Source organism: Vanellus vanellus (assembly GCF_965231255.1).
Source record: "Vanellus vanellus genome assembly, chromosome: 10".
NCBI lineage: Eukaryota > Metazoa > Chordata > Aves > Charadriiformes > Charadriidae > Vanellus > Vanellus vanellus.
In genome coordinates this window covers 24,170,308-24,282,996 of record NC_138915.1, presented here as the reverse complement: position 1 = coordinate 24,282,996, position 112,689 = coordinate 24,170,308, and the positions used below count along the sequence as shown (strand labels likewise).

The 112,689-nt window shown below is 57.7% G+C and overlaps 2 protein-coding genes across 8 annotated transcripts; both read right to left on the bottom strand.

Moving 5' to 3' along the window:
* Nucleotides 1-3,474: 3,474 nt before the first annotated feature.
* Nucleotides 3,475-78,508, bottom strand: DLG3 (discs large MAGUK scaffold protein 3; the record flags this gene model as incomplete). 7 transcript variants are annotated; one of them, XM_082488206.1, is made up of 23 exons in its annotated part: nt 3,475-3,762; nt 5,520-5,611; nt 6,611-6,720; nt 7,295-7,467; nt 7,643-7,744; nt 8,536-8,586; nt 9,274-9,315; nt 12,257-12,356; nt 12,957-13,032; nt 13,705-13,881; nt 17,727-17,841; nt 22,825-22,927; nt 23,368-23,524; nt 28,082-28,241; nt 28,394-28,538; nt 28,787-28,923; nt 29,295-29,464; nt 29,951-30,075; nt 33,082-33,132; nt 40,401-40,454; nt 68,265-68,420; nt 70,037-70,185; nt 78,309-78,508. In XM_082488206.1, 23 exons carry the CDS (start codon nt 78,493-78,495, stop codon nt 3,656-3,658), a joined length of 2,739 nt encoding a protein of 912 aa, XP_082344332.1. In that variant the 3' UTR covers nt 3,475-3,655. The 7 variants fall into 7 exon arrangements, with proteins under 7 accessions (XP_082344332.1, XP_082344333.1, XP_082344334.1 ...); XM_082488207.1 differs by lacking the exons at nt 68,265-68,420; nt 70,037-70,185; nt 78,309-78,508 and adding an exon at nt 53,990-54,322; XM_082488208.1 differs by lacking the exons at nt 9,274-9,315; nt 12,257-12,356; nt 40,401-40,454; ... (1 more) ...; nt 70,037-70,185; nt 78,309-78,508 and adding exons at nt 10,449-10,494; nt 53,990-54,322.
* Nucleotides 78,509-81,826: 3,318 nt separating this feature from the next.
* GDPD2 (glycerophosphodiester phosphodiesterase domain containing 2) lies at nt 81,827-89,871 on the bottom strand (the record flags this gene model as incomplete). Its single annotated transcript, XM_082488039.1, has 15 exons — nt 81,827-81,879; nt 82,168-82,196; nt 82,656-82,738; nt 82,965-83,112; nt 83,464-83,615; nt 84,462-84,677; nt 85,232-85,382; nt 85,965-86,047; nt 86,523-86,668; nt 87,116-87,209; nt 87,598-87,696; nt 88,058-88,117; nt 88,343-88,436; nt 88,510-88,613; nt 89,758-89,871. The coding sequence occupies 15 exons, from the start codon at nt 89,869-89,871 to the stop codon at nt 81,827-81,829; spliced, it is 1,626 nt and encodes a 541-aa protein (XP_082344165.1).
* Nucleotides 89,872-112,689: the final 22,818 nt, after the last annotated feature.

The following is a 112,689-nucleotide window of genomic DNA, read 5'->3' as shown; positions in this document are numbered from 1 at the left end:
TGGCAGCCGTTAACAGACACTGTTCCTGTGGTGCTTTACATCAACAACTTCATCATTCCAAATCCATCATTGTGTAAGGAAACAGTTTGATCTTGGGGAGTGGGAATGCTCGCATCAGAGCTGCTTGGGAACTGTTTAATCTTCCAGTGTTTTATGGACAACCACCACCACCAGACTGTTGATCTCATCAGTTAAAGGAGTTCCTAAGCTATTTTATTTGTCCAGTGAGCTTCATAACCTGTGAAGTGTCTGCAAACTGTATGTCCATGCTCAGTCGGTACAACACCCCTCTTTCCCTGAAATCTCCCTCCGCTTCTCGTGTGCAGTTCAAAAGGAAAAAGACACTGAAGATTTAAAAAACAAACCCCTCTCACCTTTCAATTAGTTCAGCTAAATGCTAAAGCAGATACAGACGGAAATGTGTAATGATACCTCATTAACCACATTTGTCATCCAGTGAACACTCCTGTTCTCTGCACTTAAAGGTACTAGAAAAAGATACTAGTTGTCTTTACAACTTCTTTCTTCTCTCTAATGTCTAAACAGCACGTTAAACTGTAAAAAGATGCTCTATATTAGCTGGAATATATATTTATTTTGCTATCTTTCTATCCAATACAGGAACAATTATGTAGCAGTATATACGCCCTATTCCTTGATATGCATTTGTAAAGCAAACTCCCCACAATTGCAGCTGCGACCCACAACACATTTATGGTGTCAACTCATCAGTCTCAACCTGCATTACAATAACCCAACCAAAAGAGCTTTTCACTGGCCTGGTTACAGTTATAAACAAGCCCACTTCCTTTCTTTCTTTTTTTAATTTCCTTTTTCTTTCAGGCAAGTTCTCAGTGACCACCTTATACTAAAAAAAGCAATTTTTTTTTTTTTTTTTTAAACCACTGTCACCACTTAAAGTTTGCCATGGAAAGACCGTCTCAGTAGTTGCTAAGATCAGCGCCAAAAACCCTGGCACACAATGAAGGACTCTACAAGAAGGTCTCAAAGACAGCATTCTTTGCAACTCTCTGTTTATTAAAAATATATGTCTCCTTGGAAGAAACACTGGTAACCAACTAGTGTTGTCGTGATCGATTCGATACTGTCAGCTATGCCATGGAGTACATCATCTTTTTCTCCATGTGACTTGGTAAGAGGGAGACAGGCTATTAGGAAAAAAAAAAAAAAGAAAACAGAAAAAAAAAGAAAAGAAAAAAAAAAAAAGACAGGAACGGTGTGACTAGCATCTTAAGGACTTTTGTTTAACTTACTCCACTTCTCCAGGGACCAACATTTATAGCAGCCTGAGCAGGACCAGCAGGGCAGGGGGCTAGCTGCCGAACACAACCCATTGCCAAAGTTCACTCCCACTGGCAGCAGAATCCTTCCTGCCCTCCACCGCACTCGCGTCTCTTGTGCGGCACCGCTTTCTGTCCCAGGAGGCTGCCCGGTCCCTGCGGGGCTCCTCGTGATGCAGGATGAGTGAAGACAGCTTCTCACCAGCCAGTACTCGGAAAGTCTTACAGCAGTTGTCATTCACAACGAGAACCGTGGCCTGTGCGCACCGTGCACCGACTGACACGCTGATAACTGTTACACTTAGGAAAGGAGACCGGTGTCCTATGCTGTCACTTTTCCCTATAAAATAGGGCGAGGGAGAATGCGCCAAGACTTACCTGCTTGTGCTCGTATGGTGACCTCCTTTGTTCCGGTGCTTGGCGCTGTGTCTGAGGAACAGCGTCCGCCAGTTCTTTGTAAGGTGGGAGCGCTCTTCTACCTGTACTGCGAGTACCCAGCGACACAGCTCCTCCTCAAAGGCTGCGCAGAGCTTCCCCCCAGCGTCACGCACGGCTCTGTTCCCATGAAGCAGCCCCCGTCAAGTGGGGAAGACCAAGTGTCCTCAAAGACAGACATGTCTCAGCTTAGGACCAACTGTCTCGGCACCAATGGTCGCCTCCCTTGAAAAAAATCCCAGTGCGCAGCAGATGGGTGCAGCTCCACATCCCCCTGCCCCACAGACCTGCCAGCGCAGGGCACCCAGTTCGGTTTTCTAAGGTGACCTTGAGAGAGGGAGCAGAGCCCAATTTCAGAAAGAGGAGTGACGCGGAGATGTCAGAGACAAAACCAGGCCAGGTGGCCACGCGGTCACCTGCCAAGCCCCAGCTCCCAGAGCAGCAGGTGAGGTCCCCGCGGCGCTGAGAAGGCCACCACCTGCACGCAGGAATTTGGCGTGGAGTAGGGGAAGAGAGAGAGAGGAAGTTTTTCAATTCTGTTACTGATTTGGAAAAGCGTGAACGTCCATCCAAGGCACAGCTGGGGGCTTTTCCTGCCGGCGGCTACCGCAGAAGGGAATGCCAGCGGGCTGCCGCGAGCTAGAATGGGTCATTTCACCTGTGCCCACAGGCACAGGGCCAGCCCAACATCCCAGATTTTCCACAGCGACACAGGACAGCGAGTACATTTGTTCCACGTGGCCGGTAGAGTATTTCCTAACTAAACACCGCAGATTTCGATTCTATTTACAATAGAGCCAGCTTAAAAAATAAGTTAAAAAAAAAAAAAGAAAAAAAAGGATTTTATACCCATTCAGTCCATTATTAACAAGAGAAAAATGGAATAATGGAAAAAAAAAAAAACAACACAACAAAAAAACAAACCAAAAAACCAACACGGCAACACAATATGGTTTTGGTTTAAAATCAGCATAAAAAAATAGAACCAAAAGGAAACCTCTCATGCAAACACATAAGGTGGTGTGTAAAACAATGTGCAATTTAATATGTAGTATCATCCATTCTCTTGCTCTGCAGCCTCCCGCTCAGTCTCTTGTCTCCCAGCCTCCCTCAGATCAGCTGCTGCTCCTTGCTGGGTCACCCTGGACCTCTGGTCCCATTCTGCACAGGCAGCGTACCAGTCTCTGCTCTGCCTCGCGGACCCGGGGCGGATGGCAGGAGGCTGGCCCCGACGGGAGACGCTTCCGAAGCATCTGGTACCGTTTTGAGCTCTTCATGCCCAAGTGGACTCCCTACGCCCAGCGGTTGGGACAGAGAAACTGAAAGATCCTTGCAATAATACAATACCTTTTAAGAGAGGTCCCTTGGGTTTCCTAGTCCACATACATATATATATATAATATATATATAATATCTCTCTCTATATTATATATAAATTACATATACAGATAAATAAAAAGCTTTCTGCTGCCTTTCTGTCGCACTGTTTAGAGCTGCTAGACAGTCACACTTGGAAAAATGCCCCTGGAGCTCTGATACTAGCTCATGTGCTCAGAGTCCATTGTTTCACTTGTCTCTTACGTTAGTCCTTAGCCGCCTCCTCCCATCTTGATTCTTGGTTTAGTTAATAATAATAATAATAATAATAATAATAATAATAATAAAAAACGACCTTGAATGGGTTCTCATCTGTCTCTAATGGAGCAGTGGGAAGGTCCATGCAGGAACGGTGGGAACAGTCACGTGATGAAGGAGTTCATCCCAACAAAAGAAACAGGACTAGAAAACTCAATTTTGCGACAATCTAAAAAAAGGTGGCAGGAATAGTTTTCATATCCCCCCTCCTTGGGGCAGAGGGCTTGGGTGGGGTGGGACTTCGGAGATCTTCTGCTCACAGGGTAAGCAGGTGGGGGACATCTTCAGAGTTTCTCCGGGGACGGCACCCAGATGTAGTGCCCAGACTGGTCCTCAATGATCTGTTTGATTTTGCTGTAAATCTCTTCAAGAGAGTCTCCTTGTACGATGGCTGGAAGAGGAGAGAACAAGCAAGACCTTGAGCATCTGGCAGCACTGAGCCTTCCCCACCACAAGCTATGGGAGAAGCCTTCACTCCGCACCAAGGGGCCGGTGTGACACAGCCAACAATTAACGAACGAGACAACCCGTGTCAAAGGAGCTGTAGCAGGCGCACGATGACACAGAGGGTTAACCCAGCGTGTCCAAGGGGATTAGCGAGAGCTGGCAGAGCTCCTCCGGCATGTGAAGTGCCGGTCGGGTTCTCCACAACCGGCTGCTAATCAGCTTTGCAAACTGTGTCACGCCACTGCGCCGCGGCTGCGGGCGGCTGGCCCTGGCCCTGCAGCTACTCCACCGCTGCTGAACGGGAGGACCGCATGTGGATTAGCCAGTGTGCGCCAAGCGCGCGCGCCCTGAGGTGCCAGATTTGTCCATCCCCTCTGGTCAGCTGCCGAGGGCTTCTCGAGTTCGTTGCCTCCTCTGCTGCAGGGTGGGAATGGCAGCACGGCTGGGCTGGAGGACAGCACCCCCCGCAGTAACTGCCACCCAAAAACCAGCGACAGCCTCACTGCTTGGTGTGGACAGCGCTTCCTACATCAGAGGGGGACGATGCACATTGAGGGCTAAAGCTTTCTGCTAATTCAGCCAGGACCATCCTCCAGCATCTCTGTTACCTCATTAGAAGGTCCTGGCACAGAACTTGCCACAGTGACCATCGCTTTGCCCGTCACCCGTTTCTTTCAACAACGGGTTTCAGCAACAAGCGGCCCTTCCCTACGTCAACTTCAACCTCACTGTGCAAGCGAGCGATGGCATGCCGAGGGTCTGGTGAAACCACGGCGCGCTTCCTTTGCGCTCCTCCTGGAAGAGTGGCCAGCAGCTCTGGAACCACTGCCTGGGACAGGAGCTCTGGGGAAAGCTTTTCCCCAGTTTGTGCCCATCCATTTGCTCAGCCAAGATCCATTTTTGGAAATGTCCTGCTTGGGATTTATCCCGGTAGCTTTGAGGTGGGTAATACAGGGTTGGGCAGGATTATCACTCCTCAACTTTAGAAGAAAGAGTTACTGCCCTGGAGGAAAGATGGAAGACCAGTTCCTCTGCCTCTTCGCCTGCCCGTGATTTTCCAGAATTAATCACGTTACAAACATTAGTTCCTTAACGCACAAGGATGCCTGTGTCATGAGCAGCTCATCTCTGCAGGCACAACGCGCCAGGCAGCCCCTGACTGGCTCATCAGCAAAGACTACTTAGGAAGCCAGCCAAACTTCCAGTCTTTTTTTGGGAGATGTTTTGTAATAACTCAGGACAGTCTCCACCATTTAGGTCACTAAATTTTTTATCTCCCCTCTTTAAAATGACTCTTTTCTCTTTTTGAAAACACTCAACCTTACCCCTGTGCAGGGCGTTTTATTTCCTGTAGTCTTTAGCACCCTGAATCTACGCTGTGCTTCCCCTGCCCGGGGATTTTTTTTTTTCCTTCTTTTTTTTTTTTATTATTATTATTAAAGTTGGCGATAAGCTTTCACAACCTCAGAAAATCCTGCCTGACAACTTGTCTCCTTCTCTAGAGCCGGCTGACTCTTACCCGCTGATTTCGGAGCAGTCCCTTTTGCAGAGCCCTGCTGGCAAAGTGCCATTTCTTTTTTGCTTTGATGAAGCTGGACATTTTCCCATGACCCTGCAGTAAGACAGTGCTGGTAGAGAGGTCACGACTGCCAGCCGGAAAAATAAAAGTCAATCAGATACCAGCCTGCTCAGGACACTCACCTGTAAAATACTCTCCGAACTCCTGCTCGAGTTTCATGGCTTTGTCAAAGACCTTGTTGGCCTGTTCGTACGTCTGTCTCCGGTTCATCTCCCTGCCGCGTATAAAAAAAAAAAAAAATAATAAAAACTTTGCTCTTTTTCTTAGCCATGACTAGAAGCGAAAATAGCCCGTGGAGCCGGGGTGCCTGGGAAGCCTCTGCGCACCAGGAATGGGATCTGTGCAAGACCCGGCTCTCAAAGGCAGGACCCTTTCCCGCACGCTCTTTGCTGCTTTGGCACTTCATCTCAATTTCCAGCAGTTCTTCCCATCGCCACCCCCCACCCTTCACCGTAGCACAGAAGGGAACTCGCATCCAGACAATCCTCTGAATTTGCGAGACCGCTGCGGAAGTCTCCCTGCTTTTCCAGAGCCTGTCACCACCCTCCTTGCCTCGATTCCCTCACCTTCGTACAACCCCTAAAGAAGCAATTACACCCCTTCCAGCTTGAGAAGGGGTTTTCCCAGTCCTCTCGGTACCAGCAGAGTCTCCTCTGATCTCAGAGTCCATCTCTAGCTACTGAATTTCCTCACAGGCAATATTCGCTGCTGCTGCTGCTTGCAAGAGTCGCAAGCTCAGCTTTAACGTCCTCTCCTGCCCGCGATCCCCAGGGCCAGGAGCAGCGGGACGAGCAGAAGGTCCCCCTCAGGCACAGAGGAAACATCTCCCCTCTGCTCCCCAGGGCTGGTTTGGCTCAGCCACCCTCCAGCTCTCATCCACCGCTACGGGCTGTCGGCAGCAAGCCTGGCTGGACGGGGGGCCCAGGTGAGCAGGTGACACCAGGCACTTTTGGGAGCGTTTGGATAACCCTCTTTGGGGCGAACAAAGGTCTTTAAACCAGAGCAATCCATGGAGCCTGGGTGCACCATGGCAGTAGATGTGGAGAGACACCACAGAGACAGCAACAGGCCCAGATCCTCTTAAAAAGGGAGACGCTCGGCACCAGCGGCAACCTCTGCTGCTTTCTAAAAAGCAGAGGCAGCAGATGTACAAACCCCCGACATGCCAGAGCCGCTCGCCCTGGAGAGGCGCAGCACACGGCGTTGCACTTACATGAGAGCTTCAATGGATTTTGGTTTGATGAAAATGGCAATGGGATAAAGTTGTGCTTGTTGCAACCTCTTGATGGCATTGCCAGACACGTCCAGGATGCAGTGTTTCCCCTGGAAAGGAGACGACTGGGATTAGACCAACCCCCACAGTCTACTCCACGCAGAAACCAGCTTGCTCGTACAGAGGTGCTTACAAAACAGAGGAGCCGCAGAGATGAAACCCCCCTCCCGAGACACGAGCCAACTCCCAGTGGCCTTACGTTCCCGCCTGCTTAGGGCAGGACAGCAGCAACGCAAAGGGACCGAATCCTTCTCTGAACACGTGAAACAATTTACGAGCCACTGGTACACCCCAGTACTCCCGTGGAGGAAATGCCATTGCTTCGAGGAGGGCGGCCGGGCACCTCTGCCCTGCGAGCTCCTGAGCACGAGGCTGGTGCCGCCAGCGCCGGGCTGTCGGGTGGAGTTTGGGTGACAGCGGTACGACGCTGAGGTGGAGTAATGCAGCTGAGAAAAGCAGCCACGTGGCTTGGCAGGACTCCGGAGGGAGGAGAGGCTCGAGCCACGCTTGCTTAATGTGGTTACAGCCCTTCGTTAACAACATGGGGAGAGGAGGGGAACTGCCAAATGCGTCCGGGCTCAGGCTGGATGTGTCCCGGTCCCAGGATTGCCACCCAACACTCACCCTCTCCGCCACTGCCCGCACTGACTGAATGCTGGTCCCGTACAGATTGTCGTTGAACTGCCCAGCCTCTATGAACTTGTTGTCCTGGATATCTTTCTCCATCTGTTCGCGGGATACGACGAAATGGTAGTCTTGGCCGTCCACCTCGTTCTCGCGCCGAGGCCTGGTCGTGTCTGTAAGGAGAGCAGGCATCATGAGCAAACCTGGAGCGATGCACGCCAAACCTCCTGGGAGGGAGAAAACCCACCCGTGCTCCCGGCCCCCTCCCCACGCCGTGGGCCGGACCCCGGCGAGCAGCAGAGCCACCGCTCCCCCCCTCCCTGGCACCGAGCACCAGCTGGGACTCACGTGGCACGCAGGAACCAAACTTGTGTGGGAATTCGGAGATGAGATCGTCGTTAATTCGGTCCTTTGTCGGCCCCAGGATGATCACCGGCCTCGCATAGTGAACTGCGAAGAAGAGCCACAACCTGAGGCCCCGTCTGTGCCACGGGCAGCTCACCCAACTTTTGGCATCAACCTGCCCTCTCCCCGCTGGCGGCAGGGAGAGGCTCACACGGGCACCCAAAGGTGCCACCTCCCTACGAGTTTCTCTCTCCTCCCGGTCACGGTCAACATCTCCTTCCCATCTGACCCAAACCATCTGTGCGGCCCCGGGGAAGGTGCTGCGGGTCTCCGGGGACGCGGATCAGCAAAGCTGCTCCCTCGCTCAGGGCAGGAGCCAGACAACCGGCACAGCTGGGCGAGAACACCACGGAGCTGTGGGAGCAATGGATGCCCAGGACTCTGATCCAGCTTCTGGCAAGGAGATACAGCTGAGGCTGGGACTGTTCAGCCGTGAAAGGGTCTGCAGGGACCGAGCGTTGTGCAGGGTGGGGGATTGCTCTGCAGCAGGGACCTGGCCCCAGTCGGGGAGGGATAATCCCGTCCTCAGCTGGGGACTAAAGCCCAGCTCAGTTTTAGCTCTGGATCTCTCCCTTGGTCTCGCAGACCAGGTCACAACTCTTTTCTGTTGATTAAAAAAGGGGCAATCAAGGCTAGGGAAGGCCCCGCGAGGCGGCGGGCACTCCTGGCTCCCTGCTGCACGCCACGGACAAGGAACTCCACTTGTGTTCACCCGGCGTCGTGCTGGTACGGCAGAGGAGGGAGGGGAGGAGGTCACACCGGTCACCCTGGCTGTGCCGGGGACACAGGTGCCCACACTGGAGCAGGCACGGGGCAAACTCAGTGCCAGGACTTACTTTCTTGCCGCGTCACTGGCTCATACGACAGGATGGTGTCCTCTTGTCCTTCTGCAACAGAGTCAGGGAGAGGCAGGTGAGTGCTCGCAGCAGTTTTCCAGCCCCTCTGCACCCAGGAGGAGCTGGCTCCTGCGCCCGCCAGCCTCCCGCGGCCCTGGGGACACCTCCAGGCTCCAGCTGATGTGGAGCGTGACAGGCATGCAGTTACCAGCCCTTGATCCACGTTAATTATTCACAGCCCAGCTCTAGGTCAAGCCTCTGCTCTCCCTCCCTGCTGCTACGGGCTCGGGGCCCGTTGGGATGCACTGTCCTCCCTGCAGGGTGGACGGTGGATGTGCCGCGGGTATTTAGAACATGCGCCAGGGATAACGGAAGCATTGGTTGCAACTGGACCCCCGTGCTCGGGCTCCAGGAGCTACCTATGCTACAGACCCGGCCTCTGGCCATTGCTTGCCACAGCAGGCACCAGGGGACCACCATGGACTGGGAACCCACCACCCAGCCCTGGAGCAGAGCCCTGCAGCCAGGAGCGAGCAGGGAAGCCGGCAGGGTCGCTCCTGCCCCCCCATCCCCGAGGAGGGAGCTGGCCGCAGCATCTCGGCCTCACCAGCGGGAAGGACCAGCCTCCGAACAGAACCACCACCGGGACAAGACAAGATGGAAGTGCCAAAACGTGAGCACGCATACACACACACACACGTGCACAGGGGCGGGAGAGCAGGCGAGACGCACACTTACTGGAACTGCTCTCGCTGTCACTGGTGTTTGATGTCACGCCCTCTGTAAAGCAACCAGAGAGACCCCCTTCAGAAGGAGCGTGGGCGGAGGGCACGGGGACACCCCAGCTGTCACCAAGCGCTACCGACCCAGGGCAGGGCAGCACCGGCCTCCCGAAAAACCTGCGCCCCAGCGCCCGCTGGGACGAGTCTGCGCCGCACGGGCAGGGCGGCATCTCTCACCCTTCGCTGGCAGACTGGGGACGTGCAGGGGGGGGGAACGCTCGGCTACTGCGGGAGAAGGCAGGGATGCCGGGAGGGGGCTGCCGAGCAGGCGCTGGGCTTCCCAGGGCGAGGGAGGGAAGGTGGAGTGGATGGGGAGGAGGGTGCTGGCGGGGGGAGCGGGTGCAGCATGCACACGGAGCAGGGACAGGGGAGGGCACAGGTCCACGCCGGCATGGGGACGGGGGAACCTATCTCTGGGGACGGGACTGGGACTCACAGAGACGAGACAGTGACAGGATGGGACAGAGTTCGGGGCTTTGCTTGCTCGGGCTGATCACAGTGCTGCGACTGCCCCACAGGGGCTCGCTGGCCGCTGCCTGCCCCACGTCTGCCCCGGCCAGGGGGGTGCAGAGCTGGGCAGGGGACTCGCGCCCAGACGGGAGGGCTGAGGGGCTCCCGCCAGCGTTGTTCCGCAGCTTTGGGTACGCAGTGCCCCGAAAGGAAGGTGGCACCGCTTCAAAACGATGTCACCGCCCCACACAGAGGGGACCCGACACAGCCACCTCCCACCCGCACTGGCAGGGGCTCCGAGTCTCCCAGCGCTAAACCAGCAGCCAGCCCAGCCAGGAGCAGGAGGAAGAGGAGGATGAGGAGGCACAGCTCACCCCGGGTACGGCGGGCAGCCCTCAGCTGGGCGCGCTTACGGCACGGCCAACATCCCCAAGCAAACTCCCCCATCCGCCCCGCGTGCGGCAGCGGCAGCACTTCCTTAAGCCCCGCAGCCTCCGCCGGCAGACGTGGCCTTCTCCGGCAGACGCGGTGTTCCCCGGCAGAGGAGCAGCACCCGGGGAACTCCTCCTTCCCCGCACCCAGAGAAGCGCAGCCACCCCGGCCGGAGCCCGGCCGTTCCCCAGGCACCACCAGGCATGCCAGCGACAGAAAGTGAACGATGCACATCGAAATTCAACTTACTCAGGTTCTTTGCTCCATAATAATCGTCACTTAACCCAGGGAAGTCCTGATTTCACAGACAGCGAGAAGGGGGAGAGGGGGGAGAGAAGAGAGCGCGGGAGAGGGCAGTCAGAGGGATGGGGGAGACAGAGCCAGACCAGCATTAATGACAGGAGTGCAGAATGGCCCAGAGCTGCAACTGCAAGTGAGGTTAAATGTTTTGAGAGCTGACGCCATCAGCCCACTGCCAACATCTTGCCTTGTGCGGCCAGACACCCCCCCCAACCGCCCCCCCCAACTCATCCTCTCTGCCAAAGAGCCCCCAAGGGCCACCCCAGGCCTGGGGAAGACAGGGCGGCCACGGCAGCATCTGCGGGCACCGAGCAATCGCAGCCCTGAGCTGCTGGCAAGCGGGGCTGACGCGTTTCTCCTGGCGGGGTGTATGGGCAGGGTGCAGCCCTGGGACAGCCCGGCCGCTCCGGGGGCAGACGCAGCACAGCCAGTCCTCTACCGCGTGGCAGGAGGGCACGTTTTTCCCCACCTGCGTGTGTTAGCTGCCCGGGCCTCAGTGCTTGCATGGGCTACGCAAACGCGGGGGAAGGAACCCCCGCTGCAAGCTGGGATGACGCTGGCCGAGCACGGGGAGGCAGCGAGCTGCGGGTCTGCGACACCGGCTGGCGAAGAGCGTTGCCTGCCCCATCCCCGTGCCGTATGTCACTGCACTGCAGGGCTGGCCGAGAGCAGCGCCCCGGCGGGCACTCAGCTCCAGCACGGGGCCGACTGGAGCCCAACCACATCCAGGCACTACGAGAGACACCCGGACACACAGATTTAACCTTCACCGCAGGCCAGAGGCTCGCCTGGCTGCTAAGCTCATTGGAAGCCGGCGCCAGCCTGGTACGGGCAGCAGAGGGATGCGGGCAGCCCCTGGAGCAGCCCAGCATCAACCTCCTGCCTCTGCATCACACCCAAGAGAGCCACCGGAGCGGAGGGGACCCACTCGCTGTGCTGGTACGGGGCAGAGACACCGCTCTGCCTTGCCCACCTCCTCTGCCCCGAGGTGCGAGGACCGCAGCTCTCTGGATGCTTCCCGAAGGAGTGGATGCAGTTTAGCATCGGGAAGGAGGAAGGACTGGGTTCGGTGAGCAGCTCCAGTGCTGGCCACATCAGGATATGGGGCAGTGACCTGAATGCCCTGCCTTCACTGGGAGCCCCCAGGTGCTGCCGGGTGAGAGCTGGGGATGGGGACCCCCCCCCCCCCAGGCCCGCTGGTGCAACCGGCTACCAAAGATGTGCCTCAGTCACGGGTGGGCAGCTCCTCCCCCAGCGAGGGGGTTAACCCACGGGGTTTAACCCAGGGGAAGGCCTCTCAGGTGGGAATACGTAGCTGGGAGTCACTCCTAGGGGAGATGGAGAGCGCAGCCGGGACCACCCCAGCCCCTCGGCCCCGATGGGGACAGGCGCCGCTCTGCAGAAGGTGGCCAGCCCCTCGCTCGGAGGGGAGCAGCCCTTGGCAGGCGGAGGGAGGGAGCAGAGCCCGCAGCAGAAGGGGGAGAGCAGGGGGAGGCAGAGCAGGGGGTCAGGCGGGTGTAAAGTTGGATGAAAGGATGAAGACATTCAACATGAGAGAGAGAAAAAGAGCACCAGCCCGCAGCCGCTGCTTTCGTTTCAAGCTCCGGCTTCTCCCTAGCTGCTGGCACGACTGGAGCACAGACCCGAACACGGGCAGACGCCAGGACCCCTGGCTACGGAAACGTGCCGAATCTCTCCCCCAAAGGCAGGGGGCCTGCGGATGGCATGCTCGCCCTCTCTGGCCAGCTGCTACTTACGTTCCTGTCCGCTGCTCTCCTGGGCCAGGTTCTCTTTGCTCTTGTAAAATGGAAACTTTCGAGAGAGGCGGAAACTCTTTTTACGTTTCGTTTTGATCGACTGAAGAACATGGAGATGGAAGGGAGGACAGAAAAAACAATGGTGTTTAACGCGTGCGGGAAAACTAAAAATGAAGAGACAATGAGGAGCTGTGCCAGGGCAGTCACCCTCAAATGAAATCATGGAGATTACATGAAAACTGTAATGCAGGAAAAAAATTAAGCATGGAGAAAAACATATGGTAGGGATGGCGGGAAGCTGACGGGGCAATCGGCAGCTCTGCAGGGGTAGCCAGGCCGTTCTCCCTTCCTCGTTGGCTCGCTAAGCGCCCCGGGTGAGGGCGGCCACCTTCACCTGCATGAGCTGCCTGCAGTCAGCTCCCAGCCACGGGCTGCGGTGGCACGGGCTCTGCTCCCCCACCACTCCAACCAGGGCTCCTTCCCCAGCGCCTTCGCACCATCCCGGGCTCCTCTGCTCACCCCCAGCAGAGTCCCGCAGGATTCGTGCCGAGCAGATGCGGGCCTGGGGAGGTCCAGTCACGCTGTTCTCTGCTTTGGGATTGCTCCAGCTGCCCCACCGGGAGCTGCCCCTGCTGGGACTCATCCTGCCCCTGCTAGCTACCGGCTCCAAGCACCCGCTGAGCCCCAGCTCGGCACTTACCCTGTTGGACTCAATCATGCCAGTCCTGGCGTGGAACTTCACCGTTTTCAACCGCGCTCTCTCCTTCTTTTCCACCCTGATTGGAAGTTAAAGGGGAAAAAGAGCTGTTAGTCCCGTACATGCGCCCTCCGTGCCGCCTGCTTGGCTCCCCAGGTGGCTTCGTGCACCCTCGGGTGGTGGCCCCAGTGGCAAAGGGCAGCTCCTTCCCAGAGAGGGATGGAAGTGGAGCTGCCTGCCCGGCGTCTGGCCATGGCCAGTGTCTGCAGGAGCAGGAACGCACACAAGCCATCCTTCCCGGCAGGGGAGGGATGGAGGGCAGAGATGGATGGGGCCAGCTCCGCAGACCCGAAGGCAGCGGCAGCCAGCTCCTCTGCTCCCTGCGGCTTCCCGTCTCATGGGAGCTGGGCAGGTTGTCAGAGGACACAAAGAGCAGCCCACGGTCACTGCTGCAACTCCGTGCTCACTCGGAGCCCCAGACTGGCTCCAGCTCTCCACCCCCATGGGGACCACAGAGGGGGCTGAGCGCTCCCCTCCTCACCTGGAGTCTCACCCAGCTTTGCAGAACATCTCCCCAGGGAGACCTGTACACAGCCCCAGCTTCCAACCAGGGCGCCCTTCACACTGCACAGCCAGAGAGGGGCAGGTGGGCTGGGACCACAAGGACATCCCACCCTGAGCAGACCCCCGATGGCCGCAGGGCTCACGGAGTCTGGGGAGCTCCAGAAGGCTCCTGCTGACGGACACTCACCTTTTCTTGCTGGGGATGACCCCGATCTGCTCGCTCTCGCCGTGGGGTGTGACAAGCCTGGCCTGCCACCACTCATCGTCGGAGGCGTTGATGACATGGAGGATGTCCCCGTAGGAGAAACTGAGCCCCTGGCTGGGCAAGCAACTGTCCCGGGTCCGGTCGTAGTCAAACAGGGCTCTGCGGAGGAGCAGAGAGAGGAGCGATGTCTTCCCTGAACACGGCCAGGCAGTGAGGGCAGCAGCACCGCCGACCTCCCGGGGCACTGTCACCTTCATACCTTAAAGGATTTAAACCCAAACTTTGGGGAAATCCCCTGCCGAGGCGAGCGGCACCGCGCAGCCATCAGCACACCCCTGCCGCCGGCGGGCTCAGCACAAGCCCCGCAGCGCGCAAGGCAGGAATAACAGCGCTGGACCAAACCGACTCGCTCTTGACCTTCACTGCGAGAGGCACACGAACCACAGATGCATTGAAGGCGGCTGTGGTTAGCGAGCAGGCGAAGCTCACGCGGCCTCAAGAAAGGAGCAGCGTGCAGGAGGGCAGCGGGGAGCCGGGGCGCGGGGCTGCTCCCCACCACCCCTCCCCAGCGGCTGCGGGGCCAAGGAGCGGGACAGGGAACGTCAGACCCCACGGGTGGGCGGCCGCACAGGCAGAAACCGCGGGTGCTTTATTTACGTACTGGGGTATGTTAACCCAGAGCCTGTGAATTAGGAACGCATCTGAGGGTGTGTGTGTGTATATATATATACACACACACACACACACACACATTATATATATCTATCTGCTTCCACAACTGATCCTTTTCAGAATCCTAAATACTTCCCCTGAGAACAGTTTATTTAGTTTAAAATTAACTATGATATTAAACTAACCAGCTACAGAAAAGATTATGAAAAGATTATTGGCTTTGTTTTTTTTTGTTTGTTTTTTTTTTTTTTTTTTTTTTAAAACTAGAGGAGCACTTAATACCCTTCCTGTGCACGCTTCATCGCGTGCGGCACTGCAGCCCGTACCCACAAGCTGCTCTCGGTGGCCTCACGTGCAACTCGTTCTACTAATGTCAGGTCTCCAACTGCGTCTGCTTTGACGTATCCACTTTGCAACAAACCAATCCAAGGGAACAGTCCCCAAAAGCCCCGCTGCCGGCAGCACAAGCCTCGTGTTTGCTTCTGGGACATCGTCCCTGCTCGTCCCCCTGCCCGACACCAGCCCGGACACCACAAACACTGGCTGTCTGCTGGTTTAATCCTGGCACTAACGAGCCTTCCTCCAGCAGGAGAGACACCCTCAGCCCTGCTCATTACCCACTTCTCCCGCAGGGACTCCTAAGGGGGTCTGAAAGCACATCTGAAAGCACACGGTGAAATGGGAGGGCTGAGGGACCAGGTGACAGGTCCCCATGGAGCAGCAGAGCCGCGGAGGACACTTCTCCAGCCAGATCCCTGCTTCGGCGCTGCCCGGGGAGCACCGGGCGATGAAACCTTTTGAGTCACTCGGGACTGGGCTAAGGCAGCCGATGACAAACGGGCTGCCCCGTAGCTCGAGGAGGGCTCTTTGGGACAAGACCCAGTGCAGCCCTACGCGTCCAGCTACACCCAGCCACCAGCCCGCTCCCCCGTTCCCAGCTTGCTCAGGGCTGGGACACCTCTCGTGCTGGGTTCCCTCCGCACCCAAGCGCGGCCGCCCCGGCACGCTGCAGCCAGCGGCGAAGCACCACGGGGCACTTTGGCCAGAGGCGAGCAATCCTCGCAGGCAGCTCCTGGCCAAAAGATAAGGCTGATGCGCGGCCAGCAGGCCCCGGCAAGGCCAGTGCCGAGCCAAGGCCCCCAGGGAACTGGTCAGGCCGGTTCCCAAACCCCGGCAGGCTGCGGGGTGCCCTGCCCACACCCTGCCCTGCAGAGCAGCGCTGGCCCCGCGTTGGCTCCCTGCCTCCTCCGGCAGCAGCCACTGCCATCCCCGGGCGGGCACAGCAGGATCCGCGCAAGGGCCGGACACCTGCGAAGCTGAGGCACGAGGCGTTTGCTCCCCCAAGGCGCGATGCTCCTGGAGACCAACCCCTGGCCGTGTTCGGTGGCCGGGTGCTCCCTGGGGCGCAGAGGCCAGACGGCAGCGTGGCCGCTCGGCTCTGCCCCCAGCGTGGGCAGCCAAGAGAGCAGATGGTTTGGCTGGAGGACAGGGGAGCAGCGCCAGGGACGCGGCACGGCATCCTCCCGGTGCCCAGGCACAGCGCCTGCCCGACTCCCATCACCGCCCGGCACGGCCCCAGTGCCGGCAGACTTTGCCCTGCGGCAGCGCCTCGCCCCTGCCCGTGCTGCACGGTTGCGGCTCCGAAAGACGTGGCGAGTGTTGGAACCCCCCAAAACTGCTCCGGCAGGCACTCGGGTGCCCGGCTCCGGCCCCGTCGACAGCACACGGGGCGCAACGCAGCCTCACGGGGCTGACTCAAGCAGTTGGGTAGCAGGTCCTGTAATTGATGTCCTGTCCGCAGCGCAGCAGCTCGGCCGGTTTCGGGTAAACTGTGCTCGAAACTACCCCGCCCAGGAGGGCTGGGGCAGCCCGGGCGGCTCTCGCCAGCAGGTTTGCGGGGTGTGCTGCCGCTGGAGCCGGGATGTGTTGGGAAGAGCCGTGCCGGGGGAAAGCTCTCCCCTGGGATGACCCTCTCAGCAAGGCGCTGCCCAGCTCCCGCCTGAAGCCAGCTGGGTGTATGTGAGGGGACCCAGTGCTGCGAAGGCCACCAAAGCCACGTGGAGGGATGTGTCAAGAGAAGATGCGAGATGCCACAAGCAGTCCCGAGCTCTCTGGCTCGCAGGCATGCCCCGATACGCGCAGCACCCATCGAGGCAGGGAACAAGAGACTCACAGGCTCAACTCAAGCTGGACCCAACCTAAACCCTGCTCCCCTCACGAGGGTGGCCATGGGACAGCAGGGGAGCGAGGACAGGACTAGCAAGATGATGTTTATGCAACACGGCATCCAGCTCGTTGCACACCCCCACCACAGAGCCCCTAGATGCTACATCAAGCAAGATGCCTGCAGAGCCTCACGGGAAGGCGTGAACTGCAGGAACCCGGAGCTGCAGCTCTCCCCTCCTGCCAGGCCGGGCTTGCACCGGGTCCGGCAACAGCCTGAAACCCCTCTGCTTGGAGCAGCCGCGCAGCGAGAGACACAGGCTGAGGCTGATGTACCCTCGACCCCTGTCGCCCTTCCCACGGGGAAGGAGAAGCATCCTCTGCTCCTACCGGCAACGGGCTGCGCAGGGCAAGGATTTCCAGGATTATTTTAATTACCAAGTTAAAATCACTCATCAGCTGTCACCCCACTCGCGCTGTGGCGAGCAGGAGGTGGCAGGAGGCAGGCGGCGAGCAGGGGCTGCCCTGGCGACGCAGGACTTGCAGCAGTTAGAGCTGCATGGCTGCTTAACCCCTGCCTGCCCCGCGCCTGGCTCTGGACCAAAAGCACATCAAGGGCTCAGAGCAATAATCCTCCTAAGAGCTCATCTCCCCTCCAGGCAGATCCTGCCGCAGGAACGGCAGGAGGAGGACGGGGAGAGCCTGTTAGCAGGGAATGGATTGAGGAGAGCAACCTGAACGCTGCCCCAAGCCAGCCGGGGCAGAAGCGGCACTGAATGCCTGGCATTTCCCCGTTTCCCAGTGGTCCCCAGTAGCCAGCAGCCGCCCAAGGCTCTGCCAAGACACCAGTGCTTTCCAAAGCGGAGCAGGGCTCAGAGGAGGCACCGGAGTGCCGAACACCCAGCGCGGGCGAACCAGCGCTCTCCCTGTGGCACCCTCCGGGCTTCCTGACGCAGTGCTCACGCTAGCTTCCCCGGCCTCCAACACACCCCTCCGCAGTGGTGCCGCATGGCCCAGGCTGAACCGGCCCAGGCTGCGGGGATATACCCATCCCACAGGGATATACCCATCCCACAGGGATATACCCATCCCACAGGGATATACCCATCCCACCAGGCTCCGGCTGCCCGGAGCACAGGGGCAGGCAGGGAGAGGGCGTTGAGCCTTACCGGACATAGAGAGATCTTTTCTCGCTTGTCCGGAGCGAGCCGGAACCAGAGCTCATGCTGCTGTTCATCATCTGCTCTCTCAGGTCGTGGATCTTTGACTCGAAGCGGCTGTACTCTGCGGGGAGAGAGGTGGTCAGTGTGGGCAGGAGCTGCCCCCGAGCGGGGGCACAGCCGGTAAGCGCCGAGAGAGGCGATACCTGTGGGGCATCACACCCGTGAGCTCATCCGTCCCCGTGCACGAAGGAGGACGAAGCTGAAGAGGCTGCAGCACCCTGGCGGAGCCCAGACAGGGCATCCAGAGCGGGCAGGGCACCGGCTGCTCCCAAACCCACCCCGAAGCCCCGCACAGGCAGCTCGGGGAAGAGCTGCCGAGACCTCCACCGCTACCCAGCTGCAGCTCAGCAAGCTGCTGACCTACAGAGAGGTTCAAAACGTGCAGAGAAAGAGAAAGAGGGCCCCTCCAGGAGGCTGTCACCCACCAGCCGGAGCCACCAGGTGGGTCCCCACCCACCGCTCTGCCAGCAGCGGAGCCCCTCTCCCCCGCAGGCATGGGGATGGGGGAGGCAAAGCACGCCCCCCCCATCCACAGAAGGGGAGCGGGGAGGAGGAATTCACCTTTTCCTCCTACATCCCGGCAGCAGAGACCCGCAGGAGGAGCCGGGGGACCCTCCAGAAGCCACTGCCACCCCCCTGCCGGGTGGCTGGACGGGAGCAGCCACCACCCCGGCGCCTGCCGCCGCGCCAGCCCGACCTTCAGCCGGGTGTAAAGGTCGGGCCGGCAAGCAGAGGGTGGAGGCACCGGCTGTGCTTACCCAGGGCCGAGCTGGGAAGGTTTGCTGGTTGGTGACCAACCGCAGCGGCACCGGGGAAGCTGCTGGCACTGCCACAGCCCACCCCGGCAGCTCTCACCCGGTACCTTCGGTTTTGTCCCCTGGGCACACCCTGCAGTCAGGACCCCCCGTCCCAGCGAGAGGGGACCAGTCGCTGCATCGCCCCGGGCTAGCGGGAACAACGCGCTGCTAAGAAATGCAGCGGGCGACTCTCGTTGCAGACACAGGCGGCGCTGGGCTTACGGGGGGCTGCGGTTTCCCTCGCTCTCCAGCCCCTCACTCCGCAGCCGGACCCGCCTGGGCATCCCCCCCGTCCCGCACCCCACTGCCACGCATGCATTTTTACTTAAAGACTGAAAAAAAAGGCGACATACACAAAAACTCGCCAAGCGGCACACAGAAACTCCACACGAAGCCCCTTCCCCTACCACGGGACATCAGGAGGTGCTGCACATCGGACAGTGTCAGCTGCTTAATGCGGAGGTCACCAGACCCTTGCTGACTCCGGCTGCCCCACGCGGAGGGGCACCCGCTGCCCCCTCCTGCCCTCCTGCTAGGGGAGGGAAACGCAGAAGCAGCCAGGCACAGGCAAGGCTTATTTTATAAGAAAGCTGAATTCTGACACCAAAGCGGCACTTTTGCGATGGCTGACCTGCACCGGGGTTCTACGGAGCTCCCGGCAGAGGGAGGTGAGCTTCATCCCGCTCCGCACCTCTCGCCCCACACTGGTGTGGACCACAGCATCTGTGGCACAGCTCATTCTGCCCCAGGCTGCCCATGAGCTCTTCTGTCCCAGAGGAGCATCCGTCAGGAGCGGGTGCAGCAGCTCCGTAAACCCTCTTTGGTACAGGAGGGCTATTTCCCCCGGAAAGCTGCTGAGCTGGGTGCTACGACCCCCGTCCCCAGCCAAAGGGATGTCCTCTCCGCACACCGCCACACCAAGAGGACCGCTGCTCCCCGCCACGTGGGCTCGCATCCCTCCCGTGACACCCTTCTCCCCACGAAGCCCGAGGTGGAGGCAGCGAAGGGCAGAAGCAGGTTTAGCCACCACTGACATCAGGGCGGGGACGTTGGGAGGGCAACCTTTGGGTGCCACCACCCTGCCAGCAACCGCGTCCCCTGCTCGCACCCCAAGGGCAGAGCGCTCAAACGCCCCCGCCTTGGCCAGGGCACTCCACGGAAAGGGAGTTTCCAAATTTTGCTGGCGCATCCACGCTGCTTGGAGGACTGGGAAAAGCCTGCTGGCACGACAAGAAGCTCAAGCCGGGCGGGAGGCAGCAAACTGAAGGAGGACGCAGAGGCTGCTCTGGCTTTATCCCCCAGAGAGCGAGCGCAATCCTGTCCTAGGAAGGGTCTCCCGAGGAGCCGCCAACTCGTGCTCGCTCTGACTGCGGGAAGGCATGGGGCAGAGGAGCAGCCAGCCCCAAATCAAACCCGCCACCTCCCTCCCAGCGCACGGGAGGCAAGATTACCCCGGGACCGAGCACGGGATGCTCCCAGCTGCCACTGCCCCCCCCTTGCCTGCGTGCTGGAGCAGCCTCCCAGAGGACTACCGGCACGTAACCCTCCAGCACACAGCGCTCCTGCCTTTGCTCCCTGGCTCATGGCCACCTTGCCTCCGCATCCTGGAAAGCGATATCCCGCACAGCCGAAACTCACCCGGGAAGCTTGCCCATGGCATGGCAGGGAGGTGAGCCATGGCTGACCCTCATCTGCCCGGCATTCCCATGGGACCCAGGTGCCAGATGCGTTCAGGACACACTTATCAAGACTGAAAAATATGCGACAGGTGACTTGGGACCTCTTGCCACGAGTGCCGCTGCGCCGCGCGCCAGGAGGGGCAGGACGTTTGCTATTCCCACTCAACAACTTGACAAAAACACCGCTCCAACCTCCCGCCGCTCTGCCCTTCCCAAGCTGCGGGTGCTCCTCGAGCTGGGCCTGATCCTGCGCCGCGGGGTGAGCTCGGTGCCGGGAGCGGGACACGGCCCCACACCCCCGAGTGCACGTGGGTCATGGACCGTTACGATCATGCAGGGACGATGGCCTGGCCTGCACCGGGGATCCCCAGCGCCGGCAGAGGGTCGCGTGGCGCAGCTGCGAAGATACCCAGCGAAACCAAGAAGACGGGGGGTCTGCAGCTCATTCCTGAGCACCGGGAGACAGTGCAAGGGGAGAAAGCGCTGGTAGAAAGGGGAGCTGCATTGGAGCACATCCCCTGAGCATGCATAAAGCCTCCTGTGCGTGCCCTGCTCTCTCCGGCGCGCAAACCCGCCTGGCCAGGGCCAGGCCGGCTCTGCGGGGCCATCGGGGGATGCTCAGCCACAGGCTCCAGCTCAGCCATCTGCAAAAACTACCCCCAGCTCCATCCTTCCCCTCCAGCCCGGCGTTTTATTGCCCTCACCCCGCACACTTTCTGGCTGCGGGGTTAAAGTACAGACACGGGGCACACGTGAGCGGAGGGGAGGACGGCCACGCGGAAAGCTTGGAGGCTTTTAAACGCAGCCCCGGCGCTTCCCTTGGAGCGGCCAGCTCGGAGAAATGCCGTCACACAGGTTTTTTGTATTTTCAGGTGAGGAATATCAAGGCTTTGTTGGGCGAGGGGGAATTGCCAAACCCACTGCCCCTTTCCACCAGCATCTCCTCCTTTCGGTGTCTTACAATCCAGCTGTCCTCCTTTTTCCACAGCCGTGACGCACATAGAAAAGGCAAATATTTAGGAGCACACGTCCCCTGGAGGGGACCCGGCCTCACCCGCACCTGGGGCTCACTCCGGGGACTCCTTTCTCCGTAGCTCCCAGGCCTTCAGGCCTCTGGAGCGCCGAGGTCAACCCCTAAGAGGGAACAGTCCCCATGTTTTGGAGCAGCAGCGCTGCCTCTCAGGACGGCGGGAGGCCGGGTGCCGCTGCCAGCACGTGCCAGGAGCCACCGTGGACCCGGAAAGCCACCGGCTACAACGCACTGACATTTCAGCCTCGGTCTAATGGGGTTTCAAAACATTTTGTCCTGTTTGACATTTAGGAACCACTCTCGGTTGGCGTCTTTGCCAAATCTCAAGTGGCAAAGGGAGCCAGAAATACAAGAACATTAAGTGCTTCCTGGAAAGAAAGAAGGAAAGAAAAAAAAAAAAAAAAAAAAAAAAGCCAAAACAAACAAACCCACAGCACACCCCTGAGCGGCACTAATGGCTCCGATGGCCTCCGCCATGGGACGGAGGAAGAACAGCGGGGACAGGGACCCACAGGGCACTGCCCGGCGACGCCACCCGGGAGGCAACGGGGGCACTCTGGCCTCGGCGGAGGGGACCGGAGCTGCTGGTGGAGCAAACCAGCGGGGCCCCGGAGAGACACCTTCACGAGGGGACGTGGACTGCTGCATCCCGGCACGGTGCCGCTGGGGACACGGTCACAGCCCCCCGCCCCTCGCCTGCCGGCGGGATGCCCTGCCCGCCGCGCCCCCTGCCAACCCGGGGAGGGTCTCGGTGGGCGGCCGCCTGCTCCCTTCCCGCCGCGGCCTCCCACCGGCTGCCCCACGCGGGACCACCGCCCCCCCCGCCCCCACCTTTGCCGAGGGAATTAAAGGCCACCGCTAATGAGAGGCGGTCGGGGGGGAGGGGAGCAGCGCGGCAGGCGGGATGCTCAGAGTCGGGGAGGACCCCCCACCCAGCACCGAGGCCCCGCTTCCAGCCCCGGTTCCAGCCCGGTGGCCGCGGGGGGCGGGGGGGGGGGGGGTCCCCGCATCCCACCGCGGGGGGCACCACCCCACCCCCTCCCCAGCACGAGGAGCGGCCGCCGCATCCGTGAGCCCCGCCGTAGCACCCCCCCCGAAGGACCTCACCGAGCGGGGCCTCGCACCGACTCCTCCCGGCAAACAGACCCCCTCCCCCACCGGAGCCCCCCGCCGGCCCGTAGCGCCGTGGAGGCCGGCGGAGCCTCGCTTACCTGAGGCCGGTGTCGGGGTGGGGGGGCGGCGGCGCCCCCGGCAGCAGCCCCGCAGCCGCCCGGCCCGCACACAAAGCCGCGCAGGCACCGCCGGCGGGACCGCGACGCCCCGCCCACCGCCCCGCCGCGCCGACCAATCGGCGTCCGCACTTCCCCCGCCGGGCCCCGCCCCGCGCCAATCGGCACCTCGCCCGCTCGGCCCCCTCTCCTCCCCCCCCCGCCCCGGCCTCCCGACCCGCGCGCCAGCCGGCGCCCCGCCCACCTCATCTGCATGCGGCGTCCCGCCCCCGCCCCGCCCCCGTCCCCGGTTCCCGGTTGCGGCGGTACCTTCGGGCCGGTACTGCGCGATGATGGTCACCGTCTGCCCCGCCCGCTTCAGCGCCGCCGCCGCCTGCTCGTGGGTGGCGTTGCGGAGGTTCACGCCGTTCACCTGCCGGCAAGAGAGAGCGGCTCCGCTGGACCGGACCCACCCGGGGCTCGCACACACCGGCTCTGCCCCGCGCCCCGGCCCTCGGCACCGCTGCCTCCGCCCCGTACCGGTACCCGCGGTACCCACTCTCTCAGTGCCTCGTCACCCAGCCCCTGTGCCCCCTGTACCACCCCCGGTACCGGCATCTCTAGTACTGCCATCGCCGGTACCCGCCCCCGGGCACCGGGGGTGCCATCCACCGGCAGGCGGGCAGGGACCCGGCCCGCCACTGCTCCACCGCAGGGCAGATCCCGAGCAGGCTGCTGCTCCGATTCTACGCACCCAGGGACCATGTCCACACCGGGGCCGGGGATGGACCCCGCCACACGGTGCCCATGGTGGCAGGGGACAGATGCCCCGCGGGTGCCCGCCCAGGGCTGCGGGAGGCCCCACCGACTCACCGAGAGGATGCGATCTCCCCTTCGCAGCTCCCCACTGAGGTCGGCAGGGCCTCCGGCCAGGATGAAGGACACGAAGATGCCCTCGCCGTCTTCCCCGCCGACGATGTTGAAGCCCAGGCCGGTGGAGCCTTTGTGCAGGATGATTTTCCGGGGCTCCCTGGATGGAAAGACACAGGACAGGGAGACATCAGGGTGAGGAACAGTGAAGCTGGTGACAGGGTCAGCTGTGCCTGGGCTTCCCGGCACACCGATGGGGCTGGTATCACCCTGAGTGCGACCTGGCACACCTCAGCCCTTGGCACCGAGAAGGCTGATAAACAGAGAGGTGCGGGCAGTTGCACGAGTGACATGAGACAGAGCATGGATGGAGACAGAGCATCTGCTGTGAAATCACACACACAAACATCGGACTGCGAGGCGGCACGGGATGCCGCTATCCCGGGCACTGAGGATGGCGTGGCCGTGCCTGGAACGGGGGATCAAGCGCCTTCGCAGCCGTGCAGCACGGCAAGCGTGCCCGCAACCCCACGCACCCCCACGCCACAGGGCCCTGCCCGGCTCAACAAGAAGGCCTGAATTTTTTGATGATGACTTAATTCATTCGCAGCTCAAACAATAGGGAGGCAAAGGCAGAAAGACTGTGTGGCATCGCAAAAATCCCGCGTCAATTTTCATCTGGGTAAAAAAAAAACAAGTCTGATGGGAACAACAGCAGCTCCCAGCTCAAGCCCTGGATTAAAATAAGAAGGAATAAATGACGCCAGACAATTAGCACAAGCTAGTGGTGACTGTAAGCCAACACAACGCTGGGGATCATCAGCGCATTGGCTGCGGTGACGGGCCTGATCCTGGGTGCTCTGGCAGGTACCACAAGGACTGAGGACCTGCCAGTGCCTGATCAACCCCCCGCCTGCCAGGGAGCAGAGGGAGATCTCCGGGATGCTGTAGGAGACATGCTGGAGCACCAAGCACGGCACTGGCCAATGCCACCTGTGGTGGACCCTAAAATGCTGACAGATTCGTGCTAAGGGGAACCGGAGGCACCGGGGCGGCTGGCCCACCCGCCCCCCATGGCTGCTGGCAACAGCCGGGGAAGGAGTGGGGCTCAGGTGACAAGAGTGGAGCGGGGACGAAGAGGAATAAAGTTTGAGCAGGCAGCACGAAGCCCTGCAGCCTGGCAGCGTGTGCCCAGGCCACTCTTGCAAGAAAACATCTTTTTCAGCCCCCTGGGCCGGGCTGGAGCATCACTGCCATCACCAGGGTGGATGGGAGAAGGTTTTGGTACCTTCATGGATGCAGGCAGCAGCATTTACATCCAGGGACATGTGCCAGCACCCCAGGAAAAGTCTCCCACCATCCTTCCCCCTGGGAGAGTCCTGATGGGCTGAATGTCACTTAGCTCCAGGCAACCACCTTATAAGGAGCAACAGGAGCAGGAGACGGACAGACAGACGTGCAGGATGCCTTGCAAGAAGGTCTTGGTGGGCTCCTGCCCTGCCCAGACCCCGGGCTCAGCACAGCCCGACCCTCCCGGCTGTCCCAGACGCTCCTCTCCCCGTCCCCGCACCTCCCACCAGGCACAGCAGCATCCCAGTCCCCTACCTCTGGTCACACTTGCTCCTGTGGTCTCGCCGCTGCCTGGAGGGGGACAGGGATGGCTGTCCCCTGTAGGACATGGACGACGAGACATTGACGGTGAACATTGCGGCGCGATGGCGGCCGGGAGGCGCGAGGGGCAGGAATGTTCTGAATGCTCCACGCCGCGGCCGCCCCGTGCTGCCTGTCTCTGCCTCTCGCCGGCTGCGGGGCCGGCGGCTTCCCCGACCCACACGCAGGGTTTTTTATGGAAGCGCTGAAAGGACGCAGGCTTCGCTCTGCTAGACCCTACGGACTTAACTCCTTCCTGTCCCTGCAGGCACACACAGCGCAGCCCCGACCGGAGGGGGAGCACCCAAGCAAGGGCAAATTCGCAGCCTGGCTCCCCGTGCCTGCAGCTCCATGCACCCCATTGCAGCCCCACGTGCCCCACACCTTCAAACGCAGAGGTACGGCAAATCGCAACTTCCTTTCTGATGGATCAGAGGCTGAATCTACCTTGTGACCTCCAGAAAATACCTGCTTTACCCTGACGACCTTTGGATGCGTTCGAGCTCCGAGCCAAGCGGGGCCGTAGCACGGGGCTGGGATGCACCAGGCCCAGGAAGAGACCAGGGAAACACCACGGAAATGCCATGGGGGTCAAAAGAAGCTCAAACCCCAAGTCTTCAGGATGCCACCAGCGCTTGGCTCAGGGAGGGCTGTGAGGGGGCAGGGAGGGCTGAAGGCATCAGTCCCTCTGCAGCAAAGCTGTGCCTGGGGCTAGAGCTCTGCCAGGGGCAGAAATGGGTCAGGTTTCGGGGTCTGCAAACCCTGCCTCCACCCAGCTGATGAACTTGCTCTGCCCCTTGGGTTCTGCTGCTGCCCAAGCAGAGTGTAGGAACCGCCACCCCAACTCGGCACGGTGGGAAGCATCCCCAGCACCCATGAGGACCAGGTGGGTTGGTGGAAGGTAGAGAGGAACCGAGGAGACGTACATCTCAGATCTCAGTCATGACACGCACTCTCTGCTCCCATGGTCGTCCCGGGAGGCAGGACATGGATCCCGCAGGCAGATCCCATGCTGGATGTTGCAGCGTTAACACCGGGACCTTGGCACAGAGCGACCGCGGGGACCCTGTGGGGCTGTGCCGGGTCTGGGTTGCTGTGGTGGAACTCATTGGAAAACAGATGCTCTGGTCCCCGGCACTGGGTGCTGCAGGACATGAGGGTCACTGGAGCCACGTCCACATCTGCAGCAGCACTTGTGCCCATGGGAAGGGAAGAGGCTTGATAGTGGATCCAGCCCAGGACCTCTGCTTCTCCTGGGAAATAGCTGGCAGGAGCCTTTTGGGAGACAGCTGCTTTTCCAGCGGAGTCACTGCCTTTCCCCACACCAGTAAGATGCATTTGGACAACACTGGTCCCAGTGTACCATCTTGGTGATGCACGAGCCAACAGACCCACGGTGACGGAGCTGTCCTGGGGAGGTCGGTGATGCACATGAGGATTTCGGGGCTGCCCCGGGATGAATGCGGGAGGTGCTGAGCCCAACTGCAGGCTGTGAATCTCACGGGGAGCAGGGGGCTGTGGCTGGGGACAGTGACGGAGCGGTGCCAGCCTGTCTGCAGCATGGCCCTCCGCAAGGCAGCACCATCCTCTAGTGGCCACCAGCACGTGCTGCACCAGGGCCACTGCCAAGCCACCGCTGAGCCATCGCCGTGCCATTGCCACTGGGCCACGGCCAGCCCGGGCTGGGCTGCTCTCTCCTCTCTCTGGCCCGCAAATAAGGACTTTGGTGCGTGTAGGAAGGGATGCCCTGGTGGGACCGGGGTCCCTGGCGAGAGACAGATGGTCTGTTGTCCCAGCGCTGGGACTCAGTCCCTTCTGTGGTGCAATGTAATGGCAGAAAATACCATTCCTCTGTGTGGCATCGTCCCCCGGTGTCCTGATAGCACAGGAGTTGCTACACCCGGCGAGGACGCAGTGCCGGGAACAGGCCGTAGAGCCGGCATTGCTGGCGCCAAGAGCAGGCGGGAGAGATGGGTTGTGGGCAGAAGCCAGTGCTGGTCACGGGGCGCAGAGGCACCCGGCCGCGACTGAGCACCAAGCAGCGAGAAATCCCTGTGACGAAGGCGAGTGCAGCCACTCTCCGGGAGGACAGCGGACCCGAGGCAAGTCAGGGTTTCCCGCTCCGGCATCCGCCAGTGCCCCGCAGAACGCGACAAGCCCAGCCGTGCCTCCACGGCAAACACAACCCTGAAACCAGCCCGCGACCTCGCTCCTAACCGCAGAGCCAGCCCTAAGCCTAACCCCAGTGCCAGTCCTAGGAATACAGCCTGAGCCCTACAGCCCTGGCCCTGGGGGTACCGAACGCAGAGCGGGCTCAGCGCTGGCCCCAGGGCTGATGCGAGCAGAGGGAAATCTGTGATCCCCGGATAAGCAGAGCAGGACCAGCCAGGTCTCACTCTCCCATCCTCAGCCTGAGGCTTTGGAGAAGTTTTACACTGCCCGTAGGCTCAGAGCAACGTCTCCTTTGTGCTCCTCTTTATTTCCTGGGTTCAGAAAACAAACCTGCTCGTGCAGCGTAAATGATGCCAGCGGGGAAAAGGCGGCGGTGCCAGGGCTGTGCAGGAGGCTGTCAAGCCTGGGGCTGGCAGCCGGCGAAATGGCACCCGGGTGCAGGTGGTTTGGGATGCTGGGTTCGGGGAGCGCGGGAGGAGGAGCCCTACTTGTACCCAGAGCTGTGTTCCCCCCTCCTCCAGCCCCTCACCCCCAGCACAGCTCCGATCGATCGGGGACAGCCCGCTCGCAGCCTGGCACCGGATGGCACCGCAAGGGCAGGGAACACCAGGTATTGTAAAACAAGTAAGAGAATGAAGCTGAAATGCAGATGTGTAAGGCTCAGGGAGGAGCAGGAGGGGGGGATGCAGTGAGCCAGGGAGCGACACAGCAGGGATGGTTGGGGGAGGGGGGGGAGGATGGGGAGCTCACTGCGGGTGCCCCAAGCTTTGTGCACCCCCAAACGGGCTTTCGGCTGAGGCTCTGTGCCAGCAGCGGGGACGCGGTCAAGCAGGCAGGGAGGGAGAGAGGGAAGGAGAAGGAGCAGAGATTAGGGATGTTCATGCCCGGTACTCACCTTGTGAAGTCCTCGTCCCCGATCATGTGCCGAGGGATGGGCGAGTACCGCGACGGAGTCACCTGGGGAGGGACGGGGTAGGCAGGCTTGCTCTCAACGCTGCCCAGGTAGCCCAGACTGGAGTTATGGCTTATGTGGTTGTCAGCCAAGGCTGAGAAGGCTGTGGGAAAGGAGAAAGACGTCAAGAGCAGAAATCCATCCGCAACACGGATGTGGAGACCAGCCCGGTGTTGCCCGCCGCCCTGGCACGCTCCGCACCCCCCAGCCCCGCGCTGCCCGGGCTGCTGCGCCCGTGGCTGGCGGCGTACGTACTGCTGGCGTAGTCGGGGGGCGCGTACATGTCGTTGAGGTGGATGTTGCCGGGCTTGGCCACTTTCAGGTACACCATGTCAGAGGTGTTCTTCAGGGCGGCCACTGCCTCCTCGTGCCGCACGTCCTGCAGGTTCGTGTTATTCACCTGCCGGGGGGAAGGGGCTGGGTGACATGGCCGCAGGCTGGAGGGCAGGGGCCGGTGCAGCCCTGCGGGAGCAGCGCAGCGTCCCGTGGGGTAGGTGCCAACAGGGTCCCATCTCCACGGGTTTGGCCCTCCCGCCTGCAGCCGGTGCCCTCCCACAGCACCATCCCAGCAGGGACCCCAGGGAGGGGTGCTGGGGTTCAGGATGGGTGCTGCGGCACGGCGGAGACGTCTGCAAGCACGGGGCTTACCGCGAGCAGCCGGTCCCCGATCTGCAGGCGCCCGTCCTTCTGGGCAGCGCCTCCCTCGATGATCTTGGTGATGTAGATGCTGTTGTCCCCGGGGATGTGCTGGTTCCCGATGCCCCCTGCGATGCTGAACCCCAGGCCTGAGGGGGAGCGAGAGGGCGGGTGAGGGGTGACGGACAGACAGATGGACAGAGCCCTAGGCTGGCACCGCGGCCCCCCTGCCTTCACTGGGCTTCCCACCCTGCCCCAAACCCGGCAGGCAATGGGCCACCCTACTGCTGCGCGGGGACAGCCCAGCCACCGGGCGCTGCACCCTGGGGCTGCCCCACACCCTGTGCCCCACGGCGTCCCCCGCTGCCGGGCCACCCTGCGGCACCCTGCGCTGCGGCGGTGCCACCTCACATCCCACATCCCTGTGATGCTGCCTGGCACCCCGCACCGAGGGGTCACCCCACACCGTCCCGGGGGGCAGCGGGGCACCCCAGTCCTGCGAGCAGAGCGAGGGCTTCACCTTTGGGGCCCTTCATCAGGTTGACCTCCATGATGGTCTCTGGCGGGGGCTGCCGGCGGCGCACCACGAGCCGCACCACGGGGCCGGCTTCCTTCAGGGCCTCCACGGCTTTGCTGTGCACCACCTCGGAGACGTCCACGTCGTTCACCCGCAGCACGCAGTCGTTCACCCTGTGGGCACAGGGTGGCCCTGAGCTCCCCTGAGGAACCGCCAGCCTGTGCCACCCTCCTCTGGACACCTCTGCCCCCCTCCTCCGGCTGCACAGACCCTTGTGCGAAGGAGAGCTGCTTAAGCTGGCCAGATCCTGCCCTGCCGGGGTGACAGCGGGGTCCCTCCCGAAGGGGGAGGCAGCGGGGCTGGTCCTCATGCTGCGACCCTGGTGGAGACGGGAGATGAGGGGAAAGGCTGGATCCTGCCCCGGGCTGCAGGGGGAAGGATGGGAGCCGGAGCCTGGCGCAGGGAGGGGTGGTTGCAGATGGGAGGCTGGTGGCAGGGGACCATGGGCATCCCTGCACGGAGGGGACCTGGCTGTGGGGAAGGGACCCGGGGGGGGGCTCACTGTGGCAGGGGAGGGGGACAGGAGCTGCCCAGAGGGTCCCTGGGGAGATCCTGGGTGACACCCTGATGGGGCTGCTACCCCGGCCCTGTACACTCACCCCAGACGGCCATCCATGGCTGCCGCTCCCCCGGGGATGATTTTGGTGATGAAGATTCCCGGGTCATCTGGAATGTGAGGGTTGTCGATTCCTCCCGCTATGCTGAAGCCGAGGCCGGAGTTACCCTACAGGAAATCAAACACCGCGTCTTTCCCCTGCTGCCGGCCTTCCCGAAGCCGTTCTCCCCCAGCGTGGCTGTCCGGAGCGTGGGAGCCCTTACAGCATCTGTCGTTCCCCAGGGTGCCCGGCTCAGGGGGCAGAGGGATGCGCGGCCGGAGGGGAGGCTGGCACTCATCAGCCGAGGCGCTCGGTGCAGCAGCACGGAGCACCGACCAGATGGAGCGGGAGAGTGGGAGCCGCCGAGGACCTCCCTCGCCGCCGCGTCTCCGATGAGAGACTCTGAGGCAGGCGGCGAGCTGGGGGAAGAGGGGGTGGTCCTTGGCGGAGAAAACCTCCCCTTGCTGGCTGCTTCCCAGGAGGAGACACCAATACTGCAGCCCGCACGGAGTAGCGGGGCTTGTGCCAGTCACCAGCATCCCACCCCTGCCCCTCTGCCCCCCCCCGGGATGCAGCCCCAGCACGGAGCCAACCCAGGGACCAGCAGTGCCGATGCCAAAATCTGCAGGATTGGGTGGAGGGGGCTGTCAGGATGGAGTGGGGTCTCCAGTTCTGCCTCCTCTTCCTCCCAGGCGTGCTTGGAGCACCACTTGAGTTTCAGCCTGCCCAGGGGGGAAGGCAGGGGCTGTGCCGCGTCTCCAGCCCCATCCCGGCAGCATCCCAGGATGAGCGGCCACGGCCCTGCGCCGCCTCTCCCGCTTACAGGATCCCCAGCAGTGACACACTCACAGGCGCTGCTTCCAGCTCCCTGCCTGATGCAAGTGGACAATTCCTGCTTTTTCTGCTCTGCCTTGAAAATCAGATGGCTCCACGCCTTGTTTTCTCATGCGGAAGAGCTGACACTTAGTCACATCCTATCGTGCCCACCTCTCTCGTACACAAACGGGCTCGGGCCAAGCACTCTCCCGGCTGCCCACGGCCCCAGCGCTCAGCGTTAGGCGATGGGGAGCTCTGGGGGACCTGTGGCCAGGAGGGCCACACCTGAGCTCAGCGTCCCTGCGATCATCTAGCAGCAGCAGCAGGCTGGGGCTCACGCTTCTCCCCAGCAATTTGGGCTCAGCATCAGCTCTTGTGGCGATGTAGGGGTCTCCGCTCTGACTTTATGCCACTCATGCCACAGCACATGGCATCTACACAATGCTCCTGGATGCTCTCCTGCCGGCTGGGATTTGGCCGGCACGTGACGAGCAGGTACCCAACGGTGAAAGGCCTGCGGTCGCTCTCCTTTTTTTTAAGCTGGATTCTGTGCCCAGCTCAAAAAAGCTGCTTACTGTCTCCGGCCTGGCCCCAGCAAGGCAGGTGAGACTGTGCAAAATGGTCTCCAGCCATTCGTTGTGCCCGGCTACGGAAGGGTGCGCTCTGCTACAAAACCTGGAAACGATCCGAGCGGTGTTTATTTTGATTTTGATAAGCCTCGAGATGGAGTTCAAAGGATTTCTTAGCTGGCATCGGGGTTGAGGTAGACGTGGGGACAGCTCCTGCTGCGGACACGCGTATGGTGGGTAAACCCAAAGCCACGTCCCTCTGCGGACGGCGTTTCCTCGCTTATTGCCCCCAAGACGCCGCTGCACTTGCCCCTGTCTTTACGACAAGGACAGGGATTAATAACAGTGACAGACCAGCAATTTGGGGGTCATCTCTGTGAGCCAAACACCCCAGCAAGGGGACAGCCTCACCTGCAGGCACCGGGGTGGTTCTCCTGCAGTAAGATGGGGCTGTTGGATCCCACTGGGGACCAGGGGAAGGACCCGGGTGAGGTCCATGCTGGCCCTGGCTGCTACGCACTGAAATTCCCTCATGGTTTCACGCTGCAGGAGAGGGAATCGCTGCCTGAGGCTTTGAAATGGGGGCAGCAACGAGTGCTGCCTCTCCGTGTGACCCTGCCAGCTCCCCCCTTGCTCCCGCTGTGGGCTCGAGGACAGAGGATGCTCTGAAGCATCCCTGAAAACAAGGCTTTTGCCTCTAAATTGGGCCTGGAGCAAGAAGCACTCAGCCCAAAAAGGAAGCATCCCCTGGGCCGGTTTCGTCAGGCACGCCGGGGAAGCGGTGGGTGAGGCGGCAGCCCCGGATAACCTTCCGTCCACCCACCTCCATGATGCAGAGCCAAGGGGAGGAGGGAGATGACTAAAGGCAGAGAGGAACAGAATAACGAGCGGTGCGTCTTCCTCTGCGACGCCGGCCACGCGGCAAAGCCGAGCCACCCGGCGCGGCAGCGAGGAGGAGGAGGCAAGGTGTGCCGTGGAGCGCCGCGGCCATCCTCCCGCCCCGGCCACCCCCACTCGGCAGGGTTGTTGCCCACCTCTCCGAGCAAACCCCGGGCCAGCTTTTCCCGCTCCCTCTCCATCCCTCCACCCCTGCTGCTCCCTGGGTGCCAGGGGAAAGCCCACCCTGCGCGGTGCTGGCTGGCGCCCCAGATAATTTTGGCCATGGCCGGTGCGGTGCACGCCATCAGACCGGCAAAGGCTCGAGCAGAAATTCCCCCCGTCGCAGTCCGGTTTACCAGAAAACCCATCTTTGACGTTTAACACTCCCGGGCTGCGTACCCCGCAGCGACGGGGACTCCAGCGGCAGGGAGGCATCGGTCCCCCGTACCCAGCTGTGGGGTGCGCCCCCCCACCTGCCTGCACCAGCACCCCCATTTTCCGGCAAAGGCGGTGGCAAAGAGCTTCCCCCCCCCCCCCCTCCCCCCAGCTTCACCCCCCTCCCCAAGCTCCTGCGCTGGCGGGTTTGCGGGGGCGAGGGTACGAACGAGGGAGAAGCCCTCCTCCCTCCCTTCTGGAGGGGTCTGCGGGATGGGTGGGGGGAGCAGCGAGCCCACCTCTCCCCACGCTGCGGGGGCTGTGCGGGGAAGGCAAGCGCGACACCCCCAAAAAACCTCCGGAGAGAGCAGGGAGCAGAGACCGATCTCTCCCCGGCAGCTGGCGCGGGGATGCGGGGGGGACCGGCTGTGCCGGTGGGAGGGCGAGTGGGAAGAGGCAGCAAAGGCTGCCGGCGGGCGAGCAAAGAGCACTTACCCTTTCCAAGACGATCTCCTCGTATTTGAACATCCCATCGCTGCCGTTCACCTGGGGAGAGGGAGACAGTGCGTTACAGCCCTGTGCCGGTCCCGGGGCGGGGGATTTACTTTTCCCCTCTGATAGCTGAATATCAAGAATCCAACCTAAAAGCTGCACCAGCACCGCTGAAATAAATAATAAAAAAAAAAAAAAACCAAAACAAAACAACCAACCCACCTTAAAACGCAATCGCTCGAGCCTGCCCTGGAATTAAACCGTGCGCTGCTTTTCTTTCTGGGCATGAGCCAAAGCCCACTGACTTTAATGCACTTCAGCGCAAAGCCTTTATTCTCCCGGCTCATTTCTCCAGCCATGAAAAGGAACACAACCGAAGGCGCAAAAAGAAATAACGCCTTTGTTACGCAGCGTGTAATTAACCTCGGGAATTCACTGCTGCAGGAAGGAAAGAAAGGGGGTCGGTCCATTTAAAGGCAAAAAAATTATGCCTGTACATAATAACATAATAAACACCTTTAGCAGCTTATATCTTTTAAATCTTTCAGTAGCAAGGACTGTGTTAACGGGGAATTCAGAATAATTTATTCTACCGAATTAGTTGGGTGCAAAGGAAACAAAACGCGAGTGTGGGGCACAGTAAGAGGGGAAAACACTGTGATGCCCTTAAATAAAAAAAAAATGGTGTCGCCTGTCTGAATGCTGTACGCCATACTGACCCCCCCCCCCCCCCCCCCAGCTTAAAAATCTGCCGTACCCAGAGTGTCAAAGCAGGGCTCTGGGAAACGTAATGGCTTGAAAGAAAAGGGATGCAACTGTAGGCTCTAGAGTAAGAAATGGTAAATGAATGTACAGGTCAAAAACTTCCATTTTCCCCATAAGCAACAATGCACAGGAAAATAAGGTGGTAGCTTCACTCCACGCCATCGGGATCAGGCCATAGATCAGGTCTAAAATTTAGCAAGATTTGCAAAGCATTCGGCTATAGGAAAATCCAGAGCTGTTACACTCAGCAGCCCGCAGAGGCGCAGCCTGGCCACCCCCCAAAACCCCACAGCGCTGGGTCATTAGGTGGAGGGGACAGCAAACCTCGTTTCTGCTCAACCCATCATCTGACAGCACGGAAGGAAACTCGGCAAGGCGGCTGTGAGGCCCTATTTATGGGTGGGAAGAGCAAACAGGAGTTTTTCCAGGTGGGAATAATCAGGTGCCCAGGTGGGAGAGCAGTTCGGCACGCCAGGATCTGGCACGGGGCTGTGCCACCTGCGCCACGCGCAACCTTCATCCCCTGCCTGGTTCAGCCCCGGTGAGACCGAAGCCACCCCCCACCCTGCTGTGGGTACCGCGCTTCAAGAAGGATGAGGTTGGGGAGAGCGCAGAGCAGGGAGACGGAATGGGGGCTCCAGGGAACACGGGCTGAGAGGGATCGTCCCTCCTCAGATGTGCTCCGTGGCTGATGCCTCTCAGCCACGGGAAGATTTCAGGGCAGAGCTCAGGGTTGGGACATCCGGACGCTCCTATATTCGGATGCTCTGATCCTCCCAGCACACTGGGAGAGGCTTTGGTCAGCTCTTGAACAGGACCCTTCCGCAGAGAAGCACTGGGAGTGGTGGGATTAACCCACAGCAGGATCCCCGGCAGCCTCAGAGAGAGGGGGACGTGCGGTCGGTGCCACCTCCTGCCACAGCACCGCCCCGGGCTGTGCTCCCGCAGGCAGGGGGGCATTGCTTCCCTCGCCGCAGGCTGCCCCTCTGCCACGGGTTGCCTTTTCCCTCCTCGCGTCCTGCCGTACTGACTAATCCTGAGCGGAGCCGGCTCGCTGGCCCGCGCCGCCCTCGCAGCCGCCCTCGCTGCAGCCTCCGGGCTCATCTCGTCTCCGCAGTTGGTAGCCCAGTGCGTGGGGGCGCGGTGTCGCTTTCTCCCCGGTTTTCCAGCAACGCGGATTCCTGGCACCCTTCGCTACTACACACATTGTCCTCTCCGCTTTTGGCATTCAACACAGTTGCCACACAGCCAGCCATATGCACACCCACGGCCGCAGAGGAACAGCACATACATACCTACAGGATGGGGATGTGCAGAAAACTTTGACAATCTGTGAGCCGCGGAGAGAGCCAGCAGCGCGCGAGCCCCGCCAAGCGAGCGGCCGCTGTCGGCAAGCGCCCGGGGCCACCTATTCCCACCTGGAAAAACACCCCGGCATGCAACCCCGGCAGACACCCCGCTGCCGGGCAGGTGAGTTTGGGGTATCCCCGCTCCCCAAATCTCGGGGCTGCCAACGCTAAGCGGTGTTTTCGCATCGCTCCCTGAAAGCCATCGGCGTGGGCGCTCTCCCGGCGCCGGGCACGCCGGGGTCAGCCAGGCCTGACCATGAAGTTTTAGCTCTGGTTATGTTTCCAAAATCCACGCAACAGAACGCCAGTTAATTGCATAAGGAAGCCAAATGGAGAACTTAATATATACCACGTAACCAAGGGAACGAGCCAACAAAGCAAACGTTCCAGCGTCGGAAAATTGAATACCAGTCACTCACTGACGGCAAAACCTCCCCGCGGCACACACCGGAGCTGCCGTGACCCGGCTCTGCCGCAGGCTGTTCCCCCTCTCCTTCACCGGTGCCCTGTGCTCCTCCTCAGCTACTGTTGGGGGCCATCGCAGCGCTCCGGGCTCCGGGAGATGCCCGGCTCCATCTCCCCGGGCAGGGAGAGCACATCCCACCTCCCTCCCGTCTCCCCACGTAACGCCTGCAGAGCTGACGGGGGTGTTGGGGGCTAATTAGCTGTTCCCGGCGTATCCCGATCCTAAGCACCGTCTGATTTCTCATGGAAAAAGAGGATTTTTTTCCAAGCCTTTCCCAGGCAGCAAGCCCACCTGAGGGCTCAAGAAGGGGCTCCCTTTGGTGGCCATCGCTTCCCTTTCACGTTTTGAGCAGCAGGGAAATAGTTAGCGATGATGACATTTAAATCATCAACAGAAGGCTGCAGAGTTAACACTCATTTGATAAACAGAAGAGCACACACCTTCCAGAGCTACTGCAAGCTGTCTGCAGGCTCCGCCGGCCAACGCCGCACCAGCGCACGTGGAACGCACTCTGCAATTTGCTGGAGAGTCAGGATTTGGGTTGGTGTGGCTTTTGCTTTTTTTTTTTTTTTTTTTTTTAAATAAAAAAAGGAGGCCAAATTTAGAAGGTTAAGATGGGGTTCCTCAAAGCCAACCCTTATAGCCCACCAGGCTGCAAGAGGAGGAAGGATAACGTTGCCCGCAGCCAGTTTCGGAGCAGGATCTAGCCCCTATCTTGTGGTTAGGACGGGATGGGGACACGCACCGGGACCTGGTGGTGGAGCAGCCGCGTACCGACATAATGAAGAGTCTGAAGGCTGGAGGGTCAGCCCTCGGTGGTGCCAGCCCGACCCGGGGGTGGATGGCGCCTGGCGATGCCCCACACCCTCCCCAGCGAGGGGAAAGGAGAGCAGCCCCCTGCCGGGGCAGCGGATGCGACGGGCACCTCCCCGCTGGTGCGGGCACCGGCAGCGCTGGCGAGGGAGAGCTGTCCCTGCCTGCACATGGCAGGGGGCCCAGAGAAAAATAGGTCAAGAGCTCCCTCCCTTCACCCCTCCCCGCATCCACCCGCAGCACCGAGACCTACTGACTCGCTTCCAGCGAACCCCTGGCCCCAACCCCCCTTGCGTGCGTTGCCCGCGGTGTTGGCCATGCGCACAGAGTAAATAAACGCCGTATTTCTGGTCTGCCTTTCGCCGGGGGGCCACGGGGGCGACGAACCCGCCCAGCTCGGGCAGAGGGACGGGGTTTGCAGCCTGCCAGCCCCAGCGTGCAGCTGGGGGGGGGCTCCGCAGCCACGCTGTCTGCGGGAACCGGGCATCACCCCGTGCCACCGCCGGCGCTTGGGACCAAAGCGTGAGGGTGGCCGTTTAGTTTTGATTTATTTTTTTTTCTGGGTTCTTTTCAGCCTTAGAAACAAGTTTTATCCTGCTCAAGGGCACTGGACTGTGGTGACCATCTCTGCTGCCCCCGATCCCGCAGTGACCGTGGCTGGGGACGCTGGCAGCAGAGGTGGCACCACACAAGAAGGTCGCCTTTGCGCTCATCGGTGGCAGAGCCAGGGGCTCCCGTGGTGCTGGCTGGCCAGGATCAAGCCTGGGAAACACTTGGCTTCATCACACCTGACTTTTAGAGATCAAGGAGGTGGCGGCACCTCGCTGCTTGGGCAGCGGGGCACCAAAGGAGGACTCCAAGGACCCGGGCTATGAAACCTTCTGCTCCTCAAGGGCTTTGGAGCGGCCTTCCCTGCTCACTTTGGGTCTGCCTGGCAGCAGTTGCCATGCTCCCTGGGCAGCAAGAAGTTGTTTCAGCTTCTGAAACGCAGAGACCCCCATTCGCCACGGGAACTGGGCTCCTGATGCTCCGTCTCCCCACTGGGGACCTGCTGGGCAAAATACACCAAGGGGCAAAACCATGAGCAACGACCTGGAGCTGGCACAGGTGTTTCCCCCCGGCACCCTTCCTTACTCTTCAAGGGATGCTTTTAATACAGCAGGAATTTTAGAAGGGTTTATTTGGGGTTTTACGCCCTAGGGGTGCTGGGTGCCACACAAGCTGCAGGCAGCAGAGCTGAGCCCTGGCCCCGGTGGTGAGTGGGACCTGGTGCTGCAGCTCGTGCCTTACGGTGCTGCTGGTGCCACATGCTCTTGGGGATGGAGGTGGGTGGACAGAGAGATTGAAATGTGGAGCAGACTTCTTCATAAACAGCCGGGGCCAAATTCAGCCCAGCAGCTCGTCCAATGCAATCAATGGAGCTAGAACAGGAAGGAACGAGACTACATCCATCTGTTTATCATTAAGGAAAGCATTGAATAGTTAAGTAATTAAAGACTGGAAGATGTGGATTTAACCCTTCCAAATACATACTGTACCAACAGGCTTCAGCTTTTAGGTTTGTTAAAAAAAAAACAAAACCAAACACAAAACCACATGCTTCCAGATTTGCCCTTTCGGTGCGCTCTTCTGCAGCACGCCCCTGCTGTGGCTCCTGTGCTGACCTGGGAAACTGCCTAACGGGAGGGTTTGGAGGGTGTTTTCCCTGGAGCCTGAGGAGCCCAGCTCCCCGGAGAGGGAAAGGATGGAGCGGAGCAGGGCTCGTTTCTGTGCTGGTATGACATGAAGCCAAAGGTAAGAGGGTTTTCAGGCTGGAGGCTGAGAGGAATCAAAGTGAGGTGTCTCCCCTGCCCTGGGCATGGGCTGGTGGTCCCCGCTCCACCCAGCGGATGACAGCCACAACCTGCCTCTTCCTTTTGGCCACTGCAGGGCAGTTCCCCCCGCCTTGGCGTGTGCTGCTGGGGTTGGATGGATGGGGTAGGTGACTGCCATCCCCAGGGTGATGCTGGTGCCCGCTCGGGGTGCAGAGCAGCCCCCGCGATCCACCCCAGGGGCTGCAGGAAGGGAGCTCCCATGCCGCACGGCAAGAAGGAGCTGCGGTCAAGGCGCAGGGAGAAGGGGCGGACAGGGATATGGAGCTAACGAGGTGGAGGAAGAGGGCGTGGGAGGGATATGGAGTTAATGAGATGGAGTGGGGGGGTGGCAGCCAGGAGGGCAGGAAAGTGGAAGAGCACTGTGGTGGGAGGAGGTGGCCACTGGCCTTGCAGGTGGGCTCCCTGCTGCTGGCTTCTGCAGGGCTTGGGAGCCTGCCTGGGGTGACAGAGCCCATCCTCGGCCCTCGGGCTCACCTCTCGCTGCCCTCGGGCACACAGGCAGGGAGGAGGGGGAGGCACGGCAGGAGCCTGGCGAAGGTTGAGGTGCTGGTGGCCGCAATGGCGAGCAGGCAGTGTCTCCCCAACGGAGGGAGGGTACGAAACAGAGGTGAAAGCATCCATCCGGGAATACCTCCCTGCCCTGCCCACAGCACGCCCCTCACTCGCCCCAGTCCAATCTTGCGGTGTGTCCTTCCCCTCCAGGAGACACTGCCCTGTTTCCAGTTCCCTGTAGAACGGCACCGGCCGGGTGAGCACGGCGAGTGGGCTGAACGCGGCACTGCCCCGCAGCCGGGGTGCCCAGCACGCCGTGAGAAGCCTCCAACCCCACAAACACCCTGCCATGCCGTGCGTTTAGAGAAGAAAACCTTTGGGGACAGCAACTCTCTTCTGCCACGTTCATACAAGGCTGCTGGACCCGGGACCACCACGCTGAGAGAGGCACCATCGCCTTCCTTTCCAATGGCAGGTGGCTTCGGTTCAGTACCTGGGGCATAATTAAACCATAATGCCAGGGTTGCAGAGGTCTCAGCTGGGCTTCCCTTCCTTTTCGGAGCTCTGCCCAAACCAGCCCAGCACAGCTCTGATGCGCACTGACCCCACCACAGGCTGTGGGCTGAGCTCTGCAGTTCTTAACAAGGAAGGTTCAACCACCAGAAGTCACCTGCAGCCCTCCACCGCGACTCCAAAGACAAACCAACCCCAGCTCCGGGTCCTGGTGCCACTTCATCAATGTGGAAGGCAGCTGAAATTTGCTGCATCGGAAGAAAACCAGGTGCAAAGCACCCAGCCCTGGCAAGCCGTCAGCTGAGCTCCCTTTGGGGAAAAAAAGGGGAGCCCCCCACAAGCACGGAGCCAGTGCTGCAGAAATCCACGCCGGCCACGCTGCTCCCTCAATCCCCCCGGCAGGAATGATTCACAAATGTTCTGGGAAGGGATGCAGCAGCGCACAAACCCTCTCTGCAACAAACCCAGGAAGATTATCTTTACGCTATGCCAAGAGCGCCAAATGCACTGTGGCTGCAAACACTCACAGTCACCGAGCACTGCTCAGCTGCTGGCAGCCTTCACTGGGAGAGAAGCAGCATCTGATGGCTCCTGCTGCCCTGAGGACCAGCGGGTGTGATGCCAGCGAGCGTCCAGAGAGCCCTGCCTCCCCCCTGAGGGGCCGGGGGTGCCGAAGGGGGCTGAGGCAATGCAGGAAGGTGAGGGATGCCCCAACAGAGCCTCGCAGCCACCCTGCGTGGGTGGCTGCGGAAACGGCTGTGGGGGTAACCCTGAACACAGCCACAGCGTGTCCCTCTGAGCACCTCCTGCCTTGTGCCCTCCCTCTGCTGCAGTCCCCAGCGTCGCTCGCTGCTAGCCTTGGCTCTGCTCAGCATCACGCAGCCCCAGCGAGGTTTGGGGCTGAGATGTGCTGTGGGGACGCGGCGCAGGTACCAGGCTCCTCCGCCGTCTCATCGGGGCCTCCTTTGGCTGGAGGAGCCTTTCCTGCACCGCCGAGCAGGGAAACACACCGCTTGTTCAAAGGAAGCGAAACAAAACCAGGAGACTTACAGAGAGCCCTTGTTCCAGCGAGTCTGTGTTCACGATAATGGGAGCAGGGTTGGCCTGTGAGGAGACAAAAGCGGGATGTCACTGAGCTGAGCGACGAAGCCAGCCCTTCGCGGTGCACTGCCTCTCCCCTGGCTGTGCCACCACAGGCAGAAGAGAGCACAGGCAATTTAGGAAGGGCTCTGCCTTTGTCCCTCCTCCAGGTGCCCAACGCCCCTGAGGCACAAGCAGGGCCACAGCATGGCTCTGGGCAGCGGTCCTCTCCTCAGGCCTGGTGTGCCCCCAACACCTCACGGCCTCAGCTGCTGGGAAGGAGACAGGGAAGACTGGAAACTCTCCCAGCCTCAGCCCTACCAGCACCAAAAGTTACTTGAAATCCAGATTACTGAGGGATTAGGAAATAGGAGTCGGGAAGGAAGTCTTTCTGAGGGAGGGATATATTTCCAGCAGACCAGCCCCGAGGCCTTCACGCACCTTCCAGCAGCTGCTGCCGCCCCACCTAAGCATGGGGCCACCATGTCTGGTGCGTTTTGGTCCCTCATCCTCGCTACCCCTGGGGTAAACCCTCTGCTCGGCAGCCTCAGCTCATCCCCCACACGCATCCCCACTCTCTTGCGGGGGCTCCCCGTAAACCTCTCTCCGGGTCCCCCTCCTCCCGGGCTGCCCTCTGCCCCTTAGCTCGTTGCACACTGCAGGAGGGACGTGGGGGCAGAGGGCAAACGCAGGCAGGGAGGGAGGGGGGGCCGAAAGGGAGGGAGGTAAGCCCTAAAGGGAGGGAGAGAGGCCCTAAAGGGAGGGAGGCTGTCCCGGGAGGAGGGCCCGGGGGGGCCGCAGCGCCGTCGGCCGGAGATGGGGGTGTCGGACGGGCTCCCCCCACCCCCGGCGGGGTCCCGCCGCCCCGGAGCTGTCCAGCGCCGCAAACCTCCTGAAGGCGCGGTGCCGCCGCCACCGCCTCCCCCAGGAGCTGCCGGGCCCCGGGCAGCCGGAGAAGGGGTCTGCCTCCGAGCGGGAGCGTGGGATAGAAGAGGCAAAAAAGTGAGGAATTTAAGATTAATAACAAGGCCTACACTCCTCACCAGCGAGCGGTGCAAAACCGGGAAGTTCAGGGGTGAGTCAGGATTCCCAGCCATGCAAGGCTCCTGTGGAGGACGACAGCCAGAACGAGATGGGGAAACGCTGAGAGACATGAGCTACAAGGGGAGGTGGACCCTCTCTGCCTTAGGGCATCAGAAACGTCAGGCAGGGTCACCAGCAAGCAAGTCAAGGTGTGGGCTAGTAGAGCAATTAACAGAAACCAGCGTCTGTCCAGTACGGTGTGTGGTTGTCTTGAACACCCCAACGGCCTCTGGAGTCTTTGGTATTTTCCCAAAAGCAGGCTACCTCCTCATTGCCCTCCTCTGCGTTTATATGCCCCCGACAGAGACCAACCTCCTCCCATAACCCAGCACAGTGATCCCCACCGTCTCCTGTTTTAGTTGACCATATTTCTGGACTTTTCACTCTGCTCATTTTGTAGGTGGGAGAGTTAGGGATCAACCAGATTGTGGTTTAAATCTTGCTCTGAAAGGTTCTGCTCTCATATGGATGGAGCAGGAGGTAGTTAATTTGATTTATTCAGATGCTTTCTGATCTTTCCTGCAGCTGTAACTATTGGTTACAAAACCATAGTTTTTATGGCAATTAATTCTCCAGCTCAGGCAAATATGACCACTTCCAAGCACTCCTGCCAAACCCCTCCCACACACATAAGAGAATTGCAATTTTCAGGTCCAATGTCTTGGGATCTCCATGGCCCAGAAGCAATGTTAAGCTTGGAATATCCCCTCTCTGGCAGTACGCAGTCTTTGTATTTAATCCAGATAATTTGTGAGATAGCATATATTAAACCTGGCACTGGCTTTTATTAGTCCCCAGTGCAATTCTAGGAAGGGATTCCACATTTCAAGGCAAAAAAGAAGCCCTTCTACTGCCAGCAATTAACAAACGGTGGATGTTTGAACCTTGATGTGCCAGAGGCCAGCTCTTATTAGATGAGTTTCCAGGAAGGATGCAGAAGAGACAGCCTAAGTGAATGTAGCCCGTCACGTGCCCCATGATTTATGACACGAATTCAACTCCACAAATGATGCTTTGGACCCCTCCCAGGGAGAAGTGCTCTGTATGATAATGTTATAGAGGCTTTTGCAGGTCCAGCCCGAGTCCTCCACTGAGCCCCACTGCAGTCAGTCTCTTTGTAGAATTACTAATAGCCCACAAATCACACATCACATTGCCTCGCTCACACACTGGTGAGCCCTAAGGACATATTTTGTCTAGCCTGCTCACTGCACACTGAGCATCCTTTGCAGCCATTCCACACTAGTGATTTTTACATCTCGAAATACTGCTAGGAGCACAATTTCCCACTCAAGCTCCAGATGGGACCCAGGAGATGCCGAATGCGAGTGGCTGCTTAAAACAGAGTCACACATGGTCAGGAGGAATTCAGACCAGGAAATCCCCGCTTGCCTCCTGTGGCCAGCTATTCCTGCTACTACAACAAAGGTGTTTAGACATTAGCTCTGGCTTCCACTTGCAAATATTCCAACATTTGCACCTTGCCTGTTCTACTGCAGAGTCAGGCAAGACCTAAGACTCAGAAATACGCAGAGGGCCTGACAGTGAAAAGCCTCTGCCTCCCTCCATCAAGCAGGCACATGTGCCGAGCCCTCTGCTAGCCAGAGAGAACATCATCATTTTTTGCTGGGCAGCAGGAACATGCTGGTGAATTAACCATGCCCTCAATTCTATAGGGAACGGTAAGTAATTTATGCCCTAAGGAGCAGGGGGTTGCTGCATGCAGGGAGAAGAGGGAACAGGGCTGTGCATTCAGGTCACATTCAATGGGGGCTGTCAGATCTCTTCCATCTAAACCGCTTCATCACACTATTATTATTTACCAAGGCCTGTTTGTGCTTGGGGGGTTTACCAAAGGAAAGAGAAGAGGTCCGAGACCCCATGGCAGCAGGACCACCAAAGCCCAGCAGAGCTGGAGGTGCCCCGAACTCCCTCCACCAGGCAGAGGCGCAGAGGGCTGCAGAGATCCTTGGGCTAAGGGGCTGGAGGCTGTGGGGAAGGTGGGACTCGCAGAGGACCTTGGGGGGCGAGGGGCGTCACCGCACAGATGCAGAGAGATTGATCTCGGCACAAAGCCAGCGAGGCAGAGGACAGCTGTTGGGAAAATCTGGGCAGCAACAGGAGTTGAAGGGAATAGTGGTGAAGGGGGATGAGGTTTGAAGGTCAAGATTCAAGAGCTCTCTGGTCTCACAGGGGCTGAGAGAAGCAGAGCCTTGCATTCACCTGTGTTGAGGCACCAACGCTCGAGCACTACCTGACGGTCCCGGTGGCAGCCGCAGCCCAGGAGCAAACAGAAGGAGCAGCAACCTGCCCCGTGCAGCCCCCAGCGAGGGGCTGGCTCCCTGCAGAGGACCCGGCAGAGCCCAGAGCCTGTCTAGGGAGAGCTGCCTTCATGGCTAAAGCCAGGACAGGAGGGACGTCTCCTCCCTGGCAGCCCTCAGCTTCCCCCCCTCCCCCAGGGCTGGAGCGATTCCACTGCCGCGTGTGCAGGGAGCAGCAGGACAGCCGGCAGCGCTCAGACACACCTCAGGAGCAGGATGCAGCCTTTCAGAAGCGCCTTTAGATATCACCTCTGGGCAGTCATCTGAGAGAGAACGCTGCTGTTTAGGCTGTATTTCTGATGGGTGACTGCCCTTGGCAGCCCAGGGGCACCAGCACAGTCACCTGGTGGCAGCCAAGCCCCAAACATCTCTAGGTATCACCCTTCGCCTCCGTTTCTATCGCTGTCATCTGCTGGGGCAAAGGTAGGAATCGCAAAACACGATGATTTTCCAAAACTTCCAACCAAAAGAAAAGCTGCAATCACATGTGAACGGGGGAGGTTCGTTAGCTCGCTTCCGAGGGCCGAGCCTGGCCCCGCGACATTTCCCCCAGGGCTGCTCTCAGGGCTGGCACACGGGAACCGAGCGGGGAGGCTCTGCACCGAAAGTTCAAGATATTCTTTCCAGAGCTGAAATCCCAAAGCTTTGCAAGAGCTTCACGTCCTCCACAGAGCCGGCACGGGGGCAGCCCACAGAGGTCGGGAATTACATACCTCCTCCAGACAAAATACATGTGCTGCAGACATCCCAGGCCAACGACAACTGGATTGTGCCCGCATATAAACCCCCTTTTCAGCTTAAGGAGCAGCAGGGCTCAAACAGGAGCCTCCAGAGCTGACAAAACCCAAACGTAACGCACAGAGCTGGTCTCCGCAGGGGGCTGGTGTGCCCCATGTGTCACACACCGAGGGATGCGCAGGGCAGGGTGACTATTTGTGACGCTGGGCTAGTGGATGAGAAGCAAAGTACTAACTTAACTCCTTTATTTCTGCAACTTTCCCTGACTGGATCAGAGTGAAAAGTCAATCTGCCTTTTAATATCCTTTGCTTCGTACCATCAGAGGTATAATAGTAACACTCAAAAGGAAACGGCTCTGGAGATAAGAGAAATTCAGTCTTTCCATCCTTTTAAAAGCTCTCAGGGGCAGAGGCCAAGCGGGGCGATGCCCAGCAGAAGCATCTAAACAGGGTGGACACAGTGGGCTGCTTGTAGCCCAGCGCCATCTGCTTTGATATATATTTTTTTCAAGGGTGTTAAACCATGGAGAAGGCTGTGCATTTACAGCTATGAAAGCAGCTGCTCGGTGGCAGGACCCCACAGCGCCGGGCGCTAGCTGTGAAGACGCAGGTACCAGCTCAGGGATGCCGAGGAGTGGTGCGATGCTTCCGCGACAGCGGGGTCGGCTGTGGGATGCCCGAGCACCGACAGGCTCCCGCTGCCGGGGGGGGGGAGCGGGTTCGCACCGAGCTAATGAATTAATTTCACAGGAGCGAGCCCAGGTCCTGCCGGCGCGGCACACACGGCGAGCCCGCGCTCGCCGCCGCTCACCCTGATAAGCGCCGACACGCTCATCTGCTTCGCGCCAGACTTCCCTGCCCTTCGCGCAGACGCTGCTTTTCCCCAACACCGGGGCTGCCTCCTGCACCAACCCAGAGCCCAACGCGGAGCTGCCAAAAACATCACCTCCCAAAGCACCTCAGACGACACAGCTCCTCCACAGCGTCCTGTGGGCACTTCTGAGCCTGAGGCAGGACAGAAATCCGCTCCTGCCCGAGGTGAGGGACGGACGAGCCCCTGCGGCAGGGCAGATGTGTGGAGCAGAGGGATGCTGGCACCCTCCCTCCAGGTCCCCCCGAGACCCCCTCGATGTCTTCATGCCCACAGACCCCTCGGCTTTCACCCGACCGTGCCCAGGAAAGCCACCTCACAGACCTCCCGTTAAGAAACGATGCACGGCACATCCCTTCCCGGATTGAAGCCGGGCTCCCCAGCTGGCCCACGAGATGTAGGGCTTTTCCTACGTCTCAATACCAAATCCACGCTTCGGCTTTCTTATCCCTTCCCTTCTCAAGGGGAGAGGTACCACACCGCTGCCAGAGGCCGGTCCCCTTCTCGCAGCCCCCTGTGCTCACCCCTTTTTGCCTTCGCGGGCTCTTCCCGTGGGTGCCTGGGAGCATCAGCCGGCTGCAGAGCCCCGAGGGAGAGCTGCAGCCCTCAGGGCTCCCCTGGGGCTGGGACGGAGAAAGGGAGCAAAAGAAGACGGAGGCTGGAAACTGCTGGAGGCTGAAGAATTTCACGGCCAGAGACCCTCCCTGCATTTTTTTTTTTTTTTTTTTCCCCTCGCACCAGGTTTTTCTCACCACTCTTGGAGAGACTGTTGGCTGACACGGTTTGGGCAGGGGGAGGCACACGCGCACACCACCCGACGGGGCGCCTGCAGGAAGGTGAGCGACAGGCTGAGCCTGACCCCATGCCCTCCTTCTGCACAGCTCGACACGTGGCATAAACCATGTAGGAAACGATGCCGGGACCGACTATGGAGCTTGCGGGTGCCCACACACCCCCCGTGTCAGTCCGGGCTAGCCAGGCACCCGCTGCTGCCCGTGCCCCCGTGCCCGGCTCCCAGCCAGCGTGGTGGCCCGTGGGCGAGCGCAGCCCTCCTCTCCGGGAGACATCAGCCGGAGCGGGGCCGTATCGGTGGCGTGAGCAGGCTCGGGCAGCAGAGCCCCTGCCCCGCAGCTGCGCCTCGACACCGGCTCAAAGCACCGCCGCCATCTGGAAACGGGGACCGTGGGACTTGAAAGGTCCCTGATCACAAGGATCTTTGGCAAAGCCGCTGAAGTGCCCAAAGCGTAACGCGAACACAAGCAGCTACTGAGGGTTTAATCTTTGTTTTGGTGCTTTTTTTTTTTTTTTTTTTTTTTTTTTTAAGAGTAAGCTTAAATAGGGACTGAAAAAAGCCTTCACTCAGCGGGGAAGGAAAAAAGCTTCCCCAAACAGAAGCTCTGTGGAGTCTAAGTTTCCATTTAGTGATCATTAAGGCCAGGGTGTTCATACTTGAAAGTTAGACATCCTGTTCCAGGCTCAGACCGCTAAAATAAGTGACCCAATTTGCAGAGGTGCTGGGCTCCGGTAGCTTCCCTCTGACCTGGTGGTACCAAATAAAATTGACTCAATTCCTTTTTTCACAGGAAGTTATTATCATCTGAAAGACTCACGTGCTTTTTTTTCCCCGCTCTCAGACAAATACATATGTACAGAGGGGGGAAAAAAAAAATAAATAAAAGAGTGAATAAGGGTCGGTGTTAAAATAAAGATTTCTTTGGTCCCTGGTTACTTTTCAGTAAGTTCCAGTGCACACCCAGCTACAAAGTGTTAAGAAACATGTTTCTGTGGGACAAAAGCAAACCAAGACGCATCGACAGAGCCCCAAACGAAATTCCAGTTAGCACAAAGGTGACAAGAGGGTATTCAGGGCCTGGTCCAGGGTGCCCTGAAGCACCACATGTCCCCCAAAATAATTACACCCTCTGAGCAGTCCTTCCGCGAGCCCCATCCAATCGAGCAGACTAAACCGCGAACTTCATTCCAAAGTCAGGTATTCTGAACTTGTTAAATGCAGTGTTACAAGTTTTTGTCTCCAAGTCCCCGATACGCGTTCATAGCACATTGTTGGATTTGCAACGAGGGCCCTTGAGGGATCCCTGTGTCATCCCATCTTTGCATGTGTTAAAACCAGCTGCGAGCATTAGCACAGCCCATTGCACCCGCAGCGCTGGCACGACCTCACAGCGAGGGTTATGCCCGTTCCCGAATCGCAGCTGCGATGCTGAGCCAGGGACGCAACGTCCCTCCCGCCCGCACGGGGGGTTTGGGATGGCAGGCAGAGTCCCCATGCCCCAACCACACCGAGCTCCTCGTGCCCCAGCGCAGACCAGTGCTGGACCTGCTCTCCCCCGGGACCCCGAGACCACGCTCCCTTCGGAGAGCATCCTGCACGGCGCTGTGCGCCGCGGGCACCCGGCGTATAGCCACGGCTGATTATGGCCTGATTAGTCTTAATGACTTCCTCTCTCTAAATGAGCATCCGCAGCTAAGGAAGGAGCGGAAGCTCCTCTCCTCCCATCACGGCATACGATGCGCCGAGGAGCTTACCCGAACAAGGCAGCTCTCCAGAGACGGCGACGGCTTCTGCTTTGCTTCCATCTCCCACCCACCTCCATACCTGCACGGGACCTCTGGTACGACCGTCCCCTGGGTTTTCCCCTCATGCAACCCCCCGTGGGACCCTCTCCCTCGAGCATGGGGGGTTAGCTTCCCTAAGGATGGCTGGCAGATCCCCACCGAATCCCGGGCACTGGTCAGGACCGGGCTCAGGCAGGTCCCAGCCATGGAACACCCAAAACCATGGGAGAAGAGCCAGATGGAAAGCGCAGCCATGGGGACACGGGGAGCTGAGGAGGCTGAAGGTCTTCGTGCCACCTCCAGGTTCTTCACCAGCAGCCACCTCCTCCACATGGGCTGCAACCCTGCCGAAACCAGCCCGTGCTTGGCCCCTGCCTGCCTCACCAATGCGTTCTCCTCCTCTGGCAATGTGGCAGGGCCACGTCCTCCCGTTTTTGGTGGGTACTTTCCTCTTCTTCCACATGTTGCGCTGTTGGGGTCTCTCCCACCTACGTGGCTTCAGACGCTGCCTTTACAGCAGCATCTACACCTCTGCTACAGCCAGTGGGGACACCAGCTCCAGCACCTCTCCCTGCGCTGCTCCCAGGGTCCCTCCGGCAGCTCGACATTCCAAAACCGGCAGCGAGGTACAGCTCCGGGGCCACGGTGTGTGCGGCTGGGCTGGCTGGCAGGCAGCGGTTGGTAATCCAGCCGGAGAGGAGCTCAGCTCAGTCCTCCAGCTCCCCTCTCTTAATTCCAATGTTATCCCTTACTGTATTAATGGGATGCATCGGAAGGGCGAGTAAGCACAAGCACGCAGCCCCGGTCCGAGAGCTTCACGTGCTCAAGGGAAGGGGGAAAAGTCTTACAGGTGAATAAAGAAACTAAGGAGATAGATGTCTTCCGCTATCCACTCCTAAATGACCTTGATAGGTTTTGGGAAGGAGCACTGAGAACATCTGGCGCCCGGTCCCAGGGATGGGTGACAGCAGGACACAGGATGCTCCGGGGTGGGTGAGGGGAACCAGCTCACCCGGCATCTGGGTGGTAAGGCGTAACTTTCCCCAGGAGACGCACAGGGAGGGGGAATGACGTTATAAAGCATTCACTGTGCCTCGGTTCCAGCTGGGCAGCAGGAAAGAAAGGTCGAGACCATCAGAAATATCGGCTGCTTCCCAGCTCCGTGGGGCAAGGGGCTGAGAGCGGGCGCAAGCCTGGATTTTTGGGGGAGGAGAGCAGCTCAGCGCCTGGTTATAGCAACTCAACTGGGTGATGACGGCAGGATCACCAGACGGAGATGCCCAAGAAACAAGCTGAGAGGTGAAATCAGATGGAGGGAGATATATTAGGAACAGACACGCAGATTTACACATCGTGAGTGAGGAGGTGACAAACAGGTCTGTGGGATGGGAATCAAACTCTTGCAACGAGGGAGTGGAGTGAGATGAGGCGTGGTAGAGAGGGAAGACCCTCCCGGGACTCCAGCTGGCGGGAGGACACGCTGGAAGAGATGCTGGAGGTGGAGGGAGGGTATGGGGACCCACCAGCGACCGCAGAGCAGGGGCCGAGCAGACGGACAGGGTCAGGAACAGACAAGCGCCGCGTTCAGCGACAGAGCCCGACGCGAAGGGCAAGTTTCACTACAGTTGTATCTACTTTTAGGTTGCCAAAAATACCTTTCACAGATTGGCTGTCTTTAATTAAAAGGATGTCTCCTGCGCTCCTGGCACGATGCAGAGCTGGTCCTGCCACGCGGGGCTCTGCGGGGACACTCGGCGGGGGCCTTTCCCACGGAGCGGCTCCTCTCTGCCCGCGTCCCCCTGTGCCCTGCCAGCGCTGGGCAGGTCAGGCAGCGGTGCTTTCCCCCCAAATGCCCCTTCACGGCGCAGGAACGGAGCGAAGGAGGAAAACTTCACCCCCTTCCTGTTTTGGCTTCTCTCCTTCCCTCCAAACGCAGAGAACGCCTTTCCTCCTCTCTCCTCCTCCACCTTTCAGTGCAAAGATTTAGCTAATTTCTTCTATGAATAGCACAGGAGTAGCCATAGCAACATCACCCTGCCAACCTCACCACCTCCACTGCCTCCGTGTCCCCGGCACCCCGTTCCTCTCACCCTCCCTCGCACCTCCCCAGGGAACATCTGGGGCTTCAGCCATTTCCCACGAAGCAACCCGCGTTTGGCTTCCCGCCTGCCCCCGTCGCCGCTCGCTCTCCCTCCCTCCAGCCATGCCTGCCCATCGCTCGGAAACCCACCCCGGACCCCCACGGCCTCCCCAAGGCTCTTTCCTCCCCCCTCCCCCCCCCCGCCACCCCCACCCATGCCCCAAAAATCAGGAGCCCCAAATCCTGCCACAGTCAAAATGTGCCGCCCTGCGCTCACCTACTCCAGGTAATTCCCCAGCACATGGGAGGAACTGTAACGAGCATGGAAAAACACGGCTTTCGGTGAAACGCTCGCTGCCAAAGACGGGCAGGGAGGACCTGTCCCCCTCCTCCCCTTGCCTGGCCACGAAACACCTCTGCCGGGGGAGCCCACGCCAGCCCGGCGTGCTCTGGGTGCTTGCAGGTGGTCAGGGACTCGTTGGGATGCTACTCTAATCCCCCCCTGCACCCCCCAGAGGGAGAAAGGAGCTGCAGGCTGGGGGGACAGCAGGACATCACATATCTGGCCAAGCAGGGCCACCAAAGCTGGGGCAGCCCCGGGGGGCCAAGGGCACTTCCCAACCACACGCCGGGGAACCGCACTGCTCCGGGGTCCCTTCCCCAGCCAGGAGAGGGGCTGCCGGTGCCCCAGCCACCCCAAAATGCACGGCAAAACACCAGTGAAACCCTTGGGAGCCTCACGGGGGACCCCGCTTTGGCCACCATGCCCAGAAGCAGGGACCTTGGGGTGAACTGAGCCGCAGGGCTGGACCTCCCCTTTTGGGATGGAACGGTGCCGGCCGGTGCCGGACCCTCAGCGCGGGGAGCAGCGGGAGGCGAGGGGGCTCGGGCACGGCCGGGCAGCTCAGCGCTCCTCTTCCGAGAGCTCGTGGGCGTCAGTGTGAAGGGAGAGGAGGGGTTTGAGCGTTCTGCTCCTCTAGCGCTGCGCATCAGGGCTGCTTTCCCCGGCTCGCGCTGCCATTCCTCCCCCAAAGCCGGGAGTCCTCCTCTCACCCCAGTGTGGCAGGGCAGGGCTCGCATCTCCCGCCAGCAAGCGAGGGGGGACGAGGAGGGCGCAGAGCCAGCCGGAGGGACAGCCACGGGAACAATGGAGGACAGCGATGACAGCAAGCGCGAGGAGCAGGGACTGATGAGCAGGGGGCACGGATAGATAAGGGAGAAGAAATGGAAGAGATCGCGGAGGGGAGAAGAAAAGCAAAGCAAAAAAGAAATGAGAAACCCGGAGCTCAGAGCTTTCCTCCCTCCCCACGGTCAGGATTAGGGGTTCTCAGTTACTGGTATTGCCTGAGCAAGCTAATTTGCGTCCTAGAGAAGAGGAGAGGCAGGAGGAGAGAACCGACGGGGCACCGGAGGTGGGAGGAGGTGTGGGTTGACGTTGGGACCGTGCCGTGTGTCGGGCAGCACGTGTGGGCACGTCTCACATGCCACGGAGCTGCGCACAGGGTCTGCGAGTACGCATGATGTCAGAGAACATACACCACCATATGCAGCCGTGAGCACGTTGCCGATGTCAGAGCACCCGCGCGCGCAGGCGGTGCGCGCTCTCCCCTGCTTGCGTGGAGAAGCAAGGGGAGAAAAAAAGGCTTAAATGAGAGGCGGTGATGGGGGGAAAAAAAAGGGCTTAAACGAGAGGCGGTGAAGCTCCCCGGGAGATGAACGGACCCCCGCTTTCCCGGGGATGCCTCCTGGCCCCGCACACCCCTTCCCACCTCTGCTGCTGGAAGTGCTTCCAGGGACAGGGAGCTCATTTAAAGGGGCAGCCCTGGAAAATGGCAGCCCTGCCTCTAGCCGAAGCTCTCGAGGACGCGGAGGCTGCCTCAGCTCCTGCGGAGGAGACCAGCTCCACATCCTCAGCATCCGGCCAAATCTACCCCGAGCCTGGCATCCCCCGGCCTCCCAGAGCCAAACCCATCTGCCTGGGCAGAAGCCATGCCCAGCTGTTTCCATTTCACCACCTTTTGTCCCTCTGCCCACCGCTGGACTGGGAAGAACGTAGATTCCTGATGGCTCAGGCACTTTGCACCCTCGGATCAGAAGGGGAGCGTTGCAGAGGTATCTGCTGCAAAGCTTTACTCATTGCATACATTTGCTACACACCAGGGAGCAATCCTGCCTGCTCCGATACAGGCAGCGCACATACCACACACGTCATATTCTACATGCAGACCCCGCTATGCTCACGTAGCCTCACACACTGGCATCCTCCGTCGCTTGCAATACCGCGAGGAGCTTTCGATATTTCCCCCCTCCCCCCCCCCCCCCCCTCCATCTTCAGAAAGGCTAAGGCCGAGCAGAGATTCCCAACGTGGACTTTCAGAGCATCCCGAGCCCCTGGGCTCCGTGGCAGCACCACAAAGAGACAATGATTTCTCTTCCACCGTTGCAAAAAAAAAACATGAAAGGCTCCCCTGCCCAGCCTGCCACGGCGGCGATGCAGCTGGCACCGCTTCCTTCCCAGCCTGCTTGCAATCGCCTTACCAGGAACCCCGGGCCGGACCTGTCATGCAAGCAGGAGTGGAAAGGAGGGAGCAGACATGCTTCAATTCCCTGCTCCCACCCAGCTCCCCGAGCTCGCTGCTCTGGATGGAGGGAAGGAAAAGAGATAGCGAAGGGAAGATGGAAGAATGCTTGCCAGGAATCAGCGGGCGAGAGAGAGCCGAGGCTGATTTTGATGCAAAGAGTGGCAGAGAAAGGAGACAGAAAGCAAGACCAGGCTGATAGGAAGGTGGCTGGGTTTTTGGGTGCTTTCTGTAAACATCGTCTGAGCATAGCAGCTTTTAATCTAATTATTTCAACCAGAGCTACAGACTGAGACAGTAATGAAGAAAAAAAGGGAGGAAGGGAAGAAGAAGGTTGTGTTTTCCGAGGGGAAAGGAGGAGAGAATTCCCATTGATTCCCTTGTGCCTGCCTGCTACAGCATCTTGAAATAATAATTAGAAGGATCAATAAGAAATAATGTGAGGTTTGAAGATAATGAATGAAAGCGGCAGAAGAAGCAAATTGAAATGCCTTTCTCTAAAGCAGGGTAAATTATTTTTCAGGCAGGGTCTAGCCTCCATTTTAATGCTTTGCAAACAGCTCCAACCATTTTCTAAGCTGGCTTGTGGGTTCAAAGCAAGACTGGTCTCTCCATTTAGGGGAGAAAGAGAGACACAGCCTGAGAATGGGTCCTGGAGGAGAACACTAATAAAACGAATGTGTGTGGGAAGAAATGGAGGCAGTGAAATGGGGCAGAAAGCACACAGCAAGCCAGCGACCAGAGCAGGGTTACATAATGATTTCGGGGAGCAGGGACGTAGCAGCAGAGCGAGGAAACCACAACTCAATGGAGAGCAGGTGCCAGTTTGGGAGCGCTGGCAAGTGGCACCGCGAGCCCATGAGGCTGCCCGGCGGGCAGCACGCCCCACGCCCGTTAACCACAGTCTGATGGGATGCCCTCGACGCTGCCGGGGCTTCAGGCAACAGCATCGTAAGCGGCGGAGGACCTCGGGTGGGGTGTCCGAAAAACATCATGCCTGAATGCCCGCCTTGTGCCGAGCGAGACCCAGCTGGCCCAGCTTGGCCCCGGGGAAGCTGCTCCGATGCAGAGCTCCTACGCTGGGCAGGACCACGACGGCGATGCCAACCCGAGCGATGCCGGTAGCCAACCTGAGAGCGACGGTGCCGGCCAACCGCAACAACGCCAGCATCCACCCCGGCCGCCCGCGACGCCCCAGGGGTGACGCCGCACCCTGCCGCGACCCCGCCGCTCTCCCCGGGTGACCCCCCCATCAGCCGCCCGCCCCGTCCCATCACCGGGGAGCCGCCGCCCGGGGGGCTGGCCCGTACCTGCTCGTACCAGTCGCGGCTCGAACACGTGCACTCGGGCCACCAGCCCGGGCCGCTCCCGTTCACCTTGGGCGCGTTCTTCCCCGGCGGCGGCGGCGGCGGCGGCTGCTTCAGGGCGGCGGGGTCGCGGGCGGGGGGCCCCAGCTTGGCCTTGCCGCGGGCGGCGGGGGCGGCCCCCCCCGGGGCGGGCAGGGTCTGCGAGCCGTACCCGCCGTAGCCGTACTGCTCGTGCTGCCACTCGCCGTAGGAGGGGGGCTCCATGCGCCGCAGGGCCGCCATCCGCGTCACCTCGTAGCACTCGGGGCACTTGCAGCAGTGGTGGTGCTTGTGCATCGCTGCCCTCACACCATAGAGCCGGCAGGGAGGGAAGGAGGGAGGGAGGCGGCGCGGAGGGAGGGAGGGAGGGAAGGAGGGAGGGATGCTCGGGGGGCGGCAGCGGCCCCCGCCCCGCGCAAGGCGCGCCTGCCGCCTCCTCCTCGCCCGCTCGGCGCCCCCGGCCCCCGCGGGAGGAGGAGGAGGAGGAAGAGGAGGAGGAGGAGGAGGAGAAGGAAGGGGAAGGGGGGGGGGGTGGTTTACAGCGCGGTGATTTCCGCGGGGGCGCGCCGCGGCATCGCCCGCGGCGCCGCTCAGTCCCGCGGCCGCTCCCGGCGCGGGGCGCGGGGCAACGGCTCCGTCCCGCTCCGCTGCATGGGACGACTCGACTCGGTTCGGTTCGGTTCGGTTCGGGAGCGCGGAGCGCGGCACCTGCGGCGGCGCGAAGCATCCCCCGACTCCTCCCCTCTCCCCTCCGGCGGCCAATCCGCGCCGGCGATGCCTCCGCGCCCCGCTCCGCCCCGCCCCGCCCCGCCCCGAGCGCGCGGGCGAGGGGCAGCCGCCGGCTCCGCGCCCCGGCCGCGTTTGCCACTACCGGAGGGGGACCCTTGCCGGGGAAGGGGTCCCCGGGGAGCCCCCGCGCCGCCCCCGCTGACGCCCCGCGACCCCGCGCCGGCGGCGTCCGGGAGGATGAGAAAGGAGAACTCCTCCGCCTCCTGCATCACCTGCGGCCGCCCTCGCCCCGGCCCCGGGCAGCTCCAGCCCCAGCACGGCGGGGGGCGGCCCTGCCGGCTTTGTTGGCTGACACCAAGAGGTGGTCACTTCCCATCAGCCCTGAGCTGCACTGGAGTATGAAATCATCTTTCCAGACCCGAACCGCGGTCACTAGCCCGGCAGCAGCATCTCGGTCGCATCCCCACGTCAGCTCTCACCCGGCTTTGCTGGAAATGGTACCGCACGCGCCAGCACAGCACCCTGGGGCTGCTGCCGCTGCCCTGCGGGCCGCGGGTGCATTGGGGGATGTAGAAACCCCGGGGACCTTTGCTGGGCCTTCCACCTACCGCTGTCAGGGGATGGATGGCAAAAGCAGAGCAGAAATGCCCGCAAGGGCGCTGCTCCCGGTGCAGCTCAGGCAGTCCCTCACCTCTCGCACAGGAGTGCCAGACTGGAATCAGTTCAGAAGAGAGTCACCCAGACAAATTGAACGGTAGAAAGAAAAAAAAACAACAACCACATTACAAAAAAACACACCTGACCAGTTAGAACCTGAACCCGGCCTCCTAATGCCTAAGGGTTGTAATAAATGCTAGGGTGGGTGAAGAATTATTTGAAGAAACGGTACATAAATATGTAGAAGTGCAATGAAAGATGTGCAACGGGGCTCCCACTGGACACGGGTAAAGGAATGAGACAGAAGCAAGAGGGGGCCACAAGACGTGGTGGTTGAACACCCCAGTTCAGGCTGCAAGATCTGCAGGCTCCTACTGGCCGCCTGCAGCCGTCGCGCTACGGCCCTGCTCGCAAGCGGGGCTGTGGGAAGAGGAAGCGCGTGACGGCTGGTCAGACGAACGCCCCTGCCCACCCTCGTTTCTTTAGCTCTTTAAACTGCAATACAAAACTACTTCTGCGCTTCACCACCACCACCGGCTCCCGTGGTGTTTGCTCCCAAGCGGCCAAGTGAAATAGTTGTTTCTGGGCGAAGGGGGGGGGGGGGGGCAGAAGACACCCCATAATTGGGATCCGCGTTGTCCCCAAGTCCCAGAGTCCCCACCGTGCGGTGCAGAGCCTGTCCTTTCCAACTCTGCCTGCACTTCGTTGCCTGTGGGCTGCTCAGGTTACCTCCATCACCGGATCATGTGCTGCTCCATGCTTAATGCCACCGAGCGGTGTGGTGGCTCAGATACGTTACAATGAAATTTCCCCAGCTGCAAGCTTAGGACAGTCATAATGTTCCCGGACCAGCAAGTCTAGGGAGCCTGTCCCCACCACGCTGGCCTCGAGCGGCTGAGCACCGCACTGCTGCTGAGCCCTCAGAAACAGCTCCACAGGCGAACCTCACCCTGCTGCTCCCAGGGGCTCTCGCTGACCAAGAGGCAGTGGTGGGACCCGGGTGCTCTGTGGCACTGACCCAAAGACGCCGTAAGATGAAGCCAATGGATGCGCAGAAGAAAGCGCTGCTACCCCGCAGAGCTCAGTGCCACAGGACACTGCAGATCCCCAGGAGCGCACTAAGGCAAGGAAGGATCGGCTGCCTGCACCCGAAGCAAGCTTGTTCGGAGCGATTTTAATCAACGAAAAGCTGTGTTTGTGTGCGTGGAAGGGAAGCATGCAGCGTGGGCATCAACAGGGAACTTTACACTTCAGGCTTTAAGAAATTAAGATCATCTCCACATCTGCTGCTCCCTGTGCCACCTCCCAGAGCACGCGGTGCTGGCCCTGCAGGAGGATGCTGCGGCGACGAGCCCTGTGCTCCGGGGAGATGCTGTCCCTCCTCGACAGCCAGGGTGGACCAGGGGGCTGGGGGCTGTCATCCGTGGGGAGAGGGCACCTTTGCAGCAGTGAGGTGGGGACGAAGGGAGGGACTGGGGCAGGAATGAAGCTGAAGCAGGGCACTGCTGCACCAAAGCAGAGCAAGCAGCCCTGTAGAAACAGGCAGGTGGGCTTTGTCTCCTGCATGACAGCAAAAGGACATGCAGTCCATCTTGGCTACCCACCGTCTCCCACCCAGTGGCACCTCTGAGATCTGAGTCATTTCATCAACAAGATGTGCACGGAACCTGTAACACAACCACAACTAATGACTGCTGCAGCCCAGCTGCAAACCTCCCCCCCCCTCCCACATTCCCACCCCAGCATGGCACGGTTCAGCCGCAGGGACCACGCAGCGTGCAGAGCCCCGCTGGCCACACCGTGAGGGCCCCTCCACTACCATCAGCCCCCACCAAAGCCATCTTTGGGCCAAGGTCAGGCAGGAGACCCATGTCTGGAAGATGCTGACTCAGGTGGGAGAAGAGCACCGGGGAAGGGCACATGTGGAGTTTGTAACCCCAACTGCTCGCATCCGCCCTGCTCCAGCCACGTCTCCTCCGGTCACTCCATCCCACGGCGGGGGGCAGGCAGGGACACGGGCATTCACTTAGTGGGGAAGCGTGAAAGCAAAGGACGAGACCCGTTAGGGAAAAGCGCTTTAATAAGGAGCTGAGTGAACAATTAAGCGTTTGATTTCCATCCCCCACCCCTCTCCTCGTGGCAGACTGGAAGGTCTCTGGTCCTCTCCCCGCTTGGTCTCCAGCAGCCCCGCAGATGGGACAGCCGTGCACACACCGGGCATCCCCACACGGGAAACACCCTCGCTGCCAGCCCTGGAGTGCCAGGATCGCTGCCTCCACCCCGCTCCACTTGCCAGCTTGTAAACTCAGGGACGGCTCCACAATCTAGAACCTTCTCCTGCTTCCCCCAGCTCTCTTATCTGCTAGTCCCTCCTCGCCACCTGCAAACGGAGGGGCCTTCAGCCTCAGCCGCCGCAGCTCTGATGGAGCACTGCCCTACCTGCTTGCCCTCCTGAAAGCCTGTATGGCCCGTTTTAGCTGCCACGAGAGTTGTTTTAATTCCTACTCATTTGTAGTGAACCGCACATGCTGCCTGCTAGCCCCAGTTAAAAGAAAAAAAAAAAAATATAAAAAATCCCTGATTGCTGCCGCCTGCTTGCAATGCTCCCTACCGCTGCACGGGGCCGGGGACACGTTCCTTGAGCTCGGGATGAGGTCAGGGCCGGCCAGGGGCATCCGCATCCTCCGCTTCTCCAGCTTGCCTCAGTGAGTAGCGGCGTTTTGACTACCGGGAGCGGCGCTGTCGGAGCCCAAATGGCACAGGCACCTGCACTGGGGTGCCCAGACCAGCGTCTGGCAGGGACGGCACAGTGCCCAGCGCCTTCAGGCAGCTGTGGGCATCTCACCCCAGTGATGTGGGCATGGAGCAGGGCTAAAGGAGGGGGGAGCTGATTTCCAGGCAGGTGCCTTCATGGAGAGAAGCGATTCAAAGAAGCCAAGAGCTCTCTCATCCTCTACCCTCTTCCTACCAGAAGCCCGCCCGTCTTATTTAAATTCAGCTTTGGCAGCTGCTCTTTTTACAGGTGCTAATTTCAGCAAAGTGTCAAGAAATCCCCGGAGATGGTGCTATTTACACGGCACGAAGGCGGCACGGAGCTAGGTTTTATCTGGCGTTGCCGGCATTTCAGCCCCTGGTGTCTCTTCCTTCCTCTCACATGAAGCCCTGCGGGAAGAGGGAAGGCAAGTGTGAGGGACGGGGAGCCGGGGGTCCGTTGCACCTACAGCTTTTCTGGGAGCAGAAGACGGGGCAGGCTGAAGGCAGCCAGCTCCTTGCTGCGACGGCGGTCACGCAAGCGCTGTCACACTGCTCCTCTGCCTTCAGCCCAAGCGGGAGCTGGGTCCTGCCAGGGGCACCGAACCACGCGTTAGCTCTGCGCCCGGGTGCAGGTGGGGAAGGTGTCATCTTTGTAACGCTGGGGGAGGGGGTGGGGGACAGTTTTGCACGGGGGAGGTACCTTCCTCGACCGAAATCACCTGCGAAAAGCTATCCGACATCCAAAGCGCAGGGGACGCAGCGGTGTCTGCAGCCCCCCAGCTGAGAACGGGGAGGGGGGGTGAGGAGCGCCGGGAGGGGGGAGGGGAGCGGGCCGTGGGGAGATGAGCAGCAAAGGGAGGAATCAACGGACCATGGCTCAGTCCGTCAGTCGGTTCCTTAGCGCTACCACAGACCCCCATCCAGGGGGATTTGCAATTTGCTGGGTCTGGGGCTCGACAAATGCAACTCAAACAGGCGCTCTGCAGAGCCACTGGGCAAACGGGGCCGGCGGCGCCCGTGAGCGCTGGAGGGTTTGCGCAGTCACGGGTGAGTGGGAAGGGGCAGGATAACGAACATCTCAGGCTGAGACTGTTCCTCCCTGCCACCAGCAGCGATTCACGCCAGGAAATGTGCAGCTGCGATGATAATACCCGGGCATACCAAGGGACCGATAGCTCTCAGCGCTCTCAGGGTAGTTGCCAGAGAAATTATCCTCCTCCGGGGCAAACCCATTTTCATTCTATTAACGATCCGGGATGCGTTGCCCAGTGCCACTGCGCAGTTCCCCCACCCTCACCTGTGGCAGTAACGGGGTGCGGGTCTTCAATAAACACCACCGGCCGCTTTCTGCAATTGAAATTACAGCCAACTAAATGTCTTCCATGGCTGCGCTGGCGGGGGAGAGGAGCGATGGAGACCTGCAGCAGGTTCCTGCAGCACAGCCCAAGCTCCCTCCCTGTAAAGGAGAGCCTGGAGGCTCTATTTAATACCAATCAACTGCAGCAGGCTTTATGGATTTCCTGACAGCCTCACAACGCCCACGGCCGCTCTCCCCGTCACCCGGCAGAGAGGCTCCTGCCTTGTGCTGGAGCACTTGAAGCACGGGCTGGCCGTGGGCTGCCTTCCTGCGGCACCTCCCCGGGCGCGAGGGGGGAGCCTTGCTGCTGCACAGGCAGGGCAATTACAGCACTGCCGTGGCTTGTGGTCTGTGGGCGCCCTGTCCTTGCGTGTGCCTCATTTCCTTTAGAATAAAGCATATTTCCAGCCCGAAGGAGCTGAGGGAAGGTTTGAAAATGCGACCAGGGCACGACGTCACCGCTCCAAGCCAGAGTCAAAGCAAGGTATTTCGAAGTCTCATGCCTTTAAGAGAATCGGTTGGTATTTTTTTGGTCCTGTACCTTGACCTCCAGCCGGTTGTGCCTAGTATGACCCCAGCAGACCATCCTGTTTCCCCGCATCTTTCCCTAGTCCCAAGCTGTCCCAGGGTGTGCTTACACACTCAGACTTAGCAGCAGCCGAACACACCCCGCTCATGCCATACAAAACTGTTGGAGGTCTCCTGGCCGGTCCTGCCTAAGCTGATGTGTCCTTGGGGCCGCAAAGCCCCACGAGTCAGCTCTCGTGAGCTCCCCATCGGAAACCACCCCTGCAGGAACCAGTCCCATCCTCAGAGTGGGTCAACATGCGGCTCTGAAAGTGGCACCACTCAGCTCAGATCTGGGGCTGCCCTGGGCAGCACAGACGTACCCAGAGGGACCGTTCCCCACACCCAGGGATGCCCTTTCCTCCATTATTCCCACTCTACGTGGGGGGTGAGAAGGGGAGCTCTGTGGGTCCACACTTTCTCTCCTTTGCTTGGCCATGCCTGCTCCAGTCTGCCCCTTCCAGAGGGAGCAAAGCCCGTTCAGCAGCTCCCACTGCCCCCAGCCAGTGGCTCGCAGGGATACTGGTGCCTCGTCCGGGCTGTGCTGCCTCAGGACACGCTTTCCGGCGTGGGAACCTGCCCAACCTCGGGGAGATAAATGAACGCTGGTGTCCCTGGGAGCCCCGGACACCCGCGGTGGATGGGACGTGGCCCCCCGGCTGGCTTCGGCCCTCCCTACCGCCGCTGCGCTGTCCCCTTTAAGGGAGAAAGCGCAGCTCGGAAATTTCTGAATGGCTGTCCCCGCCCCCGCCCCGCCCGCCGGTCGCTCGGCCAATCAGCGCGCGTGCCGCAGGGCCGCGGCCGCCGCACGGGCCTCTCTTAAAGGCGCACTGTCGCCGCCCGCCCGGCAGGAGAAGACACGGCCCTTCGGGAAGCCCCGAGGTGACCTTGAACCCGGGACGGCCGTGGCGGGAAGAGGCGTTCCCGAGGCACCGGCACACCCGCGTTCCGTACACACGGGAGCCACACGCCAGCAAGCCCGCGGCTGGGTGAGGGATGCCAGCCAGGGGGGACGTGCCGCTTCCCTCCCGCTGGCTTCAGGGCTTGCTTTGGCCAAGGGGTGGTGGGGTCGCAGGGCCTGGGCATCCCCGGCTGGGGTGAGTTTCACCCCGAAGGAAGCCAGGCCACCGGCTCCGCCACCGAGCCACCGTGCGGTGTGCGCAGGCGGCTGGGAGGTGGGTGTCATCACCGCGCTCTTGTTCGGAACCAGGGCGGTAAGGCGGGAGCGCTCACCCGCAGCAGCACAGCCCCGAAGCTTACGAAACCTCCCTGCCACCCCCCCCCCACCCCCACCCCCCCCCCCACGGCGGCGGGAACGGCCAAGCGCAGCAACGGGACCGCCACGCGCTCGCGAAGCAGCGGGCAGAGCCTGCCCCTGCCTTCAGCGATGACTCCAGCCTGCGGCTCCTCCTGCACCGCAGCGCCGTGCCCCCTCGCTCGCCCCGCCGCAGCTCCTCCCGCGGGGCTGTGGAATGATCTGTTCTAAAAATACCCCTGAAAAGGAGGGGGGGACACGGCCTGGTGGGACATTGCCGCGTTTCCTGGACACGTGCAGGTGGGAAGCTGGGTGTGAGGCCGGGGAAGCGACGCCGGCCAGGCACGATGCTCCCGGTGCCAGTGCTTTGGGCGCAGAGGCTGGCGTGCAGGAGCGGTGCCAGCCCCGAGCGCTATCTAGGCCACAAACTGCAGGAGGCCTTCGCCCGAGTCTCAATACTCAGAATAATTTTTAGGTGTGATGCCAGCGAAGGCTCCCGCAAGGTGCTTTGTCCCCGTGGGCTGCAGGGCTCCGGCGGGCGCTGCCTCGGAGCAAACCCTCGCTTCCCGCAGCAGGGCAGGAGGTCGGCTTGGAACGTCGGCACTGCTGCAGCCACGCACCGTCTCGCCTTCCAGAGCAGGCAGAGTGCAGCAAGGGGAGGCAGCACACAGCAGAAGGCACCTTTCAAAGGGCTCACACTCGGATGCACAAGAGGGATTATTCCCAAACCCGCACTCATCCCCTGTCCTCCTTCCCCTGCAATTCCCCCAGCTCCTACCGGTGCTGAGCATAATGGATCTCGCGGCGTAGTTTGATACTGATCCTCCAAACCCTAAAGACTAAAAACCTTCATGAGCAGCTATCGTGGCTGCTCTATTTATAACAGTGTCGGCATTGCCTCTTGCCACCAGAATCCTGATTTCCGTCCAGCCCGATGCCATTAAGATGCAGCGACGTTCCCCCAGCTCCAGCGCTCCAGATAGAAAGCAGCTGGCCCGCCAGGCTCTGCCTTCAAGCTTGGTTTGTTCCTCTCAAAAATGGCAAGGAGAACCCGTTTGTTTCGCAGTAACGCACCCGGGAGATTTGTCCTCAGCCTCCTGCGACACCGGGGTGGCTGCGAGGGGGAGCGGAGCATGGGTGGGTGGAGGTGGGGGCGGCACATCCCGCGCCGCGGGCACGGAGGCTCCGCTCTTTGAGAACCCCTGGTTGGTTTGTGCTGCGGGAGACGGGCTCCAACGCTTCGCTTCGGTGTCAGCAGGAACGTGGTCAGTCACCCGACAGGGCAGAGCGGGAAAGGAGGGACCAGGGTGGTGCACTGAGGCTGCACCAGCTCATTTTGGAAACTTAATGAGCAAAGCAGAGACGCCGTGGGGAGGGGGCGGCGGCTCATGGAGCTCCTGGCCACCGCACTGGTGGGGCTGGCCCCTGTTCAGTCCCCATCCCGCTGAGATGTCTGCGGACGGTCTCAGTTCTCGCTTTCAGAGCTACGCCTGAAACCCACCGGTGTGAATCTCAGTGTGCGAGTCGCCCCAGCAGCCGTGCTCCCCTGGGGACGGGCAGACACGTGCTCCAGACGGAGGCAAACAGAGCTGGAGCACGAATCTGGAGGGAGCACGGATGGACTCCAGGCTTGACTGGATGACGCCGGAGCGTGGCCATCTGCAGGACACTCCCCAAAGCCTCCCTGTCACCGTCGTCCCCTTTTCGCACTGCACGGGGAGCGCTGCGCACGCTTGCACCATCATGAAATAACTTCAAAACAGTGATGATGACTTGGATGACCGGATGGACCAACAGCCCTGTGTCCGGCGGGGCTTTCCCACGCTGCGCAGCCAGAAAAGCCTTAGGGTCTGCCGAGGATCTTCCTTTTGCCGTTGGTTTTAGACAGAAATAGATTAGGAAGAGGTGGCCACGCGTGAGCCTCTGGTTTGACAGCCTGGTGGCTCTACTGACTTCTTCATCCTTTGCTGAAGCTGTATATTGAGCTGGGAGAAATGAGGTCTAAGCATCTCCTCGTTCATCTCCACAGCAGGAATAGCACGAGCTGAGGCTACTCAACCCCGAAATGTCCACTGAAGTGACAGCTCTTACTGCCACAGCCCGTGGTGATCCCCCGCTTTGAGCAGCAGCATCCCTGGGACACGCAGCCGGGTGTCCCTGCTGTGCAGGGATGGTGTGTGGTTCCGTCTGAGCGCGTCGCTGCAGACAGACGCCCTCCTGCCTTCCGCGCTTGGGCTTTCCAGCCGGTGCCTGCGACGTCGAAACACAAAACTGCTGAAGAGCAGCTGAACGCAGAGCCCTGAAGTGACCTTCAGGCACAAAGCGGCTCAAGTGACACCGGGGCAGCAGCAGCCGGGACCTGGGGGCCGTGGGTTGCTGCTATTCTTCTCTGCTTCTCCTAAAATTAAACATCCTCTCAAAGGTGCATGGGGATGCGCTGGAGGGGGGCGGTCCCTCTGGGAGTTGGTTGTTCCTCTGCTCCCATCGCTTGAGCATTAGCTGCTTCCCAGGATTTTGGGGTCGCAGGGCTGATGCTGTCGGGCTGGAGCTGAGATAAAGCCGTGGCCGGTCTGGCCTGCAGCGATGACTTCAGCTGCTTGCCCAGCCAGCCCGCAGAGAGGCCGCGGGGTGGTGGGGACAGCAGGGCACGTGCAGCAAAGCAACTTCATGGGGGGCTTCAGGGTTGGGGGGGGGGGGGGGCTGCATTCGTTGTCAGACGTTTGCCCCCATCGGGGACCTGCTTAACCTCCCTGACGCTCTTTGCAATAGCGAAGAGCCACTCGGCGCTTCCCCTCTCAGGCACCGTGCGGGGAAAAGGAAGAGCGGTGGGGCTGCAGGCAGGGCAGGGGGGAGCGGGGGGCTCGCAGCGGGCACTGCCGCAGCATCCGCCAGGCGCCAGTCGCATCCCGACCCGCTCCCGCCAGGCAAAGGCGCAGAGCACGGGAACGCCCTTCTCTTTGGCCGAAGGCAGATCGGGCAAGAGGAAAAAGCACTCGAGAGAAGGACGGGCGAGCAGACAGCCGGTCGCCGCGCTGGCGGCACAGCCTGCCTTCCTCTGCCAAATCCCCCGGGGAGCTCTGCGAACCTTTCTTGGCGCTTGAGCTGTGGGTTATAGGACAGACGGACACATCTTCAGCGGCAGGGAGGGCTCCTCACACCCTGCCGGGGTGTTTCTGTAGAGCTGGGCTGGGTCCTCCCTGGTGATGCAGGGAGGGAAGGGGACATTTTTGGCTTCAGCCAGGCAGGGCTGAAGCACAGCCTGCACCGGGCGCGCTGCGGGCAGGCTCAGCGGCATCCCGCGTACCCACAGCCCGCGCGAGTGGCAGCACCCTCTGCCAGCGAGGTTCCCCTTTCCCCGGCGACTTCGGAGCACGCACGGAACGTCTGTCCTCTGAAGCGCTCTCGCTCGCTCTCTCCATCACGTTCAGACCGGCTGCTGGGCAGAGCGGGGACAAAGCCGCGGCGCTGGCGTCGGGCAGCGAAGCGACGAGACCCTTGGCGGGCAGGCGGGAGGGAGGGATGCAGGGGCAGGCGGCGGCGGGAGGGGTGGGACGGCGCTGGCGCGCTGACAGGGATGAAGTCAGAGCGGCTGCAGAGCCGTGCTGGGAGGCAGGAGAGGGTGGCAGGGGAAGAGCAGCGCTTTCTCGCAGGCGCAGAGTTTCTGCTCATCAGCGGCATTGTTCCTCTTTCATTTATCTTTACAGCTGGCTGCTCTCCGCTCCCCGCGCGGAGGATGAGAACGGCGTTTACTGAGAGAAGCAGCTTTGCTGCCAGGCTGTGAGCGCAGGCGAGCCGCACCGGCCGCGGGAGACTCCTCGTGGCTCTTCCCGCTGTAGATGCACACAAGCCCTGAGCAGCCCTGCTGGGGCAACCGCCGGGCTCGGGGAAAAGTTGAAACGGAGGATTCGGCAAATAAAACCCCACAAAACCCCAGAGCTCAGGCAGGATCGCGCCACTGAGCGCCTCAACGGGGCATTTCAGCCGGCCGAGTCTCTTCGCGCTTGCCCCGTTGGGGGCTGAACAGCCACATTCCCGCGGAGGGATGGTTTCAGCCCACTACGCCTCGCCGTCGGGACGCACACCTTGCTGCTGTATTTACGGGTCCCGCTTCCTTTGCCGCAGCCATTTGCACGCTGCAGGGCTACGCGGAGTGCACGCGCATCCTTGCCAGCAGACAGAAAATTTCCTGTGCCTGGAAGCATTTGTGCGGAGAGGCGATTTATTTCTCGTGCGTCTTCCTGGCTAAAGCAGGTTACGGTGGCTTTTGCTCTGCTCTCGCTGGCGGGGGGGAGAGGACAAAGCCAGGACAACAGAAAACTTATTTACATTGACGGATGCGATAAGAGAATTACACTTACTTTAGGCAGGACAAGCCAGTTCGTCATCTCGCCTTTTATCAGTGGCAGCGTGTCCGCTAGAGCTCTTGTCCCGGGGCTGATAGCACCAGGGGGGAGATGCTCTGCCCTCCTGCCCTAGCGTTAAATATCACCTATTGTAAAAGCTTCCCCGGTTCTTCCAAGTACCATTTGCCATCTCAGGTGTTTTCCCGAAACCCACTTTGGAAATGCCTGTGGCAAAAAGCACACACGGAAGACTGGGGAGCAAGAAGTCGCCGTGGGGGTGGGCAGGAGCTGGCTGTGTAGGTGTTATCCAGCCCCGACGCCATCCTGCGCGCTGGAGCTGTGGAGAACCGACATGGGAGGCGATGCTGGGCGGGAGCTGAGGTGTCCTCAGTGCCTTCACGCAGGAGCGAGGGGTGCGAAGCAGGGCCGGCGCTGCGGTCCATCGGCACGGCCGGTCCCGTGTCGCGGTCCGGCTCGCTGACATGGGGGGCTGCTGGAAATGCTCCCACTCTGCCGGGGCAAGGCCTGTGTCCAGCGATGAAGATGACGTCTCAGGGAACAGGCTCAGCGCCATGTCAGAGGTTGCCATACCCCAGCCCAGGGGCTGCCGCAGAGGAGCAGTGCTCGAACCTGCAGCTCTCCAGCTCCGCTTGGTCCCGGCTTCCAGGAAAGCTGCTGGGTCTCCGCAGAACGCCGAGTGTCAGGCAGGACGATGGGCACGGCTGAGCCCAGCACCGAACGCTGCCACCCCGATGGTCTTTCCCCTCCAGGTCCCTGCTCTGCCTGCAGCCAGGCTGTCAAGTGAAGCCATCCTCTGGGATGATAGAGGCTGCCGATGAGAGAGCCCTCCCAGAGCCCTCTCCTGCCACCCGGGTCCCCACCGCCCCCTCCCTCTCTCGGGGCACTGACCCCCGGCTCCGGGCCGGCAGCCGCGGTCCCCATGGACCGGCGACCCCGAAAGCGCCAGCGCCCGGCACGGAGGAGCGGCTCCTGACCCGTACCGACACAAGCCAGGAAAGGAGGAGGCTGAAAATAAAAAAAGCTTCAGAAAAGAATGACAGGAATTATTTCAGGGCTGGAACAACCTGCCTCACACTGAGCGAGTGAAGAAGCCAATCTGTTTAGTTTATCTAAGGGAAAGTTAAGAGGGAACTTAGACGCATCTATAAATACCTACATGTTGGGAACATTTCTGATTGCCACCGTCCTTTATCCTAGCAAACAAAGGCAGCAAAATTTCCTGGGGCTGGGAGCTAAAGCGAGAGAAATCCAGGCTAACAGCAAAGTGCAGATTTTTTAATGGGAAGGATAAATAACCATCGGGCCAGCCAGGGTAGGGACACAGCAGATCCCCCATCGCGTAAAGTCTGAAAATCAAAGCAAAGCGGCTGCTGCTAAAGGAGCCATTGCAACTCAGCCAGGCATCCGGGGCTGGATGCCGGAACCACTACACTCCTCAGCCTGGGACAGTCAGGATGAAAATCCCCTAAAATCTGATTCTTCCCGACCGATCCGGTTCTCCCCCCCTCGTGGGTTTTGCCCCGTGACTCCCCCGTCTGCGGTCACGGTTCCCACCCACTGGCAAAGAGAGACAGGCAGCCGAGCTCATCCTCCTGTCGTGTTCGGAAAACCGCCATCCCGCCCTTCCGAAACCGGTAAAGATTTGGTGAACGTTTGAAAACATAGAGAGGAGCAAGAAGAAAAGGAGAAATTACCAACAGCAAGGGAAAAAAAAATGGGGTGTCACCCATTTTATTGCAGTCCAGAATAAGAAGGGAAACATTTAAGAAGGAGAGAAAAGAAGCAGAGCAATTTTTGTATTTAAAATATTTCGGAAGAAGACTTTGACTCAGCAAACAAGCATAATTTCAACCCATGCCAAGGAAAACAACATTTCCGTATAATTTTAAATCTGCGGTGAGCTCCATCCATCCCGGCCATTTCATCCCTCCCAAAAGTGCATTTTGCCCTTCGCTCGTCCCTAAAGCTCCCCTCAAATGTGTAGCCCAAACGATGCGCTCGCCCCAGGAGGAAGCTGAGATTTATGATGCACATCCAAATAAATGGCGTTTCCAGGTAAATAAGACAGCAGAGAAAAGCTCCCGGTACGCTGAGGAATGGACCTGCCATTTAAGAGCTCAGAGGAAAAAAAACAAAAAAACAAAAAACAAAAACAAAAAACACAGAAATCTGCAACGTGGGAGTGTGCCAGCGCTGGGGGGCGAGAGGGATGGGGCTGGGAGGATTTCCAGCTCCACGCAGCCTCTTCATTTCTGCGCCATATCCACCTGCCCTCCCAGCCCCCAGGGCTGACAGGGGGCCACGGTAAATCCTAACGCAAGGGGATGATTTCGGTGTCATCCAGCCCCTGGGCACAGGTGACTGCGAGATTTCCTAGCCTCAGCATCACCAGAATAGCCACGAGGAAACCCTGCCAGCCCCAGGCAGGGAGGAAAATGCCTCCCTGGCACAGTTCCCGCGGCGCTACAGGCACGCGGCCCCAGTGCTGTCCCCTCGGTGCCAGCCGCCGGCCGGGCTGGTGGGGTGGGACGCGGCGTGGGGCGCACGGAGGCTCACCTGGGGCAGGGCGCTGCGAGAGCCGAGCACCAGGCTGCAGACGCTGGCCGGTGCCTCCGTCCTCCGTGCCGTCACCCTCACCAGCCGCGGCGGCGTCCCCGGCGCGCTGTCCCCAGCCCCCGCGGGAAGTCTCCGCTCACCATCCCGGGACGGAGCCTGAAACGAGACGGGGGGTACATGCGGGTAAGGGCAGGCCAGCTGCCTCCAGGCACCCCCCACCGCTTCTGGAAGGGGCAGAATGAGATTTCCCCCACGCAGGGGGCTCATACAGCCTTCGGTGAGCATCCCGCTGCCCGTGACAGCCTGCCCCGTGGGCAGCGGGGTGCAGGGGATGGTGGAAGCTGGCAGGCAGGGGACTTCGGGGCTGTCCCACCGCCGGGTGGGGGGCAGCTCCCCGTTGCAGTTCACAGTTCAGCAAGACAAGATGCCTCAAACACATTTTTTGGAGAAAGGAGGAGGGATTTGACGGCGTCGATGGGCTTGGGCTGTGTTCGGTGCAGGGAAGCCCCGAGACCGGCTGCTTTGCTCATCCTCCCGGGGCAGGAGTGCCCCTCGTTCTGGCTCCACCAGCCCTCGGCTGCTTCCCTGCTTGCTTCCACATTGATTTTTAAATATCCTTACGGACTGTCACATCTCCTCGGGGCCCCACGGACTGGCCTGGCAGCACAGACTGGTGGCCGTTGCCCACAGAGCTCACCGGCGGGTGGATCAAGGCTACAGGAGACCCAAAAAACCAAAGCCAGATCCCACTGCCTATGGTATGACATCGCTAAAAAAATTTGTTCACAAGCACAGACCAGATATGCGGGTTTGCCTTTAAACAGAGGGACGGTCAACGTGAAGGGGGTCAAGAATAAAAAGGGTTAAAATGGTTCCTGAGTCAGAGGGACACAGATATCTCCTGTTGTGGGCAGTTTTGTCCCCCCTGTTCTGCATTATCAAACTCCTTCGAAGTGTGTTCCTCCCGAGGTGACGTCGTTCAGCTCCATCATCCCCGTGTGCCACTCAAATTTGGTGTCCCCCCAGGTATATGATAGGAAGCCAGTTCAGTCCATGAGGCAGAAATACGGTGTTTATCCGATAGGATTATTTCACTGAAAGGAGGAAACCCCAATTTTTTTGCATTTCTGCACAAACGTTCCTGTATCCCCAGTTCAGGGGGATGCCAGAGCATCCCTTGGGCAGGGCACGAGGCAGCGAGAGGGGGACGGGAAGAGAGCCCTGCAAAGGCAGGAGGCAATATTCTTTACCTCGGTGCCTTTGAGATAACTGAGACCCTACTGCTCAATTCCTGCCTGCCCACCAGGTGCCGGATCTTTTAAAAGGCTGTTGAAAATTAAAGAGAATGCAAATAAGAGAGACAGAAGTTATCTGAGAGCTGGGGGGGAAAAAAAAAAAAAATCCTGAAAAGGGAAACTTAAAAGACTCAACCTACTTCACTTATCAAAAGCAGCCCGCGAGGTGGCTGGATCAGAGCGCCGAAACGTCTCCGTGGGAGACAGCGTCTGACGGGAGCAACTAATCCAGCTGCAACAGCAGAGCGGGAACCAGAGCTGAAGCTATTTGCATTAGGAGTAATTCAATTAACACTTGTGAACCAGAGAAGTTGCCTCGTTAATGAGACAAGCTCTGACAGAGGAGGTGTGGAAACACTCTGGGTGCGCGCTGGCGGGGCCGCGGTGGCCAGCAGCCTCCCGTGCCCCCTTGCCTCCCGCTCGGTACAGGAGTGCGCGCGGTCTGGCTCCGCAGCATCGTGCCGGAGCGGCTCTTACCTCGGGGAGGTTTTGGGGCTCTCCGGGTGTGACCGCGGCGGCCGGCTCGCTGGCACCGTGCTGCTGCCCGGCTGTGCCGCGACACGCGTCCGGGCTGGGCGGCTGCAGGGGTGCGGAGCGCAGCGTGAAATCGTAGAATTCATGGATATCTGTGAAAACAGCACGAGAAACATCCACAGGACCGGGAAGGCAGCCCGATGCCAGCGTCCTGCGTGGGGTGCAGCACCTCTGCCCGCCCCCTCTGTCCCCATCGGAAGTCGGAGCCCTCTGTGAGAGGCTTGCCCCGGGGTGCGGGGCTGGGACAGGGCTCTGCTGGCTCCCCACCCTGGCCAGGCTGCCCACCGTGCCCCCCGGGGTGCCTGGCTCGGCACGCAGTGCCCCATGGCTGCGGAAGCCACAGGCATTTCCACGGCGCAATGACCACACGCTTCACAGAGACTAAGAGGAAACTGTCCCCAGCATCATCCATCACAAACCCAGCCCGTCCCGCTCTCCTCCAGGCTGTGCCAGCCCCACGCATGGTCCCACGTCTCTTCTGCTTCTAGAAGCCTCCTGCACCAGGCAGCCTGACGCCGCCAGGCTCTTCCCTCCCCATCGCTGCTCCCCGTCGCCCCTGGCCTGCGGAGGGACCCCCCGTCCCACAGGGACCGGCAGAGAGGGCACAGGGCACAAGGACAGCAGGCGTGCGGTGTGCCAAAGCTGATGGCTACAGCTGCGTTATCTCCAGCTCCTTCCCCGAGAAATTCCCACCTGGCACAACACTACCTACGCGCTGCCACGAGCAGGTGCCAGGTATCCTCACTCCGGGCTCCAAGGACCCGAGTCTGCTGCTGTAAATCCCAGTGGCTCCGGAGAGAGGAGTGAAGACAGGGTGTCCCAGCCCTCACAGCATCCCAGTGTGGTAAGGGCTGGAAGGGCCCTCTGGAGCTCCCCCAGTGCCACCCCCCACCAGAGCAGGGGCACCTCCAGCAGTGGCACAGGACACCTCCAGGCGGGTTTGGAATGGCTCCAGAGTGGGAGACTCCCCCCCTCTCTGGGCAGCTGTGCCAGTGCTCTGCCGCCCGCACAGGAGAGAAGTCCCTCCTCAGGTTGAGATGGAACTGCCCATGGTCACGTTTGTGCCCGTTCCCTCTTGTCCTGTCACGGGGCACCACTGGAAAAAGACTGTTCCCATCCCCCGGCACCCTCCCTTGAAGGATTTATAAGCATTAATAAGATCCCCCCTAAGTCTTCTTTTCTCCAGACTAAAAAGCCCCACGTCCCTCAGCCTTTCCTCATAGAAGAGATGTTCTAATCCCCTCATCATCTCCGTAGCCCTCTGCTGGACCCTCTCCAGCAGTTTCCTGTCCTTCTTGACCCGGGGAGCCCAGAACTGGACACAGCGCTCCAGATGTGGCCTCCCCAGGGCAGAGCAGAGAGGGAGGATGACCTCCCTCCCCCTGCTGGCCACACTCTGCTTGATGCACCCCAAGATGCCATTGGCCTTCTTGGCCACCAGGGCACATTGCTGGCTCATGGCCATCCCGTTGTCCACCAGGACTCCCGGTTCCCTTTCCACAGTGCTGCTCTCCAGGTCAGCCCCCAACCTGTACCAGTGCATGGGGTTATTCCTCCCCAGGTGCAGCACCCTACACTTGCCCTGGTTGAATTTCATAAGGTTCCTCTCTGCCCAACTCTCCAGCCTGTCCAGGTCATGCTGTATGGCGGCACAGCCTCCCAGTTTTGTGTCATCAGCAAACCTGCTGATGGTACACTCTATCCCTTCATCCAGGTCATTGATGAATGTATTGAACAGGACTGGACCCAGTACTGACCCCTGAGGGACACCACTCGTTACTGACCTCCAACCAGACTCTGCACCACTAACCACAACCCTATGAGCTCTATCTGTCAGCCAGTTCTCAATCCACCACCCTTAATGGTCCAGAGACAGTTACGGGGTGACAGCGGGACCTGAGGGCAGCTGCCGCTCGGGTGTAGCTCCGCAGGGGCTGCGGGAGCCCAGACCCTCTTCTACCCCTGCCAGGGGCATTCTACCCTCTCCCAGTCACTGCAGGGCTGCAGTGGGCTTTGTTCCTCCCACTGCCGGGCCCCCATCCCATCCCCAGGGCCAGCTCAAGCACCCACCTCCAGATCCAGCACCTCTATGGGAGCAACGAAAGCCGATATACCCATTGCAGAAGTGTTTCATTTCAGAAAGGGAACTACATCAAAAGCGAGAAGCTTTTTTTTTACGAAGAAACCGAAAGGGGTCAACAAAGAGGGTAAAACGGTTGTTGGGAGGCACTGAGGCTATTTGGAGAGACCCCACTGGGACATCAGAGCAAGCGCCACAGTGCCTGGCCGTAGGACACTGGAAAGGCAAGAGGGAGGGAGGCAAGGCTGGAGCGCAGGGGAAGGGAGGCTATTAAAAGCGAGAAGACATTCATCTAAACAGCTGAAGCTGTGTCCAAATGAGAAAACCAGAAAGGACGGTAAATGCTGCCAGGTTAGAGGTAAAACTCCAAAAGGTCGGCCAAAAGAGTTCGGTAAACGCCTTGCAAAAGGCATAAAAAAAGTACTAAATCCCTTCAAGCACCTGGGAAACAGGAAGCCTGGTGGAGGGCCAAAAAGTCAGGGCAGCATAAATAAGCACTGGGAGCGGGAAAAGCCGCAGCAGGAACCAGAGTTCATCTTCTGTCCCCGCGGCGGCTGCGGCGGAGGCTGGAGAGCCCCTCTGCTGCCACCAGCCCCGAGGGCAAGCGGTGGGTCTCGGCGCCAGGGGGCCGCGGCCGTTCCCCCGGCGCTCCCCGGGAGTTTGGGGACGAAGCGGCTGCGCCGGCCCATCAGTGTGCGATTTCTTACCTGAAACGACGCCACGCCGAAGCACCGCGGGGTATTAAATGCCCACTTTCTACAGATTTCCAAGGGAAATCTGGTGAGCGCTGGGCAGCGTAAACAGGGAGGCGCTGAGCGCTGCCCGGGGCTGTTTCCCGGGGAGGTTTTCACAGAGCGGGATCGCACCCCCAGGCGTTAGTCCCCATCCTCTCCCTGTGCTTAACCACATGCCCACGCACTGCAGCAGCACGTACGTGTTGCAGGTGGGACGGGGAGCAGCATCCACCCCCCATCACCCAGCTCCCAGGGGCTGCCCGGTGACTTCCCAGCCCCAGGGAAAAAGCCGCTATAAATCTCGGCTGCCGGCGGAACGGCTTCGTGCCCACGGGGAGCCCAGCCAGGCAGGGCAGCCGCCCGAGGCCGGGGAGCACCGTGCCGCTGCCCGGCATGGATGCCATCACTGCCAGGCTCTGTCCTGTGCCCTGGGAGAAAGGGGCAGGGGGCCATGACGGGAGGAGTGGGAGTCCCCAAATCCAGCCACCGCACCCGGGGCGTCCCCCTCCGCTGTCCCGACCCCCTCTCCAGGTGCCGAGCGCGCTGCTGGCAGCCCCCCCCCCCCCAAGCCCTCCCAAATCAGACATGAGGTCACGGCGAGCAGTCGTCGCACAGCCAGACAAACGGGACTTTGTTTTCGCGCAAAAAACATCTCTCCCTCTGGTTATAAAAATAGTCATTGCGTAACGGGATAGCAGGGGCTCCTGGCCGCGCGGATTACGCTTGGAACGCACAAAACTTCGCACAAACAAACCCAAGATTCGAACGGTCCCGTCGCGGCGGCGCGCTGCTGCCGGTTGGCCCCGTTTGTCACCCATCCGCTGCGGGAACACGGCCCCGGGGCAGCCAAGCTGGCAAGGCGCCAGCCGAGCGGGAAGTTTGTCCTCTGAAGCCTCCTCTCTCTCCACCCCCCAAAACCCCCGGCCCATTGCGGACGCCTGCCGGGAGAAGGAATCGTTGCTGGCACCAGGGCTCAGCGGGGTTTCACGCCTGGGGGACGGGGTTCAGGCAGCGAAGGGCGCAGACGTGACGGGAGCACATTTTAGGACACGTGCATGTGGCATTAAAGATAATTGAAATATATACCAGTTTCCTTCTTTTTTTATGGGCATCACAAATTGCACACAAGTCTGCCTCACCTCTTTTTCTACCCGAAAAGCCTCAGGAAGAGGACATTGGGGTAGCAAAAGATGCTGCTGCGCGTTCTGCCTTACAGCTGAATTTCTGTTTGATGACAGTGTAAATCCCCTCTGAGTCTAATAAGGAAGAGTAACTCAAGATTTACAGAGATTAGAATTTGCCTAACAATTTCCTCCTGGGGTCAATATGTCAAATAAGCGTCATTAAATATTTCTATAGCACCAGCATCCGAGGGCTAACGCAGTGCCCTTGTGCCAGCCGGCACGCGCGCTTCCAGATAATGACATTTCTTCCCTGAGATGTGCGCTGTCACCGGCCGCGTCACCGCAGATTTACCCCGAGCAGAAACCCCGGCCCCGCTGCCGTAGCGAGGATTCACACCTACGGCCGCCGCAGCAGAGCTTTCAAGCAAGCTACGAGTTTCCGTCCTTGGCTATAGGGTAATTTAGCAAACGAGGAGTCCTCGGGGCTGGCAATCCTCCAGATTCCTCCTCTTTTCCACCCTGGCTCCTGTAGCCACCCGGTGAAGCCGCAGCCACCATCCCCAGCTGGTGAGCCCGGTTCCCGGCTGGAGTTTTGCACCCGGGGAAGCGCCGCGGGTCGGCGACAGTCTGCCTCTCCTCCTGCCTCTGCGGCAGCAGGGCTCTCCAGGAGGCATCTTTTTTGGGGTAAAAGGGGCCGTAGGGGAGGGTTGGGGGTCCGAGCAGCCGACAGGACCTCACTGGGGTCCGCGCCAGCCGCTGCTGGGGCACGGGAGAGGGCTCCGGGGGGAGGAGCGCTGCCCTTCGGGCTGCTGGCAGCCGGGGCGGCCGACGCACACAAACCCTGCCTGTCCGCCCGCCGCCAAGGGCACAACGGCCCCTTTCAGCCCTGGTCTCCGGCAAGGAAAGGTCAGGGAGCAGCTTCGGTGCGCGAGCCCCGTCCTCCCCGGTGGCACGAGATGGGGGCCAAACATTCCCCCTCCCTCCTTACCCCCCCCCCCCCCCCCCCGGGGGGCTCTGGGGAGCAGAGGGAACGCAGGACCACCATCGCCCCGGCGTCCCCGAGCCCAGGCTCCTCAACACGCCTCTTCGCCGGGCTGTTTCCCTGCGAGTCGCACGCTTGGCTCCGCGGCCTCAGAGGCAGAGGGAGAGAGAGGGGGGCCAGGAGGAGGGAGCCAGCACGGTCTGTTTTCCCCTCTGCGCCGCCAAGGAATTTCATTTGCGTGGAGCAGGGGTTGGCGCATTCCAGCGCGGAGCGGCTCCCGCATCGCTGCGTCGCTGCGCTGTGCCGAGCCAGCCGCCGCGGGCCAGGAGCCATCCCGGCAGGGTCAGCGTGCCCCGGGGCACGGGCAGCTCTGGGGAGAGGGAGTTGAGTCTGGCACGGCCGTCACAAGGATTTAAGGGGCAGAAAAGGGTGCATGAGCAGAGCAACACCGGGGCACGTTCACAGCGACAGATACATCCAGCCCCAGACACCACACGGGCTTTGTCTGGGATAAAGCAGATCCTCCCCTGGGGCTGGGCAAATTAGGGCTTCTGGAGTCCATGAAACAGCTTATTCTTAAAAAAAAAAAAGCATACGGAAAGCCATATCCCTGGCATTTTTCATATGGACCAACTTGGAAAATTCCGCGATGTTTGGCACTTCTGGTAGCTCTACTACCGTGTAATGCATTTTGGTGTTCAAACTCGAGCCAGCCAACGCGTGCCTTCGGAGAGCATCACCTGCAGGAGCACGCGATCTGAGGACAGGGATGGACCGCCTTCATGTTCCCCAGGGGTTGGAAAAAAAGCCGCCAGGCTGTGTTGTTGATAAGGCTGTAAAAGGAGGCACCTCTGGAGGCTGAGACCTCTCCGGAGCCAGAAGCATCTGGGTTGGGAGCACCTGCGCTGGGAGGCGTACCCATGGCGCTCCCGCAAATCCTCCTCCCTCGGATAAACCCTGAACCAGCCCCGTGACTCCGAGCAAACTTCAGAGACATGGCAGCCTGCCGGGAAAGGGTGTGCGGGGCGGGGGTGGTGGTGTGTGTGTGTGTGTGAAAAGTAAATGAAATAGAAATGCTCCACCACCCTCCTAGAGCTGTCACCCCACTCCAGCGGGTCCAGACCGAGGACACCGAGCGACCCTGGTGCGTGCAGGCACAGCGAGCACGCAGCCGGACCCAGCATCACCCGTGTCCACCCGGGGACGGAGGAATTCACAAACCCACGCTCCGGGGGCAGCGGGTGTGTGTGTGGGTGGAAGTAATGAATGCAAATTCCTAGTTAGGTAAACACATCTCGTGAAAGCTCGCTCTGGCACGGGGAACTCATATCCTGTTAAACCAGTTGAAAAGGTCACCGGCGATCAAGCGACACTCCCTTGTGCCAGCGTTGACAGGACACCGAGACAGACGGCTGAAAGCAGGGAGCGGGGAAGCCTGCGCGGCGTCGGCGTGCCAGCGTGCAAACTGCAGCCCGCGCGGGGCGCGCGGATGGGCTCTCTCCTCCGCCCAACGCTTTCGCACCAGTACGACCAGCCCCGGGCTTTGGGAAAGCCGCTTCGCTGCCTTCCCGCAGCCCCGGGGAGGGCTGGGGGAGGGGGTTGGGGGGGGGTGGCACACAAACGCGGCCAGGGGCGTTGGGCTCGTGTCAGGTTTGCCGAAGCGATCACAGCCCTGCTAGGGACCACCGCCTCCAGCGTGGGGCTAATTGCGGGCTGAGGAACGTTTTGAGGGCGGGTTGTATAAATGCAGAGGCAAGAAAGGAGGTCCACGCAGGTCCCTTCTGCCCACGGCGCCGGGGAGCCCTCCCCTGCACAGCGCGAGCCCGGCACAAGGACATGCTGGAGCTCAAAGCCTCCCGGGGTGATGCTCCAACAGCAAGAAGAAGGAAAGGAGAGAATAAAATAGCTCAGGACACACCGCTCATCCCATCATTGTACGTCATTTTCAATGGATAACCTGAAGCGCGGAGGAGCTGCTGGCAGCTCGGGGCCGTGCGGGCACAGGAATGGGTCTCTGCCTGCAGAGGTGCGAGGAAAAGGTGAGAGCTGCCATGAGAGAAGAGCGACGGCGAGGGGGAGCACGAGGAGCGAGACAGCCTTGGGTCAAAACACACCGAGAACGAAGCAGAGACCACGCGTGGAGCTCTGCACCCCAGAGCCCGGGTCCTCCTCCTCTGGGGTGCAGAGCTTCTGGGGCGCTTTCCCTTCCTCCCCAGCGGGAAAACTCGGCTTCTCTCCCGGGAGACCCAGGAACAGAAACCGCCGGGGCTGCGCGCGCTGCTCCGAGGCCCACAGCGAGCGGGACTTAAGGAGAGGAGGTGAGCGGGAGCTCCTGCCCCTCTCGGCACACCGCAGCTTCTGCAAATGGGTCTTTGGGATTACCTCCAAAACGAGCGCCCTAAGTGAACCCGCACAGCCAGGACCTGGTCTGCTCTGGCAGTGAATGGAGCCGAGCAACTTCAGAGTCCAAAACCATCGAATTTTGCTCTTCTAAAGAAAAAATTACTTTGCAAAGAAAGCGCATTTTCAAACAACCTTGTTCAGCGAGATAGCTGTGTGTCCCGCACGGAGAAGTTGTGTAGTGCGGTGACGCTCTGGCTGTGTTTGCCTAAAAATCCACAGGGGGAACTTCACACTGCGCTCAAAACGGCACATTCTGGTGTGCAGCCCCCAGACGAGCCTTGCTGGCGAGCCCGTGTCTTGTGCGAAATGGAGCCGCTTGCGCAAGCGCGTCACTCGCAGGTCCTCACGCGTCTAAGCGCAAGAAATGCCAGAATACCCCAAAAGGCACTGGGTAGGCATGGATTCTCTCTCAAAGACAGAAAAATTGAGTTTCCTTTCGGCTCGGCGGCAAGAATGGTAAAGCAGCAGGTTGCGATGAGGCTGAGGGGCGCAGGGAGGAGCGAGGCCCCGTGGCGGGGTGTCGGCGGTACGGCAGCAGAGCGGGAAACCCAGCGATGGCTGCGGCCACGTCGCGCCTGCGCTGCGCAGAGGGTGCTCGCGGCGTGGCAGCGTCCTTTGGCGGGCGCTGGAAAGATCTGGCACGGCCTGATGAAGAAGGCTTTACCCCTCGTCCACAATCACCCGACCGAGGAATCACAAACACCCAACGACCGCAGCCCCGACCCCCGGTATCTCCTGCCCAAGCCCCGGAGGGGAGAGACGGCCCTGCAGGCACCCCTGTGTTTGCGCGGGATGCACCCAGCCCGGTCAGTGCCAGGCACCTGCGCAGGATCAGGCCCGCAGGAGAGCCCACTGACCGCAAAGCCCCAGGGACCAGAAGGCAGGGGCTTACCCAGCAGAGCCTGGAAGAGTTCACTTTGAAAGATGTGAGAGACTTTTCCAATGGAGGCTTTTAGCTCCTGCTCCTCCGGGGACCGCAGGGTGCTTTGGTATCTGGTCAGAATCTCCACCGCCCGTTCAGTGTCTGCAGAGGCAACACAGGAGTAACAAGGCGTTAACAGCAAAGGATGGACAGACATCTTCAGGGAAGGCTGGAGCGCAGCCGTGGAGCAGTGCAAAGGGCTCACCCGGATAACGCTTCAAGTTACCTTCCAGCTCTGGATTTTTAAGAGTCAGACAGCCACAAAAGCAGCCTCCTTACACAGGCCTGCAAGAGCTAACCCTGCTGTGAGGTGCAGAGGGGCCACGGCGGAGAGCCGGGCAGGGGCTGGAGGGGAGGTGGTTCTGCCTGCTGGCCCTCCTCCATCCTGAAAATCAGGGGCTAAACCCAGGTTGACTCACCTCCAAACCCCGCGGCGTTGGGCAGCCTGGGCACCTCTGCCGCCTCCCAGGCAGAGAAGCCGTTCAGGAGCTGGACATGTCCCGGCTGCACAGGGCTACGAGTACTGCCACGGGAGCTGCAGTCTCCCACGCGGGGCCAAACGGCTGCAGCAAAGCCGAGCGCAGCCCCGCTCACGTAGCAGGAGATGCTGCAAACAGCGCAGCTACAGAAGCGGCAAAACTTGGGTTTCTACAGGGTGAAGCATAAGAATTGCTCCACGCAGCCTTGGGTCAGCCGGAGACACAGCGGGAAAGGGATGTGATGCCTTGGGATGAGGGAAGGAGGGACACTGGCCAGGAGGGGAGCTGGAGGCTGCCACGAAGTTAAAGTTTGGTTAAAGACTGGGCTCACCGCAGCTCTGAGACAACTTTGGACCTCAAATAGCGGAGCTGTGATCTCTCTGTGCCACGACACCTCCATGCTTCCCTGGGCAGACAGCCGGAGCTGCCAGTCCAGCTCCAGCCCCAGATGGGACCCATCTCTCAGGCGGGTGGGGAGCTCCCGTGGACCTTGAGCCCGGCCCAGCCCTACCAGTGAATATTTCCCTTTGTCACCCAGGCAGCCCGCAGACAAAGAGCGTCTGTGTGAGGAGGCGGGGGAGCCGTCCCGCCACCGTTGGGGACTCATCTTTTAACCCAGGAGCTCATGCAGAAAGGATGACCCTGCTCATCCCAGGGCTCTCGGCAGGGAATTCAGGTCATGGAACAAGGGGGCCTGTGTCTGCTAGGGTGCGTGCCACCTGCTGTCCCAGCTCTCCTCCCGTCTCCTCCGCGGCTGAAGGGGGTCCCGCCTGCGTCGCTGGCCCACACTGACTCATCGTGGGAGCAGAACATAGAAAGGAGCCCGGGGAAGCGTGAATAGCTCCTGCTTCAGAGCTGGGCTCCACGCTGGCTCCGGGAAAAAACATGGACGTCCCCAAGCTCCAGATTTATTGGGCTTTATGGGCATCCCAGCTCCGTTACCACTAAGGGCTTCCTTTTCTGCAAGATCAGACAGCGGCTTCAGACGCTGCCCAGCATCCCCTGAGCAGGGTTGAGTCATCTTCGCCTGGTCATTCCTGACCTTAGCAGCAGGAGCTAAAGAAGCAGGTGGAGAACCAGGGCCACCACACCAGTACACAAAGACTATGAAGCTGGTGCGACCATCCCACCCCAGTTTGGGCTGCACAGAAAGAACAGCACGCACCCTGCGCTGACGGCCACCCACACCAGGTGACCCGGGGGGGGGGGGAGGGAGGGGGGAGTCTGGCGGGGCAGTGCCGTGCCCCCGGCGCAGGGTGGGGACCAGAGCACCCTTCCTGTGGCACCCAAGGAACGGCACGTGATGTCCGGGGCCCATCTCAAGGTACAAGTCCCGCTTACAGGAGGTCATTCCTCGCAGGGCCCATGCCTGCCCTCCCCACAGCACCCAAGGGTGCTGCACGCACAGCATCCTGCAGCCACCCGCTCCGAGCCACGGTGGCACCGGGACGCGTCCCACAGCCCAGGGCGGGCGCATAGTTGGGGTACCCGGTCCTCAGGTCTCAGCCCCGGGGGTGCCCGGGGGAGGGAGGGGGGGAGGGAGGGAAGGAGGTGCCCGGCAGGAGCGCGGGGGCAGCGGGCACGATGCCGGTGCCGGTACCGGCAGGGCAGACACTTGTTGAGCGCGGCGGTGCCCGGTGCCGCGGGCAGGGCAGGGCAGGGCAGGGCGCTCCTTACCTTCCCGGCGGATCATCGCTCCGCCGCGACCGGCGGCCGCTCCGCTCGGTACCAGCCCGCGAGCGGCCGAGCCGCCGCCCGCCCCGCCCCGCCCCGTCCCGCCCCGCCCCGCGGGAACCGGCCGCGGAGCCGCCACCCCCCCCGCCGGCACCGCCTCCGGGAGCGCCCCGGCCCCCGCGGCGCAGCCGCTCGTAGCCCGCCGGGTTAGCGGGGCGGCTCGGCCTGCGCACCCCGCCCCGGGGGGGGGGAATCCCGGCGGGCACACCCGGACCGCCCCCCCTCCTCCCCCCCTCCTCCCGCTCGGTGCCCGGCCCCGCTCCCCCGCGCGGGCACTAGGTGGCGGCGACGCGCCGCCCATCCCCGCCTGCCCCGGCGCCGGTACCGGGGCCCGCAGCGCCGCAGGGAGCCGGTCCGGCGGGTGCAGGGGAGGAAGGGGTTACGCCCCCGGGGTCTGTCTACCGCTCCGCTCCTTTATTGAGAGAAATAGGGAGGAACAAGTGGAACTGACCTGATCCCCCTTTTCCAAGTTCAAGGCTCTGCTGCAAAGTGACGGACGCCGAGTCCCGTCCCCCCCGTCCCGTCCCCCCCCCCCCCCTCCAGCTGTGCAGCAGCCTGAGCGGGACCGTGGTCCTGCCACCCCCAGACACCCTCCACCGCCCCCCACCCCTCCCTTTTCGCCCCCCCCCCCGCCCCCTCCCAGGCAGGAACTGCTGCATGGGGTGCCAGCAGTCTGGCCCGCAAGCATGAAGCCAGCAGCAGCGGGGGCAGGACTTGTGTGCAGCATGGGGGTAGGAAGAGCGCAGCTCCCCCTCCATCTTGTGAAAAGCCCCCCTTCCCCCCCCCCCCGCCTTCCCACCCCCCTCTTCCTCTTCCTCAAGCCATGGGGCAGGGCAGCCCCCAGGGCAGCAGCACTTACAACGAGGTTTCCCCATCACTGGCTGCAGAGCTGCTGGTGACAGACAGAGACTACCCTTCCCCTGCACCAAGGAGCGACTCAAATCCCCCACCAGTGTCCAAACCCCAGGGCAGAGGTCTTGGCCCCAGCACTGCTGGAGAAGCCCTCAGCCCCCCGGCACCAGCCAGCCCCAGGAAAACCCTGCAGAGTCTCCAGTTCCTCGCTGTCCATGGGAACGGGGAACCCAGTTCCAGGTCTTTTCAGCTGAGGGCAGTTGTGCAACACGCAAGGAGTCAGGAAGGCTACAGGGGTGACGGGAAGCTCAGGAAGAAGTCTGCAAAGGAAAGGAGCCTCGAAGCTGGCCTGAGGATTGCCCCTCGCTTGAGCTGCGCAGGGCTCTGGCTGCCCCTCCCCACGGCTGATGCAGGCCGGAGGGGTCACTCTTGCATCAAGCTGTTGATCTTTGTGAGCAGCACGTCCGTCTCGGACTCTGGGGATAACAGAGAGAAAAAACAGTCACGGCAGGCAGCCATCATCCCACAGCGACAGGCGGAGCGGCCTGAAAAGCAGGTTTGAGGGGACTTGGGGAAGGCGGGATTCCCCCACGCTGTTTGCTAAGGGCAGGACAGGAACTCCCTGGGCTGGGATTCCCTTCCCTCCCCCGGCCATCCCAAACCACTGTCATTTTGGGCAGGAGAAAGCTGCCTGCCTGCCAGGGAGAGTCCCGCAGGCAGAGCCTGGCTCCGAGGGAGGGGAGCTCACATCCATGCGCACTCACCCGCTGCTCGTCTTCTCTGGGAGCATTTCCTAGGAGATGGAATAGGAGCAATGTTAGCATGTCAGTCCGGCCTCCCCCTTCCCTCCCCCAAGCTCCCAGCTGGAGACTGGGGGGCCCCACGGGACACCCAGCCCCGCAGGGGCTCCGGCACTGGTAAAGGAGCAGGGCCAGTGTCCCCCAGCCTCAGCCCAGCAAGCCCCGGGGCGCAGAGAGAGCTAGGAAGGGTGAACTAAGGCACCCAGCACCCTGGGGAAGGGTCAGGCCAGATTTTTAGCTGCAGCCTGATGATAAAAGCTGCTTCCACACACTGCTGTCTCACTTAGCCAGATAGGAGAGGACCCCCCCAGGATCTGAGTCCAGAGGGGGGGGCAGCAGATACGCCCAGGTTTGGGTATGTACTGATACAGTACAGGGACTTACGGTAACAGTACCAGCCACACAGGGCACACTACAGCCTCCCCCGGGAGGGGGAAAGGGATCAAACGTACTTCACCAAGAGGAAGGCCCAGAGGATGGCAAGAAGGGAAACGCAGTCTACAACAATCCAAATCATGAGGTACGTGCTGCTGGGCTGCAAAGGCAACAAGACAAGCCATGAACACCAGCCAGGGGTGGTGTGCTGGTGGCACAGCCCAGCCTGCTGTGCCTGCAGTCCCTTCCGCAGGGTCACACCAGCACAGCACTGAGCAAAAACGACCCTCCAGGCAGCTGGCTGCCCGGGTGCAGCAGAGAGGGACCCACAAGTGCCTGGGGCACAGGGCTGTGGGGGCAGGGTGAAGGATGGAGGGGTCACTTACGAGCAGCCAGATGGGGTGTTCCATCTCCTTCAGCACCTGGCAGGCGTTGGTGGTGACAGAGCTCACCCCGGAGCACCACAGCACGGAGAAGAGCCAGGGCTGGTTCACCACGTACAAGTTGACAGAGATGTTGTCCTGGCGGTACTGCCTGCACAGGGACAGCCGTGGTCAGAGCAGCAGACAGCAGGGTGCCGGCACGCTCAGCGTACAGCCAGAGAGGACTGTCTATCTGGGATATGATCCAGCATTTGCAGCCACGTGGAGCAACTGTCTGGAGAGCCAGACCCAGGGCAGATTTGCTGGCAAGGCAGAGGACTGCAGCCAGCTCCATCCCCTGCACCAGCCCTGCCTGATAAGGCATGTTTGTCTGCAAGGCTGGAGCACACACCCTGCCCTTTCCAGGAACGCGCCAGCACTCAGCCTCAGCTGGTCCCTGGGACAGAGCTGGAACAGTGCCCAGGCCCCACAGCTCCCAGGCTCCTGGGCACAGGGCTCTCACCTGATCTCCTCAGAGCTCATGTCCTGGTAGGGCAGATTGACATGCAGCAGCGGCTCCTTCTCATTCTGGAGCCTCTTCCGGCCGTAGATTTGCTGAACGCCTGGGGCTTGCTGTTTGACCTGTTCCCTGAATCCATCCGGCAGCCAGAGGACCTAGGCAAGAGCCAGAGAGCTCATGCAGAGGAGAGTTTGCTCTCTTCTGATATTTCCTTGCAGGTCCAGACACACATGGCCTACTCAGACAGCTGCTTCCTGCCCCCCTCTCCACACTCAGCTCCTCCATGAGGATCTCTGCCAGGACAGTCTCCTAAGAGTTCCTCCCAGCCAAGAAGTGAGCACAACAGACCCCACTGAGCAGTTCCAACCTAAGAAAGCAGCAGCAGTTATGTCCTTTCTGGGTCCTTGAACGGATCAAGCAGTGCACCCTTTTGGTCCCAAGTCTGCAGCAAGAATGCACCTTGGATCACCACTACAGTATAAGTCTTAGCTGTCTCCCCTCCTGCTCCGCATTCCCAAAAAGCCAAGAAGGGAAAGTGATTTGGGGGCTAATTCATCCCCTCAAGGCAGCACGTGTCCTGTGCTGCAGAGGTTGGATGAAGTACAAAGACAACCCAGAAGGTTGCAGCAGGAGTTCAAGAGCTGCAGGGAGAGGTGTGGCACAGTGCGGGGAGGTGGAAGCCTCAGCATTGTTTTCCTGCTCTTGCTGACACTGTTGGTCACCTCCCTAGACTGAGTCACTGTTTACACAACCAGGGTGGCCAGTGCTGGGGCACCATGGTATTTGGAGGGCTCTGAAGCTGTAATCATTAACCCCTAATTATAGGCAACTTGTCCCAGCTAGAGAACCCCACAACCGGACCGGCTCCCCCAGCAGGGACCACATACAGGGATGTGGTGTACGGAGTGGTAGGGATGCTCAGTGGGGTTGGCGGGGCACCTCTCACCACGGCAGGGCTGTGACAGCAGGGCCCGCCAGCGGTGGGGCGATGGGCAGCTCACCTGCTGTAGTGGGATGCCTGACTGTAAGATCACTTCCAGGGTGGCATTGACAAAGCTCTGGTAGTCACTGTGGTTCTCAGGCCGCAGGTCAAACATGATGGAGATATTGCTCTGCTTAGCTGCCTCTAGCGCCTGTTCCAGGGATGGGATCCTCTGTTTAGTCACCTGGTAGCGATCGCCAGCTGAAAGACTCTGCACAGTGGGAAACGGCCTCCGCTGCAAGGGTGAGAGAGAGTTAGTAACCATAGGCAGACCACCTGTAAGCTTCCATCTCCCAAACTGGTGTCCATTTCTGGCTCTCGGTTTCCTACGCTGGCCTCTCCACATGCCCTCCAGTGCAGACAGGCACAGGGATGCTTCCCATGCACATCCATGGGGCACCTCTACCCTTCTCCCCACTAACAACGCAGTTCAAGCAGCCCCAACACCCGTGGGCACTCAGAGCAGCTCAGCAGTTGGTTAGTCACCTTTCGGGAAGAGCCTTGCCACAGCGGCCTCCAAGCCCAGGCAGGCTGTGCAGCTCAGAGCAAACGCATGAGACACCTCCCCTCAAACCAGCCACCTCCGTGACTCAGCTGAGGAGTCAGAACAAACCCCAGCTTGGGGCGTAACCGCACCCAAGGGATTCGTGCAGGCGTGAAAGTGCTTCTGCGCCCTGTCCAGGTGTCTGCCAGGACCAGCGCTGCAGAGGGAACTTTCCCCAGGGCAGGGCTCATGCTTCACCCACAGATGCACCCAGCCCCGACCAGCCACCCCAGGGGCATCCTGACCTCCAGGAACCAGCTGCCAGCATCCAGCTGCTGGAGGTCTGTCCAGTTGAAGGCAGTGCTGTTCAGGGCAGCCCTCTCCTGGAACACATCCTGCGCATTGGTGGTCCTGGTGAGTTTCTCATCATGCATGAGGAATGGGACCCCGTCAGCACTGGCGAAGAAGCAGAGAGGGAAGCTCTGTGTTGCAAGCTGTTTGTCTCCTATTCCTGCCCTGGCATTTCTGTCCCCTCCCAGCCACCCTGCTAGGGTAACCCCCACTCTCATGCCTGCTCCTGGCCCTCTACACAAAAAGACGAGTGTCTGGAAAGCACAGAGCACCTAGAGACCAAGCCAGGAACCAAGTAGTTCCTTGCTTACTGCAACAGCTGTCCCCATAACAGGATTGCATGAGATGAATTAGAGCCAGGGTCTTTTCCAAGCAGTGCCCCTCCCCTGATGGTGCCTCCCTCCTAATGCCCTGGAAGCCAACCTGCGTGGGGCGGACAGAAACCCAGTACCTCTCCCAGATAGTTGGGACACCAAGCTGGAGCCAGTCCCATACTGGGAAGGTGGGAATGGCAGAGCCCTTTGAACAGAGCTGCCTCCAAATTCAGGCTATGTCAGTCCTCCAGGTGTGTTCCAGAATGCCCCATGTGGGACATGACATCCCAGGATACACAGGCCCCTTCCTCCCTTCATCCCTCCCTCCCTCCCTCCCTCCCTCCCTCCCTCCCTCCCTCCAAGTCCCCTTTACCTCACCATGACGTCTGTCTCAAAGACTTGCACATCACAGTCCACCGCCTTGTGCAGTGACATGAGGGTGTTTTCGGGGGCCAGCTGGAAAAGGAACAGTGTTAGCGCAGAGGTCACAGGCAGGAAGGGGCTGGAGGCAGGCACTCACCCTGCCTGGCCGCACGCAGCAGCATGGCTGGGCTCTAGGGCAACCACAATGCGATTGGTGACCCCGGTAGGGTCAGGGATGGAAAAGGGCTGGGTGTAGATAGCCAGAGCCTGCCTAGTCCTGCTTTTCAGCCCACACTACGCAGCCAGGCTTTCTGCTGAGAGCCATCTGCTCCTGGTCCAGCAGCGCTAAGCAATCAGCTCTGCCCTGCGGCTGCTGCGCCCACCCTCCTCGCCCCTGTGCTGCCCTGGCTGGTGTGGGGATCCCTCTCTGCTGGGCTGGCCAGACCTCACTCCGACCCCGCAAGGGTCTGAGATGCCAGTGCCCCCCGGCCAGTCTTTTGGTGGCAGAGCAGCCTGCCCCATCCACCCTGACCACTGTGCCAGGGCGCTGCCAGTGCTGGTCACTCACCATGGGGGCCCCTCGGTGGCCAACCAGGGCTGGCTTGGGGGGCAGTTGGTTCTCCTCCATGATGCAAGGGGAGGTAATTCCCAGAGGAGCCAGATACAGCGCGATCATCACCGCGCAGTACACAAACAGCAGAAACACCTTGAGACCTGCAGGCAGAGACAGAGAAGATAGAGGGGTGAGGTAGAGAGGAAGTATTTTGCAGGCCGTTAGGAATAAGCCAAGGCTGCTTCACCTGGCATTAACTTCTGGTTGCCCTAGGTCAGGCATTGCATCCCCAGCCTCAGGAACACTGCAGATTTATTCTTGGCCCACTACACGTCCTTGCACCCAAACCCAGCACTTCTGCAGGACTGGATCTGCCATCCATAGCCCTGCCATCCGCTGCAAGGCAGTGAGGGCTGAAGCTGCGCCAAAGGCTAGGCACGAGAAGCAGCAACCAAGAGCAGGCATTGCTACCAGACTGAGTCCTGGGAACCTGTTCCCACTGCACTGACCCCCTCTGTGCACCACTCTGCCACCAGTGAAGCTCAGTTGGGTGGTAGGAAGCAAGGCACCAGCCAAGTGGGGAGATGGAGACCTCGGAGGTGGATTACCTGTGTTGCGGGTGCGGTAGATGAAGCTGGCCAGGGGCCAGGCAAGGAGCGTCATTCCCCCCACGATTCCAATGTGCAGGAAGGGACCTGTTGCCTGGGGAGGCAAAGCCAGGGTGTCAGCCAGCACCAGCCCAGACCCTGTCCCCAAAATCCACATGGTCCCATGCCAGGGATCTGCCACTGCAGCCAGAACCACTGGAAGAGCCATAGTGCCAGGGAGGGAAGGACAGGCTCCGAGGGGGACTGAACAGATTCCCCGCTCTGGTCCAGCCACCGCTCATCACCCTGACTGCAGCTGCTCCAGGCAGGACTGCAAGAGCAGCAGAAGCACCTCACCTGGCCAAGCAGCAGAAGTCAAGGGCAGGGCGTTAACCCCCATGGCACACAGCCATGCTGGGGGCTCCAGTCACCACCCTTCAGCTCATCCCCACAGGCCAGGTACTGGGTACAGCGAGGGAGTCCCTGGTATCGAGGTGACTCACCTGCAGCGAAATACGTGCACTTCTCCACTCCTCCGCCCACTTTATTCCCAGCCCTGTGAAGGCTGCAGCTACCACCAGGGCAGTTAAGATCAGCAGGGTCTGTGGGGCAGGGCACAGGGCAGTTAGGGGAGCACACAGCATCCTGCAGGGCAGCTGGGCTGTGCCCTGGCAGGGCAGGCAGAACCCTCACCCCTTCCTCCTGAGCCCCTGCAAGTCCTGAGACCCCACTTCCCCATTTGGGTTTGCAGCTGAGTTCTGTACGCCACGCTTTGAGCGAGGGGAGTAGTCCCGTCAGAGACGTGTCTGGGGGACTAACGGCTGCAGCCCAGCTCAGCGGGGACACACAGCCACCCAGTGGGGTGACGGCAGCCATACGCAGCCCCAGTAGGTGGGTTACAGCTTTCCAAAGTGCAAGGGCAGCCAGGGCAGGCACCATCTCCCTGCGCCCCCGGTTTCTCACCTTGTGGAGCCAGTGTAGCTTCAAGGGCTGGCCGCACAGCTGCAAGCACAAAGCAAGGACCTATGAGAAGAACAAGGAGTTGTCAGAGCTGGGCTGTACCCCACACCTCAGCCCTCTAAGGGCACAGCTCTCAGCCAGAGGGGCTCTGGCCATGCTGAGGCTGACACAGCTCCAGCAGGGCGAATGCTGCTGGCTCCACCTGGCTCTGCAAAGGGCATAGCAGCCAGCCTGTGCTCCGCACAGCTCCATACCCCCACTAGCCCAGGCAGGATCAGCGGGGCTCACCAGCAGCACAGCTGAGTAGGTGATCAGCACGGTTGTAGCTATGAGCAGGACCAGGGACCAGTCTAACCACAACTTCGTCTGCTTGAAGATGTACCTGCCAGCAAAGGGGATGGTCAGAGGGGCAGGGGGCACATGGGGAGCAAGGCAGGAGGTGGGATCCTACTCACTCATTGAAGTTGTGGAAATCATTGAGTATGATGATGGCGAAGTAGAGCCACACCAGTGTGAAGAGGAAGACGCAGAAGAGGAATAGGAACCAGCCGCAGTCGCACTGAAAGCCAAAGAGGACAGCTACGCACACACCTGCAGGGCACGTGGGCCCTGGCCAGGTTTTTGAGGCCCCTGGGGAGCACCCAGCCTGCAGCAGGGTGCGCAGGGGGTCACAGCAGGCACTGGCCTCATGGGTCCAGGCAGCGCGCTGCCCCATGGAGAGGGAACAGAGCTCCCCAGGAGAGTTCTTTTGGCTGGACCCATGCTACAGCAAGATGGACCAGCATCTCCTACAAGCTAAAAAGCTGCCTAGGCCAGGCTGGGGAGGACAGCCCCCGTGGCAGGACTGCCTCCTTTCCCATGCAGCAGCCGCTGGCAGCAGGCTGGGACTTTGGACATGGGAAAGGGCAGGGAGCCAGGTTCTATTCCCTTCCAGCTGGGTGATTTGTGGGCTGGGCAGAGAGAGGTGCTGTGCCTCAGAGCTGTCATTACAGCAGGGAGCCTGCTGACTGCTCCTGCCTGCCCAGCCAAAGCCAGGTCCAGCTTCAGGGTCTCCAGCCCCCAGCCCCACATATGCATGGAGGTGCGGGGTGCCACAGGTGCTGAGTGGGACACTCGGCAGCCTGGACCAGCTCGCACATTCCAGGCAAGACGGGACAAGCAGCGGCACAGCCGCTCCCATGGGAGTTGGAGACCTCAGAGAATCCCAGGGCCTCACCCCTCCCAGGTTATAAACTGCTGGGGACACCCCCTTCCAGCACCCCATCAGCGGGGGCCGCACCCAGCCCAAGAACCGTGCCTCCCACGTGCCTTGCCAGGCACTCAGCGCCCCGGGACCTGCCCGCCACGCTCAGCCCTCGGGGAGCACAGCGCTCAGCTCCAGGCACGCGCGAACCATGCCGCAGACACACGTTCGGCTGGGCAGGGGACGGCCACGGCTCAGCCTCGCTGCTGCTAACGTGCTGCTCTACCTTTCTTGTCACCCAGCAGGAACAGACAACTCACCCTCCCACTGCTCCAGGCTAGGGCAGTCCCTGGACAGAGGTGGTGCCAGGTAGCACCCCAGCTCTCTTGGGGCGCAGGACCAGTGGCAAGGCATCGGCAGCCCAATGTCTGGGCTGAGACCCCCAGCCGGAGCCCTTCCCCACCCCGGCCACCCATGCAGGGGCTGGCCAGCCCCAGCTCAGCGTCACCCGTGGTATCACCTTGGTGGTTCTCAGGCCCTTCCTCTTCTCCTTCTTGGCGGTGATCCACTGGCAGCTGTAGAGGCAGAGCAGGCAGGTGGCACAGGGGCGGCAGCAGCCAGGGGGGTCTGCCATAGCGCTGCGCTCGCTGTCCCAGGCAAACGGTCAGGCGTCCTGCAGGGGATGCACACAGCGTGTTGGCACAGACCTCTCACCCTCCCGCCCCACGGGGACAGGGCACTGCAGCATCCTGGGTCCAGGTACTCTGGCAAACGGCTGCCCCAGAGCCCTGGGACATAGCGGGGCTGCTGGCCATGTCCCCAGGCAAGGCGCGGTGCCAGGGAAAGCACGGGGTGCAGCCCAACCTGTTCAGCAGGCTGCCCTGGGACCTCAACGAGCTGGAACAAGCCTGGAGTTGGCAGGGAGCAGGCCCTGCTCCCCAGCCCAGGATTCGGCACTCTGCCTGGGAGCCAGGGGCACCGTGCAGGCTCCAGGGGCCATCAGCCTTGCCGGCCAGGTTGACACAACCTTGCAGCCAGACTCCCCAGGATTAGCCCAGCTGCAATGACCAAGCTGCAGCTCAAGGCTCCTGCTGTGCAGGTGGGGGTATGTGCAACAGCCTGGGAAGTCTCCATCCTCCTCCCTAAGCCCAGGTCCCTGCTGAGGCGGCACCATCCTGGCAGCCCACCAGCTCGGCTCACACAGCGAGGGGTACTCAGGGGGGCTGGAGGTGCTGCAGCTGAGCAGGCTCCGGATGGTTGTTGGTTCAAGCACTATGGGGGCCGGGGAGAGGAACAGTCATGGGGGAAACCCACTGCTACAGTCACAGACACCCAGGTTGGGTGCAGGGCTACCACTAGGTTCCCCACACACTGGGAAGGGGAGAGGGCCAGGATGCTTTGTTGTGGTTCCCAGACTCCTGGTGTTTGGCTGGAGGAAGCAGGGAGCCCCAAACAAGGTCTCCCTTTATCCACCCTGAGAAACCCTACTGCTTGCCCGGACACGGAGCTGCTGCCCCTCCTCATCCCAACCTCCCCAACAGGCCAGGCACCCCATGCAACACTATCACCCCGCAGATTCAACCAGACTCATTTCACTGTGACCGCTGAGCCAGGTACGGGAGCCAGCCGACCACATCCTCCCAGCCACATCCTCTCCAGTGTTGGGGGCAAGGGTGTGCCTAGCAGGGCCACGTTCCATCCTCACCTGGGCCCTGGAGAGGGGGAGCCGAGCTGGCCCAGGCCCTCCCAGCCCCAGCCAGCCACACCAGAGTGGCTCTGCTGTGCCCTGCGTATGGCCAAGGTCAGCCTGGTCTTCTCCCGTGACACAGCAGCACCCCAGCACGGCACCGCACTCCCGAATACCACCAGTGTGTTGGTCTTCAGGGCTGGGGTGCAGAATCTCCCCCAGGACCCACACAGAGCAGTGGCTGCTGGAGCACGCACAGCCGGGTACCAACACAAGAGCAGGACCCCTAACCTGCCCAGCTGGCTTCTGCAGGCTGGGGGGGGTCTGGGGGCTGCCATCCCCTGGGGTCCAGGCAGCCAAGGCACAGGGGATGTTGAGCAGTACAGCGGTACCCACATCCACTGCCTCCTCTGTCTTCTAGGGATCAGATCAGCAGCTGTGATCTGCTCAGTGATCACACCGAAGGAGCCAGCCCTAACACAAGAGCAGGAAGCCATGGGACCAGGCAGTTTCCCTCCCTGATGCCCAGAGGCTCTGGCTGCAGGCTCATACCCCTGCTGTCACCAGAAGCAGAGGCACCACTTCCATCAGGGAGCAGCGGGCTCAGCCAGCATCCCCTGGGACTTGCCCTGTGCCCGCCTTACTGCTCACACAGGCAGAGCACCAGTGCCAGCAGCTGCTGAGGGAAACCCTGCCACCCCCGGGCTGGCTCCCACGAAACGTGCAAAGTGCAGTAGGAGCGGCTGTGGAACTTCAGCACTCAGCTGCTCCGAGAGGCTGTTGCTGCCAGGACTGGAGCTTGGCAGGGCAGCGGCGCAGGACTGACCGCAAATCTACACCAGCGGTGCTATCTGGAGGGTTTGGAAGGAAAATGTCACCCTGTTCCCCAGGTCAGAGCGGGACTGCAGCAGCGGCACCAGTAGTTATTGTGCAACACACCTGGGCACGGGTCCCACACAGAGTTGGACTGGGCACACAGCAGTCCCAGCTCAGCTTCTGCTCCAGCTCTGAGGGGGATCTGGAGGTCTGTCAGGAGCCCTCCTTCAGCTCTCACCAAAAACTCCCACGGCACACCCCCAGCTGTAGTGGGGGGGGGGGCACAGGGGGCTTGAAGGGGTGACAAACCCATTGCTACAGTCACCAACACAGCAGTGCGTGCTCGCAGCCCCGCAGAGACCTTTGTGCCCCAGGGGTGCTGGCACAGGACAAGGTGGCCACGGGCAGGGCAAGAGCCTCTTGCCCACACAGAGCCAAGCCAGCCCAGGCTGCATGCCACCGGGCAGGTCAGCTGGAGCTGACATCCAGCCCTGCTGTCCCCTGACCTCACAGGAGGGAGGGCAGAGCTCCTGGACCAGCATGGGGAACAGGGTGACCCCAAATCAGCAAGAACAGCACAGCCTGGCCCAGACCCCCCACTCCCAGCCTCATGCCCCACAACTCCCCCATGCAGTCAGCCCTGTGCTCCCCGTCCCCGCTCTCCGGAGCATGGGACCAGCACGGGCAGCCCCTGTCCTTCCCCATCTCAGCTGCGCACAGGGCCAAGGACTATCGCCCCCCGTACCACTCTGCCAGCTCTCCCGCAGCTCCCGTGGCAGCACAGGATGGCTTTCCCATGGCATGGGCTGCCACCCCGGGGCAACGAGCCAAGCGGGCAAAATACCTGCTCCCTGCAGACGTTGGGTTCCTGCAGCTGGGACGCCGGCAAGCCAGGTGAGTGCTGGGGCTGGGCTCTCAGCTGGGCGTCCCTGCGCAGCAGAGCCCTGCTCAGCTGCCTGCTCACACCCTCCTGGGTGTGTTTGTGGCCCGGCAGGGCTGCCAATGCCGCCTGCAGGTCTGCACAGGCTGACAGAGGCGGGCTGCCCGCAGCGGGCGCAGCGTGCAGGACCGGGGGTCAGGGAGGGCCCCCGCCAGTGGCTTTGTGCCCTGCCGACCCCGGCGCAGCCTCTGCTTGGTGGCCGCTGGGAAAGCGGAGAAGGGGCCCAGGGGGGCGTCACGCGCTGCAGCGCAGAGGAGTTTGCAGGCAGCCCACGCTCCAGACAGATTAAGGCTCCGGGAGCAGGGAAGGCAGATGGAGGCAGAGCTTCATGCGTCTCTGGGCCTTCAAGCAAGGGGCTGTGGGAGCCCCTCTGTCAAAGGGAAACTTTTCCTTTCCTTGCAGAGGGAGCCTGGGACAGACACATCCCGGGCCACCAGAGCTGGCCCAGCTGACACTCACTGGGGCATGCTTTGAAGGCGGGAGCACGGAGGTAAAAGTGTTTTCTTGTCTCGAGCCAAGAGAAATGCTTCAGAGCCAACACATCCCAACTTTGCTAAAGCAGCAGATGAAAGCAGGCTCCAAGGCAGGGCCCTGATGCCACCTGCAGATGGACGGGGCGATGCCCTCCATCTCTCTGGCACAGCCCCCACCCTCCGCTCCAGGTCCCAGCGGAGGCCCAGTCCCTGGTGAGCTGCGATGCCGGGTGGACACTCGGACCTTTCCGTGTCAGTGACTTGCTCCATCATTGCCTGGGATCTCGGGGGACCTCTGTGACCTCCTGCCACTTGCAAAGGAGCTGAGAAAGCTGATGGCATAGGATGTGACACAGCTACTGCCAGGCTAGGCAGGAGCCTCAGCGCTCACCCTCACAGCTGACCCACACCACTATTAACAGTTTTGGCACAAATCTGAACAGCTCCATGCCACGTGCTGATCAAGGACATCTATGGGGGCTTACCAGCGGAAGGTCTGGAGCACTAGTGGCAGGAGGGGCTGTGTAATAACACCCATCGCTCCACGCCCAAAAGAGCGAGCCGAAAGCTTTGCAATGGCCAGGAATGGCCCTGGGACCAGCGAGCAGCTCTGCACCCCACATTTTGTCAGCTGTGAGCAGCCCACGGCAAGGTTCACCTCCCGCATGCGCTGACAGCTCCGGCGCAGACCCACCGTGGTGCCACAGAGCAGAGCAAGCCCATGGGCGAGGGTCTTCCCAGCGGGACTGTACCACGGGACGTGGAGAGCCCGTTTTGGCAGATTAAAAATATTTAGCGTTGGGGAGCGGGTCGCAGATCACGAGGAGATGAAGAAGTGAGCGCTGGGGAGGGGTGAAGGACCACCGGAGCCAAGAAGCAGCTGAGGCAGCAGGCCTCAGGTCATCATAGAACCTCTGAAAACCGTGTGTGAATAAAAAGACCGAGGTGATGCTGGAAGAGGGGGGGTTGCAGCAGAGCTCCCGGAGACCCCGGAGCTGTGGAGTTTAGGGGGGTGAGGCAAAGCTGACAGGAGAGGCGCCCCTCAACACTGGCCAGACGGAGCAGAGGGACCGGCGGCTCCCCGACGGATCCGGGGGGGGGGGGAGGTATCGGCCGCCGCCTGACCGCGCCGGACGGGAGCCCCCTTCCCTCTCGAAGGCCAAACTGTGCCCACCGCGGCGCGGCGGAGGGAGCGATGCCTGCGGAGGCCGCGCCGGGGTTGCCCCGCCACAGGCCGGCGCGCGGTCCCTCGCCGCCTCTGCCCACCACGGGGCGCTGCCGCCGGCGCGGCGCCTCTCCCGCCCCGCACTCTATGGTAGCGCCGCCTCTCCCGCCCCGCACTCTATGGTAGCACCGCCTCTCCCGCCCCGCACTCTATGGTAGCGCCGCTCCTCCCGCCGCGCCGTCGCCTCCTCACGGCCCTGCCCGGCGGCGCCCGCACACGGGCAGCTACAGGGAAGGGGAGCGGCGGCAGGGCCGCTCTTCCCGCGTGAGCCCTTCCTGGGAAGCGGCAGCCGTTTTAAAACCCCCGCCGCCCGACTGGAGGCAGCCATATTGAGCGAGGGCAGCGGCGTCGCACCGGTGCCTGTCAAGGGGCGGAAGCCATTTTGAGTACTGGCACGGGCGGCAGGCCGCCTGAGCGCTGCCCGGTCGGTGCCGGCGCACGGCGCCAGGGGGCGCGCTCTGCCCGCGCTGCCGCCGCCACCGCCGCCACCGCCCGTTTCGCTCCGCCCCGTTCCCATCGCCCCCTGCCCCCTCAGCGGGGCCCGGCCGGCGGGGGAGCCCTCAGGGCAGCCCATCGCAGGCCGCGCTCCCGCCGGCAGCTCGCCTGGGAGGCTCCTCGGGCTCCCCCTTCCACGGAGGTGGGCCGCGGGCCCGCGGCGCTGCAGGCCCCGCCAGGAGCTGCCTGCCGCCCCGGGTGACTGGGGCTCAGGTGGCTTTTATGTTGTAAAAGGCCAATGGAGGTGACATACAGTGACATGTAGTTTGCTTCTGTCTGCATTTTAGGTCTTCCTGTGGCTGGTGGTCACACAATCGGAGTCAGCAGCTCACCGAGCTGAACGGCCGCGGGATGAGGGACCTCTGCCTCCTGCCGCCTCCCTTCAGAGCGAGCCCCGCCGGAGGAGCGGGGCCTGGCCGCCCCGGCCTGCTGCAGCACAGGAGCGCAGGTCAGGGTTTCCCCAAAAGGAAGGAGCTGAACTTAGGGCCGCTTCATGGTGGAGTCCATCAGACTGCCATAAACAGGGGCATCCCAGGCATATACCCTGCTTGTCCGCTCTCCAGGAGCCAAGTTGAACAGTCAAAGCTGCCAACCAGAATGCGTAGCCAAGCTAGCTTAGCTCTACAGCTGTCTCATCATGAAGTCAGAAGTGCCAGAATTAGTTGGGAAGAAGACAGACAGAAAATAATGTCCCTGTCAGCACAGTTGAATCAGCTCATGCACGACATCAAGCAGTGCATTGCTGTAAGTAGGGTTTATGCCCTGCCTTCACTCGTGAGCAGTCTCATCCGTAAGTGCTTTTTTAAATTCTAGTAGAGTTATAAAAACAAATGCACAGAGGAAATGGTTTCAGTGAGCAGGGAAACTTGTGTTGGTATGTTACAGTTCAGCTGAAGTTCTCTCCCTAGACTTTTACTAGGGGAGCAGAGAAAGTATTTTCAATGTATGGAAGTGACTTAATGGCTTTATGTTAGATTCTTGTTTGTCAACTGAACCAAACACAAACCAGTCTTTTCAGAAAAGAAGATGTAAGCCACTGTTTCAGTTACTTCAGGTAATCTACAAGAAATAAGGCTTTTAAGTTTGACTGTTACAGGGAATGTGTTCCCTTCATGTAATCTCCTATAGGACTCAAGACCTGGGATAAAAGGGTAAGGCAATGCAGGTTTCTGTGACCATTATTTCACACTCTGTCAGCTTGTAATGGACAACAAAAATTCAGTGTATTGCCATTCCTCTGCTGTCAACACTTTAAAAGCCAGTGGTACAGATTTTTCTTCCACCCCAGCTAGTATCTGACCTACAAGAACTGACAGGCCAAGGCAAAGATCTCTCCATCATGAATCTAAAAATCCATACTTGCTGGTAATCTGCAGTAATATAGAACTTGCTACATTTTGAAGTTGCATAGGCACATTAAGAAATTAAGTTGTTAGAAAGAACTAGTCAGAGGGTAAAATGCCTACTTAAGGGAGAGTATATGGATCATGGCACTAGTCTCAATGGTTAGGTTTAGTTTTTCCTAAAGGTCAGAAGCTTGTAAGGAATTAAAGTATGTGGTGAACAAACTTTGGATCAGAGATTTTGCCCCCCAGAAACAGGCTAGTTAAGGAGATCAGGAGTGCAGATTGTGAAAGTATTGTTTAGCATGAAAAAAAAAAAAAACCACCGTGGAGAACTTTCGGCTTTTACCACTGAGTTTGTATGTTAAGAGCCAAATCACTTGACCCAAACTTTTCAGGGGTGGTCCTTATAGTTTTCATTTCCTAAATACTTTAAAACAGCAGGGGGCTGATTTTCAGGAGCGATAATCATTCATTGTTGTAATTGAGATGAATGATAGGAGCTCTGAGGATCAAATGCTAATGAGTGTTGAGAGTTCAAGCTCCACTGTAACGGCAGATCTCACTGTACCAGTGCAGCGTTGGTCCCGCTGTTTTCATTGGAATCTAACACCCCTCAAGGGTTTGTGGAGATACATTTATTAATGTATAGAGAACACAGACTTTTACAAGAACACAGTAGAAAAGCAGAAGGTAATCTGTTCAGTAAGCATTATACAGTATATATGGAGTTAGGAAATTATTTTTTAGGCAGTGTCATGGAATATCTAAAGTTGATAATAAGGCAAAGAACACCCCCCCCCCCCCCCCCCCCCAAAAAAAAAAAAAAAAAAAAAAAGAGGAATTCAAACTGGCAAGTCTTGGTTTCATTTAAAAAAAAAAAAGAGTTACCAGACTGGTATTTCTGTCAGACATCTGTCCTGCAAGTTTTACATGCTATACTTCATTGATGATTTCATGGACTGAAATAAAGTTTTATTCAGATGTAGCCTTTTCTTTTTGGAACTTGAGCTAGTTCAGAATTTTGAGATGTTTATCATTTGCCATTTCCTAATTGCATACTTAACTGAAGCCACAGAACACACAATAACAAACTGAAGCCAAATCTTAAGTATTTCATTTAAGATATGATAGAAAGGATGCTCACAGGATATACTTGCATGCAGTTTTGCATCTTAAACTGCATATTTTTGGTTTTTGTTTTATCTACAAAGGAAGTTGACTAATTTAGTTATAGCAGAACTGTTTTTTCTAGTCTGTTTTCTTTATAGGGATAATTAGCTTTACTGGAAGTAAACTGTAGGCATAACCTACTGAATGGGGCAATGCTGATACTCTGCAGGTCTGGTTCCACTTACTCTGCATTGGAAAACATACTTGAGCAGTATCAGTGGTTTATGTTATTTTCTGACCAATATTTGTCTTTTTCTTCCAGAAAAAAGTAGTATTTCCCTTGTCTGTAAGCATAAAACATCTGCCACTTACTTGTGGTGTTCTACTGCAGAAGCTTTTGTACTTAGCCTCTTTTTGTTGTTTACTAACTTTTAGGACATACCACTATTTTTTGCACTGGGATAAGCCTTTGCTATGGAGCATTTCCTCCTGATGCATCTCTAACTTCTGTTCAGAGTTATAGTTACTGTACAACAGCATTTTCCCCCCTTTCAGGATATAAAAGCAGCAGAGAGATCACTATGTGAAGGCATGCTAAGGAATACAAAATCTATTTGTTGCTTAAGCTGCCTTTCTTTTCTCATTGTTTCAGAAGCCTTCCGTGAAGTCATTACTGCTCACTGATGTTACTGTTAAGCCACGTACCGTGTTACAGCTGTACCAAGGAGCTAACAGCAGTCTAGGTAGGATAAGACTCTGAATCAGCATTCATGTCAAAAACAGGCTTAAGTACTCAACAAGGTAAAGCTCAGCTCTCAAACTAGTTTAACAAGCACCTGTTAGGATACAGCCCAAGCTCCCAAGCACCTAACTTGTAAGTGCTTGCTTTGTATTCAAGTATCAACACAGACAGTAGTTGCAGTCAGTCCTTGCTCAAGAAATACCACTTCTGATCCCCTACTAGCCTTATTGCTTATAGGATTCTATCTTCTCTACTCTGCAAATCTAGGCAGAGAGAACAAAGCCCTCCTGCATGTCTATTTTATTATCACTTCCTTATTGTCAGACAGGTTATTTGAGGATAAGTAACACTTCTGAGGGTCATGATGTGCTGCAGCCAGCAATACTCCCATTGTACTTGCAGTGCTACTACATTTTTCCTTCTAATACCTACAAGCTGTTACTAGATAGCTTCACAGAACTATTGGTGTCTTTCCTGTTACTTTAAGGGAGACAATTCATTTTTATTAGACACTTCTATAAAGTAACTTTCCCATACACATAACTTGCCTGCATTCCATATTTTACAATTGTTATAAGCTATTAGCTTAAATACTAAAAAAAAAAAAAAAACAAAACCCAAGAAAAGGCCCCAAACTGGCACACTTACCAGACAGAAACAGCTTCTTGGTTCAAGCTCTTTAGTGTACATAAACAGCAACTGTTTGCCATTGCCAAATTTATAGGAGCAGTCTCCAGAGCACTGTGCTGAGTAGGTTTATATAAAGGGCCCTTGCTAGGGAGTGGTGAGTAATCTGGTGGGGAGGGTGGTGTCTGTGTCCTTAGGTGCCTGGTGGTTTAGCTGTGTTGTAGTGGAGCCAGTATGTAGAATTACTAACAGAGGTGTAGTTTTTGTTTTAAAAGGTAGCATATTGGGTCTAGAGTAGTTAGTTGATGTTTTTTTCTTTCCTGTAAATATAATTTCTTGGATATGTTTGTTTATGGCTTATTTTCTTGTGCCTGTTTAGTCATAAGTATCTTTAGGTAAAGGTTCTAGCTAAAGTCTTGTAGTAGTTAAAGGAAAAAAAGTCTTTAGTACTGTTTTTTATCTGTTTGCTTACTTGACTGTGCTAGTTCTAGCTGGGGTAGGGTTAACATTCTTCATAGTAGCTAGTGTTAGGGCTTTGTCTTGGATTTGTGCTTGGTATATATTTTGGATGTTATGCCCTCTTTATATAAATAAGTGTTGGTGGGGGAGCAGGAATTGGTGATTGCTGCTTGGGAAGGGGCTGGGCATCAGTCACTGTGTGGTGAGTGTTGTGCATCACGTTTTGTGTATTCTTTTATTATGATTACTTTCTCTTCCTTTGTTCTATTAAGCTATTTTTTATCTCAATAAAAAACCCTCTGCTCTACTGTTAACCTCCATAGGCTGCAGGAGGACAGCCTACCTCACCTTGGCCTGCACCAGGGGCTGCAGGGGAATCTCTACTCTGGTGCCTGGAGCACCTCCTCCCCTTCCTTCACCAACCTGGGTGTCTGCAGAGTTGCCTCCACCTGAGTTTACACTGGAGTTCTGGTACAGCAGTGATACCCTGGTCATCTGCCAGCCCAGGTATATTGCCATTGCTGTTATCAAAATGTTCTCAGGGACGGCAGAGTAAGATGATCGGCAGTAGAGCAAGCAGCAAAAGGAAAAAGCAGCCGCTAATGAGCATAAGACTCTAATTTGCAGTAAGGCAAGCAAGCATAGGAACCTGCCAATTAATAGCTAAACAGCAATAACAGCTATAAACTTGATCTAGTGCATTCCAATCAAATCTGTTGTTATCTCAAACCCTTTGAGCCATGTGCCAAAAAGGACTGTTGCGGTTTAACTCCAGCTGGCAACTAAACACCTCACAGCCACTTGCTCACTCTGCCCTGGTGGGATGGGGGTGAGAATCAGAAGAGTGAAAGTGAGAGAAGTCATGGGTTGACATTCATTCACTGCTTCCCATTGGCAGGCAGGTGTTCAGCCCCCTCCAGGAAAGCAGAGCTCCATTGTGTGTAATGGTTACTTGCGAATGCAAATGCCATAACTGCAAATGTCCCCCCACCCCTTCCTCCTTCTTCCCCCAGCTTTATATGCTGAGCATGATGTCATATGGCATGGAATGTCCCTTTGGTCAGTTGGGGTCAGCTCTCCTGGCTGTGTCTCCTCCTGACTTCTTGTGCCCCCCCAGCCTACTCACTGGTGCAAGGAGCAGAAAAGGCCTTGACTCTGTCAGCACTGCTCAGCAATAATTAAAACATCCCTGTATTATCAACACTGTTTCCAGCACAAATCCAAAACACAGCCCCATACTAGCTGCTGTGAAGAAAACTTAACTCTCCCCCAGCCAAAACCAGCACACTGTTACAGATACCTACTGTGGGTGTCTGTCAGGGCTCTGTTTTGGTAAATTTGTGAATTTTCTTTTGAGCCTTTAACTAATGCAAAGGGTTGTGGGGGGATTTCTAGCTAGTGGTCTGCATTTGTGTTTTTTTTTTTTCTGTTTTCTCAGAGCTATGTAATCCGTATCTCTGAGGCTTGGTGTCTAGCTGCCTGTGGTTTCTCATGTTCAGTGTTTATGGACAAAAGACTTATGTTTGGGGGGGAAAAAGCGTCTGCCTCTCACATGGCAGAAGGTGTTTGTGCAGTTGTGAAGATAACATTTTCTTGACATCACATTTTGGTTGGGGGAAAAAAAAAAGGCTTTTTTTGCTTTGAAGTTAGGAAAGTGCAAGTATAACCTTTTTTTTTTGTCTTGCCTCCTATGAGACCTTCTTCTCTGGAACGTAGGCTGTGTGAGACGCTGCTTTTTTAGTTGGAGTGGTTGGCAGCATGGAGAGGCTTGACATCATGGCTGAGCTGTTCCGATAAAGTCAGAACAGCTATACTAGAAAGTATCACAGAAAGCTATTAGGCATTTTGTTGTTACTTTTCTGACAATGGAAAACTGAATTTCCTGTGGTGGTGGAGAGGCTCAGCTGTAAGGCAGAACTTCAAAATCTAAAAACCTTAGGCTGCCAAAGCCCCTTCTCCAACAGTGCTTTGCCTTCTACCCGAGGGATGTGCTGCAAATGACTGGTTCTGGCAAATTAGAGCTAGGTCTTGTAGCTTGTGCAGGGAAATGCTATCCAGAATCACCGTTTCTCTGCTATCAGCTTGAAGTGGCTGTGCCCGTTTGAACCTTTAGAATAGTTAAATACCCCTTCCAGTGAGCAAAGAGAATGTATGGTGGGAATCTATTAACAGCGTAAATGAATTGTACTGGAGTATCTTGAATCTGTGTACGTATGGGCTATCTCTCTTGGAGGTGCATCCTTAGCTGCTTGGGAAATGATTTTCAAGTAGGCATGTATGTGATCCTTTCTTTTAAGCTTATTAACTCCCAGCTTATCTGGAAGCCCACCAGCTTGTTCCTGCTAAGTTTTAACTGATGATTGGAAATGATGCTAGTCATGCTTCTAGGTTGTTCTGCTTGGGTCAGTAAAAGCATCACAGATTGAAATGTTACTAAGACCAGGTAAATAGTAACTTTGGAGGTAGAGGTACTTAAACCAGCATGTGTATATCTTTGGAACTCAGTGGATTCAGGTGGGTAGGATATATAGGCAGGAATATGACACTAATGCCTACCTATAATGAACTTTATACTTAATTTTTCTTTCCTTAGCTACTTCGATAATTATAAGCAATTAATTTACCATTTGCATATCTCTTCACGGTGTTCTCTGAGCTTTCTCTGAAATCTCACTAGCTTTTAGTTGTGCATTGGCTAGCTGTCTGTTTATTAGGTGGTCATTTGCCTAATTGGTTTTGCTTTCTTTTGTTATGGATCGACTTTTGTTATGTTTCTTTTGTCATGGATCAACTTGCATCCAGGCATGGATTTGAAGAACTTCTGGGTGATTTCCAAACAGCTACTCATTGTTCTGCACTTGTACCTCTTCAGTGATGGTTGTCACTTTGGTCCTTTTTTCCCTAACTTGTCTATATTTCACCCAAATGCAGAGCTCATGCACTTAGCTAGCTTGTGCAGTTAAAGGACACACCAATTGCTTTCTTCCACAAAGTAGCTTATGTTAAAATCTCAGTTCACTTTTATGCCTTTTGCTAAGTTATTCTTGGGTTTTGCTGTTAAATTAAGTATTTGATCCTGCGTTCAGAACAGAATGTAATTTCTGTTAGGAAATGAAAACAGACTTGTAATTCTTGTCTCCTATGCTGCAGCAGACATGCACTCACTAAGAACTTCTAGGCATCCCTGTGAAGTGCTCACTAGATAAGATACTTCATACAGAGATCTAACATCTATTCACAGAACTTACCTTTATTTTAAGAAGGTGCTTGAGTGCTCAGAAGAGGTTCTGTTCTTGTTTGGCAGAACTGGGCTGGTCCATGACTTAAAGGTGCATGGTAGATCTAGAATTTGTGAAGTTCATGAAGAGGGTGCTCTGCCTTCTTGATCACTGCAGCGTGATGCTGACGTGGGAGGATTTGTTGCTTAAAGTCCTTATCTCCAGCACTGGGAAGAAAAGAAGCACACCTGGAAAAAAGTCTTAAGAAGTCCTGAGAGGACCTTCAATGGTTGGAATGGATGTTGAGATGAAAAATGCCACTCTCTCAGTTTGCAGCTGTCATACTTGGAGCTACCATCACAGATTGTACCTCATTGCATTAGACGTTATACAGCTATAGGGTGGAGGTGATTGTTGCCTCAGGTACTTGCACTTGCTTGCCTTGTCAGATACTGTTACAGACAGATGGCTATGAAGAACTGAGAATCTGCATAGCTCAGCATGAAGGGCATTTGTCTTGGCACTCTAGCTGTTTTGTCACTGTCACGCTTTGTTTCTAGGTTCTGCAGGATTATACAGAAGCTGAGCGAGTACTGCCTGTATTTGAGACAGTCCGCACATGTGAGGGCTAGCATGGGAGAAAACAAAACATGCTTGTTTGCAAAACAAAAGAAGTGGTGAGAAGAGTATAGGAAAATGCTTTCAGGATGACTGTGAATGGAACAAGCCCAAAATAGGGATGCAGCAGTGACTGAAGCTTAAGTTGAGAGTTCTTGTTGTGTGATAAAATATTAGGAATAAACCTGCAAAATGTAGATGGATATTGCTGGGGCCTTGTGTCCAGACTGAGTTGTGTGTGACACAGGCATTCTGCTCCTGAATGCTGTCGGTAATCAGTGGTTTGATAAAATAGTGGAAATCTTGCAGAAAGCTTTTGGAGTACTGTACAGTCCTCCTGGGGATTTTGGAAAACCCAGGATTAGATGCAGCTGTGATCTAGTTTGTGCATAGCAGAGGTTACTGTGCCTACATGCCAGTGTAGTCCAAATTGTCCCTCCCATGCTTTGTGGTGCTACAGGGGTGCTTGCTAGGTTCTTGTCATCTTCGTTCACTTTTGTGATCATGAATTGTTATGTTTGAACTGGACAGCGGAATAAACTTTTGGGGGTGTTAGATTAGGCTAAGAATCACTTGCAGTGCTCTCTGCAAGCTCTGACTTATTCCTGTTCTGCTATGTTGTACTGTAAATACTAGTGCTAATTTGCACGGTTTTGACAGTCACTTCTGCCATATATAAACTGCTCTTTCAGGTGCCTAATTAAATGTTACAAGTATCCTGACTGGAAGTGCTTTAATCTAATGCGAATACTACTTGAGGTTACTGCTACCAGAAATGTGTATTTCCTTGAGTTATTCAATAACCCTATTCTAACGGCATCAACAGCTGGACCGCTAAATGCTGTTAATGAAACCCTTTTTTTAACTACAAGAAGTTATCACATCAGTCGTACTCTAAATATTGAGAAACACAGACTTTGCAAAAACAGTAGCAGGTGAGAAATTCAACCCATGTTGAATTCCAACAGATGTTACCAGAACTTGACAGCATTATCTGAGAGAATGGGTTTTGCTGCAAAAGCACGAGTCAAAGTATTTAATGATTCAAAATGAGGGACAGAAGAGGCTTTTCAAAAGAGCACTATCTGGCAGAGGAACAGTCAATTCACTGGAACGGAAAGGTCAGAGGAGCGAGTGGAAGTGATCAACATCTCATTGCCCAGACTGCAAGTATCGTTTCTTTGGGAAGCAGTACTGTCATGTCCTGGCTGGTGGTGGGGAAAGCTCCTCTTTGTCTGGTTATGGAGCCTTGGTGTAACATTATGGTCTTAACCTTGATGTAACTGGCTATGCTGTTCAAAGAAAAAATCTTAGGATCCTGCACTTAGGAGGGATAAATTATGTAGATAGTAGCTGTGCATGTCAGCGTGAAATGACAGTTGTAGAATTCTCGGAGGAAGGCATTTGGGTTCTTTGGTTAGATTATGGATAGCTGTACAGAGCAGCAGATTCAGCAGGTTAAACCAGCAAGGTCAGCAGGTCGGGAAGTTGCTAGAGGCCTCTCCAGTAATCCACGCATGTAGTGAGGATATAAGTAACTTCCTAAATAAGAACAACACAGTTTACAATGCTAATTTGTAAACAGAAAAGGCAGTAACAAAACCAATGAAGCAGAGAGAGGAGCATTGGATTTGTCTGAGCTGCTGTAAGAAAGGAACCTCAGTGTCCACGATCCAGTGGGTAATCCATTCTTGGGTGACTGCAGGCTGTTTGTCAATAGGCTGATTTGAGTAACTGATCTTGGTTGTCCTAATCCCATGCTTGTTTAATTCAGTCGTTTGCTTTGACAGATAGCTGGTAAGTTCTTTATTCCAGCTGAAGGCATTGTGCCTGAACTCCCGGTGGGGCATAGCAAGGCTGCTGTGCACTCAGAAAACTATATAAAGACTTTCTCTAAATTATCTGTACAGATTTGTAGTGTTTCAAAGTGAAGCTTTTCATATGGTCTAGAGCAATGAATCAATTTTTTTTTTTTTAAAGGCCCATCTGTGCAACTCACCTTCCCTAACTTTGCTATCACTGAAATTGCCAAAGGTGTAAGTGAAGAGTCCTGAAGAACAGACAAGTTCTATTGCCAATATTAGAAATAAATAACTGTAAGTGCTCTAACAACCGCTAGGCTGCACTAAGCTTTACTGCACAAAAATAACTGTCCAAGTTGCATCTTTCTTGTTTCTCTAATAAGTTTAAGTGGTAATTAAAAAAAAGATTCCATTAAGAATGCCAGATCTCTCATCCTCTCTATGTGTGTGCACACATGTATATAGGGAAGGAAGGAACTGTTTGAAACAAAGCCCTTTCTGCAGCAAATATTTGATTTACCTGGGAGAGAGTTTGCCTTGAAGAGCTGCCCAGAACAATGGGCTGTGCAGCAATGTGATGTTTTTTGCATGTCACATTCTTAGTTTTAAGATTATTTGGCACATTTGCTTGATTCAAGCAAAAAATGGCAGTCCCATCCCATCTGGCTTGTTGCATTAATTTTCAGCATGCTGAAGGCAACTCCCTGGTTATATGCAGGTACCTCTCTTGCGCTTTGGGAGAGCATGGCGAGTATGAAATTGAGTTAGACTGAATAGTTCCCATCTGAGAGCATCTGTAGAGTGTCGAAAAGCTGTTGATACTCTGCTCTTTTAGGCTGATATTAACTAATGCAGGAGATGCTAGAGAAAGGGAATGTGCACAGACTTTAAATAACCTGAGCACCTCCTCACCCTACAAAGCTGCTCATGCACAGAGCTGATGCCACTAGGCTTTGTTCCCACCCCTAAGGTACAAAACAGAGACCCAGCATTCTTGGGTTCCCTTCCCTGTTCTGCTTGGCTTACTGGCAGAAGACATCTAGTTTAGTTGCTCAGTGACCTCTGTGGGAAATGGATTTTACATGGCCTAAGAACTCGCCTTCAAGCATGGCCAAGCCACTTGGAAAATGGTTTTGACTGGATAAGGAACAAAGCTCAAAAAGGGTTTCTTTTCATCTCATGGACTCCATCAAACTAAAAATATGTCTTTTTCAGCAGAAGCTTCTGCAGTCTATGAATCCAGCTTTTTGGACTTTTGAAGTCCAAGCTGCGAGATGTTTTGCATTAAAATATTCTGTTGCTACAGTGGTGTCTTACTACAGCTGAAATTTTCTGTGCATCATTTTATGGAAGGAGGAGTCTTGACAGGCTTCTTTCAAAGGGTTGTTCTTACTATATATGATATACTTATGAAGTAGTTTATAATGATGCCTAAAATTATTTATTAATGTGGTTTTTATGCCCAAAAAGCAAAAATGTGCCAGAAATCTCTAAATAGGATTGATTCTACTATACTGATAGATACTGTGTATCTTGTCAGTGCATTGTTTACCTTCGCACATCATGCTGGAAGCCTGAAATGTTATTTAGTGGGGAATAGTCTTACATAACCTAATACAAAAAAATGGTGAGGTAATATTTACAGTAAAAGGTTCCAACATGTTTTTCCAAAATGTCTAGGAAAGCGTATCTTTAATGCTAAAGTAAGTTTGTTCTCCAGAAGAAACAAGTTATTGCCTTGATTTGAAAGTGTCTATATTTAGGGCAGGAAAGAGTCCAATATTCAAATTCTCCCAGAACCTACTATCAGCAAGGTGAAATCCCACTTCTTGTTTTAGTGTTGCCAATTGGCCTGTACTTAGGGGGCATTACCGTATGAAAGCTTTGTGACTAGAAATGATGGATGGTTGTGCAGTTGGATAAATTGTTTTCCTTTTGAGATAAATAAAATGCAGTGCTTGTTAATCTAAACGGCTAATACCCATAGCTAAATAGGATTCTGTCCCTTCTTTACCTTCTCTTTTCTGATGGCAAAGGTTGTGGGAGAACAATTAAATGATATGGCAAATTGAGGCAGGCAGGGGTGCAGCAAGTTTATAGTTTAACCTTATATTTAGTGGACTTTCCTGACTTTCAGTGTAGTAATAAAATCCTTCAGAACTGGCCAATCTGTTGAACAGTCTGAATCCAGTGGTACAGAGGTACAGCTGGCACTGATAAATGTGCCTCTTTGGCATGAAGGGTAAGCTTCTGTCCCGCGGCTGGGGACAAACCAACCCCACTCAGCTCACTCAACCCCAGCAGTTAACAGCAGTTTGAGCAGTCAGGCTCTGCATACTGATGTGATTTATTTTGTTCTTCTTCCCCTCCCCGCCCTTCACCTCTCCCTTTGTTCTAATCCCTGATCTGAAGTTCAAATTAATGTATGTTGGTATAACTGGTAAAGAAATGACTAACACGGAACTAGGACTTCAGTGTTAAGGGTAACATTGAAATAGTGGACATAGAAAAATATTCTGTACATATTTGCTTATGAAATCTTATCTTAAAGAAAACTGAAATGATGACCTGTGGATGATTCAATGCCTTGTGTCAGCTGTGATTGTGTGGATTAATTCAAATGGTTGAGATAGTTGATTGAAGGCAAAGGAAGAGCTTCAGAACTGAAATTCTTGTAAAAGCGTGTGGTGTGGTATTTAGCCTCTTCCAAAGTTAAACATTTGAAAAAAGTCCTCTGTGTCTTAGTTTTGTCATTTGAGGCAATTTGGTAAACCTTTGATTGAAATATCTCTGCCAGAGAGCGTTCATGCTGTGCATGATCTGGGACACATGGCTGTGTCTCACAGGAAAAGCAGTTCTTGGTGTGACTCGAGAGAGTATGATGGTTCTCAGATGCTAGGAGGTGAGCACATACACTGTGGAATTACTTTGCATTTCCAATGTCCCCGGAGCAAAGTTAACACTCAATGTGAATCTATTCAGACGATCAGTTACAGGATTTCAAGTACATGCAAATGTCAGTATTTAGCAATTACTGTAGTCAGTAAATTACCCTAATTGAAGGAAGGTGTATCAAAATGATCAAAGAGGCTATTTCTTCTTTGACTGTAAGGGTAGAAGACACCATGTAAGAGGTGAAGCTCTGGAAACTAGCTAAAGCCCTCTTAATTCTGGAGACCAGAGATTAGAGATCATACTTGATCTTTGTGTCAAGCCTTGGAGCTTTGTTTATCCATAATGTTCTGTAGGTTGGCATGTTGAAAGAGTTAAAGATGATAAATATTTAGGTACTGTGACTTGTGGGCAATGCTGTTTATTTTGAATATGTATCCTTTCTGGTATGCCTTACATAAAGTGCTTTGAAAGTTCACATAAAATTTATCCAAATTTGAAATAAAGGATTAGGATTCCAGTTGAGGCAAACTGTTGGAAATTCAGCCAGCCAAGTATCTCTTGATGCTTAGAAAAGAAGATATGCTGGGACAGTCTTGAATACAGTTATCCTCAATTAAGGGAGTAAATCTGTTTGTGTCTCTTTGCCTACTCTGTATACCTTTGAGAATGAAAGGAGTGAAAATAATTAAAATAAATAATCTCTCCTTCCCTATCCATTGTGCTTTTGGAGTTCCTTCCTCCTACATTTCTGAAATGGAAGAGCTAATTGCAAATATACAAAGGAGTCTGCCGAATCCAGCAAAAAGTTTGGTTTTAGTGTTGGGGGTGTTTGCCAAGGAGCCCTTTAACTTCTCAGAACAAGACTCTTGGTTAATGCACATATTTTTAGCTGTTTAGGAGGATTTACTTAAGTAATAATGTATGTTTAACTACTTTGCGTGTTATGTAGGTGTTATGTATTATGTTAAATTCTGAACGAGCCTCCAGGGTTGTTAGTCACTTAGTTAACAGAGCTAGTTAAAGTTAACATGACCTTTAATTCTATGAAATATTCTAATGACTTGTTTCTGAAGGTTTTTTCCTTTGTGTGAGGCCTAGATAATTGTGTTGCACTTTCTGTTTCTGTAAAAAAAACAATAAATCTCTGGATGGATGTTGTTAATAGGAATGAGAATATCTTACTTGTCAGTATTCTTATGCTTTTGAGATAAGCAGATGGGAGATGTGTATTGTGAAGAAATAAGGGTATAACATGGACTGTTTCAAAATGCATGCCGAGTTTTTGTTTAATCCGTTATAGCATTGCTGCCAATGAAAGATTGGTAATGTTGATCTATATTCCCGATTGGCTGTAATATTAATACATCTAATCAATAAGCTGAAGTCATTATAGCCTTTTATTCACATTAAACCATTTATAATCAGCAATCCGTTTTTCTTGCAGGAAGAGCAAGGCTTCTCTGAGCATATTGTGTCTCTGTATGTATGTGGGAATGAAAACAGAAAAAAAGCAAAAACTTGAATATTCCTGCTGTAGGGTCTTGCTCGAAATCTGTTGTGACCTAAGCGGAGGTAGCAGGTAACAATCTGACTGCAAACGCTACATCAGATGATTTTTTCCTTTTGAGAAGATAGTTGCGTTCAGGCACAGAGGGAAGAAGCATTTGGAGTATCTTCCTAAATGGCAGGGGACCTGTAACCCAGATGGTTCTTTCTGTCTCTTTGTTATTTCCTACCCCAGCGTCTTGTGTTACTGAAGTACCAGAATTGCCCTTTCCCATTCCCTTTGCGGAAGGGCCTGGCTAACCCTTTTAAGACCTGAAGGGAATCCTATGAGGAATGCAAATGTGATTGTTGAGAACAGCGGTGCTTTTTTGTACAAGAGTGTAGGCCATTCCTGGTGATGTTCCAAGTCCAGGGAGTGTTTTTGCCAACCTGAGTTGGCAGTGAATCTGCCCTTTCTGCCTCTTGACGTGTGTGGTATGGATCCTGCTTGTGCCCCAGGCACCTCAGATGTGGGAGGCAGTTGGTTTTCGCCTCTGTGTATACAGTTGTGTGTGTGCTTGAAGGCCAGGGCCCTAAAAAGCAATGACATCCACATTCTAAATTTCAATCTGTTTGAGCATATTGGAAGAAACTCGCCTGAGATTAAATGGAATGTGAAATAATGTTTAGCTGGGAAATATATGGATTTACTGCTGGTGATCAGAATGAGAACAGTTTCTGACAATAAAAATAAAGCACTTAAACAGATACTTAGTGATGCTTCCGTACACAATGTGATACGTGCAAATGAGGTTGCTAGGTGGCATGAGACAAACTTGCACAGATCCTAGCCAAATAGATGATACTTATTGCAGTGAAAGTCAACAGCAAGCAGAAATACCTATAATGCATTCTTTTACAATAATAGAATATTCATAAACAAATAATAGATTCCAGGCTAATGTGTCACTGCCGGAGGGAGGTGCCAACATCTCAAGTCTTGACAAAAATTTGTCCTTGGTTATTTAATTTTTCAATTCACCATTAAGCAATAAGAATAATAACTCAAGCCCTTATTTGAAGGAAGCTGGAACTCCAGTCTACTCTGCTTGAATAGGAGCCCTCTAAAAAACATGGATAGAAAATTTCAGCCATACATAACTAGAAAGAAGTGTAAGTAATTTTGGAAAGCTGCCAGGGCCTTAAATTAAAGAAATTAAAGAACTAAGACTGATGAGATACTTATTCCCTAAGCATCTGTACAGCATCAAAAGGCAGATTATATTGATTCTTCTGACTTTGAGAAAACATTTGCTTTTAATGATGAAATGATTTATTTTTTTTTTTTTTTTATTCAAAGGTTCTGTACTTCAAGGAGCAGCATGCATTATTGCTTCCATTATCGCTTACATTATCACTTGATTGCACTTGCTTGGAAATTAACAGGATGAAACCATTTAAAATTATACATACTAAGGAGGATACTTGCTCAGCTCAGTTATTAATCTGTGGAGGAATAGATTATTTTATATTAAAAATAATGCTATATCAAATCAATGTTTTTTTTTCACACAGTGTGTGTGATAGGCCGGTGAATTCAATTGCATATCGGTGTGGCTTTTTTGAAAGAAATAAGTCTGAGTAATTGCAGAGGAATTTGGTAGTCTCCTCACGCGAGTTACAATCTTCCTACGCCTTCCCACCCCGTCCCTGCACGTGGATGTGTTGTGCCATTGCAGTTGGCAGGTCAGACCTGGTGGAAAGCAGCTCTCTGCAGAGATACACGTGTGTCCCAGCTGATGCTGCTGGAGAAGCAGAAGTTGGGTGAGACTGAAACTGTTCTCCAAAAGGCTGGAGTGGCCTTCATGCAGGAAAGAGCAGGTTCCCGGGGAAAAGCGCAAGAACGAGATGGTTTGGCTGACACCCCCGGGCCAGGGAGGCAGGAATGGGAGCTCTGAGCTAGGCTCAAAACAATGGAGAGCACTTGCTGTAGGCTCAGCCTCTGGCTGGTCTTGATAATCCTATGTACTCTGAGTGCTTCTTAGCAACTTTGTGAGGTGCAACCTCTTCTGATTCATGGAGCATCATCATCACTTTGGGGATCTAACTCACGTACTTCCTGAAATTATTCATGGCTGTAAATGCACCTAAGACCCTTAAATGTGAATAATTTTAATGGAAGGATTCCCAAAATGGAAGTAGATTTTGTGGTAGGGAGCTGCTGTGTTAGAGACTTCATCAGGCAATTTTTCTATTCCAGAGTCTGATGTCTTGACCCCGATTCAGTGTGTGGTCTTTACTGAGAGCAGGTAGCACCTTTTTCGTGTGATAAGCAAGTATCATCAGTATTAGGAAGCATTTTTTCACTGAAAGGGTTATTAAACATTGGAATAGGCTGCCCAGAGAGGTGGTGGATTCACCATCCCTGGAGGTGTTTAAGAAAAGGGTAGATGAGGTGCTTAGGGACATGGTTTAGAAGTGGTGGTGTTTTTATCAGGGTAGGTTAACGGTTGGACTCGATGATCTTAAAGGTCCCTTCCAACCTCACTAATTCTATGATTCTATCTATGCATAAAGGCTTCAGTGAGAGAAGCCTCAGCAACATGTAATTAAACAAGGGTGCATGCTATCTAGAGGGTCCCCGACTGCAGAGACCTGCTTGGGAGTACAAGCTATTGCTGGTAGTGTGTCCCTACGGTCACGGCAGTGCCAGGGGGTGGCTTTTGGGAAGGATGCTACTGGCAGGTGCAGCCAAGCGTCCTCCTGCAGTGGGCAGATGGTGGTGATTCACTTCACAGCTTGAAGTAACCATTGGGGATGCAGGCATTATCTGGGATTTATGTGCCAGCAAATGACCAAGCATCTGATCTTTAAATCTGTTTAAATACCTAAAGATCGAGTCTCTCTAATGGGATTTTAAAAAAGCACTTAAGAATAGTGTGAATTTCTTAGTCACTGAAACCAATGAGACCAGTACCTTTTGGTATCTTAATCTAGTCGCTAGGCTGTGCTTTTAGCACGGTACTCTGCTCCTTTCCCATGATCACTCATTGAAACAAAGTGGTCCTTCTTGATACTGTTTTCCTGGTCAGGGGCTGTCATTCTTTTTCTCCCACTAGAATGGTGTGAGTGTGGAAACCCAGAGTGAGCCAGAATGAGGGTACCAGCTGAATGTTACACTAGTGCCCATCTAGCTCGCTAGCATTACAGCATCTCTGAGAGTACTAGTGCAGCTCCACAGTGTGCATCCTCCTTCTCTGCATGTGCTGGGACAGCCAAAGCCACAGAATGATCACGCTTGGCTGGGTCTTGTATCAGAGTTCCTCCATGTGCATGGAAAAGTTTATCCGCTGAATATCTACGCTATCTAGGAGCTGGCTCCTCCTGTGGAAAGTCACCCTGAGACAGCAAAAGGTTGAAGCTGTTTTGCACTGTTTCTGGGAGATGTGAAGACACAGGGCTGGAAATGGAAGCTGAAGGAAGGGTATGCTGCCTGAGGGTGGCTGAGTTTTCC